The sequence below is a fragment of the Pleurodeles waltl genome, chromosome 3_1, assembly GCF_031143425.1.
Source record: "Pleurodeles waltl isolate 20211129_DDA chromosome 3_1, aPleWal1.hap1.20221129, whole genome shotgun sequence".
NCBI lineage: Eukaryota > Metazoa > Chordata > Amphibia > Caudata > Salamandridae > Pleurodeles > Pleurodeles waltl.
Genome location: NC_090440.1, coordinates 131,341,401 through 131,485,579, shown reverse-complemented (window position 1 = coordinate 131,485,579; position 144,179 = coordinate 131,341,401). Strand labels below are relative to the sequence as shown.

The following is a 144,179-nucleotide window of genomic DNA, read 5'->3' as shown; positions in this document are numbered from 1 at the left end:
TGAACGCATGATGCAGTACTTTGGAGCACCAGTCCTGGAGCAATTAGAGTGTGACAGACGTAACAGTTGCACAGACCATTGAGGAAAGCGACTGGTGCTGTCCAGACCTGCAGGCTCTATTTGAGGTAGCCATAGCCTTGAGAGGCCCAGTAGTGATCGAAGACCCAACGGGACTAGCCTTCCTGTTTGAAAAGAGCCGGAAGATAATTTCTTGAAGTATACTTGCTTCAGGGATAGGTGACAGGCAGTACAATCCAGAGCCACTGTTGTAGAGCCATCATTAGAAATGAATTCCCTTACTGGTTCTTCTATGTCAGAGTTCTAGAAATCACAGAAGCATGCATAACTTTCTTGAATGTTCTCTGAAGGAACTTTGTATAACTGTGCATAGAATTGGGGCAGTTCCCTGTATACTTTGTTTACCATATCTTGACTGCCCCAATTATACTGGAACCATGTTCAGGAAGTATTGCATGATAAGTTTCAGTGGTTTCCCTGCTAGTCTAACCAACACGATAATCATGAAAAGGCACATCAGACTGAGGAATCTGCCCCAGGTGGTAACACAAATGGTACAAATGTTTTTAGTAGGATTCATATGGAGCCAAGTGGAGAAGCACCAAAGGGCTTGGAGTCTCATGTGCTCAGGTCAACTGCCCCTCAGAAAAGCTGGAGGCAGGTAGCTGCTCTCGTGCCCCTGCAGACCATCAGGCCCCTGGGGACTACTGCCCCTTTAGATGTGGGTATAGGTAGTTGCAGCGTGTCCATGAGGGTACTCAGCAGTTAAACTTATAAGAGACATATGCAGTTGCTGTATGCATTCAGCTACTTCTGGTCATAACTAAGGGCCTGATTTAGAGTTTGGCGGATGGAGTTACTCCATCAGAAACATGACAGATATCCTGTCCACGGTATTACTATCCCATTATATCCTACGGGAATGGTGATACGGCGGACAGAATATCCACCTGATTTGTGACAGAGCACCCCATCCGCCAAACTCTAAATCAGACCCTAAGTATGATAGGAAAAATACCCCAGCTGATGGAGCTCATTTCACTAAGTGAAGAGCAGAGCCTCACAATGGCTAAACTAATAAAACTACTATGTCAACAACAAATTGGCTTCTTGACCTTCAAAAAGAGAAATCCTTCTTCAGGAATTAGTCACTACATGCACTCTATGTGCAAGAAAATTATTATCAAATATGCACAAGTGGCAGAAGGTAAAAAAAAATCTTGCTGGATAAGTTACTGACACTTAAACCCAAGAAACGTGAGAGCTCTAATAATTTATAATTTCATGCTGCGTGCACCCGTAGATAAGGATAGGAAGGTGTGGCAGGAGTTAGTGGGGGGAGTTTCTGCTCCTGGTGTTGTATATGCTCTCCTTTGTATTGCAGTCACATTAGTGGTAGCTTGTGCTGGTAGTAGGCTTGATGACTTTCTTTTATTGTTTCTTGCTTCTTGTATCTCATTGTATTGTTATCTTTCACAAAGTAATTCTATGGCAGGCTGATTATGCTTTTCCTTCTTTACTTGAAACTCACAGCAGGAAAAAACAAAACTACAAATGCCAAGAATACTACCAATATGCCATTAAACATGTGACCCACATAGTCCACTCAGAGTGTCCCTCATAGTATAACAGTATACAACATTCGATTCTTGTCCTCTTTTTTTTTTTTGCTCCTCGCAGCAGCTTCAAATAAGTGCACCTTTCCTTATTAGATATTATATGATGTTTTGTGACCCACCTTGGGATTATTGGTTTATTTCAAATTGATGTGGGGTGCAGGAGTGTTCCCTTTCATAATTATATCCCACCCATGCGGCGTTTGTTGCGGTTATGGTGAAAGCGGGAAATGCATTCCCCTTCCTAATACTGGATCACCTATGCGATGTAGGGCGAGCACAGCATGTAAGCATTCGACCTTCTTTTCTCTGGGTTTGCCGCTGCTGAGTTATTGGTTCCCAGTATGCACTGCTGAGAGTTGCCAATGCGGATTCAGTGAGTGCTCCATAGTTGACTGACCGGGTCTGGAGAGACGTGGTGGCCATTTTGTGGTCTCCCTACATGTGCTCTTCAAATCCTGTCAGTCTGAGTCCGAGAGGTTTGTGCCTTTGCCTGCCACCTGTTACACCTACCTTTTTTACTAAGTATTTGAGTAGCTCAGTTCAGGGATTTTTACCCCAGTATTTGTGAGGTGTAGCTAGTTAGTCTGTGCACATAAATCCTTGCATCCACATCTTGTTTTCCTCTTGGGCCTTAACACTCCCCTGAAATGGCTGAGGATCACATCTACATGAGGCAGGAGGAAGTGCAGGATACCTTTAATGTTGGCCTAGAGCTGGTTGCAATGATTGATTTTGCTGCATCAAAATCAGTGGGGAACGCAGTGTCTTTGGCAGTGCAGAAGTGGCAGAGTTCCACTGCCACAACCCCTAAGGGCGCTACTGGAACCTCACCACAGACACATCGACATGATGCTAGTGGGGCTCCCAGTGGGGACCTGGGTAATAAAAAGGCCAAAGATTTGGCAGACAGTTTCACTAATTTGCCCTAGCTCATTCAATCTGCACCTGCAGACCTTCTTCAAGGGGTCGTGGGTCCTAGTGGCCTTTCACAACCTGCAATCAGCCCAAATCCTAGCCAAGGGTCCGATAAGGACCAGGGGGACTCCGACTCTCCTTGTTGGGAAGACTCAGAGAGTTTAAGAGGTCCAGAGATTGGAATCCATCAAGAAAAAGATGAAATCTGACTCTTCACTGGGGGAAGTGACAGGGATTATGATAAGGAATTGTTCAATCCCAACGACATTAGACATCCGCACTCCACAGAGTAGAAGGTAGCGTACTATTGAAGCAATACCTATGCCAGCCACTAGATAGGGAGGCCCACAATAAACTTAAGGCAGAATGTTAAAGACCCTCCATTGAGGGTACAGTGACAACGAATTCAGAGTTATACCACACTATGGTGACATTTATGGACAGATTGATTAAGGACCCCAAGAGAGGCATTGATCACTCCTGGAGGTCATGCCAAGACAAGTTGTTGGATGTTACCGGACCCTAACGAAGAACATGATGATGGCCAAGGATACCAAAAAGACAGGTGGCACTATAGACCCAGAGGTTTTATCGTGGTGGAACGAACGGGCCATTTGTCTCTTGGGCAACATCAATAGTGTGATATCAGCTGGACGGAGACGTTCACTACTGTTGCAACTGGATTCCAAACTGGGAGAATTAACCTCTACAGAGGTGGGGCCCGACACCAAAGGTAATTTGTTTGGAGACATCTTTGTTAAAGATTTGGTGGAATTTGTTCAGGCCTTCACGGCCTTGGATAAGGCCCACACATCTTTAAAGATTTAAAGATTTAAAGAAGGTTTTTAATCCTCAAGTTTTTGACGGTCCGGATGAGGTAGGGGCTGCTCATGTCACAAGAAGCCAGAGGCTACCAAGGTCTCAAATGAGCTTCCCTGTTCTTCACCTCCAAGAATAAATTTCAAAGAGGCCATGGCAAGAAATCCTCCGCAGGAAACCAGCCACTACAGGTGAGGTTTCAGTCTTCTTCCCTTCTTAGAACAGGGGGCAGGACAGCAGAATGCCTTAACAAGTGGAAACTAATATCTTCAGATGCATGAGTAGCACAAATAGTGCTGGGCTTCCACATCGAGTTTTGGGGTTCTCCCATTTAGTCGACAAGACTGCTCCCTCTTGTTTTTTAAGAAGATTTATGCAACACTATAAATAGGAAATTCACAATCTGGAAAGCAAGGGACCCTTAGAAAGGTCTTTCCTACACCTAAGGGACTTCTTAAGCAATATCTTTGCTGTAAAGAAAAAAAGACAGCCTAAAAGAATTCAGTGGTTGGTTGGTTTATCATCACTTCAAGATGGAGGGCATCCATCTTTTGAGGGACTTACTGAGACAGGGGATTTGGTGATCAGGTTAGATCTCAAAGATGCCTGTCTGTCTATGCCAATATTTTCCCCTCGTCATTTTCTACAATTCCTTTGGCAGGGTCAGGTGTGGGAATTCAAAGTACTTCCCTTTGGCCTTTTGTCCACCCTGTGGTAGTTCACAAAACTTCTCAAGCTGTTGTGGCTAGGCTATGGGCATGGGGTCACACCTCATTATTTATCTGAACATCATTCTTATGCCACTGGACAAGATTACACGACTGCAACAAGCACAAGTGACAATGTCAATCAATCCAAGTTGGATTTGACTCCCAAACAGAGATTAGAATTTCTGGGTTTCATCATACATTCAGCCTAGGTGACTCTGAAACTCCCAAATCAGAAATTGAAGAAGATCAAAGAGGAATTGAGGAGTTTGATCTTAGAGGATCTTGTTTCGCTGAGGTTGCTGGCCTACACTGTACGTCTTCTGTCCTCTTCGATTCAGGCAATCTTCTCATGCCCTCTCCACAACAGGGCTCTGCAATGTCTGAAGATCAGACACTTCCAGAAAGGACTTTCCTACGAGGAAGAGGTACAGTTGATGGACGAGGCTTGGACAGAATTGAGTTGGTGGTTGACCCACATGGAGGCGTGGAACTGCTGGTCAATTTTTGTCCCATTTCTGAAGAACATCATAGAGTCGGATGCCAGTCATAGGGGCTGGGGACCCAGGTGTGAGGAGCTATCCACTGGAGGGAGATATTCGCAGGAGGAGCTGGGCCTACACATCAATCAATGGTCTTGAGTTACTTGCAGGGTCTTTCACCATTTGCAGCCCAGGAAACAACAAGAGAGAAAGTGCCATCCTGTTGAAGATGGACAATGTGTCAGCAGTTATGTATGTCAACAAGCTGGGAGGAACGAGGTCCAGACCACTAGCAGAGCTAGCCAAGTTTTTCTGGCATTACTGTCTGGAGAAGAAAATCTCGGTGACAGCAGTTCATCTGCCAGGGGCCTGCAACATCATTGCAGACTGGAATTCATGGTATCTGACAAACACCAGCTACTAGAGACTGGATGCGCAGGTGTTCAAACTTCTTTGTCACAGACGGGGAAGACCACATATGGACCTGTTTGCTTTGAAGTTGAATGCACAGGTACCACATTTCTACAGCTGGAGACCAGATATGGAAGCTGCTTTAGTCGATGCTTTTCTACAGAATTGGGATACAGTTCTTAACTATGCCTTTCCCCCATTCATTATGATATTCAGAGTGGCAAATCAGGCAAGGAGGCACCAGGACAAACTGATCCTGTGACTCTACTTTGGAGGTCACAATCGTGGTTCGCGGTTCTTCTGGAGAACCATACAGTACAGCTTCTGTATTTTCGGACCATAGTAGAGGGTCCTGTGGGGAACTCCAACTTCTGATTCGGGACAACACTCTACACCTCATAACTTGGAAAATATCAGGTTCTGATGGCAAGTGCCAAGAATTTCAAAGTAAGCTTCAGCCTACATGGAACAGACATGGGCAGCAAGAAACCATAAACGATATAAATCTGCGTGGACAGTCTGGAGTCGTTGGTGTCTGGAATGGGATGTTGATCCCCTGGGGGCTGACAATACTTTCATTTTAAATTTTCTAGCTCATATAGCAGAGACAGGTAAGGCTTAGTCTACTGTCAATTCTTTCAGGTCTGCTATTTCAGAAGGACATTTGCCTGTGATTGGGAAATCAGTGGGGTCCCATCCCTTGTTATGTTCTCTTATGAAGGGTATTAAATTCACGAACCCTCCACAACCTAAATACACATTCACTTGGGACATAAATAAGGTTTTACACCCCTTCACTTGCTGGCCATATTATGTTGATCTTTCTAGAAAAAAACTCTTTGCCAAATTGACCATGTTACTTTGCCTTATCTCCTATAAAAGGGTTTCAGATGTCAGATCTCTGGGTTTAAACAGATGCGCCTTTTACCTGGAGGGTGTGATATCTTCCATTTCTCTGATAACTAAGGACCTCATTATGACCTTGGCGGTCTGAGGACTGGCAATGCCGTGGTGGCGGTTGCACCGCCTCACTCCAAGCCACCAGGGGACCGCCGTTCCCGCCAGCAACATGGCTTCCGATGGGCTGACAATGATAGTAGTAGTAATAAAGGTTTATTGTTTAGTTACTTAAAACCACAATAAAGGTAAAAAAGGTAAAAAGAAGCAAACACTTTTAAAATGCATTGCTAATCAATATCAAAGGGTTATGCGCATTCTCCAGTCATTTCGATATGCGCTCCGTATAAGCTTGTGAGTCACAGGGAGGATAGTGCTATTTTGTTAAATGCTGCTTTTGCGTCAACAGTGATAAAAACTTCACTACAGCACAGTTTAGCTGCAGGTCCCCAGGTGCGAAGCATGCCATCACTGCTTGTCTCCGTGTCCGTATGCCTTTTTCGTTGAATTTGTTCTTTAATAGGACTTTTTATTCCAGTGCAAGACGGTTACATGAGCAGAGGACATGCAGGAGATCTTCTGTGTCCTCGCCACACAGGCGGCAGATAGAATTGGTTATGTCCCTGTGACGGGCTTGTTACGGATCGCCCGCACATGGACCTGACTAGTGCTGGTGCTGCCGCAAGTGCTCCGGACCTTCCCGGCCTCCCTTCCCGTGATTGGTTGAAGGGACAGTGGGCGCGGGATGCCGGGAGGTCAAATAGCCCAGAAACAGAACCTGCGGGTGTCGGAGGAAGGAGAGACGGGACCGGTGTTCCTGAAGAAGACGGCGAAGACCAAGAAGACGAGGAAGGAGGAAGTTCAAGACGCGAACGGAACCTAGAGACGGGGAGACCGGAGATCTCCAACGGGATCCCTGACAGCAGGCAACCGGGAGGACGGAACGCTGCACCCCGCCACGCTTCTGGAGAAGCGTGGCAGTTCCAGGTGCGTGGGGGCACTGCCCTGAGGGAGTGGGGGGGCGGGAAGTTCAAAGGGCAGGGTAACTGAAGGGAAAAGGGGGGGAGGCTGGGGAGCACTACCACTGAACCTCACTAATAGTATAGCACCACGTATAGTTACCACACCAAGGCACCACGCACAGGCTTAGACGATTATAGGAGACGAATAGACCGAGATAAGTAGGAAAAGAAAAGGAAGAAAGCGAGAGAAGAATAGCCCTAGAAAGAACCGTAAAAGAGAAAGAACAGAGAACGAGTACCAGGAAGAAAAGAGACCACAGGGGAGAGAAAACAAAAGAAGGACAACAAGAAAAGAGACAGGAAAAGAGAATAAAATAAACCTTCCTGAGTAGCAAACCCTGAACAGTTACCTCTGTTGTTCTTTTCTCTCCACATACGCTTCCCGGGTAACCTGTGAGACGAGGAGACAAAAAGAGAAGAGTGAAGAACAGACTAAGGCCCTCATTCCGAAACCGCCAGGTTGGAGGGCAACGGAAGCACCGCCAACAGGCTGGCGGTGCTTTCAGGGCTATTCTGACCGCGGCGGTAAAGCCGCGGTCAGAAAGGGGGAACCGGCGGTTTCCCGCCGGTTTTCCCCTGGCCCAGGGAATCCTCCATGGCGGCGCTGCTTGCAGCGCCGCCATGGGGATTCCGACCCCCTTCCCGCCAGCCTGTTCCTGGTGGTAAAACCCGCCAGGAACAGGATGGTGGGAACGGGTGTCGTGGGGCCCCTGGGGGCCCCTGCACTGACCATGCCATTGGCATGGGCAGTGCAGGGGCCCCCTAACAGGGCCCCACAAAGATTTTCACTGTCTGCCATGCAGACAGTGAAAATCGCGACGGGTGCTACTGCACCCGTCGCACCCCTGCAACTCCGCCGGCTCCATTCGGAGCCGGCTTCATTGTTGCAGGGTCTTTCCCACTGGGCCGGCGGGCGATCTTCTGGAGATCGCCCGCCGGTCCAGCTGGATATTCAAAATTACCCCCGCGGACTCGGAATGAGCCCCTAAGATATTTAAACCCGCCATAGCCAAGTCAGCAGAAGAAAGACTTAAACCTACCTGGACTGTAACCCACTAAAATCTAATAATAAAACACCTTGCACATAGAACAAGAGATTCCTGAGTGATTCCTACGTGCCGATATGGTTACAGTCCCTTAGCAAAGGGCCTGCATTTGAAGCAAGTAGAAAAAGACCAATAAAACACTTTAAGAATTGCTCCTTTGTTGGTCCCGAGAAACCCTGGCCTAGGTATTGGCTGTGGTGCCAGAGACGTGTAGGTGTGCAAAGTCATCCATGCATGAGACCCTCGTGAGAAGGCTGCTTTGACCTCCAGTAGTGACTGAAGCCTAATTGATTTCCCAACTACTTTCTTAAAGGTGCTGTGCGGGATTGGGATCCTTCAAAGGTCAGTGAGCCCGGTCTTCTTAAGTGAATTGTCTAAGTGGATTCTGAACGGGGAGGTGTTCTCACGTTCAAGCTCTTGCCCATATAGTAATTGAGAGTGTCCGGGGTGGCATCACGGGCTTTGCTCCAGAAGTTTATATAGGCACCACGTTGTGCCAGGGATTGGTGCAGCAGGCCAAACACAGATCTCAGTTGGGCGGGGAGGTGAATCTGGGGATGTTGAAGATCATCCAGTAGACTTTGCTCACAGCGTGGTTTAAGATGTCTAAATCCCTGCCTCTTTGTACTTTGCTCCTGTATGTTATTGTGGGCAGAGGCTTGACTTTTAGCACTTTTAGGAGGGGGGTGTATGAAGGCATAGGTTTTTAGTCTTTTTTAAGGATAGCGCTATGGGCAGACTTTTTCCCCATTAGGCTTTTTTTTTATGCACAAAGTTCCCTGATTTGTCAATAATGAATCCAAGATATTTATACTTGTCTGTTTGAACAAGTCGTGTCTTACCCCAAAACCATGCTCTCGAGGGTTTCCTTAGATATAATTTACAATGTTCATGTTTTTCCAAAGTTCGCTGTCAAGGCATTAGTGGCTGAGTAATGTTGAGTAGCGTTTAATAGTCTCTGAAGGCCTATTTCCGTATAACTGATCAGTACGAGTTCATTAGAGTACATAAGGCACGGTAGATCCAGGTCCCCGATTTTTGGGGGGTGCGAGTTGTGAGGGTGAGTGAGCCCACCAAGTCTGCTAAATATAGATTGGACAGTGTGGGGGCCAAAGCACAAACCTGTTTTAAACCTTTGGTAGTGGGGATACGCCTTGAAAGATGAGCGCCTGTACCCAATTTTATCTGGACCCATGTATCAGAGTGAACGGCTATTATGAGGCGTAGGAGTGGATATGGAAGCCCTCAGGTTTCAAGCTTCTTCCACAACAGGTTCCTGTCCACGTGGTCAAATGTGGCCTTGAAGTCAACAACACATAGATGGAGCTTACGTTTCAGTGTTATAGCTTTGTCGATTAAGAGGGCAGTGGCCATGATGTTCGTGATGGTACAAGTCTGTTTAGAAAATCCTGTTTGGATCATGGGATTATTCCTTTTTCAGTAGTCCAGACACGCAGAAGATCCAATAGCAGACCTGCAAAGTACTTTGCATCAATGTCAATTAAGGCAATCAGACGATAGCTATTAGGGAGTGACCTGTCCCCAGTTTTAAAGATGAGGGAGATTATGGACCTCTTCCAGGACTGTGGGATTGTTACTGTCATACCTATTTCCATGTAGAGGGTACAGAAAGAAGCACGTTTGATTAGAAGCCCACTTGAACAGGCGTGGAAGAAACACACTTTGATCATTTCAAGATGAAACAAATCATTCCACAAACCTTTAGTTGTGAAAAAACAAACTAAAGTTGTTTGATAATTTAGAACGTGACATGCATGCATGCTGGGCACGACTCCTGTACACTAATAAAAGGAGATGGGCTGCATATGTGTTATCAGTTTGGATCAGACCCACGTAGTGTGTGTGTGTGTGTGTGTGGCTCAGTTCCTCTGTGTCCTTCCCACCGTTAGCAGTGGACCCTTAGCAGGAACCTAGCCAACAGCAGATAGAGAAATCTCACCACTGCAGTCGAAGTCCCAACACCAAATAAGATGTGGCCCCACTGAAGTAAAGCTTTGGCACTTGGACGGTGGCAAGCGGCGCCAGGGACCTGATGGATCCACCCCTCTATCACACCTACATTCATCATGGAGAGGGTTCAGTGACCCAAACCCCAGAGGAATACCAAAAGCACTGTGAGAAATCACAGGAACTAGTTCTGTGTCACTGACGTGGTAAAACTTACAGAGTGTAAGCTCACTGCTACTCACCCATAATACACTGATAAAGTGAATTGCACATCAGAAACAATCAGGAGGCAAGTAGTCATGCAACAACACACGTAACGAGCTCCCACAAAACAAATATCAGGTTAACAGGCAAAAGAGCCCAATTTAGGCACTAAGAAAAGTGTAAACATACAGTAGTCAGACACCCTGACTGACCCCTAACATAAACATCATCCACACAGTGCAGCATAATGCAACAGCACGTCCTCCCGATGGGTGAAAGTGACCACTCTGAATGAGAGGGAAACCTGAATAGATCATTTTTTTATATCACGCTCTTTACTGCCCAAATTGATAGATACCTCCGTAGAAATTCAGTCCATACCTGACCACGCCCTGGTCTGGCTGACGATGAGCCCAGAGACACCCCAAAAGCCATTTCCAAATCCATGGGTAGTGAATGAAAATAACATTGATTACCCAGTTTAGAGGAACCAAATCTGTGACACTATAGATCACTACTGAAAATGATAATGGCAAGGTCTCCCCCTCGACTCTATGGGATGCAGCAAAAAGGTCATCTACGGCAAGCATATATATCATACAGCAACCTTTGAGCGTCTCGCTAAACAACGAAAACAAGAGCTAGAAGCCCATATTTCTTGGCCGAGGCCAAACACAAATGGGGTGCACGGCCAGATCCATGAAAGACCTATGTAGGTTATGGGGAGAACTGGAACAAATTCAAATGAAGGAGGCTGCTAAGAAATTATTATGTATAAATCAAACCTCCTACGAAAAGAGTGATACAGCTGGTCGGCTCTTGGATTATAAACGTAGAAAGATTGCCACACGAAAGCACATTAAAGAGATAGAAGACAGGGAAGGCAATTCTCTCCATATTCAACCAGTACTATTCCGCCCTAGTCCAGACACAAACCCTGGATGGACATCTCCAAGACGAATATCTCTAGGGTTTCAGACCCCTCTGACTTAGAGGCTGACATGAACCTCCTTGAGGAGGACATCTCCCATGATGAAGTCAGGGTGGGCATTAATGTCCTGCCTCCCAGAAAAACCCTGGGCCCAGGCAGTTTCCCCACATTCTTCTACAAGGAATACACCTCGCTGCTATTTGAGCCCCTGACAAAGGTCTTCAATCATTTTCTAGAGTCAGAGGTAGTGACGGATTCAATGCGAGGCTCTGATTTAGTCCTCCTGCTGAAGCCTAATAAATGTCCCACGCACTGACCTTCCTACTGACCTTCCTACAGACCGATAGCGCTCTAAAACTGGGATGTTAAATTATTCACCTCAATATTGGTGGTAAGGCTACACCATGTTTGGCCTAGCCTCATTGCTACCCAACAATCAGGCTTTATGAAACACAAGCAGGCTAAGGATAGTACCCGATTGGCAGTAGCACTCATGAAGGTGAGGATGCACCAGAGACAGTATTAGGCCCTTCTCTTCTTAGACACAGAGAAGGCCTTCAAAAGAGTTGACTGGGACTACCTGTCGAAGTTGCTCAACTGGGCCCTAAGATGAAAGCGGCTATTCTAGCAAATTACAAACAACCCACCACCAAACTCAAGGTCAATGGGGAATAAACCTCAAACATGCCATTATTGAGGGGGACAAGGCAGCGCTGCCCCTTGTCGCAACATCACCATTGATATTTGCCTTGGTTATGGCACCTCTTATTTCCCAGATCCAGAATTATCCCAAAATCCATGGCATGCTAGTGGGGAACAGAGAACACAAGTTGGTTTTCTTTGCGGATGACATTCTCTGCTTTGTCACTGACCCTGAGACTACCCTACTGGCACTTCAAGCGGAATTGGACTTCTACACACTAGTGTCTGCCTTCCAAATCAACTACTCCAAATACCAGGGTATTGAGGTGGTGGACCAACATAGTCAATTGCGTGGTCCCATACAATGGGCAGGCTTACTTGGGCCGATTCTACTATCTGATATTTAGGGAAGAAAATACCTAGTCACTCCCGTGCATCATTCAATTGTAACATTCTTCCACTGATTACAGCACTATTTGAGGACCTTTATGGATGGTGGAAATAGGAAATCTCCTGGATGGGCTGGCTGAACAGCCTTACAATGAACTTCAAGCCTCAGCTTTTGTATGTACTGCAGACCCTCCCCCTGACTCTTCCAACTGCAACTCAGCAACTACTCAGCCATAAAATGCTTAGCTTTGTCTGTGGGGGCAAGCATCTGCAGGTGGCATATGCACCTCTGCTGAAACCTACACATGAAGGGGGCCTAGGGTTGCCATAAATATCCACGTATCTACAGGCGGCTCAACTTCGTCCCTCACTTGACTGGAATTAGGACCCTGAGGGCAAGCCATGGGTACAATTAGAACAAGCATTCTCACCTATTCCACCTAAGGACCGCCTGTGGCTAACGGACAGAGCTTGGTCCTGCTTCCCACCCCTACTGTCATTAACAAATACACTACTATCTTAGTGGCACACACTACATAGCAAATGGACATTTCTGTCCTACTCATCGCCCCTTTACCCTTTGACTAAGAATTCAGACTTTCCACCACGACGGGGCTTCTCCTTTGGACCGAAGGCCGGCCATCAGGCTTAAAAGAGTTTTACAAAGTGGATGGATTGCATTTCGAGAGAGGAGTTAGTCGAGAATTTTGTTCTGACTAGGCAAGATGCATATAGGCTTACACAAGCTCTATACTTGCAAGGGAGTGACCTCACTAGGAGGGTGCTGGGAGGGATGAAACACAAATAGAATCTTTGTTTACTAACAATGTCAGACGTAGGGCATCTCATTGCTTTAGCGTTACATACTAGATCTCACTCCCCCCCCCCCTGAAAAAAACACGCCTATGTGACCCAGTGGGAAAGGGAATCAGAGGTAGAGATATCAGTTGACTCATGGAAAGTCATCTGGGCGAGAGCAACCAACACCTCCATGTGCCTGTGTTATAAAGAAAATGCCTATAAACTGTTGACTCAGTGGTATCTTACCCCTGTACCTCTACACAAGATGTTTGGCAGCCTGACACATGCCTGAAGGGCTGCAATTACACGGGTACATTGTTGTACACATGGTGGTCCTACCCACACATCTAGTCATTCTAAAATGTAATTCTTCAACAATAAGGGAGATTACAGGCACCAAATTGCCCTAAGACCTGCTCCTTCTCTTGTTGGGAAGCCCTGGAGATCAAAGACTGTACTCTACATCTACACCAATGGGGAAGCTCTTCTCGCACTCTGTTTCCGCTGCATGGATGTGTATAACCCAACTATGGAAGCAGCCTCTGGCGCTAGAACTCAGCCTGTGGTGTGGTAAAATATAGTCATTCTGTTCCAAACTATGCTAACATTCTAGGAAACCTAATGTCTCAGGAGCAAAACCCTCAAGCATCACATTGGATGACTGGCATCATCATCCGGGAATTCTCCACGCCAGGCCGGCGCTGCAACACCTGACGGGCTCCCTGGACAGGTGCTCTTAACTGTATTAAATTCGTTATAGCTAATCGGTTTAAGTTATGAAGAACCAAGTGCCTGCATTCAAGCACCAGCACTGGTGGAGAGAAACAAAATCAAAAAATTTAAATTGGTTATTCATCCCAATAAATCCATCAAAATTTTAATCAGTTCAATCAGGGAATGAAGACCAAGATTAAAAACGACCATGAAAGTCATAAATTGAGTTTGATGCTCAATTACTTTCAAAGAGCAAAAACCACAGAGGACTACGACACTTAAGGTACCTCTAAACTGGGGTCAAAATGTTTCGCGTCTACCGGTCCAACAGGATCCATTGACGCTTCATCAGGACCAAACAGCAATACTCCTTCCCCAATAAGTACAAAAATAAAATCAAAATAAAGCAAAAACCCACATTTTAGGCGTGCAAAGCAGTCACTTACGTCAAGGAAAATGGTAGAGTCAAAATACGGTCGCCCACCCTTAATTCGAGATCGGGCCCCTTGGAAAACGCATGCCAAGGACTCCAAAAGACAAGGGCCAGATGTAGCAAAGCTTTAGCGACTCGCAAACGGCGAAAATCGCCGTTTGCGAGTCGCTAAAGACACTTTGCTATGTGAAATGCATTTTGCGAGTCGGAACCGACTCGCAAAATGCATTTCCGAATCGCAAATAGGAAGGGGTGTTCCCTTCCTATTTGCGAGTCGCACTTGTATGCAATTTCATTTGCGACCGGGATTGCGGTTGCAAATGGAAGCGCAGTTACCATCCACTTGAAGTGGATGGTAACCCAGTCGCAAACGGGAAGGGGTCCCGATGGGACCCCTTCCCCTTTGTGACTGGACCCAAAAATTATTTTTCAGAGCAGGCAGTGGTCCAATGGACCACTACCTGCCCTGAAAAATACCGAAACAAAAGGTTTCGGTTTATTTTTCAAAGTGCAGCTCGTTTTCCTTTAAGGAAAACGGGTTGCACTTTGAAAAAAAAAAAACTGCTTTATTTAAAAGCAGTCACGGACATGGAGGACTGCTGACTACAGCAGGCCTCCATCCCCGTGAGTGCCCTGACTCGCTATGGGGTCGCAAATTGCGACCCACCTCATTAATATTAATGAGGTGGGTCTTTGCGACCCCGTAGCGACTCACAGAAGGTGTCTGAGACACTTTTCTGCATCCCAAATTGCGACTTGCAATTTGCGAGTCGCAGGGACTCGCAAATTGCAAGTCGCAATTTGGGAATTTGCTACATCTGGCCCTTAGTACCTTACTTTAGCATCACACCGAATCTGCTTTCATCATGCCAACCAAAAGCATTTGTTCGATTTTTGGCTGCACAGATTTGAGTGAATATTATGTTATTCTTAAGACTAAAAAGATTATCAAAATAGCCCATCACCTGAATTTCCAAATCCACAAAAGCATTAGGGTTTACATCAATGGGCTTCAGATGCTCACTATGCGAAAGGCAATTGAAAATGTTGTCAGCTAAAATTGTTATGGGTGATCTTGTAAGCCAAAACTTCCAATTTGATCTCACTAATACCAACACAGTGCAAAACAGGCTACAAACAGTACTCCCATCCAATACAGTCAAAACAACACTACGGAACATATAATTCATTTCTGTCCATAAAGTTGTACCATTCACAAACATCACTGACATGCTCAATGCTTTACGAGAATTATCAGTATAATTGTCTCTTGGTGTGCACAGTTAGAGAATGACCAACTTTTCTATATTTCAAGTATTTTCTATTCAAGGCAGGATAATTACTGTCATTATCTAAATGAGTTTTGGAACCATGGGCCAGATGTATCAAAAAAAATTGCACTCGCAAACGGCAAAATCGGCCGTTTGCGAGTGCAAAATAGTGGTCTGCAATGCATCAAAGGCATTCGCAGACCACAAAATAGAAATCGCAAAAATTGCGATTTTTTGCGTTGCGACCTAGATTTTGTGAATCGCAATTTGCGATTTGCAAAATCCAGGTCGCAATGCAATGCTGCAAAAAATCGCAAATTGCATTTTTAAATGTAACATGTAAAGCACACATGCCCTTTTGGCATGTGTGTACTTTACATGTTTGAAAAAAAAAAATTGGGGTGCAGGAGAGGGGGCCTTAGGCCCCCAGCACCCTGGCCTTTTGCATTTCCAAAATTGCGATTTCTGGTTCAGAAATCGCAATTTTAGAAATGCAAAAAATTCGCAGCTATGGCCCTACAGGTCCATAGCTGCGAATGGGGCCAGTATCGCAATTTGCGATTCGATAATAGCATTTGCGATTTTTAAGAAATTGCTGTTACCGATTCGCAAATGTGATACATGGCCCTTTGCGAGTCGGTAATAGCGATTTCTTAAAAATCGCAATTACCGAATCACAATGGGCCAGGATCATACATCTGGCCCCATATCTGTAATTTTTAAACTTGTTCGAATCCCTTTATCTGTGTCCATTCTTTCTTTCATTCACCATTGTAGCTCCAACACCCAAAACATGCACAAATCATGCACATTTTCCACATTAGCTAAAGCATTAGAAGATCAGTTATATCTTTCAAAGCCTTTAGGCACGCTAAGTGTCTTTATCAGTGTAGGATTGCAGGAGCATGTATGCTTTTTCATAAGCTGATTTCTTAAATACATGCCCACGTTTCTTTCAAAATCACACACAAAAGCGAAAATCCTTAAATTAGTAATTTTTCATCAATCATCTAATTGCTATTATGCTTACTGGAGAAAAAGTTAAAATTTTCTACCACAATGTTATGCTCTTCACCAAACTGTTTTTCTAAGTGAAAGATCGCCTCTGTACAAATCCAGAACATGCGAAAGAATGACGGTCAACAATAAAATTGTTAATCAATTAGTTGACTCAAAGATGGGAAGTAAGACTAAAACTTGCATCAGATAAAACGATATGTAGCAATTACCCACTTAAATCACTTTAAAATAGTTGGTGTACCATGTGCTGCTACCATTTAAAGCCTTGCAACTTTCTGCATCAACTGTATAGGCAGCGTCATGTATGCACAGCACCGCTGGGAATTCCAAAACAGTTGCAGTGTATCTAAAAACAAGATGCAATGCTGACACTGTCCGATGCAAGGTAACTGAAACAAGCACACCTAACAAAATGGCCGCTGAATGTGAGTACATTGGTCGTGAATTTAACATAGGTTGTCAAGCAAGAAGTGCCGGACTAGGGCTGCCTCAGGGCTGACCCAGGGCATTTATTTAACACTATGCCCTGTATCACAAGATTGGCACATAGGAATGGTACAAACAAGCCTGACAATGCATGATGCCACTGTAGCCAATACTATATCATGGTAGGATGCCAGAAAGCATAATGAGGAAATGCAGCACCACAAAGACTTAAGCGGTATGCTTAAGATTCTGAATTAGTCTTGTGAAGAACTCTGCACCACTTTTCACCACAAATATTATGTGGGTGTTGGAAGAAATGAAGGTCCACACAATTGAGGTAACTGAACATAACAAATTAATAAACCATAAAAGCCAGGTTATAATAGTCACTGATACAGTTGTAATCTGAGGTTGCCACCTTTCCTAGAGATAAATACTAGCAATTTGTTCATGTTTTAAGACTCAGCAAATGACCAGATTTGATACTTAAATAGGGCTTTATGTTAGGTTGTCCCTACTCATCTTTTTTAATAAACACATTTATATTGTTTTGTTAAAGGTAAAACAAGTCACAACAAAGTATGATGAAAAGCCACGGTCCTCAGCTGAGACCTCCACTTGTACAATCAATGAAAAGGTCAACATTCCATACAGTGGATACAAGGGGTTTACCACTTCAACATTTCTACAACATGTCAACACCAGTGGTCTCACACCATTTGTTCCAAATTTTCCCATGTGTAGCTGGACACCCTCAGGCGTCATAGACTGGTATCTCCTGCTGGAATATACAGTCCACCCCGCATCTCCACTGCAACATTGTTGGAGGTTTGGAGAGTTTCCAGTGCATTGCAATGTCATGTTTAGCAACCAGCAAGGCCATCCCCATGAAAGCACGGTTGGCCCAGGTACCCCCAACCCCCTCACACGCCCCCATAAGGATTGGTATATAACGGGGACATTTCAATCTCAAGATTTAGGACATTGGAGGCTTCCGTTACCACAGTCTGACAGTATTGTGTGATGATGGGACAGATCCATGTCATATTGAAGAAGTCTGCTGAGACCTGTGACCAGTGAAAATATGCCATGCTAGCCAGACCAGCCTTGAATAACCTGCCACGCACAATGTAAATTTGATGTTTGCACTAGGCAGAGCCATGATGACAATGTCAAAACTCTAGGGGCCATCAGGGCAAGCCGCATTTGTCGTCATCTAGCAGTCCCAGCTATCCCTCCCAAAAAAAACTAAGGGTTGTAAGTGAGTCTGGAGCATTTCTGATTAGGGTGCGGTAGAGGTGGGACACGCCTCCTTTGTTCAACACGTTCATCACGACTCTGGCCTCTACTGGACTGAACTTCAAAATCAATGTGCCTGGTGGAACATATACTCGCAGAGCTTGTCGAAGTCGGAGGTATTTATGAAACTGTGTTCTAGACAGGCAATACATCTATTGGAGCTCCTGAAAAGAAGACATATATGTGCCCTTTTATATGTCACCTAGGACTGTGATGCCTATGGTGTCCGACCGACCGACCAAACCCCTGCAGCGCAGCCAAATCACCCAACCAGGCGCCATGCCACAGGGGGGTCTGTTGAGTAAGTTTAGCCCACCATCCTGTGTGTCGAAGTACTATTCTCCATCCGCTAAACACCATCCAGGTCACTTCGGGAAAGGGTATTGGCGACAGGGTCACGGTAGAGCATTGCCATAATGCGAGGGAAACCTAGAATTAGGAGCTCCAATTGAACGACTAGGTAAGCCCACCCACCACTAAGGCAGTCATTAACTACCTGAAGTTCTGAAGCCAGATAATACACGTACAATTGGACATGCCAAGGCTGCAGTCAAAAGGGGCTTGTTGACAGGTCACAAGTGCTAACTGGGGTTGTGAATTATACCACAAAAACCTTATTGTCACAGAATCCATTTCTCTATACTAGTGTCTTGAAATTGTAGGAAATTTGGTAAAGGGTAAAGGAATCGAGGCAATATCATCATTTTATACAGAGCTTTCCTCCCCATGACATTAAATGGGAGTGTCTGCCATTTCTTAAGATCCTCCTTGATCTTGCGTGTAAAGGAGGCAACATTGAAGGACCATGTCAGCGTGGGGTTCAGGGCCATTTGGATGCCTAGATAGCGGAAACTGAGGCAGACATTCAGAATTGTTGTTTGCCAGTCTATGCAGATCCGCAAAGGAGTTAGTGGGACCAGCACCAATTTGGTAGGGTTAATGGTAAGGCATGAGGCCTCTGCAAAGAGTCTCAGAAGCTGTAGGTATTAAGGGACGCTACCCGCTGGGTCTGCGAGGTATAGGAGCACATCGTCCGCATATAGTGCAGTGCAATCTTCGAATCTGGAGGGCCACTCCCATCCTTATATTTGTGTGTCACATCTCAGAAGCTTTGCCAGGAGTTTGATGGCTAGGGCAAAAAGGAGTGGGGAAAGGGGGAAACCCTGCGGGGTCTCACATTTTATAGGGAATGCAGTGGAGACCACCCCATTAATTTGAACCCATGCAGATGGAGTGGAATATAACACCCGAATTAGGCTTGGAATCAGAGACCAAACCCAGCTTGCTCCAGCACCTGTGCCAGGTAACCACAATCAAACATGTCAAAAGCTTTTTCGAAGTCTATGAGGCGTAGCTCAAGTTGAGGTGGCAAGAGATGATGGTGAGCAAGAGCCACATGGAGTGTCTTGTACTCCTGGCAGACATAAAGCTGCATTGGTCTGGGTGAATTAAGGACCAAAGGACGCGACGCAGACGGGTGGCTAGGATAGTAGAGAAAATCCTTATTTTCATACTGATAAGGGATATGGGACGACACGCTGTGCAGGAGACTGCGGGAAGAAACCAACTTCTGCTGCCTCCTTGTAAAGGTTCAATAGGTAAGGGATGAGTATTTCCCTGTATTTATCTCTGGGATGTTCTTGCCAGTCTCCCACACTGTGATAGGTTCATCCAGCTTCCGTCGCTCAGTGGTAGACAGTGGGGGAAGCGGCACCTCATTAATAAGAGTGGATGCCAACTCAGCTGGCAGGCGAGCGGAAGCCACGTAAAGTGAAGCGTGGTAGTCCACCAAGGCTTGGGTGATAGCGGGAGAGACGCAATGGGACTGACACGCAATGTCTATTATCTCAGGTATGACTTTGGTAGCCAGTAGCCAAGAAGCCATCTAGTTTCCCATTTTTGTTGCCCCATCTGTAGACTCGTGCTGTGGAAGCATGCCAGATCTGTTTTGCTGCTTTGATTGACAGGAGTCAGATCTCCTCCTAGAGCAGTGTTTTTTGTCTAGAGATGGCACTGTGAGTGGTTGGGGAAAGCTGTGTTTCCAGGCAAAGGGCCCAGGTCTCAAGTTGTGTAGTGCATAGGTGTCTCTCTCTTATTACCTCTTGGAGGGTGCTCCTGGTGTAGCCCTGAATAGTAGCCTTACATGCCACACAAAGAGTATCGGTCAATTGCACTCTCCTGGCATTCACCTGAAAGTATTGTGTGATCTCTCGCTCTACTTGGTGGGTAGACGATTTGTCTTGAAGATACCAAGCGTTAAGTCTCCACATGGGGTGCCTGGTGGTACTCGATTCACCTATGCGCAGGAGAAGCGTGGTGTGATCAGATATCCCATTCGGTAGGGTCTGAATATGGGACACGGAGAGAGCTGGAATGTGTGCATGTACTGTCGCTGTCTGGGGTGCTAAGGTCTGCAAACATCGTAGAGACCTAGGGTAGTAATCCATTTGTGGATCTGGCGCAACTACGACGGGCATCTGAAGGGGACATGTGGAGTCCATGGACAGGTCTAGGAGTGCATTAAAGTCACCCCCTATGAATGTGAGGCCTGAAGGTAATTGTGCTACCACATCAAGGGGAGTATTCAGGAGGGACTCTAGAGTGGGAGGGGGGCATAAAGGCACAGAAGGATTAGTGGATGGCCCTCAACTGTGCCCGTCAGGGTAACATAACGACCCTGAGGATCAGACCAGGTCCGGGCCACAACCATATGGAAAGTGCAATGCAACAAAATCGCCACCCCTCGAAAACCCCTGGCATACCCTTCATGGTAGATTCTATCACAGCCTTGATGAGCAAACATAGGCCATTTGGAGCCCATCAAGTTGGTATCTTGCAGCAACAGGATAGAGGGTAAGAAGCGTTGGGCATAGCGGGGCACCGCAGAACGCTTAACCTGGTCTAGGAGACCTTTGACGTTCCAGGACAGGACACTGAATGGAATCATGGCGGGTCGAGAGGCGTTGTGGATGCAGGTATGTAAGGTCATGAGACTGCATTTGAGTGGCAAGTGTGAAGCATCCAGTGGGGACATTTGATAACATAGAGTTTTCCCCTCACATACCAGTGTCAGACCAATTAGGCCACCTGAGAAAGGAAAACACAAGAAACAAACAACAGGACTAAACCCTAAACATTTCCTGCCCACAAAACCCCAATACCCCCAAATCCCCCGCCCTCCGCAGAAGCATCTGTTGCCCCATAACATAAACTTCAACTGAACATCAACATTTCTTAGACGGATGTAGAATGGTGGAGCCCTTCAGATAAAAGGATCAATGCAGTGCCTGCAGCAATGCAGGGAATTACTAGTTGCCCAGTGGGCACCTTATAGGGGCAGTGTCTCTGCCAGGGACACAGTGTAAGCTAGTCATGACAATTTTAGATGGGAGAGGGGGTCTGGCTCAACCTCTCCTTGGTTTGAGTTGAAAAGTGCAATTTGTCTCCAGTGCTCAAGGACTGGTCGGATCTCTGGATCAGTGGTGGCATCAAGGGGTTAGTGCTCGGGGACAGTGATGCAGTGCAGGTTCTCCATTGGGGAGGCCTAGAGCAGGTGTAGCCCCTCCTCCGGTGCCAGTTCAATGGGCGTTTCCGCATTGGGGACTGCCGAGTGGCCAAGGGTTGAAATGTGTGGAAGAACTGTTTTTCCTCAGTGAGCCATTCCTAGGCCAAATCTGGTGTGTTGATAAAAAGGGTTTACCATCATGAATAACTGTGTCATACCAGAAATAGAAGCATGTAAGATAACTTGAGAGCTCAGAGTTTCTGCTTGAAGGATTCGTAGGATCGGTGTTTGGCCTGCAGTGCACGTAGTCTGGGAAGATAAGTATTCTGGAGTTTTAGTGACGGAGGTCTGGAAGTGCCCGACCCTCTCCCAGAATGCTGTCTCTGCCTATGAAGTTGAGGAATCTTGCAATCATGGGTCTTCGTTTCACACCCGGGCGAGGCTTGGGAGTTAACATCATGTGAGCCCCTTCGACCGCAAACCATGGAGACAATTTGTCAGCAGGCATACAGGTTTTAAGCCATTGCTCCAGGATCCTCTGGGAACCCCACAAAGCGCACATTTTTGCAGCTGGAGCGGTGTTCCACATCTTTGCCGCAATGATAATGTTCGTTCATGAGGGTCAGAAGGCAAGCTACTTTTGCCTTGAGGTTGGCGACCTCATCTTTACCCGTGGAAATGCGTCCTTTTGTTCCCGTGATTTGATCTGAGGCACTGCGCAAGTCCTGGTGGAGTAGCACCACATCTTCGAGCACTTCTGCTATCTTCGTCTCAACTGCAATCTGTGAGATATATGTATAACTTGAAGGATCTTATCCAGGTCATCCCCAATAGTTGCTCCCTTGTTGATGGGTTTGCCCCTGGCTGGTCCAGCTGAAGTGGTGAATTGAGCAATGCGGTTTTCCAGCCCTGTCTTTCTTCATGCCGATAGTTAGGATACTGTCCCAAGTTGCAAGGGCCTGACCCATTTACTGTAGTCCATGGCAGCACCAGCAGCCAGGTAAGGAACTGGATGTCGACCTGCAGTCTGGATATTGGAGTGTGGAAGAAACAAGGCACATAAGAAGAGTGACAGGGTAAGCTGCAGTCTCAGGTGGGCTTGAATGCAGCTAGGTTATCCAAGTTGGATTGGAGGAAGGGAAGCACAGTCAATCGGTCCCTGCACTGCCTGTGCCAACAAGTCAAGTGAGTGTGGTTTTACAGGTAAACACCAGGACCCTGAGGACACATGTAGGAGAAGAAGAGAGGTACTGCTCCAACAGTAAGTCACTTATAGGGAGAGAGCCTCACCTCAACCCATCGACCAACGCAGATGGGCAGTATCTTGCTTACAGGCAAAGGGTGGAGAGGAGGGAGGCCCCGGCAGCACTGCAAAAGATGGGCCCACTGGTCTGCTGAAAGCGCTCACCCACAGGAACTAGTTTACCTCAGAGAGGTGAGCACCACTTTGCAATGGTGGGCCGAGCATTGGTATGAAGTGCGATGTGGAGCTCTTGGTCGCACAGGCCACATCAGAAGGGGCCTGAGATCTACACCGCCGAGAGGCGTGACAGGTCCAGGGGTCGAGTAGGATGAATTCCAACAGCACGGGCCCCTTCTAGGCGCTAGAGAGGCACAGATGTCGGAGTGGGTCTACATCTTCGCAACGGCTGGCCAATCGCAGGGGTGCCATCTGGGCCCATCATATGGGGGTTAAGAGGGGCCCCCCATGAAATGCAGGGTCACCCCCCCTGCGCGGACACCATTGGGAAGGCAGCACAGCTCCCATGTTCCACACAGCTGTCCTATGCACAAGCCGTTAGCATGCACCTGCTCTTGCAGCTGGAACAAGGTCGCTCATCTTAATCCTCAGAGAGGCCGCACGGAAACAGGACTGGTCCCAATCCCCGGTATTCCATTCCTCTGGTAATGCGGAAGAACATCTTCTGCCAACGGGTCACAGTCAGCAAAGCGACTTACGGCCTAAACAGAGACCAGGTCCACCATTTTGAGGCCTCTGCGAGCTTCAGTCGTAGGATTCTCTGATGGCACTTCTGGATCATTTAACGCCTCATAATAACAACGGGGGCTCTGCATGAGTTATGCAATGTTTTGGCTATGTGGATGTGGCAGGGCACTGTCGGCGATGGTGGCGGATGACGGAGGGGTCCGGTGCACTGTCAGAGGGTGACCGCTATCTTGGTGCCCCAAGCCATACCCCCCCCTACTCAATTTTAGGTTGCGCCGGCACACACGCTTGTGCGCATGCTTGCGAAATCTTTTGTTAGTAAAAAACTTAAAAGGGGCTTGGAACCAGTCCCCTATTTACCTGAACTTACCATTGGCTTAGTCCAACGTCACTCTGATTTACCTGCTTCTGACTGTCCAGCACGCCGTCTGCACCTCGTCCTGCTTCACTTCCTGTTGTCTTCTTCACCGTCGGGTTGCCTGTGGACCAAGTACTCCTTCTGGTCACTTCTAATTGGACACTAGCCAGTGCCCTTCCTCTGAGGGACCACGCTGAAGGTACTTTTTTTTTTTACAGTTGTACACGTTTTCAAAGACGGATCACCTCCGTGAATTCGAACTCATTTTATCTGGCCGATCGTATTATTATTCAGCCATCAGGCTGTGCGAATGACTTGGAGTTGTACCACTAGGTTGCCCAGCCTTTACGCTGTTTTTTTGGTTTCAAAGGTCACGCATTGAGCTATTGCCTTACACACAACTAACAGTGGAACAAAGCCAAGGTGTGTGTATGGAAATGCATTTGAGCAGGAGGCGCTTCCGTCGTAAGAATACTATATTGTGGGATCCTTATTTTAAGCGTAAGTAGGTCATGGTAGAATGCTCCTCAGGGGGCAGTGTGCTGGATGTAACTTTAGAATAGAAGTGTCACTCATCGTAGCATTCGGGCTTGTGAGGACTACTACCTTTGTAAGTGTAAGTGAGTGCTTTTAGGCCAAAGTAGCTTGGGCGGAAAGGAAACTTGTGATAAGATGAACAAGCCAGGTCAGTTTTTTATCACTTGGAAGCGATCCCCTCATTAACTCTGTATTCGTTTATCTTATTAATTGTGAAGAATTTATATATTTGAAATGTGATTCCTCAGCTGCATGAGGCTGTTACCAGTTCGAGGCATACAAACTGAAAAACTAAATGGCACAGCAGGTTCTTTTTCGTGTGGTGATGTGTCTTTCAAGTTGTAAAGACATTTAAAAGTGGAAACATGCTAAATGAAATTGATATAGTGCCAGTGTGTCTAGTAATTTGATGTTCCTGCAGTGGCGTCATTTTCCAGTGTTTTTAAGAACAATGAATGTCATTGTCTTGAACTGTAGACCATGCATGGTAGTTTTCTACAGGGACTCTTTAGAGCAGTGGTTTTCAAACTTTTTTATGTCATGCCCCCCTCCCCAGCTGAAAAATAAAAATCATCGAGCCCACCTCAGAATTTTTCACAATTCTTTTAAGATGGCAATGTTTACATATGTCTAGACTTATTTAAACATTGCAGCTGTGTACTGTTACCTTTTTAAAAATGCAATAACATGTTTCTGCTTAAAACAAAGCCTATTATCTGTACAATGGTTCTTATGGCCAGAGCCTGGCGTCCACCCTGGGATCACTTGGGGCCCATGTACGGGGGTCCGCCCACCAGTTTGAAGGCCCCTGGCCTACAATGAGATGTGCTAGGCACCTGAGCGCACACTGATCTCCTGCTTTGTGTTCTTTAGTATCCAAGGTCGTTAGTGTATTTCTCAGTAGTGATAGTTACATTTTTGTTTTTCTCTCTGGTACATTTTTGATTGACAATGTATTTACTTAATCGGCTGCTAGCCAGATAATTTGCTAAATTAAGCACGGTTTAAGTAGGGAACTGTATACATGGGTGGAAGAAGGTGAGCTATAATGTACGTTATGCAAATTAGTCATCTTGCTACTTTTTATGTTAGTTTTTTTTTAGCAATATGAAACCAAATCGCAAGACTGCACTGCACAAATAAGAGCTATTAATTACAAATATTATGCATCAATCATCAAAGTCCTGTAAGAACCAAAGATAACATCTCTAAAGTTGTTTTCATGGCAAACCCACTTAAACACACAAAACTGAGAAAAGATTGTTGCTGTGGTGGTCTTCAACAGAATTCAGTTTCATAAACGTACTGCAGTATGTAGGTTCACTTACGAAAGTTGGTTTGATATATGAGGGGCTTAGTTGCAGCAATTAGGACAGAGGGTATTACTTCACCGGAACTGTATCTGTAGTCTGGGGATGTTTTGTAGAACATATTGGTTGAGAAATAGTCAATTCAGCGCGTTCTGTAAAGCGTTCGAATAGTTTTCACCTTTCTTCTCCTGAACAAATATAAATGTTTCCCTTCGACCACTACTTGGAGCTGCACCAAAAACAGTGCTTAATTTGTAAACAAAAAGGTGCTGGTGCCCAAAGCCCTCCTCCTAAATTCACGGCTGCTGTAATTAAATGTGCGAGCACGGAATACTGAGGCAGCTTAATCCTGAAGCCACCTCAGGTCTCTTCAATCCATATAAAGCCACTCCATGCCCCTTCAGCTCACTCTTGCGGATTTCTGCTTTCTCATTTTGTGACGCTTTTTCCTTTTTCTCTTCGTCCGTCCTTCCCATATGTGTCTTTTGCTCGCAGTAAATGCTTGAGGCAGAAGAATAAGCCCCGGCCCTCAAAAATAAGTGCCGGTGCTCAGCATCGGAAACAACAAGCACAAATTAAGCACTGACCAAAAACCTTTATTTATTAGAATCTTCTCAATCTCAACACAAGTAACATTTGCTTCCAGTTGTAACCTGGCATGTATCTATGGAAATAAAATAATATGTTTGATGTTTGACTTTCTTTTTAATTGCTTGTCTCTCTACGTCTTACCATTGATGCTCATCTTGAATGACAGCTGGGACTTGCCTACATTTTTGTCATCATGTTTCATTCCATTTGTGGGCAGACAGTATGTTCTTTTTAGTGAAGTTATATATAATGGTGTTAAGTTAATTAGTGAAGAAGTTCTCTACAACTTTCTTCTGATCAACCTGTGCTTCATCTAACTAGCTAGTCTGAAGTTCAGGGCTATCCCAAAGCTTTCTAATCTCTCCAGTGTGCTCTTATAGACTATAATTATTGCAACAGATGGTTGAAGGCCACTGGCCTTGCTGTTTTCCTCTCTGGTGAGTCAAAAAGCCTTCTAGTTGGGCTGCTTTTGCATCCACTTTTTGCTTTGCTATAACTCTCGCCATGGATTCCAGTCTCTACTCCAGTCACATCTGTTTAGATTCTATCCCATATATCTTTGCATGTAGCTGGTCATCGGGGCTCTTTTGCCCTGTAACAGGCCTTTCAAGGAAACTACATCTCAATAGCCTCAGCTTCTGGCATTCAAGTTGTCTTGAGATCAAGCCAGTGACTGGAAATGATCAAGTGTGGCCTCATTCGTAGCTCCAATGGGTGTCCCAGAGGCCAAGTCACTGCACTTTTTGCGATATTGCCATGACTCCTATTTTCCAGCAACTAGGCATCTTTTAGTCCTCTTGGGGTACTTTCACTTATTCAAACTCTACTGCTGGATCCTCCGTTCTCTCTTTTCCTAGAAGCAAAGATCTCCCTGTGGTGCAAACTCGATGCACCAAATGAAACATTCACCCCCAAGAAGTAGAGATGGGCCCTCACTCATGAGCCAAGATCATACTTCTTAGGTTCTGGTCCCACAACTGTTTGTATGGCAGTGGGGTATCAGCATTGAGACTCGTTTTTAGATTTTGCCTGCATGTGCACTTGCGCGCATGCTTGTGAAAACATTTGTTGGTAAAAAAAAACTTAAAATTGGCTTGGAACATCCCCTTGCTTACCCTAACGTACCATTGGCTTACTCCAACGTTGCTCTGATTTACCTGCTTCGGATTGGCCAGCACGTCATCTTCACGTCACTTCCTGTCGTCGTCTTCTTCTCCGATCTTGCCGTCGAGTTGCCTGTGGATCTATTACTCCTTCTGGTCACTTCCTATTGGACCAGTGTCCTTCCCACTAGCTGAGATGCTGAAGGTGCTTTTTTTTTCTTACTGAGTGCCATCTTCTTTCTTTGCTAAAGTCTTCCTTCTTCGCTGCTGTCTTCTCTGTCTTCCTTCTTCGTTGCTGTCATCTTTTTTTTGCCTGCATGGCGTCTTCCTACATCACTGACATCTTCTTTCTTCTATGCCTTATTCTCTGTCTTCTTTCTTCGTTGCCATTCGTCTTCTTTTTTCTTTCTAGATTTTGTCTTCTGTCTTCTCACCTCTGCACTCTTCTCACGTCTTCTGTCTTCTCTCTTCTCCCATCTTCTCTCTTCTCATATCTTCTCATGTGTCCTCTTTTCTCTCGTCTGCACTCATCTCCGGTCTTCCCTCTTCCCCAGTCTCCTCTCTTCTCCCATCTTCCTCTCTTCTCCTGTCTTCCCTCTGTGTTCTGCAGTCTTCTTCCGTCTTTCACGCATGCCAATACGTTTCACCCTTGTCTTTTTTAAATGTAACTGGCTTACAAAGATTAGAAAATGTTATAATGATGCTAGTTTTTAATTTATTAAAAACAAACATTATTATAAGATTTTTCAACTATTTGTAAGCCAGTTACCTAGAAAAGAAAGACAAAGATAAAACCCATTGGGTTTGCCAAAGCTTTTTAATACTGCTTTTCTGCCTTTGTTTACTTTAACTGACAATCACAGATCAATAAAGCTGCCCTAGAACATATTTTTGTTCTGATATTTACTGTTTTAATCATGCACTGATACATACCTGCCAACTGACCCAATTCAAGCTGGAGACGAACAATTTTTAAAGCCAAACTGACTTTATTTTAGCTGTCTCCCACCTAAAAATGCTTCTGTTTCAATGTTAGCCAATGGGGAAAATAAATTCCTCCGATTTTTTTCAGTCTCCCTCTTTCCCATTTGGGAATCTTGACAGGTAACCTGATGAAAGGAAAATACTGGTTTAGGTAATTTTCTTAATTTTGAACCGCACAGGATATTAACCTCTTGGGTGCTGTGGACGTAACAGTTACGTCCTTGGCTGCACCGCTCGGGTGCCAAGGACGTAACCGTTACGTCCTGCACCTGGCCCATGGGGGAGTGCTAGTCCTCCCCGTGGGCCTCCCACCCCCCTCACCTTGGCAGGGATGGAAGGGGAATCGCTTCCCCTTCAACCCCAGACCCCCTCCAGTGACGTCTGATGATGTCAGTACGATTGCGCGCTGACTTCATCAGAGGTTGTCTGATCAGCTCGATCAGAGAAGAAATGCATTTGTTTCTCCTCAGTACGGGGCAGGGGAGGTCAGGGAGGCATGAAAAGGAAAGGAAAGTCTTTTCTTTTCCTTTTCATGTCTCTCTAAGCATTCCTGCAGCAAGATTGCATAGTGATTGTGCTGCAGGAATGCCCACTACACACCAGAGGGGCATTTTTTTATATGTTAATTATGCCCATCTGAAACCTCTAGGCATCAGGGATCATCTTTTTTCATGTTTTTTAGAGGTGGGGAGCAACCCCTTAGGCAAGAGTCGCTCCCCTGGGGGGCAAATGTATTTCAGGCCATTTCTGCCCTATTTTTATTAGGCCAATCTGCCCCCCAAGTGGGGCAGAAATCACCAGGGTGTTTTTTTTGCTTCAATTTCACACAAGGGAGCAACCTCTTAGGTAAAAGTCCCTCATCTGGGGAGCAAATTTATTTTAGGCCATTTCTGCCCCGGCAGATCGGCCTATTTTAATTAGGCCGATCTGCCCCCAAGGGGGGCAGAAACCACTAGGCACCAGCAATTATTATTATTTTTTGTTAACAGATGGGGAGCGCCCCCTTAGGCAAGGGTCGCTCCTCTGGGGGCGATTTTATTTTAGGCCATTTCTGCCCACCTTGGAGGCAGATCGGCCTATTTTCCTTAGGCCAATCTGCCCCCAAGGGGGACAGAAACCACTAGACACCAGGGATTTTCTTGCGCCAATTTCATGCAAGGGGAGCAACCCCTTAGGCAAGGGTCGCTCCCCTGGGGGGCAAATTTATTTCAGGCCATTTCTGCCCCCTTGGGAGTAGATCGGCCTATTTCTATTAGGCCCATCTGCCCCCCAAGGACAGCAGCAACCACTTAGGCACCAGGGATTGGTATGTGTGTTTTGTTTGGGGGGGGAAGCCCCTTGGGCAAGGGTCGCTCCCCATGGGGGCACATTACTGTTGCCAATTTCTGTCCCCCCTTGGGGGCAGATCGGCCTATTTTTGTAAGTTGTTCTGCCCACCAGTGGGCTGATGGGGCAATTACCCCTATCCACTCCCGGGGGGGGGGTCAAAAAGCCTACTAGATGCCAGGGAATTAAAAAAAAATAGTGGGGGGTGGCTACCAACCAGTATAGGCATGGTTATGCCCCCACCCTAACTAAAGGAGGTAACAGTCTTTTAGCTCTCCCCCCGCACACTAAAAGATCTAAAAGATCTTATCTCAATAGCAAGCAAGTGGACATTTGATTATTTTGGGTTTCGGTTTTACATTTGGGCCATGAGAACTTGGCTAACTCTCAAAATCGTCCCACTGGAATCGTGAGGGCAGCACTTTTTGGACTTTGGGACACTGCCATCTAGAAAAATCTACAAGACCTAGACACATCTGAAAACTAAACATCTGGGTTAGTCCAGGGTGGTGTACCACAATGCCCTGCAAACTTCTAACTTTGCTTGAAATCACACATTTTCCCCACATTTTTGTGATGAAACTTTCTGGAATCTGCAGGAATCCACAAAATTCCTACCACCCAGCATTGTCGCATCTATACCGATAAAAATTCTGCCCCACTTGTCAGCCTAAAAACGTTTTTTTTCAAACTGCCCTTTTGGACCCGCTTTGGTTCCCCCTCAATTTCGACAAGTTTTTGGCTCTTTCCGGTCACAAGCAGTTGGCCCACCTACACAAGCGAGGTATCATGTTTATCAGGAGACTGAGGGGAACATTGGGTGGTAGGAAATTTGTGCCAGTGCGGTGATCCCCCACAGAAATGTTTTAGCTAAATTTGAGGTTTGCTGGGGATTCTGGGTAAGAAAACACTGGGAGGTCCACGCAAGTCACACCTCCCTGGACTCCCTCGGGTGTCTAGTTTTTAGAGATGTCTGGGTTTGGTAGGTTTCCCTAGATGGTTGCTGAGCCCAGGACCAAAAACCCAGGTGCCCCTCCCGCAAAAACAGGTCGTTTTGTAATTGATAATTTTGATGTGTCCACGTAGTGTTTTGAGTCATTTCCTGTCGCGGGCACTAGGCCTACCCACACAAGTGAAGTACAATTTTTATCTGGAGACTTGGGGGAATGCTGGATGGAAGGAAATTTGTGGCTCCTCTCCGATTCCAGAACGTTCTATCACCGAAATGTGAGGAAAAGGTGTTTTTTTTTGCCAAATTTTGAGGTTCGCAAAGGATTCTGGGTAACAGAACCTGGTGAGAGCGCCACAAGTTACCCCATCCTGGGTTCCCCTAGGTGTCTAGTTTTTAAAAATGCACAGGTTTGGTTGTTTTTCCTTCATGCCGGCTGAGCTAGAGACCAAAATCCAAAATCCACAGCTAGGCACGTTCCAAAAACACATCAGTTTTCTTTGGGAAAATGTGATGAGTTTACGTTGTGTTTTGGAGCATTTCCTGTTGTGGGCACTAGCCCTACCAACACAAATGAGGTACCATTTTTATCGGAAGACTTGGGGGAACGCTGGGTGAAAGAAAGTTTGTGGCTCCTCTCAGATTTCAGAACTTTGCAGCACCGAAATCTGAGGGAAAAGTGTTTTTTTTGCCAAATTTTGAGGTTTGCAAAGGATTCTATGCCAGGACCGGAGGCTCCGATTATGCTTCTCAATCTTTACTACTCAAAAATAGCAGCCAATGAGAAAACAGTAAAAACAGTAAACATATTCAAAACACTAAGGCTTTGAACCACGCCTCCATCTCAACCCACCAATGATAGTTCAGAAACCTCTACAAAATAGACAGGCACCGTCTTGACTTCCTCTTTATTTGCTGCTCTGCAGTCAAGATAAGTGCCTCTCTATTTTGTTCTACACACATTAGAAATTGCTATCTGTGTCTATTTCACCTTTAGATCGCAGATCCTTGCTACGACCTTTTGGTCGGCTTTGAGCGTGCTTTCAGGTGCATGTTGCGCCTTCCTCACTTCTTTTTCTTTTTCTTTCTTTCTTTATTTAGGTTTTGTTGTGCCACTTCTTTTTGCTGTGTGCCTGCCTCCGGTGCAATCGCGGCCTTCAGAGAGGCCCGTCAGGCTCCATATGGCTACTTGTAGTATGTAGCAGCGCGTGTAGCCCAATTGGGCTACATGGGCTCCTTCTGGGAAGGGAAGCCGGGTCGCGTTCACTCGGCTGCTCTCCTGTGCACACGCAATGACGCTTTACCACAGGCTGCAATAATGGGGGTTTCAGAACAATCTGCAGATTGTCCGGATTACGATCCTGCAAGTCTCTGTGGCAATGTTTTTTCTCTGCTGAATGTCTCAATCGTTCTTTCAAGATCGTACAATTTTTGGGAACTTGTTCTACAAGTGTCTGACGCCCCAGGCCTAAGAAGGCCTAAAGAAGGCTGGGGCTGTATTCATTGAGGGGGTGTGTGAAATGTAACCCTTTCCCTTCTGATCTCATATTCACAGTCACAGACCCTTGATTCTTTGATTCCTTTGGTTTTGCTTTGTGGTAATTTGCCATTAACATGTCTGATTATGAGGAATATGAGTAGGGCCCTTATGAAGATGAAGAGATTTATTTCGACCTAGGTATGGAACAAGTTCTGGACTCCTCTGTCCACAAATCTGTAGACAAAGCAATTGCATCAGCCCTTCATCCAATTTCCAAGCGTTTGGATGAACTGTCCCGCCCCATGGTCCCAACACCAGTTCCTGGACATATATTACGCCTTCCTCCCCCTTCACCTCCTGACCAACCGTGACCCTATGCCAGTACTTTGGCCAAGCTGTCCCTATCTTCTGTTCCCGAGCACACGTACGCAGCTGCTGCGGCTCCCATACCTTCTAGTCCCCCCCCATCGGATTCTGATTCAGATTCTTCCTCGTTCTCCAAAGAATCACATAAGGCCCATAAACGTGCCAAAAAACACATTCTGCCTCTCCTTCCCTCCCCTTTCACTTTTGAACCTTCTGATATTGTGCTTCCCAGATCCTCTGATTGGGCCCCAGCATCAGGAGTTGCTGAATATATGTAGGCACACCTCAGAAAGGGATTTGAAAAGGAAGTACGGTCCAGATTGAAATCTGAGTGCCCTTGTCCAGATCTCCCACATAAAGCTGCTGTCACTCCTGAAATCGATGCCACTATGGTGACCTTTTTAAAGAAATATAATAAGGATCCAAAGAAGGGCATAGATAGAGCCCTGAAAGCGTGTCAGGATAAACTTCTGGACGTGTCAGGCCCTTTGGCAAAGATTTTGGAATTAGCTCTCCAAGCAAAAGAATCAGGGACAAACATTCATCCTGATCTTTTGGCTGGTTGGACTCAAGAGCCATTTGTTTTTTAGGCAACGCAACCTGTGCTTTAGCTTCGGAACATCGTAATCTGTATTGTTATGTATTGATTCACAACTTGTGGATCTAGCGTCCGCTGAGGCAGGTCGTCTTGCGAAGGGCAATTGTTTGAAGTTCACTTTGTGAAAGACATTGCAAAATTCGTGAATACATTCACATCGTTGGACAAATCACAAACTTCATTCAGGCGGACGTTCAATCCACTTTTTTTGACGGGCCGGTCATTTTCGAGGATGACCCACCAGCTGGGGTAACCAGCAAGGTCCTTCAAGAGGAGCTGGCTTCGCAAGCAGAGGTTTTACCCAAGATCCAAACCAAGCAGGCTTCTATCCTTCCAAATCTAGAGGTGCACGTGGCCGTGGCATCCGTGGATCCAACAGAGGTTATAAAGCCATTGACTACACCCCAACAGGTAACAAACCTTCATGCTTTCTATCCCCCTTCTCTTCCCTTGGGTGGCAGAATAAGGCATTTTGTTCACAATTGGGACAAAATGTCCTCAGATGCCTGGATGTTGAGTACAATGCAAGCTGACTTCATAGAGCTAAATTATTTTCCGTTTCAAACAGATCTCCCTTTTCCTCTCCTTTTTTCCCAACTAGACAAGTCTTTTATCGACTCAGAAATTCAAGAGCTTTTAATAAAATAGGCCATTGCCATCACTTGCCAACATCTTCTAGGTTTCTACAGCAATGTTTTCCTAGTGCAAAAGAAGGGAGGCAGTCAGAGATTGGTCCTCAATCTCAAGGATTTCAATCCTTTCATGGTTTACCACCATTTCAAGATGGAGGGTATACATCTACTGAGAGATTTACTGAGTGAGAAAGATTGGATGGTCCATCTGGATCTGAAGGACGCCTATTTTACAGTGCCCATTTCTTCCTCCCACAGGAAATGTCTTCACTTCCGTTGGAGGGACAAATGGTACGAATATTTGACGCTCCCTTTTGGCTTGTTATCAGCCCCTTGGGTGTTCACCAAACTTCTGAAACCTGTGATAGAACACCTTCGTGGGAGGGGAATTTGTTTGATCACTTATGAAGACGATATGATTCTTCTTGCCCAGGATCAGTCCATTCTGATGACTCACCTTTTGTGGACAATCTCCTTATTGCAAAATCTGGGGTTTGTGATCAATCACAAAAAATATTTCTTGACCCCGTCTTAACGCCTGGAATTTCTGAGGTTACAGGTGGATTCTGTCACAGCTCAACTTCTTCTCCCCGCACAAAAAATGAAGTAAATCAACACAGAACTGAGGGTGACTATGTCGAAACAGATGGTTTCTTTAAGGTCTCTAGCTAGGATCGTAGGGTTACTTGCTTCTTCGATTCAAGCAATCTTTCCAGGTCCCTTGCACTACAGGGCCCTTCAGAAATTAAAGATTCTGTACCTGCAACAGGGTTTTTCCTACAGCCATCTGATCCCCTTATCGGTCGAAGCTCAGGAGGAAATTCACTGGTGGCTTTCTCACATCAGGGCTGCTCCGGAGATTGTGATGGAGTCAGATGCCAGCTGCTGGGGTTGGGGAGCGAGATGCGGACCTTTTTTGACAGGAGGTCGGTGGTCATTGGAGGAGTTAGATCTCCACATAAATTGCCTGGAACTGCTAGCGGGTTCCTTCGCTATCAGGGCACCTTCTCCTGCCAGAAGCAACTGTTGCATCCTTTTGAGGATGGACAATGTTTTGGCGGTCCGGTATATCAACCGGTTGGGAAGGACCAGATCATGCCTTCTGACGAACATTGCGAGGGATTTTTGGCATTTTTGCCTGTCTCAGAGGATAATGGTGGTGGCGGAGCTCCTTCCAGGGAAGGAGAATCTGATTGCAGACTGGAACTCCCGTTTTCTGAGGGATTCCAGCGATTGGAAACTTCATCCAGAGATCTTTCAGAAGATCATGTCTTTGTGGGGTACTTGTCACATAGATCTGTTTGCCTCTCGCCTCAACTTTCAAATTCCAAGATTTTTCAGTTGGAAGCCGGATCCGTTAGCCCTGGCAACGGATGCTTTCCTGCATGATTGGACAGGTCAGATGAATTATGCTTTTCCTCCTTTCGCCCTGATCCCAAGAGTGGCGGCTCTCACGAGACGCCTGTCGGCATCATTGATTCTCATCACTCCTGAGTGGAGGAGTCAGCCTTAGTTTCCATCTTTTTTGGAATTGTCCATTGCTCTTTCTCTCCTTCTGCCAGTCTTTCCCTCTCTCCTGCAGGACCCAATGGGGTCTCCGCATCCCCTCTTGCTTTTGTGTCAATTGACCCTCATGGCTTGGATAATATCAGGCGACATGGATAAATGCAGGGAATTTCATCTGCAGCTGCCGCTTTTATACAGCAAGCTTGGGCTCCATCCACCCGCAAGAGATATTCTTTTTCATGGTGGAAATGGGTGGGTTGGTGCCTTCGAGGGGAAGTGGATCCCATGGGATCCGAACACAAAGATGTTCTAAATTTTTTGTCAGAGTGTGCTGAATCAGGTCTACGTTACAGGTCAGTAAATAATTTCAGATCAGCCATATCAACTGGACATGCATGGACTGATGGTCAACCGCTTGGCCAACATCCATTGGTATGTAAATTGCTTAGGGGCATCAGGGTATCTAATCCTCCTAAACCACGATATTCGCATTTGTGGGACATGAATGTGGTTTTATCTTTCTTGAGTTCTTGGCCTAATAATTATTCCTTATTGTTGAAACAATTATCGGCGAAATTGACCATGTTATTATGCGTAATTTCATGTTGCAGAGTCACAGATGTGAGAGCATTAGATTTAGCAAGTAGGTTGTTTTCTCCTAAAGGAGTTTCTTTTATCATCTCGAGACGGAGTAAATGTATGTCTACATAGGTAGATTATCCGCCTTTTCTACACAATGATAAGCTTTGTGTGGTCAAATGTTTAAAGGTATATGAAGAACGTACAGCTGGTCTGAACTTTTGGGTCCTCTTCTGATTGCGATTCAAAAACCTTTTCATCCTGTGTCAGTTGCTACTTGAGCCAGTTGGATTCGTTGGGTGATGTCTGAGGCAGGTATTGACATTTCTTTATATGGTGCTCATTCTACTAGAGGAGCCATGGCTTCAAAAGCTTTCTCTTTAGGTTCTAGGTTAGAAGATATTCTTTGTGCAGCTGATTGGTCAAATGATTAAATGTTTAAAATGTTTTATTATAAACCTATTGTGCATGTTTTTTCTTAAGTTGTGGATCAGCTTTGAACCAGCATAATCGGAGCCTCCGGTCCTGACATAGAATACTAAATTTTCTAGCTTTGCGTCAAGAATTTTAGATTCTAGTAAGGACACGGAGGCGAGGATTATCCCACCGGGATGAAGCTGGAACTGTCAAATGTTGAATGTTATTTATATGAAAATGTTATTGTATTGCGTCCTCCTTTGTTTTAGTCTGTTGAGGCAGACTTGGGATTCATATTTTGTTTAAATTTTAGGTTCAGATGCTAAACAAACGTGAACTGCTGGACCATGACGATTCAGGACAGAAAGTTTGGTTTTTGGTCAGACGAAAAGTCTACCGGATATTTTGGCAATGGAACTGCACTTCGGATTTGTTTGGTTTGTTGGTTTGAACTGTTTAGAGACAATTTTGGATTGCCTTACAAAGAAAGAGGAAGTCAAGATGGTGCCTGTCTATTTTGTAGATGTTTCTGGACTATCATTAGTGGGTTGAGAAGGAGGCGTGGTTCAAGGCCTCTGTGTTTTGAGTGCTTTTACTGTTTTTCTCATTGGCTGCTATTTTTAGTAGTAAATATTGAGAAGCATAATCCTCACCTTCGTGTCCTATAGAATCTGAAATTCTTGACGCAAAGCTAGAAAATGTTGTATTCTGGGTCACAGAACCTGGTGAGAGACCCACAAGTAACCCTATCCTGGATTCCCCTAGGTGTCTAGTTTTAAAAAATGCACAGGTTTGGTAGGTTTTCCTAGATGTCCACAGCAGGGCACTTTCCAAAAAATACATCAGATTTCAATGTAAGAATGTGATGTGCCCATATTGTGTTTCTGAAAGGTATCGATGTCAGACACAATAGTTGATTGAATTAGAACTTTATTTCAAGTTATACCGATACAGCGTCTCCCTCCGACCGTCCGCTTCCATCCCCTGTTGCAACTGCCACTAACCAAACCCGAACCAATATTCTCTTACCCACATTCTCCATTCCTTGGTCCTGTCACGCAGAACGCACGAAGGACACAACTCAACACATCTCTACCCTTACACAATTTGTAAAACAACAATAACAAATCTTACAATACGATAAATTTACCTTATCTAATAACTTTTGTTATCTAATAATGTCATAACATCATGACACCTACAAATAATGGTTTGCATCATGGAGTTCTACTTAACATTTCAACATCACAGTCATCAAATTTTTTGGGCATTTTGACAGTTCTGGAAGAACGTACACCATGCTGTACAGATGGAACAGATGTTCTGGAAACATTATTGTTATCATACACGTCCTGCATGTTGACATTTGCACTCTGTATACTTTCCTTACCCACAATCTTCGATACAGATACTTTACTCTTATTGCACCACTTGCCATCGTCCAATTTGACAGCACTATCACCCACCGGAATTATTCTCTTCCAATCACTGAATTTGGACATACCATTGATCATGACTCTTGGAAACTTCACTCTCACCAAATCACCCTCCTTCCACTAGCACTTACAGTTACACATTTCTCGAGAATTAGACGTGTATCTCTGTTGAGCAGTCGTACGTTTATCTACCACGCTATCAGCCTTGTACCATGGTACACTAAAATGACCCATCCATTCTTTCGATAATTTTGATGACAGAATGCGACCACGTAACAAAACGAACAGTGAAACATGTGTATCAGAGTTATTCGTAGTGCGTACTGCCCACAATAACTTTGCCAATTCAGACTTACAATGTAGTCCGCTCGCCTTGGACAACTGAATGTTGTCCTTTAGGACTCTATTGAACCTCTCCACAAGGCCATTACTCCTTGGATGATACAACGAGGTCTTCAAATGTTTGATTCCCAAAAACTGCATAAACTTCATGAATTGCATAGAAGTAAACTGGGGACCAATGTCGGTCAAAATTTCATCAGGAATGCCCTCTATAGCAAAAATACCTTCTAACCATTGGTTCACATTATTAGTGTCAGGAATCTTCACAAATTTCACTTCGGGCCATCGGCTGTAATAGTCAATTAAAACCATCCCATATTCTTGGATCCCATGAGACAACTTCATTGGCCCAATAATATCAATCGCAAGTTTACTCCACGGTTTGTCTGGCACACACACTGCTTCTATCGGGCTTGGTACCGTAACTTGGGACTTATCACTGGGAGCACAATATATGCAATCTCTTACAAAATGTTCTATACACTTATCAAATCCAGGCCACCAAAAACCTTCTCTTATCCGCTGCTTCATGGCGCGCATCCCAATGTGACCCTTGTGTACCAAACATAGAACTTTATTTCTCATCCCACTTGGCACAACTAACTGCTTGGACCTAAATAATAAATCTCTAATAACTGACAACTCGTCAAAGACATGTTTATACTTATTCTTTAGTTCATTGTCTGAGGACCATTGTGACCATCCAGAGACCACCGCATTCATGACCGATTTCATCTCGTGATTTCTTCACATACATTCCTCCACTCTTGTTCACACAATGCACCATCCAATTGTTTGTTAACGGAACATACAACGATACCATTATCATCGTTCTTAGGACCATTGTCAGCAGAAGACTCACCTAACAGATCAGTGCTAGGCAACCTAGACAAACAATCAGCCAAAACATTTTTTTTACCTGGCACATACTCTATTTTAAAATTATGTTCACACAAACTGTATTGCCACTTGGCAATCCTTGGAGTGGGTTTCTCAGCACTCTTGGTAGTAAACAATTGAACCAACGGTTTATGATTAATGCTCCACCAGCATGCCAAAGCCTTGCTTTCAATTACCGAATACATTGCTTCGGCACCCTTCAGACTCCTTGATGCAAACGCAACCACTTCTTCCCTGCCATCCCTTCTTTGTAACAACACAGCTCCCAACCCTTTATGGCTGGCATCAGTCATGATGATGGTATGATCCCTGGTGTCAAATGGTTTCAAAGGAATTGCCTGAGCTATTTCATATTTGATATGTTCAAACTCACGATTACAGTGTTCGTCCCACACAAACTTGACATTCTTTTTTAGGAGGTTCCTTAAATTATACATCTTTTCCGAACAATTTGGGATAAATCGAGCGTAAAACTCTACCAAATCCATGAAAGACCTCAATTGATCTTTGTTCTCTGGGCTCCCAAAATTTTGAATAGCTTCCACTAAACTTTCTTAGGGTTTGATACCATCAGCCGACAATTCAAAACCTAGATAGTTAACAGCAGATACTCCAAAACGACATTTAGTAGGACTTAAGGTTACACCTTTCAATTTTAACGTGTTTAATACACAACCCAATCTCTCATCATGTTCCTGCACATCCTTCCCATAAACTAAAATGTCGTCCTGGAAAGCTTTCACACCACTCAGCTCCCTAAACATACTATCTACAGTCCTCTGAAAGACTGCGGATGCAGACGCCAGTCCAAATGGCATGCGTTTAAATTGGAACAAACCAAATGGTGTAAGTGTAGTGTCTAGAATTAGGATGTAGATTAATTTGGTGGTATGCCGACGTCATGTCGAGCAAGGAAAATACCTTAGCACCCTTAATTGAAGATAACATTTCAGATATGTTCGGTAGGGGAAATTGATCTACCCAAATTTGATCATTAAGATCGCGTAAGTCAACACACATACGCAACTGACCATTCGTTTTGCGAGCCAGGACTACAGGTGCAACCCAATCAGAAGACTCAATTGGTTCTATTATGTCCGGAAAACACAATTTGTCCAGTTCTTTCTTAAAATCGTCTTTAAGGGTGAGGGGAACTTTCCGTACTTTATGAACCTTAGGTTGAGCATTCTTAATCATTTCCTCTTCAAATTCTTTGTACTCACACAAAACTGCCAAAAGTCTCAAGGCTCCAACGTAACTGGACGCAGACTCTTCTTCGGCTTGATCTCTCTTGTAAAATGTGTGCCTTTCTAGAGTAACATTTCTACACTTCTTAAATCTTACATCCAGAGACTTAATAGCAGTACCATACTCATCTTCAACACTGTCACCTTCACCTTCAATAGTTAATACAGCCACCTTAGGTATATATTTCAAAATTTTCCACCCTTCACTGCCGAGGCAATGTCTTAAAATTGCATATTTTCTCTTGTGGGTGAAAGTTTCACCCTCAAGAGCGTCTAAATATGCCTCAAATGCCTCTTTCCATTGTTCCCAATCCACGTCAGGTGAGGCTGGATTAGGAACAAAAGGAGGCGGCGGAGAAATAGATTGCTGCATGGATGGTGTTATAAACACCACGTTTAAATACAACAAAGAATTGAACTTAAAATAAAATGAAGGTGAGGAAAATTAAATTAAAATACTAAGATAAATTAAATGTGTTCAGTAAAGCGTTCTCTTCTTTTTTTTCCCAATGCTTTTTAAAGCGTTAATATGGTGAATACAGTAACAACTGGAACAAAATTCCAGTAAAGTGCCGATAAGACGTGTACTCGAATTTAAATGTACCTTCAAATAGAAAAGAAAGGTGTGCGCATCACCGTGACGCGCCGTAAAATAAGGGGAACTGGTAGAATTAACGCAGTCTAGTTTCGCAAATATAGACTTCAAAATGGCCGCAAAGGTGTGCGTGTCACCGTGACACGCTGAAATATGGCTGCCGGAATGCGCGCACTAGACGCGCGAAGGCGTGCACTAGATACGTGATGATGTACAGGGGTGGGAGAGAGAGTTCCTTAAAAAAGTTACTCTCTCCCAGAGGCACAGCACCTCAAGTTCACGTGCACGTCGACGGGGAAAGCGGGTTCACTTCAAGGAGCTTCCGAAATGAAGAACGCCAACACCGTTGGAAGGAAAAGTTGATGACACGAATCTTCAAGGCAGATACGAATCTTCATACGGCCATAGGGTGATGTCAGCACATGGACCCTCGTCGCCACTGAAAGGTATCGATGTCGGACACAATAGTTGATTGAAGTAGAACTTTATTTCAAGTTATACCGATACAGCTTCTCCCTCCGACCGTCCGCTTCCATCCCCTGTTGCAACTGCCACTACCCAAACCCGACCCAACATTCTCTTACCCACATTCTCCATTCCTTTGTCCTGTCGCGCGGAACGCACGAAGGACACAACCCAACAGTTTCCTATTGCGGGCACTAGGCCTACCCACACAAGTGAGGTACCATTTTTATAGGGAGTCTTGGGGAACACGGACTAGAAGAACAAGTCTTTCTCAACATTTTTTCCTTCCAAATGTAAGACAGTGTGTAAAAAAGGCGTCTATTCGAGAAATGCCCTGTAATTCACATGCTAGTATGGGGACCCCGGAATTCAGAGATATGCAAATAACCACTGCTTCTCAACACCTTATCTTGTGCCCATTTTGGAAATACAAAGGTAAACCTTGGAGGACCTACACAATGACCGCTTGCTGAATTCAGAATTTTGTCTACTTTTCAGAAATGTTTAGCTGTCCGGGATCCAGCATTGGTTTCATACCCATTTCTGTCACTAGCTGGAAGGAGGCTGAAAAGGACAAAAAATAGTAAAAATGGGGTATGTCCCAGTAAAATGCCAAAATTGTGTTGAAAAATGTGCTTTTTTGATTGAAGTCTGCCTGTTCCTGAAAGCTGTGAAGATGGTGATTTTAGCACTGCAAACCCTTTGTTGATGCCATTTTTAGGGGGGAAAAAGCACATGTTATCTTCTGCAGCCCTTTTTTTAGAAAAACAAAACAAAATGTTTGCTGTATTTTGGCTAATTTCTTGGTCTCGTCCAGGTGGGTACCTCTAGAATCTCTATGATGTTGGAAAAAGAACGAAAATTTGGCAAGGGTAGCTCATGTGGACAAAAAGTTATGAGGGCCTAAGCGCAAACTACCCCAAATAGCCAAAAAAAGGCTTGGCACAGGAGGGGTTAAAGTGCTTGTCATGCTGGCAAAACAATGCAAGGTGCCCGCGTAGTGCCTTAGAACTGCAAGCTTTGGGACCCCATAATAGACCATTAGGTCCTTTAACGCCCCAGTCACAACGTCACCTACTAGCCTTCCGTTTTGAACACGCCAACAACACCCGCCGTTTTGAAATTGTTATGAGCAGCCATCGATATCCTTCCAATAAGGCTGGCTGATGCTGTCACGCCCAACAAACATTGGCGCTCTAGCCTTCAGGATAATGGTGGCCTTTTTGTCCTTCTTTTGTTGCGGCGGCACCCTCTTCTCCTGTTCAGCGCGTCATTTCCTGACAGTTCATCGCTAAGGCTACGGGTGAAGATGGCGGCGTTGTGTGAACCTGCTCGGCTGGAGAGAGGTAAACACTGTCCCCGCTGACCCTGCTGTCAAATCATGGGGCTTCGTTCTCGCTGGCTGGCTGCCTGTCCCATTTATTACTTTTGAATTCTGACAATGATCTCTGCGTTACAGCAGCAGCAGTTCTGTTTGCAAGGCTTTAAATGGGACGTTCCAGCCAGTCCAGTGTCCTCGCAGGATATTAACTTGAAACGGAGCCCTGCTGAACACCTCGACATGTTCTGATTCAGTGTTGGGGTGGCCGTTATTCGGATTTTATGCGTCTGCGGGACCAAAAAAACGACACAATGAAGAGTCCCGCTCTGCTTCTTCACCTGCTCTGCATAATACCCGAATTTAAACTGCTACTGTTATCATTACCCGCCTATGAAATACCCCAAGCAAATAGGGGGGAGTGCTGAGAAAAAGGGGAAACAGTGTTAGGTTGAATGCTTGATTAATTCTTACTCACCAGCATTTACTAGGAGCGCGTTTCAGTCCCCTTGTTTCTTTTATCAGTGTGCCACTGTAAGCATGTAGGCTCAAGTGCAGGGTTGTTATATGTAGTCTTTGGGGCTTTTGCCATATGACTGTCAATTTAGTAGTTTTTTTTTTAGCAGTTTTCTCTCCTTATTGTTGTGGAGAATGTTAAGATTAAAAAGATTTGATTTTTGGGACGATAAAGTTATGCTTAATCAAATGTCACAATTATGAGTTTCCTGGAAAAAGTATCCAGCAATCGCACTACCCAAATCTGGATCAACAAGGTCCATAAAGCAGAAAATAATGTATGTTTACTTATATAATTCTAGTTTAATTACGTTTCTTATTTATTCAACTCTGATGGAGAAAGCTGGTTCCTCTCAAAGTGTTTTCTCTAGCATATTTATTATTAAATATTGGCCCCGATGTAGCAATTACCACTGTAACTGCTTCTTATCCTTTTCTAATTGATTTTTAACCTTCTTTTGTTGCCTTCCAAGTCAAAGCATGTAAATAGCCAATCTGGGTATTCTTTCTGATTATTCATTCTCCCTTTGTTTTAGGAAAAATAATGGGTTCATTAGTCATTGATTGATTAAGGATAGGGGGAGATAAATCAATTATATGAAAATAATAATGCAGCAGATAAAGATAGTTCACCAAAATTTATTTTTTTCATTGCTTGTTAATTTAATTTCAATAGGGTGACAGCACTGGTACAAGCCTTTGTTTGTAAAAGTATGTACTGGACACCTTGCAGGGATTATTAGAGCCACCAGCCTCATCTTGTTAGTAGCAGCACATCTTAAAAACACCAGTGACTGAAAACACAGGATCAGTGAACTACTTGTAGTGATATTTTAGAAACAATTTTATTATTCCCGGATTTCTTGTGCAATAAACTGCTTTTTTAGACCCTTTTGTTGGCCTTATCTGATCTACATTGTAAAACTGATTTGACAGTGGCACATTGTTTTTCTAATACTGTGCAAAAGGTTAGATATAGTTATCTTGATACATCACCAAGTTGTGCCTGGAAAACCTAAAAGTGCTCTTAAAAGGGGTCGTTTGTCCATTCTGGCAGTGCGCTGCCTAGCACACCCCAGCATCTAGATAGCCTTACTGTCATGGGATGGTGGGGAAAGGAGACATGTCATAATGTGGGTGTTTGGATGAGAATGTCTTTTGCTTGGCGCACAGTTGTTCCTCCTTCTTTGAGTGCCCATTATCTGGTATCCTGGTCTTAGGCTTTTCCCCCTAGCCTCACTCTAATCTAGCTGGTGTGCTACTTGCTGGACCTGCTTCTTGATGTGAGTGCTATTCTGGATCTGAAGGGTCTCAACAAGCCACCTCTTAGTGAGAGTGGGCTACCACCTCAGTCACAAGTTGTAGAGCAGTGGTGGCAGTATACTAAGGTTTTGATTCTATAAGTCACGACCAGCCCTTATCTGTGTCACAGCAGATGTTACATATTGCTTACTTGTGCAAACATCTCCTGCTATAACTTAACGCGGATCCTTGCACTAATTCCAGTGTGTGTACATTTGTAGCCTGTGATACATGCTGCAACAAATCTGCCTTTTCTGCAGGGTCACCCCAGATTTTTAGACTTTATCTGGAGCCTGTTTTTGCAGGCTCTGTGGATTTCACCCCCGACATACAGTAAGGCACTGTGCTTCCCCTCTAAATGCTGTGCATTGGAATACCAGGATTGGCCTAGGTAATTTTCCTATAGGTCTATTGTAAATCGTGCCTTAAGCATTCCCATAGCATGGATTATGATGGGCTGCAGTGTGTATGTACACCACTCATATATGGCAAAAATATATTTGTGCTAAGCTCACCCTTGTACTCTGGCTAGGCTGCCATTTAAATGCACTGTAGTGATACTTACAGAAAACTGCTCTTGCTATGTAGGGAAGCCTATTTGTACACATTCATAAGCCCACCCTAAAGTGATCCTTGTAAGTCCGTAGGGCAGGGTGCTAATATATATATATATAGCTGGGCATACTATATGTTTGAGTTAGTGTGCCCTTATAGTGAAATGAAAGCCTAAAGTTATTTCATTATGTAGACATGGCTATACGTTTCTCTAATAGGCCTAGGTGGGATTTCCACCTCCCCTTAAGAAAGGGCTAAACTATTGCTTCAAAGTTATTTCCTGCCTGGTCTTTAAAATCAGACTTAATGGCGAAATACAATTTTTGATGACGTAGGCCGAGACTTATATTGTTTGTAAAAATGTTCTTAAATCCAGTTATGCCACTCATCACACCTTCAGAGCTCAAAAAAAAAACTCCATGGCTGAGAGAGTGAGATCCAGGGCCTGCCTCTGGGCTGAGGAAAAGCCAATTGGCGTTAACTATTGACGTTTAAGCAAGGATTAGCTGTCTAGGAGTGGACAGGAACTGTTGCCAGAATAAATTATAGCTTTAGCAGTACCTCTTTTGACTTGGAGAAGTTAGGGAGGGGTTCTTTATATCCACCCCCAGGATCCTCCTAGAAAATTAAGCCTCAGTTGGAATGGGAGTGGCAAAGAAGCTACCCTGGTGGCATCTTCTCCCAGAAGGATTTTCTAACCTTGGTACAGGGCGATAAATCAAATTTCTATGCTATGGTGAAATATTGTGGTGGATGTAAAAATATCATTACCTGCATTACAAGGGTCTGAGCAAAGGAAAAGAGAAATGTACCTTTTTGTCTGTTGAACACCATGTTACACAAACTGATGTCCATTGTCAGACCTGTCACCCTTAGGGTGGTATTCCCCTAAACTTTTTGGCCTTCACCCCCTCCCATTTTTGCTAACGTTGTTTTTTCTGGCCTTAGGGCTTTGTGCACTTTACCACTGCTAGACAGTGCTAAAATGCTCTCTCCTCTAAACATGTTAGAATTGACTTGGAGCCAATTAACATTTATTTGCGTGTAAGTCCCTAGTAAAGTGGTACCAAATGTACCCAGGGCTTGTAAATTAAATGCTACTAGTGGACCTACATCACTGGTTGTGCCACCCACTTACTTAGCCCTTCTAAACATGTCTCTGGTTTGCCATTCCAGCCTGACGGCAAGTTCAAGCTACCATTTTGACCTAGATAAATAAACCTTTTGCCAGGCGGAAACCTTCCTTTTTAATACACATAAGGCTCCCCTAAGGTAGGTCATACAAAACCCAGAGGGCAGGGTGCAGTTTATTTAAAAAAAAAAAAAAAAAAAAAGCAACACATGTACTTTTAAGTTTTGCATGTCCTGGTAAACAAATTCTAAATTTGTTTTCCAGTATTGTAAGGCCTACCTCTCCCATGGAATAACATTGGGTTACCTTACTACTAAGTGATACTTTTCCATTGGGACTAGTTAGACAGGTTGAGTTTGGTGTCTAAAGAATTGTAATTAAAGACCTCTTTAATGGTAAAGTCGAATCTTTAATCACAATTCTGAAAATGACACGTTGGCATTTTCTTGTCCCAACCATTTGGTGTCTGCTGGCTGTATCCTGGCTCACATGGCTAGGTGTAGTTTGCACTTGGTCTTTGTGCATTGCTCCCAGACTGTGAGACAAAGAGAAGCTAGGTGTTGGAAGGATGGGCCATTCTGAGTTGAAGAGGAGCAGGAGCTATTACCTACCACTTGCACATCACAAAGGTCCTGCCTGGGCATTCTCACAAAGGGTTTAACACCAGTATATTGTGACCCCAGACAATCTTGGTCCAGAGCAGGAAGGCAGGAAATTCCAAGCATCTCTGGGGTGTGGAAACCTCTAGAAGCTTCTCCTACTTCAAAGTGAGCACTAGGTATAAATATTGGACCCCAAACCCTGTCTCCTCTGTACCTGTGGCAAAGTCAGAAGAAGACTGCTGTGCTGCTCTGCTGCAAGAAGGACTGCCACTCTGCTGCCCTCCTGCCTGAGTGAAGGGGTGGTCTTGCTTTTTAAACCCAGGACCACCAGAGTGACTCCAAGGGCTGGTTGGCTGGCCTCCTGACCAGAAGCCTCAGGGACAGAACAGGCTTCTTCCATCTTCTACACAACATGGGATTCTGCCAGCTGTGAGTCCTACCCTATCAAGTGGTGCCAGTGCCACCCCAGTCCTGGACCCTTGGAAGGGGGCTGGGATCCCAGCAGAACTTTAATATCAGAGCTGCAGGGTGACACATAACCTCACCAAACCCTGCATCGTGCTCAATGCATGATTCATTCCTGGTGCAGGAGGGCTTTGCATTGCCACCCGCAGCTTTACAGGAACTGATGCTGCGCAACACATCCTCATCGCAGGCTTTCTCATCACAAGTCCCTCGTCAGATGCATCCTTGAGAACGCAGGATTCTGCATCGCAAGCCCTGCAGATTGTTCTGAACCAGCCGGTGTGTATCGCATCTCAATGCAGGACTTTGCATCGCAAGGCCCTCATCGACTGCATCCTCAGTGATGATGCAGGACCTCGCTTCGCAGCTTCTAGGAATCGCCACCGCCTGATGCATCCGCAGATGCAATCTCCCAAACCCAAGCTGAACACTGCCTTCAGAAGTGCGCAGCATGATCGTGGATGCAGTTGGTGGGGGATGTTGTTCATTTTTTTTTTCTGGATCCGCAGATCCACCTGTGGATTCACGGATCTACTTGTGGATCCGTGGATTGGGAAAAAAAGGGCAATTTGTTGCCCATGAGGGGTCCCTAAGGGCTCCGTCTGTGTCCTTTGGGGTCAGGATACCTTTATCCTGACCCCTAATGTGTTTTTTTTTTCACTGCTAGTTTCCCACCATGAGCCGATGCGACAAAAGAAAATGGCTGTTGCAACTTTTCTTTCAGCTTGTGGCCAGCCAGTCAGAACCTTGCTTTTCCCCCGGATTCGGATCTGCATCCCTATATATCTATATTTTTTTGGCCTTGAATTATTCCAAAACTACTGAATGGATTTGCACCAAACCACCAAAAAACGTGATCTGGATCTAGCTTCCTCTCAAATCAAATTTGGTGTAATACCGTTCAGCGGTTTGGGCTTGTATAGTGGTCCTATGGAAAACTTAATGGGGAAATCATGTTTTGGGACCCCCCCCGTTTTTCTCAACCCCGCTTGATGGATCAACGCTAAACTTTCAAGACAGCAGCTGAACTGACCAAAGTTTTGAAAATTTCATGAAGATTCTTTAAGCGGCGCCAAAGTTATAGGCAAAACAAAAAATGCTCCGTCTAAGGAAACTAGGTCCTAACTATAACTACCTAGTGGCGATCGCCACTAGGTTTTAGATAGATAGATAGATATATAGATAGATAGATACATATATATGTGTGTGTATATATAAAAAAAAAAAAAAATATATATACACACACAAACATTTTCCTCTTAATTTTCTTCAGAGGCAATATGAACCGCACTCCAAGGTCACTGCAAAGGCATGATTTATTTGAGAATATTGGTTCTGGCAGACAACAAAGCTTTACACGTTGCGGTCCCTCCGACCTTGTTCACAAGCATATTTTTTCCAACTCTGTCACCAGTATTTACGTACTACAACTACTACTTTAGGTGATCCACCCTATATCTGAATTAATTATTGCATACTCCCCATTGTATTGCACAGAAAGGAAAAGGTAGAAAGAGGGATTGATTTTAAAAGTACATGAATTTAGAACCACAATTAAATATCATACTTCTGACACATTTAATTTGTTACTACCCACTTATTCAATTTATCAGTTAATGAAACTTTTTTCACGTGCATTGTGGGTGATGTAGTACAGCATATATGCCACTTTAGCGTGGCAGAAGTATGCTTGTGAAAATGGTTGGAGAGACCGAAACGCGTAAAGCTTTGTTGTCTGGCAGAACAAATATTCTCAAATAAATCATGCCATTGCTGTGACCTTGGATTGCGGTTCATATCTTCTCTGAAAAAAATAGAGGAAAAGGTTTGGCTCAGATTAATTCTGCAACCCCTGCTGAGGTACCAGCACAGCCAAAAAGAAGAAAACGCGGCGTAAGATGCTGTAATTGCGAAACTATATACACACATATATGCGTGTGTACAGCTATATCTCTTTGATCATCCTTCTTTGTGCTTTGGTCATTTAACCTTATCTGGTTACTGGTGGAAACTAGGAGGTGTCATCTTCAGTGTCAAGAGATTTTTAAAGATAGTGAAGAGGTAACAGCAGTCATTGAGTTTCCAGGTTCAGTCTTTGTTTCACCATTTCGATTTGAAGACCAATGAATCAAAGGACTAAAGTGAGAAGAGTGTCTGGCAACAGACTTCCCAGGGTGCTGGGCGGTCACCTTGTCCCTTTGTAGACACCACAGGGAAATGTTCAACATCATATGGAGCGTAATATTTCCTTCTGCGCATCTGTCAAACCATCACTAAATCTCCTCTTTTAAACGTGATGTTCTTTGTATGCCGCCTCGTGCCTGCATAAGCTTTCATTATCTGCTTGTTAACCAGGTCCTTTGTACAAATCCTAGTCTCACTTTTTCTCTCTTGGTGGTCCATTGAGATAACTTGGTTGTCATTGCACACTTGAACATCAAAGTCAAAGTCACTCCCCTGCAGTCGATAAGGTCGTAGGGTAGAATTTAATACAGTTTTCAAATTTTGCTTCTCAAGTGTTGCACACGTACTCATAAAATGGCCAACAAGTCAGTTGGCCTGTAGCCATAAAGGTATGCTTGTTTGATGCTTTACATTCTGATTCTGCAGGAATTCTTTGAACTCATGACTGTCAAAAGGTGGGCCATTATCAGAGTTCCAAATGGCTGGACTGGCCCATGTGGCAAAGATGCCATCTAGTTTTTCAATGGCTTGTTCATGAGCCGTGGATGATAGATCTTCAACCAAAGGAAAACATGAGTATTCATCTGCAGCCACCATTAGGTAATGTCTATTATCAAGTGGACCAAAGAAAGCAATGACTATTCTCTCCCATTCATGCTTAGGGAGTTCTGAAGTGTTAAGAGGATGTTAAGTAACCTTGGTAGAAAGGCAGTTGCAAATATGACAGGCCTTGAATTCTTTTTCAACCCTTTCATCTAAGTACGGAAACGAAACTCCATCTGCTCAGAACTCTTTTTGTGGCAACAATACCGCAATGTCCTTCGTGAGCCCTTCAGTTACCTTCTGTCTCAGACTCTCCGGAATCAGGATTCTCAACCCTCACAGTATAACTCCTTCGTAAGTGATGAACATTTCATCTTTGGCATTTCTGTATCTTTGATATTCACTATCATAGCTGAGAGGTTGAGTGTGTTGGTTCCATGACTGATGTGTAATTATGGGCCTCATTACGGTGTCAGTGGACCGCCACAGGCCCGGTGGTAAAGTCCGCCGCATTACAAGTTGTGGGGTTTGGCCAAAGCCAAACTGCCATGACGCCACCTGGTCCGCTGGTGTGGTTGCACTGACGCAGCCAGTGGTGAGCTCCTCCGGGTTGGTGGCAGGCCTCTGCCTATCAGCCGGATTACAAGGCAGCAGACCACCAGGCTTTCCGTAGCTGTCACTCTGCCACGAAAATCCTGGTGGTCACGCACCCGGCGACAGGAATCCCCATTCCTGTCACCAGCACACACATGCACACGTCACCACACCTCCATGCATCCCCCCACACACCTCCATGCATCCCCCCACCCATCCACACACTTGAAAACACCCCCCACCCAACTGCACATATCCATACAAACACCCCACCTGCTCTCACACTGACATACACATACCCCCACTAGCACTCACACATACGCACCGCAGTCATTCACATCCCCACCCCCTGCATTCAAGCACACCGACCCCCCTCCACACACCAATTCCATTCACACTCCCCCTCCACATATGCACACTTGCACACACCCCCCTCATCCGCAAACTTGCACACAGGCACCCCCACTCACATGCATCCTAATACACAAACCTACTCACTCACACCCCCCTCCCCTGCACATACATCCAGACACCCCTAATCGCTCGCTCACAAACACACACTCAGACACTCCCATATGCACACATACACGCACTCAGGCAGATACCCCCACACACTCCAATACACACACCTCCCTCTGCATACATGCAGACACACACAGCCTCCACACATACATACATACATACACACGCACACCCATTCAGGCACACATACACGCACACACCACACGCATGCACCCAACACCTCCCTTCCTCCCCCCCTCTTTCGGACAATCAACGTACCTTTTCCTGTAAGGTTGCCATCCTGGCGAGGATGGGTCCTGGCCATTTTCCACCGTTCGCACCGCCAACAGGACTCCACCACGCTGTAATGCGTATTGTAATATGGCAGGCGGGCGCTGTTCTGTTGCCGTGGCGGTGCTGGTGGTGGAACCGCCTCTTCAAATTCGTCGGCCAGGCCGACGGAGTCGGACTTCTGCCCATAAATGGGCGGAAATTCAAACAGGACTCCTAATATGGCGGTCTGTTGATTGCAGCTGCTTCGGTGGTCTGCTTAAATGACCGCCGAAGCAGTAATGAGGCCCTATGTCTTTTAACTTCAGCATATCACTATCATTGCTCATGGCAGTGATATTCTGGGCAACAAGATAGAAGCTGGTGTATTTGATTTTAAGATCAAATTAATGTAGGCTTCAGCAGTCTTGGATGGAGTACCGTGACCTTGTATAGGCACTCTGGAAAAGTAGTCAGTTGGGTTTTGGTCATTTCCTAGACGATGCATAATTGTTTTCTTGCAATCGTAGTCCCCATCATTCCGTGCAAGGAGGCATCTTGGCTTTTGGATTTCCAAAGATGGTCATTAAAGCTTGGTGATTAGTTACTAGCGTAAAAGGCTTTCTGTACAGGAATACATGGAAATGTTCACAAGCTCACTCCTCGGCTAAACTTTCTTTCTCAGGTTGTGAGTAATCATGTCCTGTTTGGGACAAACTTCTACTAGCATAGGCTATAATATGCCTTTGAGCATTTGGGTGCCCATTTTGCTGTACAAGGATAGCGCCTATGTACGAGAATGCGTGAATGAATGCTTGCATGCCGGTGTGAGTGAGTGTGTGCATGCGTGGTGCGTGTCTGAGAGTGTGTGCGTGTATGGGGGGGTGGGGGATTGGAAGGGGGAGCGTGGATGGAGGGCGGAGTATTTGAGGGGGTGAGCCTCCTGCCAGTGACAGGGAAGGAATTCCCTGTCACTGGTAGAGCCTATAGCCATGGTTTTCGTGGCGGTAGGTAGGCTCAAAATGCCGCTGGCGGTACAATAGCGTCCGCCGGGCTGGAGATTATCTCCTGCCCGGCGGCTGTTACCGTCATGTTGGTAGGAACGATAAATTGGCGAATTGGCCCCAGCCAACCCGCCAATGTCATAATGTGCCGGTAATGCCGCTCGGGTCATAATGACAAACCAGACCAACATGTGTAGAAAAGGTTGTAACGTACCTGCAGTTTTCTTCAAGTTTGAGGATACCCTGTATTTAAATCGAGGCAAGTGAAGACCTTTGCACCATTTATTTTTAATGTAATCTTTGGACAGTGTTTGTATGATTTCCTCACTTTGGCATACTGCCTTTTCTTTGACATTTTTCTGCACATGTGGCCAGTCATGCGCACATTTCTCTAAGGTAAATATCAACATGGCACAATCATTTTCTTCACTTTCACTTAATACTTGAGACTGAGGTGGAAGAACTATATGACGATTTAGATAACGATTGACTTTGTGTCAGTTTGCCTCAACTGATGTTGCCGCTTGCGCTTGTGGGCATGTTTTGAGCGTTGCTACTGAAATGTTCAGGCTGCCATTTTGTCTTCGCGCTGTGACGCACCTACTTTTTCCTTCACTTCGCACACTGTCACAAAATTGTTCTCTTTTCCACAGCCTTTACATATCTGTGCAGGGGCCCTCCTGGCCAGCACCCTCGCACTGTCTGCGTTGCTTTACAGACAGTGAACATTGCGAGGGTGCTAGTGCACCCCACAGCATTGCTGCCACATCAAATACAAGCCAGAGACAATGCTGTAGGTTGTTTCCTGTTAGGCCAGTGGATGGAAACTCAGGTTTTCACCTGCTGACCTAGCAGGAAACTCTTAATGGGCCCGGCGGAAAGGTAGCCAGTATGGCGGCCACGTCCCCGTCGGAAGTTCGGCAGACGGTGTAACCCGTCCGCAGAACTCATAATCAGGCCCTGATAGTTTCTTTCAGAAATCATCATCTGAATGAATCTGACAGCATCCATCAATAACTCTAAGACGCATAGCTTCTTCATCATTAAATTCATTGAACTTCGTGTTTGCATTGAGTATCTTCACAAACTCATGGACAGTTTCCCCAACCCTTTGGCGTTCTTGACTGAAAGTGTATCTTTTGTAATCAACGTCTGGTACTGGATTGAACTTGAGTTGCAGCACCTCTTTAATCTGGCAGTATGTGACTTCATCAGTTCTCAGCATTTTCTTTGACTTCTTTCACACCATCACCAGCCGTATTTTTCAGGGGCTTGATAATCTTTCTGTTATCAGTCTCTTCAAGTGCATCAATGAAATCATCAAATGTCTCTTTCCAGGCAGTCCGTATATAGCCAATATTTAGCTTTTTGGCAATACCGAAAGGTGATGGTGGTTTTTGGTAGCTCACTGCATTGTAACAGTCCATACGATTGGCTGACCCTGCAAACAAAGCTCTCACTGGCTGTGCTTGCTGGAAATTAGGATCTATTCCCCGGCCTTATGGTCGTCTTTGATGGGCTCCATTGGCAGAGCAGCTTTATGCCGTAATTCATGTTGCTTCAGTTAGGGATAGCTCTGTAAATACAACCCCAGACTCTTCTCTTGGAGCAACCCTTGGCAGCAGTATGCTGATTCTGTTTAATTAGTTCAGGTAAGCAGATGTACTTGAAGAACAGTGTTTTCAATCTTTTTCCACACATGGTTTATTTCTGCCTTGCAGCTTTTCTGTTCATAGCGTTATTTGGCAAATTATGATTATCTTTGACTGCTCTTTGTAAAGCTGGTTGCATTCGCCTTCAGCATTAACATTTCGTATAATGTATAACTTTTTCTTGCGTGGCAGTGCAGTACCTTTCAGTATGGCCTTATTTTTAATTTCTTGTTCAATGATGTGTAGACTTCTCAGTAAAGCTTTAATTATCTTCAGGGGCTTCACATCGGCTGAGTTGCGCTTTGACTCCACATGCTTGAAGCGTTGATTCAGTACTTTGACAGGCACACACATGGCTTGCATAAGCAGCTTTTTTGGTCCACGGCAAACTCTCAGGGAGAACACAATCTTTCTTCAGGTTACTTATCCCCTATCTTGTTGCCAGTTGTAGCGTCCCCCCAACCTGGTTACCCACCAGGCACACACAGAGCTGTAAATTACACATCTTTATTCTTCTGTGTGTACCAGTGAACTCAATATTCTAATCCACGCTTTTATTGCATTTCACTCTAAAGATTACATCACACTGCTACGGAGTCCTTTCAGAGCCAAAAGGGTTCCATTATAAAACCTGTAAGACACTCAAACCAGGAACTACTGTTCAGCGGGCCTAGCTATGTCACTGTAGGCCGTTGGCACTCTGTTGCGGTCGGCCTGAACTTCTGACTTTGTCCAGTCTGGAACAACCAAATGTCCACAGTTGGTATTTTGCAGAGCTCATTTCACTTATATATTTAAAATTACATATGTCTGGTTCTACTGATGGGATCATTGGTGTGGGATTGTTCTTCTTGTTTTGTGTTTTAACTTTTACTGTTTGAAGTGCTGCATCAATACTTTACAAATTGCCTCCAAGTTAAACCTGAAGTCTTTTGTACCAAGTTACTACAGGGTTGAGCACAGGTAAACATGGAGTTTGCTTGTTGCTTCATCCTGACAAGGACTGTGGTTACTGCTTGTGTAGGCTGTCACTCCCATCAGCCAGTAACCCTCTTTCTTAGCTTTGAATTACAGTTTGCCATAATTTAAACTGCACAATGACAAGACCTCAGGAATCATGGGTCTCTTACAGCAGGTATTGAAATTTTTAATTCTTAGTTGTATGTAGTAGGTTGTATATTAACATCCTTGTTCACTGTTATAAGTGAAAGGAAACCTACATCGCTATATAATTATTCTGCAAGTAATGCAAAATTTATAAAAGCTTGCATGTTTTAATTTACAGTACCATCAGGCGCATCTTCAACCTGTGAAAGTATATGCCCAAAGTTTTGGTCAGATTTGCAATGAGTCTTGCCTCCATCGCTGATCCTAATAATCAAAGCTTAATGTTATATGTCCAGACGTTATTGAGGGCAAATAACAAAACTGTAAACCATTTACTATCAGCTTTTATAAAATGGCTTTACAGAAGACAGCTATTAGCTTCATTACCTTGAGTCAAGTTGTATTCTTTGTTAGGGATGTCACTTGTGTCACTGAATTTAATTGCATATTTTGAAAACTCTTTACAAGTTGGTATAATGATTCATATATGTATATATATATATAAATCGTGTATTTTGTTTCATATTTCCGCCTTATGTGTACTCTGATATCAGTGGGCTCCTGGAAGATCTTTAATATTCCTAAACAATTTAGATTGCAAACCCATTAGAAAACATGCATTGCTTAAAGAAGGGACTGCTTTGTAAGTCTGGTCTAGAGACTGATTTAGCTGTTTCACCATTCTCCTATTTTCTAAAAACAAATAATTTTTATAGACACCTAATACACAAAACACAGAAAAGATGGGCTTTGTTAAACCCTGTTCATGCACTTTTTCACATGTTTAAGTGTCATTAACAATTTGATTCCACCCACCTGAGGCAGTGGGACACACCTCTTCAATTGGTTCTCTTTTATGTGAGTGATAGCACTTAGCTTTTTCACATCTGTGCATCTGCCTAAAAATAGTCTACTTCAGTGTCGGGGCTGGTAGGCAAAAATCTGCTTTCATGTCTAGTGTTTTACATTCATTTTTATGATGGGGCATTTTGTATTTACTTTTTTTGCAAAAATATGCACCCCACATTTTGAAGCTGGCCTTTCTACTTTTTGTTCATTTTACACTTCTAATGTCTAGTGCATGCATATGCTTGCAAACAAAATGTAAAATAAAATCAAGCAGCATTGCCACAGCCAGTGTGCCTGGCTGTGGTTGCCAGCCTTTTAGTTTTGTCAACAGTTGTTTTGTCATGATTTCTGTAAAACCTTATTGTTGTGGGAGCTGCCTGAATTTAGCCAATATAAAAAATAAAAAAAATGATAAAAGCAAAAATATATTTATCTCTAAAGGACGCAGTGCCATATTAGTCCCTGGCACTGAAGGGAACTGCTTTGTGTTGAGGATGTGTGCCTTATCAAAAACCAGCATCCTGCCATTGACGGTTAAGGTATTCAGGGCTAGATGTATCAAGATTTCGGTTAGCGATTTTCAAATTGTGAATTTTAAGAAATAGCAATTTTAGAAATGCAAAACGGGATGTATCAAATTTGAAAATCGCAAATAGCGATTTCTTAAAATTCGCAAACGCAATTTGCGAGATGCAAATACTGAATCGCAAAAAAAATTTGGATTCGGTAATTGAAATTCGCAAATAGCAAAAACGGCAAACCGGAACAGCCTGATGACATCACAACCAGGAAGTGAGTCAGCCCATGCTGTTTCCAGGAGCCACAGCCAAAGGAGCAGTGAGAGAGACACAGCCCAGCACCAGGGAGTCAGCATTGTGAGGAAGCCAGGATCAAACTGCAACATGGCCAATGCTGGCAATGGGAAGAAGAAGGAAGACAGGAAGAGGAAGCTGAAATTCAGTGAGAAAGAATTGGAGGTGCTCATTGAGGAGATTGTTGTGAACCATGACAGACTCTTTGGCAAGAGCTCACTCAAAGTACCTGAGAGTGAGAAGCAGAAACTCTGGTCTGACATACAGACAAAAATATGTGCAATGAGTGGGTGTTGTGCAGCGCTCTGTGAGGAGATGCGCAAGTGATGGTACGACTTGCGGTCCCGTGCCAAAGAGAGGGTGACCAGCAGGCTTAGGGAGGGAAGGAGCACCGGAGGCGGACCATCCACCCACACACCGTCCACCCCTATGGAAGACCTGGTGGAGTCCACACTGCTGCCAGAAGCTGTCTGTGGTGTAACTGACATTGACACCTCAGGGACACCCAGCACCAGCAAAGGAAAGGCCAGTGATTATGTGTATCCCCACATCTGCATGTACACATGCCCCTTATGAAATAGAACATAACTATATGCACAATGAAAAGTAGTCCATGTCACATCTTACATACAACACAACAGTGCCTTATGGGAGTGGTAGTACACAACCCTAAGGTTAATACACAACATAAATGGCAAGATAGTGCTATTATGTTGTGATAGAGAAACGCCACAAATGACTCAGGGTGACAAAATGTATTTGTACATATAAAGCAACACTGTGGAAATCTGTGACAAATGCTAGAACTGACATGCTGCACATTATCCTTGCAGACGACTCTGTCCCTGCTGCTGCAGGGTCAGAAAAAGTGGGGAAAGCAGAAACACAGCCACAGTCAGACTCAAATACAAGTGAGTCCTACAGTATTGTTTCCGACAAGACGCAGGACAAGGGTGTTACCGCTGCCAGAGTACAACCTGGACTCAGATGAGATGCCAGAACATTAACCCACACCACCACCAGAGCCGAGTCCCACAGTAAGACAGCAGTCCATACACCAGCGCCAGTCAACTCCCCTCAGGAGGCGCCACGATGCAGGCAGACAGGGCACAGAAGAAGGAGTGGGACCATCAATCTTTGGCGGCCTGGAAGCTTCCATGCTGAAGGTGCAGCGCCTGCAATGCAAACATTTGAAGTCACTGTACAGACAGTTTGTGTCTCACAATAACAATATGGGGTTACAAAGCAAGCACTTGGAGACCCCCCTGATTGAGGGACAGCAAAGAGTTGCTGAGAACACCAAGGAATTGACACAGGCCATTGGAAAACTATGCACAGAGATACGGCAGTAGCGTGTCAGCCAGCGCAGGCGCCATCACCAATATTTGGCTAAGTTTGACAGCTTCTGTAGATCAGTCAATCGGCTTGCAAGTTCAACAGCCCAGATATCACTGCGTGCCGTTGCCACACAGGTGGAGATGGCACATGGACTGGTGCAAATTACCAACGTAGTGGATGCCATGCAAACACCACGCAGTGCCACAACCAGCGAACTGGGTGTTGGTGACAGTGAGGAGTCCTTTAGCCTCAGCAGTCTGACAGTCCCTCTGATTGATCAGAGGCGTCGCAGTGCCAGACACAGTACTGCAGGTGAACCTGCTACTAGAGGTACCAACGAGGGCACTGAGCACTCAAGTGGAGTGCGTGGATGAAAGAAGAGATGTTGAGGGCTACAGGGGACCACCTCAACATGTGTAATAAAGTCATGCTATGATGCTAATAGTGTGACACTGTTAATAGATCATGTCTGCCCATTGTGAATAGCTATGTCCTACTGACACAATGTTTACCTGAATTCAAGGTAATAAAGATTCTAACTACTAAAAAACATATTATTGAAGTGGATTTGTCATTACATCAAAAATGGCTGCGCATGATGTTAGCACGTCTTTGCCTGCCTTCTGCTGCACTGGTCCTGTCAGCTGGTAGAAGGGGTGGTAAGGCGATCATCATCATCCTCATCTGAGTCTGGCTCTGTGAGTGCCTCTGGTATGCCCCGGGTGATTGCTATGTTGTGTAGGATAGCACATGTGGCCACAATTTTGCATGTCGTCTCAGGGCTGTACTGTAGTGCATCTCCTATGGATGCACCTGAAACGGCTCTTCAGCAGCCCAAAAGTGCGCTCCACCATGTTGCGGGTAGCCCTATGCAGCATTGTACCTCCTTTCTGCTGGGGTGACAGGGCTCAGGTAGGGTGTTAGCATATAGGTGCGCACTGCGTAGGCACTGTCTCCTGAATGCACAGAGTACAATGAGTACATTTGCCGTCTGACGTTATGCTTACATCAATGCATTATAGTGAACTATCAAATTACCTAGTAGATAACTTCCCCAAACTCCCCAGCTAGCAGTCTTTTGTGTATCCTGCTGTGGCGAAAGATGTAGGATTCATGTGTGCGCCCTGGGTATCTGGCCACGAGATCTGTAATGATGTAGGAGGCATTGCATATCACCTGTATGTTCATGGAATTATGGTTTTTACGGTTGCAATACACATACTCGGTGGCCGATGGTGGACAGATTGCTACATGTGTCCCATCAATGCACCTAGCACATGTGGGAACTGTGCTATCTGGTAAAAATTAACTTTGGTTTGTTGTACTGCCTGCGGGGTGTTGGGGAATCTGATGTACAGTTGTATTCTGCTCAGCATGGCATTGAGAAATGCGTTAAAAAATCTAGAGAGGGCACCCTGTGATACCCCTCCAGCTGCTGCTATGACCCCTTGATAGCTCCCTGAGGCTAGTAGGTGCAGGGAGCATGATACCTGCAAATGGGTGGGTATGCTATTGGTCCTGTGTGTAGTGCACTGCAGCATGGGTTGTAGCTCAGCTATCAGTTCAAGTATCATGGCTGAGCTTAACCTGTACTTATCAAAAATGTCCTCCTCAGTCTGGTCAAAAAGGGTTATGCGCACTCTGAAAATGCGCTCCTGTCTCCACCTCTCTCTCCTCAAACCTGCCAAGATCCTCATTCTCCTCGCCATGACGTAGAGTGCAGCCATTGTGGAAGAGGGGCTGATGCATTCTGGGCTTCTTTATATAGGTTGCACCTAGTTACCACCTGGTTTCAGTTCATGGTAATTTGCATGTGCAAACAGCCATTCTGCAAATAATCGCAAATTGTAATTTATTATTATTATTTTTTTTGCTACATCGCATTGCGAATCCATTCTTGCGTGTCGCATTCTGCATCTTGCAAATAGCGGCACGATTTTGGAAATCGCTACCTTAAATTGCTAATTTGTACCGCAATTAGCGTTTTGCTAACAGCGATTCGGTAAATCATGTTGCTATTTGCGATACGCTGCTTGCGACACGCAAATTCATCTCTCATTTGCAAAAATTCTCACTTTTTGCGATTTCTAAAATTCCCACTGTGATTTGCGTTTCAGACATTGTGAAATGCATTTGCAAACGGACATTCGCCCCGTTTGCGAATACAAAATTGCTTTATACATCTGGCCTTCAGTGTCTGAAGTGGTCTGTCCTACTGCCTCATTCTGTATCTTGTAACGTGTGGAAGGAAAATATGAATGACACAGCAACAGACCATTGGATGGAGAGAGCTGGCTGAAAACCCCTATAAGTGTATCAAGTAGGAATACTGAACAGTCTTGGATATTGCCAACCCTAAAATTATCAGGATTGCCAAGGTGAAACTATTGACTTTGTTAATACGTGTTTAAATATATTGTTACTTGAGTTTTAAAATGATTTTAATAGTGGGGCAATAAGTTATTTGTTAATTGCTTCACTTTTTTGTTATTGTTTGCAAACCCTTTTTGGGCCATAGGGAGGACCAAAACACTTAGGCGCCCTGATCAGTTAAGTATTTTTTACAAGAAACTATATGATTTTCCTCCACTTTCTTACTCTTGAAAACATAAAATTGAGCCCAGCTTAGCATAACCAATGCAAGCTACTAAACTTATGCGACAGTCTACTTTTTAAAAAACATTTGACTCGTAAATAATGAAATACAATTCCAAAAGGTTCAAACATTGTTTGCAAAATTAAATGCATTTTTACACTTTTTACTTTTGTAATAAGGGTATACAAAGGTTTTATTGCATAAATAAAACCTCATTGAGAGGCTACCTGATCTGGAAACTGTCTGTCAATTGCTCATTCATATATTGTTGGCAATGATGTGTGACTGTTGACCGGCTACCCATCTACTATCGCTTGCCATGCGATCGAAATACAGGGAGTGCAGAATTATTAGGCAAGTTGTATTTTTGAGGATTAATTTTATTATTGAACAACAACCATGTTCTCAATGAACCCAAAAAACTCATTAATATCAAAGCTGAATATTTTTGGAAGTAGTTTTTAGTTTGTTTTTAGTTTTAGCTATGTTAGGGGGATATCTGTGTGTGCAGTTGACTATTACTGTGCATAATTATTAGGCAACTTAACAAAAAACAAATATATACCCATTTCAATTATTTATTATTACCAGTGAAACCGATATAACATCTCAACATTCACAAATATACATTTCTGACATTCAAAAACAAAACAAAAACAAATCAGTGACCAATATAGCCACCTTTCTTTGCAAGGACACTCAAAAGCCTGCCATCCATGGATTCTGTCAGTGTTTTGATCTGTTCACCATCAACATTGCGTGCAGCAGCAACCACAGCCTCCCAGACACTGTTCAGAGAGGTGTACTGTTTTCCCTCCTTGTAAATCTCACATTTGATGATGGACCACAGGTTCTCAATGGGGTTCAGATCAGGTGAACAAGGAGGCCATGTCATTAGATTTCCTTCTTTTATACCCTTTCTTGCCAGCCACGCTGTGGAGTACTTGGACACGTGTGATGGAGCATTGTCCTGCATGAAAATCATGTTTTTCTTGAAGGATGCAGACTTCTTCCTGTACCACTGCTTGAAGAAGGTGTCTTCCAGGAACTGGCAGTAGGACTGGGAGTTGAGCTTGACTCCATCCTCAACCCGAAAAGGCCCCACAAGCTCATCTTTGATGATACCAGCCCAAACCAGTACTCCACCTCCACCTTGCTGGCGTCTGAGTCGGACTGGAGCTCTCTGCCCTTTACCAATCCAGCCACGGGCCCATCCATCTGGCCCATCAAGACTCACTCTCATTTCATCAGTCCATAAAACCTTAGAAAAATCAGTCTTGAGATATTTCTTGGCCCAGTCTTGACGTTTCAGCTTGTCTGTCTTGTTCCGTGGTGGTCGTCTTTCAGCCTTTCTTACCTTGGCCATGTCTCTGAGTATTGCACACCTTGTGCTTTTGGGCACTCCAGTGATGTTGCAGCTCTGAAATATGGCCAAACTGGTGGCAAGTGGCATCGTGGCAGCTGCACGCTTGACTTTTCTCAGTTCATGGGCAGTTATTTTGCGCCTTGGTTTTTCCACACGCTTCTTGCGACCCTGTTGACTATTTTGAATGAAACGCTTGATTGTTCGATGATCACGCTTCAGAAGCTTTGCAATTTTAAGAGTGCTGCATCCCTCTGCAAGATATCTCACTATTTTTGACTTTTCTGAGCCTGTCAAGTCCTTCTTTTGACCCATTTTGCCAAAGGAAAGGTAGTTGCCTAATAATTATGCACACCTGATATAGGGTGTTGATGTCATTAGACCACACCCCTTCTCATTACAGAGATGCACATCACCTAATATGCTTAATTGGTAGTAGGCTTTCGAGCCTATACAGCTTGGAATAAGACAACATGCATAAAGAGGATGATGTGGTCAAAAATACTAATTTGCCTAATAATTCTGCACTCCCTGTAGTTAGATATTTTGCTGTTTTGTTGTTGAAGATGAGCAGTAAATTCTAAATTTCTGCTGAATTAGAACACTGGTTCAAATAATGGCACCGATATTATCATAATCATGTATTTAAAAATAATTATCACTTGAATCAGTTTTCTGTTAGGGGGTGTTTATAAAGACACTTTTTATGAGGTTTTGCTACAGACAGCATCGCATACAATACTATATAGACTGACCTTTGCAGTGGACACTTGGTCATGAGTGCTTCACTTTGTTCTCTACCTTAGTTCCCTATTGATGATGGATATCTTCACTCCCTATTCTTTGGTTTCTTCTGCCTCTGCATCATTTCTTCTTTATCATCGCTTTTAATTGACTGAGTTTTTATCCGTCCACTGCTTATGTCCTGGAACTTTTTTTGTTTTTTTTTGTTTCATTTAGCGCACATTGGGAATGCATGTCCTGCTTCTACCTCTGAATCCTTTGCATATAGGTTGTGCTTGCACTCTTTCTCTTGCTTCCCAAACACTCTTGCGCCGTCTCTCTTCTACACTTCATCAGAATAACAACATCCTCCTCTTTCCTCTTCCCTGTTTCTACGCCCTGCCTATACAACTCGAGGGGGATCTTAAGCACCCCATTTTTCTTTCAGTACCTGATGCCATAGATGGACTAGACTCTTCCGCAATGCAACAGGTGCCAGATGATGAGAGTAGGTGATAGCCCTGAATGTTGTCCCGCAGCATTTTCTTGGGCCTCGTGCCGCTCCCCTTCTTCCCAAGCTTTCTTTCCCTTCAGTCCGGCAGATTTCAGACGGGAGCCGGAGAGACGAATAACGGCGTCCTGCTCCTTTGAGAATCAGGCCCCTTTATATGCATTCTTAATTCATTTATCACCTTCATTCTGCACGAAATCTGTAGTGCTCTACAGTAAGGGAAACATTGCTGTTGTGTGAAAATGTCCTGCAGCAGGACGTTAACTGTGAAGACTGCAATATCCTTGTCGACCTTCTCACAATTCCTGTCAGACTGGGGCTTCTGAGGTACCTAGTGAACCACAGAAATTGTAGAACAGATCGGTCCCATCTAGCGATGCATCCCAGAGGTAAGACAAGTGTTTAGGAAAGCAGTGAGTGTTTTATTGCAGTGTTTACCTTGGAAACCCAAGATGGGGTTCCTAGTACTTGGGAAGGCTGTGAAGTTAGGTTCCCATATTATGACTCATGGCATTTAAGGTAAGGAAATATGTAGTGGGTAGGCATACTAAGGAGTAAGGCCGGGTGGGATGACGTTGAACAATTTGATTGGTGATGGCAGTTTAGATCTCACACCACTTCAATGAAGAAATTGAAGGCTTGGTGTAAATCTTTGGAGGGACTAGATAACTAGAAAGTCTGCCCACTGCTTGGATATATTTAGGAATCATTTGTTATGAAAGGAAGAAACCTATTTAGCAAAGAATTGGACTTCGGACTGTGTTTTTAGGGATGGCTGAAGGAGAGAGAGTTTGTGTGCAAGTGGAAATCTACAGTGCTTTGTTTTCTTTCCCTATACCACCTCTGTGCTAGAGAAATGGATGACAGAGGGTGAAATATGTTCATGATTTAGATAAGCCAAACATCCAAGGGTGTCAAAGCAGTTCTTGGGAGCAAATTGGGTATAGACTGAGGACCAAACTGTTTCTAAGCGTACAGTCACTAGGTGAAGAAATCCTTCCGTAAAGTTTCATCAAAATATCAATCATTCCTGGTGTGATCATCCCATTGCTCATTACACAGAGGGAGGAGAAGTCTCCAGTAACACCACTCTTGGCAAACTAACTTCTAGCTGTACTCTGGATTGTAACTTTACCAGCTGCTGTGTTTTAAAGACATGTTGGCCCAATTTCACATTAAAAGGTTAAATTGTGTTTAAAGAAGTTAAAGATTTTCCCCATGGCTTTGCAAGCAAATGTTTATTGATCAAGTGCCAGTGATGACTAAATATCGCTTACTGTGTTCTCCTCTTGCCCCACCCCATTTTGCCTTCCCTTCCGTGTATTTTGTGGGAAATTCTACAATGCCAATTCTTGTCTTATAGTTAATCGTTCAGCTTCTGAGGTACTTTGAGGTCTCCTTAAATGCTCAACGTGTTCTCAAACATGGGCCTCAAAGTAATGTCGTTTTAAATCACCTTATTTTTAAAATGACCCAGGTTTGTGTGTGTGTCTAGTGAGAATTCTTTGTCTTCGTGTATCTTCTATATCATATAGCCACGCTTTTCCCTTATTCCAGATATAACCAGAGCAATTGAATTACTTGAAAAACTTCAGAGAAGTGGAGAAGTTCCGCCACAAAAACTGCAAGCTTTGCAAAGAGTCCTTCAAAGTGAATTTTGCAATGCTGTGAGGGAGGTGAGTAAGTGGATCTATTTTTCATGTTTTAGCCATTCAAACTTCAAAACTCTACACCTCATTAGGTTTGAAAGCATGTATTGGCAAAACCAATAGGTCTTTACTGTGCCAAAGCATGTAACCACCCACATTAACAAACAGTGTTTACAGATGTTGCATGCACAGATTCTGTTTATCACTTTAACGCCTAACATATTGACATTGCTAGTGCTTCTACAAAGTATCAAAAGGATTGTTTTGTGTATAGAATGCATAATTAAGATAAAGAATTGAATGTGACAAATAGGGTGACGATAAGGCTTCCTTGAAAGCTATATCAAATGGACAATAATATAAAGTGAGAAGGTGTTACTCCCCTGGGTGTGGCCAAAGCCCACTCTGTGTATGTTTTGAAGTACTGGTAACAGGCTGTCTTGCAGATAGCTATGCTATCAAGCCAGACCTAACATATGAGCCAGAGGCTTTGCATTTCCACACGGTCTGCTGTGCAGTAAAACTAAGTAAGCTTTATTAGCCTGGGGGAACATTGAATATGGATAGCGTTTGTTGCCAGACAACAGTACTGGTGGAGGTTTCTTTGAAGAAGCCTTAAATGAAGTCAATAACTAGTGGAGCCTTATACTTCTGGCTTTAGGTGTGGTGTTCAGTGATGTTATGGAGGGATAACTAAACTGGAAAGGCTAAAAACAGTCCTAAATTCCTACATTGCTACCGTCTGCCAGAGTGATCCAGACAGCTTAAACATCTACCAGGGGTCATGAGTGAACAACATTTAGTAAAAAGTATTCTTTAAACCAGACCCTAATTCATTGTATTTTTTCAGTTGGGGCTTGTGACTGACTAATATTCGATTATTTAAAAAAATTCATTATGTGAGTTTGGTTTCTGTCACTAAATACAATTGTGTAGTCTCTTGGTCTGCTGCTCTTAATGCTGGGCATAGAATGCTGTCACTTGATTTATTATGTGGTTCTAGTATGCACCTTTACGAAGCTCCAGTTACTTGTAAAAACCTCTTTACGTCTTGCCTACAAACACATTTAGATGTCTGACAGACTGATGTAATAAGGAAAAGCATAATATATAGGGAGACTTTGGCTTACCGCTTTAAGCCACTTCTTTGTCATTCTCATTATGGATCAACCAAGTTTTGGAAAAGGTCTTGTGACAGCTATTGAGCAAGTGAGAGGTGTCATGTTAAGTAATAGCGATTAGCCTCTTTACTGCATCACATCATTGTAATCTGCGAGCAGATGAGATGCGGGAGTCCATACATTGAAAAGTGATGAAGAAATCCATGCTCACTAGCATTGTGCCTTTTACGACGGACTCCAATGAAGCTATTAGGCCAATGTGCAAGAGCCACGAGGCCATAGATAAATGCATTGCTGCAGTTATTTTCCATGTGCAAGGGCAGTCAGTTTACCTATCCTCACCTTTGTGCCGAAAGAGACTGTATCTCTGCTCTATAACACTTTTAGCCACCAACGCTCCAAAATCTGTGTTATAAGTAGCGTTGTGCTGCTTCGATAGGCTTCGCTTAGCAGTGCTCCACCTGAAGGCACTTAACACCATAATGACAGCTCAATCCTATTCCTGTGAACCCTGCACAAGTACTGCACTTGCTTGTAAGTTCTGGTAACACAGCTGCATGATTGGCTTCTACCATTCTTCAGGGAATCCTTTAGTGCATTTAGCTTCTTTGGGCTGGCATGGCTATAAAGTGTGTAAAGGATGCCATGCAGACATGCAAGGGTGGGATAGCTGTGTTTTTAGGTCGAGCGTAAGCGTTCAACGTGTAGTATACTTATACTGTGAGTTCAAAGTATCTCATTTGTTGGTTGCAGAGCCCTTTAAAAATGCTTGCTTGCTAGTGGTCAGTTCTGCCTCTTTGTCCTGCCTTTTTCTCTTTGGGAGCGGCACCAATTACTGTATAACTATGCAATGTCCTGTTTATCTCTTCTGTAGGGGACTTTTTTCCCAGTATTTGCCTATGTGGCTTACACTGTGGGTGTGTTCAGTCCCTCCTCCCCACCAGCTCCCGTTGTAAACATAAAACAGAAGAGAGGGGCTTTTCCAGGGCCAGCTCGCCCTCGCCTTCTTTTTTTGGCTTCATATTTCTGGTCACCCTACCCTAAACAGAGTTTTGAGATGGTCGTGAACTGCATTCTGTAAACTAACCACGGGTGGCAGCCGTTTAACGCATACATTTACACAGTAAAGGCTTCTACAAATTTGTGGGAAAGAGAAACCGGAAACTCGAAAAATGGGTGCCATATTGGGTGTACTGGTGCTAGTACCCAAATATTTCTGAACACTACTTGAAGAGTTACGTCAATTGAAAATAAAAATTACATTTTAGGTGCTGATGTCGATTAGTCGAAGGAAAAAAGACGGGGCGCCCGCATCTATGTGCTTGCGGCACATATGCACACCGTTTTCGATCACCTTCGATGATGTACAATTTTAATTGTATTTAAACTGTATTTAGTTCTTTTAAGAGTGGGATATACAGTATCAGTTAACTAGCATAAACCCATAGTGTAATGGTCCCTTAGTGGTCGCATGGGAACTGCTTTTCTTATTACTCACAACGAAAGTATCCCGTTCCAAGATGTCTGCACCCCCTCTTCTGTCACTTCCTCATTTCAGTGTCACAAGACATCCCTCGTTAACAACTTCCTAATGACAACCCCTCCCCACCCTTCAGACTGAACAGGGAAATACGTCTGGTAGAATGCCGGCACCGCTGGTTACATTGACACACGTGTTAACCCAAGGCTGACCACCACGGATCTCGCGCTGCGATTGGCACAGAATGTCTCCACAACTGATCCCGCCCCTCCCCTTCCATAATCTGTCTTCTTAATTCCGATGACACCAAAGAAGTTGGTTGCTGATGGGGCAAGGAATGCATGGGGATAGTAGGAAAGAGAGCACTTTCTGAGCAAGGCTGGATCTGCTTCCCTGGGGGTGCCACCAAGGAATGCAGTAAGGGAACTTTCTGCGGAGGATGAGGGGCATCCTTGGTACCTACGTTTCTCTCTGTAGCCCCAGGACAGATGAAATTATCACTTCTGGTTTGATGTACCTGGCTGTCACCAGGTATATCATCTTCCAGCATTTACTAATTCACCCTAGATCCCTTGCTTCTTGTCACTAAGACTTGTGCAGACCTCGGGGCATTTATTCCTTTATATAGATCACTTTCTTGCTGCTTCAGCATCCCCTTGAACCAGTTTTTAAATAGGAAAAAACAAGTGCAGGTGCTTATAACTCGATAAGTGGCCTAATGTTGGGCTAAGTGGGCGGGTTACTATGTGCACATTTAATGGGATCGAGATTTTCTTGATGTGAAAGTGTGCATGATGACAGAGTCTTTTATTTTATTTCTAGAGTATTATTTCTGTTCTTACATATATAAAATAGTACATTTAATATTGTCTTCACATTGTAAATGTGTATACATAGCTGTCAAGATTTCACATTGGTATGTGTGACATTTTCCTAATTTCAGTGTAATTATCTGTGACATTTCAACCATTACGAGTGACTTTCTCGCTAGCCACATCAAGCAATGAAGAGAACTGAAACACACAAATATCAGATACTGCACCCATTTGAGCAATGAGAAACTCTAAGAAGATCTTAAAACCGCTGCAAAGCACTAGAAGTGGAAGGGCACTAACCTATTGCGCTTATAACCTGATTGTACTGTAAAAACAAATGTGTTATTTGTACATTTATTTATTCAAAGCATCCTCCACCCCCTCAGCACCAAGGGCCATGCCAGAAGTTCCACAAGTAACATAAGGATTTGTGTGACAAAAGCAGTAGCACACAGCTATACTCCTAAAATTCAATTCTGTGAATACGCTTGGTTCATGTTCTTTGCAAAATGCTCATTAGCCCTCTGTGCTACTTTATGATGAGTGAAAACTGCCAGTAAACTAAACGCTGATCTCGCTCCACAAGAACATTATTCACCAAAGTTATCTTAATTTTTTTTTGTTGTTGCCTGAAACCTCCTGGACACACCAGGGAATTCAGACTCAGGCCATGACCAGACACAACCCTTGTTGAAGTCAGGAGGTTGGACGTTGACTTAAATGCTGGGTCACAGGAATTATATGGAAGGAAAAGATGAAGTTATAAGGAAGGGTTGACCAATTTATGTGGCAAGAAAAGTCCAGTTATGAATTTACGATGACAATAGCTCTGACTCAACAAAATGCGAGACCTATTGCATTGCAAATGCTTGTTTCTTCTCCTGTCTCCCAGTCGTGCTGATAGCACAATTGCTATTGCCGGTGTCCTCCCTAATCATTCCTCACTTACTATTTGTCCATCTTTGGGGTTTTCAGGTGTCACTGATCACACGTCTCCATATAATTAAAGAAGGTGAGTGAATTGTCTGCTACATTTCACGTGATGCACAGAAAAACACTTGGGTCTGCTAACAACACTTGGGTCTGCTTGTTTGAGACCAAAGTGTTTTTCTGTGTATCATGTTGTTGTGGCTGCGAGCAAACACTTGATAGTTCCTAGTCTGTAAATCTCCCTAGGCCTTTTTTTTTTTCCACCTACATTTTACTACAGACATTCGATCTTGGGCCTTTTTAAAGCTTTCCCTTTGTTAACTCTTACCCCCTCGCCTCCCAAACTCTGGCCAACTGAATATATTTCAGGAGGGCTGTGATAGAAGCATAAGGAGAGAGTACAGCAGCGAGGTAACCATCTTTGAATGGTGTTCATATGATGTCTTATTATAGCAGCATTGTACACATCAAGGAGAATACTGCTCGTTGTACGTTGTTTGGAACTTGTAAGACCAACTTAAATTGTATTTCTTTGTTATTGGGTCAATAGTTAATACCTACTTTCTAGACCAATGGTGACAATATAGCTAGTGGTTTATGCATTTAGGCATCTCATACAAGTATTTTGATTTGGATTTATAAAGCGGATTCCGGCAGTAGCATCAAAGCGCAAAACTTATTGTGGAATGAGCCAGGTTTTCAGCTGCCTCCAAAAGGCGATAATGTTATGTTCCATTCTAATAAACGAAGGAAGAGTGTTCCAGAATTTGGCTGCTGCCACTATGAAAGCTTTGTCACCCCATGTAGCCAACGGCTACGAGGGACAGTGATCAAATGGAGTCCTGCTGTCGTAAGCGGCCGCCCAGGTACATACCGTAAGGAGGAACAGAAATATTCAGACCCTATCGTGTGGAGAGCCTTATGCGCTAAACAAAGAGTCTTAAAGGTGATGCGCTTCCTGACAGATAACCAATGTAGTTGCTTCAGACTGTCGCTAGCCAAGGCTGAGCGAGGAAGATCTAGTATCAGACGAGTTCTGAATTGGCTGCAATCTGTCCAGTTTCTTTGTCAATGGTTAGCATCGGGGCATTACAGTAATCTAATTTGGAGATCACCAAGGCAAGGGTCACAGTAATTCTGAGCTCCTTCTGAAGATAAGGAAAGGTTTTCTTCAGAGTTTTAAGAATCCAAAAGCATGCCTTGGTGGTGGAGTTAACTTGGGATTTGAAGGACAAAGAGTTGTCAAACATAATCCCTAGGTTGCTAGAGGTAACGGGGACAGGCAGGCCACCAACGTGAAAAAAGTACTTTATTTGTTTCAAATTTCAGGTTTGGCTTTCTTTTTTTATTTTCAGAGCCAAGTTTAACATAGTGTCTGTCTGCTTCCATGAATTATTTAGCTAGTTGCGGAGAGCAAACCTTATCAGGCTATCTTTCAGTATTGTTTGACCTAGTGTAGCTTCAGGGTAACCATGTCAGTGGAACTATGCATGTTTTTTTTTCTTTCCTAGCTTTTACACGAATCTCTTTAACAGCATTAAGCTCTCTTTCTTGGCACCATTCACCCAATCTTACTTGTTGGTGCAATGATTATTTTGCATATTTTCACTGTTTGTTTTTTTTCTGTTTTTTATACTCATGTGTATGACAGTTGTTTACCTTCAATCGCAATTTTGTGTGGATGTGTTACGCTTCCCAGTGGAATGTTTAAAGTGTTTCATTGAATAGCTTTTACACTGCGTAACCCTGAATGCTGTGCTTGATGTGAAGTTTATCATATTAACATGTCTTCAAAGCTAGTATATAACATTAGGGAAAACGATGGGAGAAGAGAATTTATTTTAGCATCATCTCTCAAGTGTGTGTACAAGTTGTGCTGGGTACGTTCAGTCGGGAGGTGCTAATACTAATTTTCATTGCTCTGGGTCTGCTCCTTTCATGCACCCTATCAACAGATTTGCATGTGGTGTGGTCACAGGGATTGCGGCACACTCCACTATAGCTGCTGGTGGAAGAGGGAGACCGACCCTCTGACAATGTTTTCAGCAAAGAAGAAAGGTTGCTGCACTCCATTTTCTCATTTTTAACATTTAATTTAAGCTATGAGACAAGCACAAATGTATTTCAACTCATGGAGAGTCTTGCTAACGGTTTGTGAGTCCTTCATTTGTTTACATATTTATAATAAGACCCCATCCTCCCTATAAGGAGGGATTCTGGGGCATGTATTTCACACAAAAAAGGGTTAAAGCCACAACATCACAGCAATGGTGTTAGAAATTGGGTCTCTAGTTGGCAATAGGGACCACAATCCTCGTCAAGCTAAGTCACAACACAGCCTAAATTATCCTGTGCTCACTCTGGTAGCTTGGTGCATAACTGGAAGGGTTAACTTAGAAGGCAATGTGTGAAGTGTTTGTGCAATACCTCATGCAGTAACTACAGTGAAAACACTACAGAAAAACTCCACACGAGGTTAGAAAAATATATTATGATTTTATAAATAAAACAAAACCAAAATCCAATATGTAGATCGTGAGAAATGCAGTTTTAAAGAGGTAGGTGAAAATAGAGCTTAGAAGCGCAAAGCTCCAACTACGGTTATCTGGTCGTGCTAGACCAGGACAAAGTCACAAGTTTAGGCCGACCGCGATGGAACGTGGGCCGGCTGTTGGACCCACATGGGCCCACTGAACATGGTACCTTAAATCCTGGTGTGCCGTCTGTACGCCATTGCTTTGTGAGGCTTTGCGTTGTTTAGCGTCAGTTCCAAGAATCTGTGCAGCAAGGCTTTGCGGGGCTTTGCGTCGCCTTGCGTTGATCTTGTGAATCTTTGGAGCAAAGCTTTGCAGGGCTTGGTGTCACTTTGCATCGATCCTGGGAGCTTTGCAGCAAGGCTTTCCAGAGCTTGGCGTTGCTGTGCATGTGTTTTGAAGGACTGGCAGCTGCGCGGTGAGGCTTTGCAGGGCTTCGCACTACCCGGTGTGGAGTTCCGTTAGGCTGGCAGCTGCGCAGCGAGGCTTTGCGGGGCTTTTTTCCGATGAACACCACAGAAGGTAGAGCACCGTAGGCCCACTCCCAAGGAAGGGCTGACGGAACTTGCAGAGTCGAGATGTAGATGTTTCAAGTCTCTGATGCCCCTGAGACTTGGGAACAGGAGGCAAGCTAACAAACCCTTGGAGATCACTTATGGTAGGAAGGCAGAGTCTAGGAGCAACAGACAGCAGGGCAACAAGCAGAAAAGCAGTCCTTCCACAAAAGCAGTTCATTTAAGTCCTTCGAGCAGCACCACAGTCCTTCTGAGAGTCCAGTTGTAGGTCCAGATGTTTTTGATTTGAGGGGGTCAGAGACCCAGTATAAATCCCCAAATGTGCCTTTGAAGTGGAAGAAACTTTAAAGAGTGGTTCTAAAGTGCACTAGTTTCCCTTTCAACCCAGTCCTCTCTGCCAGGAGATTTGTCCTTTGTGTAGGGTTGGGGGTCAGGCCACTATCCTTTGAAGTGTAAGTGAGAGCCCCTCCACCCTTCCTTCCCAGGAAGACCCATCAGTATGCAGATGAATAAAGATGCAGCTGAGTGTCCAGTGTTTATGGCTGTCTCGGTGGAGTGCACAAGGGGAGCTGTCAACCAACACAGACCAGACGTTCATTGGAGACAGGCTGTAAGGCACAGAGAGCATTAAGTTGCAGAGAAATCCCTACTTCCTAAAGGTGGCGTTTCTAAAATAGTAATTGTTAGAAATGGGGTCTCTAGTTGGCAGAGGTATACACCCTTGTCCAAGTAGGGACCACAATCCTAGTCCGGGTAAGTCACACTTAATCCAAATGATCCTGTGCCCACCCTCTGGTAACTTGGCACTGAACAGTCAGGCTCAACTTAAAAGGCAATGCGTAAAGTATTTGTGCAGTAAATCATACAGTAACACAGTGAAAACACCACAAAAATACACCACACAGGTTTAGAAAAAGATAGGATATTTATTTGGTTAAAATAAGGTAAAAATGATAAAGATTCCATAAGCACAAGTTGAAATATCACTTTTGCAGGTTTAAAAAAGTCTTAAATCTTAGAAATCAACAGTTGTCTCTTCATTACACAAAGTACCTGGTTTGTGTAAAAAAGAAAAACACACACGGAAACTGCAGCGGAGGCGATGTGATGCAGGGATCTTTTTGATGCCCAGGGATGATGCAGGGAAATCCTGGGCGCGCTGGAAGAAGTCTCAGGCATTGCGTCAATCCGGTAGGGTGATGCGTCACATTTTCTGACGCACAGCAGGCGCTGCATCGATTTTCCACTCAGGGAATTGACTGCATCGTTCATCTTCGGCTGTGCGTCTGTCTGGTAGGGCTGTGCATCAAATTTTCTGTTGCAAGGCAGGCGCTTCATCAGATCTTCACTCGCGAAGTCAGGCTGCGTCAGGCTGCGTCATTCCGGTTCGGCTGTGCAGCGATTTTCTCGTCGCAAGGCAGGGCTGTGCAACGTTTCTGGCAGGCTGTGTCGATTTTCGGTGCACAAGGAGTTTCCTGAAGAGATTAAGTCTTTTTTGGCTCTGAGACTTAAGAAAACAGGAGGCAAGCTCAATCCAAGCCCTTGAGAAGCACTTCTCAGTAAAGTCAGAGAGCAGCAGGACAGTAGGGCAACAGCAGGTCAGCAGTCCTCAGCAAAGCAGTCCAGATGAGTCCTTTTGGTAGCCAGTCAGTTCCTCTTGACAGGTTGCAGGTTCAGGTCCAGAAGTGTCTGAGTTGGTTGGATCAGAGACACAGTTTATATTCCAAAAAATGCCTTTGAAGTGGGGGAGACTTCAAAGAGTGGTTTTGAAGTGCACAAGTTCCCCTTTCAGTGCAGGTCTGTCTACCATGGTCCCAGTAACGGGTTTGGCAGTCCACTGTGTGAGGGCAGACCACTAGCCTTTGAAATGTCAGTGTCAGGCCCTCCACCCTTCCAGCCCAGGAAGACCCATTCAGTATACAGATGAGTGCAGGTGTGACTGAGTGTCCTGTGTTTGTGGTTGTCTGAGTGAAATGCACAAGGAAGCTGTCAACCAGCCCAACCTCACCAATAAGCAGAATTTTCTATTACCATTCTGGCCATACTACATATGACCTGGTTACCCCTTCCTGATCAGAATCTACCACTCAAACAGTATATGAGGGTAGTTCTAATGCTATCCTATGAAAGAAGCAAGCTTCACAGTAGTGGAAAACGAATTTAGGAGTTTTCCACTACCAGGACATAAAAAACACACATGTATCTGTCCTGCCTTTTACCTACATAGCACCCTGCCATATGGGTTACCTTGGACCTACCTTAGGGGTGACTTATATGTAGCAAAAAGAGAGTTTAAGGCTTGGTAAGTACTTTTAAATGCCAAGTCAAAGTGGCAGTGAAACTGCACGCACAGGCCTTGCAAATGCGGGCCTGAGACATGGGTAGGGGGCTACTTACGTGGGTGGCACAACCAGTGCTACAGGCCACTAGTAGCATTCAATTTACAGGCCGTGGGCACATGTAGTGCTCTTTACTAGGGACTTATAAGTAAATTAAATATGCCAATTGGGTATGAGCCAATGTTGCTATGTTTTTAGAGAGAGAGCACATGCCCTTTAGCACTGGTTAGTGGTGGTAAAATGTGCAGAGTCCTAAAGCCAGCAAAAATGAGGTCAGAAGAAGAAGACGAGGAAGGCAAAACATTTGGGAATTACCCTGCAGAGATGCCGTTTCCAACATATCCCCCTTTCAGCCTAAAGCAGTGAACGCTAATCAATACTTTGATGAACTTCCCTGCTTAGGGCGATAGAACATGGACAATGGCCCACCACTGCAGGGGTACTTGCCAGTTCTATGCCTTTCTGAACTCAGTGAGGCTCCTCTGTCAATACTCCCTGGGGACACCGAACTGACCCATTGGGAACCCTTCTCCTCATCTGGGGACCCCATCTGTGAAGCTCCTACCATTAATTTGCTCACAGATGCATCCCAGTAGGCAGACAGTACCACCATGGCCAACAAAGTGATGTGGCCTGTTCCATTCCTTGGGTCTGTCTTCTGTCCTCAACCCAGGGAAAACTCTGTCCACAAGGACAGCAACCAACAGAGGCCACTGACAGCTGTCAATGTTAAGAGCCAGGCCCCAGGCCATCCACTGTTAGGGGAATGCTTTGAGTGGGGCCATTGGATAAGCTTCTCCTCCAGTCTGGGGGCTGGGAGGGAGTACCCTATGGGCTCCTGGGAATTCCCTGACCGATGAGGCATCTCAGAATGGGGGGCAGTAGCCCCAGGGATCTTGTACCCTTTCTCCACTCTACCTCCCACCAGTTCAGGGGTGGTATCCTGACACTGGTTAATCAACCCCAGGTCTGTACCCTGAGGCTGAACAGGGGACAGGGGTGAGTCCTCCCTCACCTTCCCCCCTACATCTGGGCTCCCGTATCCTCCTGGGGAGTGGTACTGCCAGACAACTGAACTGTCAGGGTGCCCTTAGGGGGTCACTGCTCTCAGTTCTCCTGCCATCAGAGGTAGCTCATTCCCCAGAATACAGTCAATGGGCTTCTGGGGACTAACAATGACCCTTCTCTGGGTCACCTCCCCATCCCACTCCAGGGATGCTAGGGCCATAGGGTGGAGGAAATCCTTTCCGTGGGCTGGAGTCACCCTGCACACCTGGCCGGTGTACTGCTCTGGGGAAACTAGTCTCTCTACCATCATGGTATGACTATCCCTGGTGTCCCTCAGAGCAGTGACTGAGCCCCCATTCACTCCACCTGGTAGAAGTGACAACTCCTACCCTCAGGGATCACCAGCTCACTCTCTGAGTCTATCTCCCAACTGAGGGAGATTAGGGCATGATCTACGTCCTGCCCCTGGGGACTACTTTCCCCTAAGGCCACATTGGCCACCCAGTGGGTGTTTTCTTTGGACAGGCAGAGTCCCCCTGCTTGTGTCCTAGCTGGGAGCACTCAAAGCAGTGGGGTTGGAAATGGGATGCCCTGGGCCACCGCCTACCGGAACCACCACCCTGTTTCTCAGATGAGGCATGGAAACCCTTTCCTCCCCACTTACTCTGGGACTTGTCTGGGTCATCTTTAACCTCCCCCTCACTCTGCTGGGCTGAACCTGAACCACCCTTCTTGGGGTCACTCCCAGGTACCTTTTTGGAGACACTGGTGCTAGCCTAGAGGTCTGCCTCCTCAGCAAGCTTCCTGTGATCAGTCAGCTTTCTGTCAATCAGGGGCTGGCACAACGCTGTAAAACAAATACTGGGCATATGCTCTCTCAGGATCAAATTATATAAACCCATATAATCATTTACTTTACTGCCCGCCCCCATCCATTCATTGCCTTGCTAGAAAAGTCATAAAAGTCTACCCAAGTTTAGTTGGAGAGTTTGGTACTGTCCCTGAATTTCTGCCGATACTTTTCAGGGATCAGTCCAAACTTGGCAATTAAAATGGCTTTCATGAGCAGGTATGTGTTCTGGTCCTTCTTTTCTAATGTGAGGGACTGTGCCCCTCCCAATTATTGGCATATGTTTCCACAAGCACCCCCCCCCCCCATTGCTCTTGAGGAACCCCATGAGCCCTCAGTGCAACTTCATAAGCATCAAACCATTTGTCAATGTCATCTCCCACCACGTAACTTGGCACGACATATTTAGGTATACAAACCTTTCTGTCTCCAGCAGTGCCTGTATGTATGCTGCTTCCATCACTGCTGGACTCAGACTGCCTAGACTTGAGCTCCAGCTCTTTCAGACTCAGTTCATGAGCCAGAAGTAGTTTCTTTACAGCCAAGGCCCTTTCAGCCTCAGCTTGTTTGGCTTCTCTCTTACATTTCCTCTCCTGTGCCTCCATGTTTATTCTTGCCAATTGAAGTTTAAACTCTCTCTCCTCCCTCCTTTCCTCTGCGCTCACGCCATGACTTGAGACTCTGCTCCCTGGTTTACAGGGGGCACAGATCGAGTGGTGTCCTCCCCCACTCTGTTGGCAAATCCTCTGGAGATCACTCCTCTTGCTCTCCCAACTCAACATTCTCTTGTGAATAGCCCCTTTTTGCTACTCCTCCTTTCTGGAGGCACCCCGGGTAGATACTCCCATCCCCTTGCAAAACCCTTTCAGCTAGCTGACAGTGTATGCCTCCGGCTTAGCTAGGTCAAACGCTCTAGCTCCTCCTTGGGACCCAGTCAGAGACATGTAGCATAAGATTAGATTAAAATGTCAAGCAAAAAAATTGCAGCAAGAGAGAAAATAAATCTACTGACCTTTAACTGTGAGTAGGGAGTGTACACGTAGCTATTGTATGTCACTGCACAAACACAAGTCCTACCCTCACTGCTGATCACCAGTGTTAGAAATGGGGTCACTTGTCCAAGTAGGGACCACAATCCTAGTCAGGGTAAATCACATATAATCCAAATTATCCTGTGCCCACCCTCTGGTAGCTTGGCACTGAGCAGTCAGGCTTAACTAAGAAGGCAATGTCTAAAGTATTTGTGCAATAACTCATACAGTAACACAGTGAAAACAATACAAAAAGACTCCACTCCAGGTTAAAAATTTATTATGATTTTATAAATAAAACCAGGCCAAAATGACAAAAATCCAATACGTAGATACCTGAGATTTGCAATCTTAAAGATTTTGGTGAAAATATCTGTACAAGCTCAAAACACCAACTGTGGTTATCTGGTCGCGCTGGACTGGGACAAAGACACGAGTTTAGGCCGACTGCGAGGGAGTGCAGGCCCGCTATAGGGACCCACGTGGGCCCGCTGACAGTACCTTAAATCCTGGTGTACCGTCCGCGCTGTGTTGCTTTCTGGGGCTTTGCATTGTCTGTGAATTTTTTTAAAAAATTAGAGCAAATCTAGGGGGTTAGGGTATTCTTACCCTGCCCACTTTTCTTTTTTTTCCATATATTTTTTTGGGACTTAGCTGAAGCAAAGTCCCAAAGTGGCTGCCGACAGTTCCTAGTTGAGGTGTTGGGAGTCAGTCAAATCTCAGCACGAGACTGGGACTATTTGCGAAGTATTCACACTTCTAGATATACAAATTTGGATTTCCTTTAGTATCTCAACCTACTGAACAGATGTACACCAAATGCCAAAGCTATGTTCTCTGAACCAAAAATGACCTTTCTGCCAAACCTGTTGTAATTCTGTCCAGCGGTTTGGGCTGCAGGCGTGTCTAAAGAGTCAATGGGAGTTATCATGGGAAACACACTTTGTTTGTTTCCCCCCACCCCCCTTTTATTTTTCTCGGCCCCTGCATGACCGAGCTCCCTAAAACTTTCCATGCACAATAGGACCCTACTTGACATTTATTTGGACAATTTCATGAAGATTTGCCAAACTGCACCAAAGATATAACCAAGTCAAAAAATGCTTTTTCTATGGAAACTAGGTCCTAACTATACCAACCTACTGGCGACCACCAGTAGGTAATATATGTATGTATACCTGCATATATCGCTCCCCTACTGGCAGTCAGCAGTAGATTGTTATAGTTAGGACTTAGTTTCCATAGGTAAAGTGTTTTTTGTTTTGCCAGTAACTTTGCCCCACTTGACGAATCTTCGCGAAATTTTCAAAACTAGTAAGATAGTCACTTCAGCTACTGTGTTAAATGTTTTGGGGTGATTCGTCAAACGGGGGCGGAGAAAAAGGGGAGGTGGGTGGTCCTAAAACGCTCTGTCCCCATGCAGTTTCCCACAGGGATTTTGGACAGGACTTCAGCCCGAACCACGAGACGGAATACCCCAAATTTGGCAGAAAGGTAGCTCTTCGTCCAGAAAGAACCCTTTTTGTTATTTAGTGTAAGTCTGCTCAATAACTTTGAGAAATTAAAGGAAAAAGAAATATAGATATCTAGGGACACTGATCCTCCGCATATCTAACAGTTCCCTTGCTGATATCTTATTGGCTGCCAACACTTCAACCAGGAATGCAGCCATTTTGGGACTCAGCCAAGTCCCAAAAATAAAAAAATAAATAAAGAAAAGGCGGCTGGTAGAAACACCTTGACCCCGTAGCCCTGGTTCTGGGGCCACAAAATTGCAGAGGGCCCCCAACAAATTCGTCAAAAAACAAGCACGATCTCCCGCAATTACAGTAAAAATATAATCGCTCTCACTTCATGTACATAGCATACTTATTTACAAAGATTTAGAATTCTTAGGAAAACAAATACGTATAAACCAACCAGCCACAAGGAACTTGCTAACCGCAGAGATTAAAATAACTGAAGTGTCAATTTTAATAATCCTTAAAGCAGTATGACATTGTCTTATACCCAAATTCCGGCAAATTGTGCAAATCCACTTACGCCGAGGAATGGAGTATGCTGGGCAAAAGAACATAAAATGTTCAACAGATTCAGTACAGTTACAACAGGCAGGACATAGGTCAGATGTTGAGGACGATCCCCATCTGCCTGCTAGGGTCAACAGCGGTAAACATCCAAAACGGAAACTAGCACACAGACTCTTCCCCAGTGTATCAGGTATGAGATCTACATATGGTTCGAATTGGGGGTACCACTTGCAAACAAGAAATTGATCAGTAAGCCGACCATGTGATGTTCAAGAGAGAAGATTGTTTTTTTACATAAGACCAATAAGCAGCTTTCAGAATGGATTCATGGCTTCTCCCTAAATTCTGTGGATTTTCCCAATAGCTTTCAAGCCCCAGAATACGAAACCATTTTGACACGTCTAAACCATGGAATGGATACTACCTTTGGCCTTCTTACAGTTACAGTTAGTTATTTCAAGTAACTATAACTTGTGCCTCAAGGAAACTATAACTCGTGCCCTCGCCATGCACAGCAAATTTCCCCACAAATTACATCATTGATGACATCTTCAATGGCATCATTGATATTATCACTGAAACATTGGCAAAAAAATTATTGATGGAAAAAAACTGTGCATGTCGGGGTGTGAGTTAGAGTTACCTTATGGCACAAGTTCTAGTTACGTGTGTCAACCTCTTGTACATGTTTGTAGTGAATCTACTGGGAGGATTACAATTGTAAAACTGTGTGGGTTGCTATTGACAGGTTGGCAACAGGACTTGAAAAACTCCTCAAGGAAGCAAGGCCCATTAGCATGCATTATTAACAGGTGTGATTACCCAAAAAGTTAAAGTTGCACAAAACTGTTCATCCCCACACTAAAAGTAAAACAATTGCCAGTGCAGTGTGATTAACTACATGTAAATGGGTTTATTGCAATTTTTTTTTTTTTTTTTATCTTCCAAGTTGTGATAAACATTTTTGATTTTGTGTAATTTTAAAAGGTAGAATTTAGATTAAATTGCCATTGATCTTTAAATGTTCTTCTAACTTTTTATTGCACAGTGCTTTATCTAACAAATAACCTAAAACCTGTGACCCGCTGGAAAGAAAGATATCCACCAAGGGGCTTTTTGTGATGCACCAGCGGCGCATAGTGCAGGCCCATAACTACAAGGCAACACAAAGCCACTTTGCATTCTTTTTTTATGGCCTTGTAGATATGATGTAATGCAACCCAGCACAAGTCGCTGCGTTGCCTTGCACTGCATCAGGAAGGAATTCCATGGGCGTTAAGGTGTTTTTTCCGACGTAACACCCATGGGTTTTGACGCATTCCTAGATTTACAAGAATCTGTATACCTGGGAATGTTTCAAAATGTTATGCCTCCCGGGTGTGGGTAGGGGTAAGGGGGTGCAACAAGGAGACGTATCTTTATTTTGCATTCTGCAGCACACAGAAGGAGGAAAAAGCTTCCATGGATTGTTTTTTGTGCAGGAAGGTGTCCCGTTCTGTACAGAAACAATACTATCTGTGATGCAATCATCTTTACACCATGGTGCAAGGGTGCCTACGTCCGCGCTAGGCAGCCCATTGTGTGCCAATACGGGGGGAGGACAGAAATGTACAGAATATTGTAGATACAGTGCATTTCTGCCCTTTTCCTGTGGTGCAGGGCAGCACAGCAAGCTCACTTGCTGCACTGCCCTGCACCACAGTGCTTGTTAGTAAGCCACCTAATGTATTTCTAAGACTATCAATCGCACAACTCCTGCATTTCTATGAAATTGGTGTGCATTAATTCCCTCCTCTTTATATACAAATAAGGCCAGTTGCACTGCAGCAGTGGTGCTCCTGCATAGGTCACTGTTGTATGAAGTCAATGCACAAAGAAAACTGCAGCCAACTTTATTCTGCTACTGTGAATTGTGATTGTTGCTGTCCCCTGGGCAGTAGACCTACAGCAGACAGGGATATGAAATTCCTATAGCCCGACGCCCTGGACATATTGTTTGGGGTCAAGGACAACAGGGTTTCATGTTTATTTTGTCCTTAGGAGAAGTAGACCCAATCCCCTGCAGAACTAACCCCTTGGCTGCCAGTTTACAGAGAAGGGATCTGTCTGCAGTTGAAGTGATATATGTGTTAAGGTAATGTTGTTCAAACTTGTATTTATGGTTCATTAATGAGAAGCCTTGATAATTAATGTGAGTGCTGTAAATAAACATTTTACGGCCACACTGCACTACTGACAGTGGTTCCACAAAAAAAAAAAAGATGTACACATTTAAAAAGGTTGACAATGTGATGCTACATATAATGCTCCCAGAATGCTCTCTGATCAGATACAAATGTTTGCAGAAGCTTGTAAGCAAGAGTGATGATTCTTTGCTTTCAAAATAAAATGTTCAGAAAAAATGCAAGTAGGAAAAAAATTGTTTAGCTACTATGACATTTTAGGTGCTATTCTTTAAAGCTTCATTTTGTAAAATTTGTTTATGCATGCTAGTATTTCCAAAACATATTCCTAATGGAAACTCAGTGTAACCATTTTCAACACAATTTTTGGGAAGCATGGCAATAAACAAGCACTGGCAAAGCCAACTGATCCGACATTTCTTGTGAGTCTTTTGGTTTTGTCAATGCATGTCTTGTTTTGACATGGCTTCTGTAACACTTTATTGTTGTGAGAGTTCCCAGGCACTCAACATTGTAGCAAACACTGGCAAAAAGAAAAAAAGGTTTTGGTCTCAAAAAGCACACATTACTACCAGTGTCGTAACAAAGGCACTGTAGCCCTCTCACACAGCACCTGCCTTGAGTGAGTCTGGAGGGGGCTCCCTCCAGTTCTGTTACTCCACTGATTGCAACAGTAGTTCCTGGCACTGAACAAAACTACATTGTACGCCAATATGCTCCTTGTGGAGGAGCAGAATGCGATCACTCACAGTAAAGCCCAGCTGATAGAGAAATAAAGGTTTAGTAAAAACATCTTTGTTAACGCCAGACCTAATTAGGGCCCCAATTCTTAAAGAAAATCACAAAAGTGCACCAATGGTATGTCTTTGCATTAGTGGTTTTTATGAATTCACAAGAACTTACAGAAATAGACCAGGAAATCGTACTCTTTGAAAATATTTGTGAACTGTATTTTAGCTTGAGCAAATATGCATGTGCAGATTTGCTCATGTGAAAATCTATTGAGCGTTTACAAGTTCACTTTCCCTCCAACCACTTTATTCCTAACCCTGGAAGAACTTCAACTGCTGCCACTATCAGGAGTAAATTTCCAACCTTTCTCATTATGGGAAAAGATTAGAGGAGAGCAGGTGAAAATCCTTAAAACATGCAAGTTAGTAGGTTTGCAGACTCAAAGGTATTCCAGCTCTAGAACTATTGCTTACTTCTTCCTCCAGCCCCAGTATGTAGATCCCTGAAATGGTGGCAAAATAAGGAAAATTGCTATAGTAAGGATTGAAATTGTAACTATTTAAGCCCTACTATAGTAGTAGCACTGGCATAATCAGAATGGCTATTATCTGAGCTCTTACATAATGAGATGGCTGCTATAATTGTCGCAGCACTACAGGGCACCAAAGGGACAGTTAGATATTTTTTTTAGAAGACAAGTAGATTTAGGAAGCAACCTATCTCAGAGACAATTACATATTTCATTAAATTCAACACCCCTGAGCAGACTTCCAGTCATGAGAAACATTCTGCTTATTGACCTCAAAACATGGATGTGCTCCTCATTATACTCTGTGGTCTTAAAAACTGACAGGTTTGGTATTGCCTGTGTTCGTGGAGATAGAGCTGACATGGGACTCAGTGTAGATGCTCATGGAGAAGCAGCTAAAAGTATGTGCAAGGAGATGGTGAAGAGAGGTGCAGTGTTACATCAATCCTGGCATTGGGACCGAACCCCATCTCTTATGCTGACCTATTGCCAGGGGTCAAATGTTTTATGCTGCAACGGCGTACCTGCTTGCATTATGTGAAGCGTCCCAGGGATTTAGAAGGTGGCGAGTACTTGTAGAAATCTGAACATGCGATTAGGATTACTCAGTGATAGAGCAAATATGGGCATGCTCCTAAAATCAATGATTATTAATTTTACAAATCTTAAAATGCATTCACGTTTAATAAGGATGTTAGTGGCTATACAGCAAAGACTTGGAGCAAATCTTTTTCGGCACTTAAGATTTCTGAGTGTAAATTTAAACATGCCTTCAAGATTGAGTGATCACACCAGTCTGAACATGTGCTAAGGATTATGGAGCCACGGAACACATTTGAACATGTCTAATGGTGATAATTCTCACCATATTATGGGCATTGTTGGCACCAGTGTTCTCACCACTTGTATGATGCTTGCACTCCCATAATATCTGTAATTCTTATCACCTTTATAACCTTATCACTACTACTGTCTAAGGCTCCAACCTTTAAGATGGTTATAACCTGCATGTAACACCACAAAATAAAATGATGATTATTGAAACTTTCCAAACACTCATCCCCAGTCACAGCTCTGGTTTTAATCCATTGTTATTTTGCTTGCCATGTCACCCCAGTTTGGACCCAGCCATACGCAACGGAATCTTGACCCTGCACCCCATGGGAACAGTCCATCCCCAAATGCCAAGCCAGGTCCTCCCTGGACTGGAAACGAGCATCCTGGGATCTGTTTCGAGGTATCACCGCTCATAAGCCAGGCTAGCTTGAATCCAGTGGTGCAGCGAGCAAGGGGGCCACATCTGGGCATACCCTAGCCGCTTGGGGCGCACATAGCAACACCACAAAATAAAATGTGGACAGAAACCCCTGCAGTCCTCAAATCTTCCATCCCTGAATTTAGTGACCCATTAATTATATTTGCACTCAGTCACTCACACTTGTCTCATTCTGAAATTTACCCACTCTACTCGTCCATCTAAACAGCCACACACAAACTCGACTAAAATAGCAGTTGCTTTTGAAATTGTCTTTTCATTGCTCCCAAGTCTTCAAATAGCTTCTAGGTGAATAAATAGCAGAGTAATGAATGGCCTTAGCCTTAATTTTGAGGGTTTCTGCATTATACCAGTAATGAAGCAAGCACCTCAATGGAAATTGATTTCTAAGTGGAATTTGGGTTCTCATTTGTATCTCTTGAGCTCAGTCTTTACAAAGCTCATTATGTTTTGGAGTTATATTATCAGGTTTTTAGTAGGACCCACAACCTTTTTATTAACGTTTTATTTTCTGTATATTTAGTTTGGCGCCATACGAGTGGCTTTCATTAGCCATTAGGAGCCTTTAAAATAAGAACAGCAAGCACAGACTTGCGGCGGTTTGTCTTTTTTACTTTAGAAAGATCATAATCCTCAATTTAATGAAACGGTCATTGCAATCTACTGTAATCTACTACATTAGAGAGCCATTTATATTTTTCACTTACGCTCCTATTCTTTGTGAATACAGTATATCTATGTTTACAGTCCTATGGCTTGTAGACAACTTGCTTTAAAGTAAAAGCATTCAAGACATTTAAACATACTGCAACTTTGCATCTAACCTCGTAATATTTTGTTTTCCTAGGTTTATGAGCATGTATATGAGACCGTGGACATCAGCAGTAGTCCAGAAGTAAGAGCTAACGCAACTGCCAAGGTACGACAAAGGAGTTTCATATTGGCAATTCTTAAAGCCATGTGAATTGTCTAGAGAGAGAAAAATTCCCATCATGTACTGGTTCTTTAAATTCCACAAAGTTACAGACTTGTTTAACTTTTGTTATACTAGTTTCATTCACATTTATTCTTGTATGTTTAGCTGTACGTCCCTGCAACTCTGAACTTTGCTTATCTTTTTCGTTTTGCAGACACTTTCGTCAGACTGTTTTCTCGGTGTGGGAGGATGCTAGTGTTGAAGGGGCATCAAGTGGAACTAATTATCTTATGTTTTTATGTTACACTTTTTCTATAAACTGAATAGCGATGGTTGTGGTGTTGATTAGAGTTCTCTGGAGTTATGCATGTTAGGTAGTATGTTGATTTGTCTGCCTCCATTTGTGGGCTTGCTGCAGGGATGGAGTTGGTTTTGGCTTTCGTCACACCCAGATCCAGGTAAGTGTACGCAGTGTCTGTGAATGAGAGGCTAGGTGATACGGTTACCTGTGTGCATTGCATGTTACATGAAACGCATGTTATTCTGCGCAAAGGAGAGTCTGTAAGTAGCGGGTTCGGCCTGTGTACCTTCCAGCTCAGTTTCGCCTATGTATGCATTGATGCAGATACACAAGGGGGTGTGCTGTATGGGTGTTGATGGTGTGTGACTGGATTTAATGATGTTTGGTTTTTGATGTTTTGACATATGTGCTTTTTACTGTTTCCTTATACTGATGAAGAGTGTCATGTAATGATGGTTGTTAGTTGTTATGGTCTTGTTTCGCACAAGATCTGTTGTTTTCAAAGGACCCTTTGCTTAGTTGGACCTCAGTTTGCGAGAATGACATTGTATTGTATCTGGGGTGTATAGGTGCATGTTTTGCAAGTGCTTCTTAGTTTTGGAATGTGGCGCTTGAGTTATCAGTCAAGTGATGTTCATAATGGCATAGTCTGAAGTATTGCATTGTTGTTAGCTGTTAGGGTATAGTAAGAGGTTGCAAATATGGCACGTTTAGTGGGATGTGGTGGGTGTGCTAAGGCTGGTGTGACATAGTTTTTTATGGTTTGACATAGTGTAATGCAATGTGCTGCTGATGAAACCTGTGTGGCCGGTTTGTCAGTTTGGTATTCGTTGTCATGTGCTTTGATGAGCAATCCAGTGTTAAGGTGGATGGTTGGATATTGGACGGTTCTTATATATGATGTGTTGTATTTGGTATTGAGTTTGTGGGTGTGATGCAGTGTGTAGATGAAGTTGTGTATAAAGCATATTGGCAATTGATTTATGTGGCATGATTTATGTGTGAAGATGGTTTGATGCATGTTGTGTTCAAGGTAATGGATCATATGATCTTCTGGTGCATTCTGTTTTCTGTGCGGTGAGGTTAGTTAGTGGTTGCAAGAAAAAGGTCTTGGATCGACTTCTTGGATTGAATATCTTGACCTGAAGTGTTTAGGTCCCTGATATGGAAAGGAACGTTTGTATTTATGAAATCTGTTATGTCACTGATTTGTATCTCAGAACATCTATTGTCTGTTTGCAGTAGGTGACTCCCAAGTTGCCAGTATATATAAAATTGTGTGCTTGTGTTATATTTATTGTGTATAGTTGTTTGACATAGTTGATGTGTACTAACATATTTAAAGTAGTATGACGGCACATAATTCAGTGTGTAGGTGGTTGTGTGATGGTTGTGTGATGTTTGAGTATGTGTGGTATGATGAATGATTTAGTATAGTGGGGTTTATGATAGTGTTGAACTGGCACTGTGCATGGCGGCCGTGTCTGGTGGTGGTGTCAGTTTGTTGTTTTTCAGGTGTATTAAGAGGAAGTTCTTGGGATATTTATACGGTAATGTGATGCATGTGCTAAGGTATGCATGATGGGTGGGGGGTTAGTGGTATACAGTGTATTTTTGACAAATTGTTTGTCTTGTCACCTAGTGAGTTGCACAGTAGCAGTAACACCTAGTGATATTAAGTAATGTAATGAGTCCTCATTTCTTCAGGTGGGTGTTGAAATGTGTATGGTGCACTGTATGCCATATTGAGTTGTGGTGTGCGCTATTGGTCTTCCCGTTTTCTTAAGGCATTAGGCTAGCTCACAGCGACCAATTTGTTATTTGGGGATATTTGTGAGAAAAAACTACATCCAGTTATTTCAATTAAACTATACAATCATGCTATGAAAAACTCCAGCACTATTAAAAAGATAGTCGGTCTTTCCATTGACATTGATGGGGAGGGTCTCTTTTGTCGAGATTTCCACTTTACCACTATTTCTTTTTCTTTTTAGCAGTGTACCAATAAAAATTAGTTGTTCTTACTTCCGGGAACTAGACTCTCTTGTTAGAAACTTCGTATGCAATAGGAAACCAAGGGTGAAGTAATCAATATTGAAGCTTGATAAGACCCAGGAGGGTCTAGCACTCACCCATTTTCAGGCATATTACCAGGAAGCATTGCTCGATATCATGATACAATTAATTCAGGGCAAAGAGGTGTTAAAATTGTTTTTGTTGAGAAAGATAATCCAAGAATCTGTGGTAAATCTCCCAACTTTTATCAAAACTGCGAAATTGTTCAAGAAAACCCACTACAAGTTCATCCAGGAGATAAGCAGTGGGATCGAAGTTCTTTTTAGTTGCTGCCAGATCACAGCTGGTTATAGCTATCTCAAGTTGCAGGAATGGAACTATTTTGGGTTAAATCTATCAAGGGCAGCGATAGGACTCTGGAATTCTAAGGGATTTAAGGAGCTGAATGACTTCGTAGTGGGGGGTAATTATATTAAATGGAATTAGATTTATTACGGTATGGGGTACAATGTAGCCAGCTCTTCCTAAGTTATGATCAGATAATTCATTTTTTATCTACCAATACACAGCAAGCCATTCAAGAAGACCACGTGGTCTTGGCACTTGTTAGCCAGGAGTAAGCTTATAGGCAACAGTAATTGGTTTAGGATGCTTTGTAATCTCTGGCTCAGGAATTGACTGCCATTTTCCTGGAGAAGGGTTTTGAAAGAACACAGGTTGTCTGAGGGAGATTGGCAGCTAATCACTGAACTTGGGCATTAATCCCTTAAAGCAGCAAAGTGTTCTTTCGGTCCCGCTGGAGGGCACACAACTCTCTCCAAGCTCTCCATAAAACGTTCCCTTAGGTTCCGGACCAGTGCTTCTATTGTCATCAGGAAGGAAGGAGGGAGTGGCTCCATATATTTTATAAATGAACAAAACTCCCTCTGTTCTGGGAGGAACTATTTGTATTTAAAAATAAAGTTCTGCAATCAAGGTTGGCAGTAGAAGCAAGTGTTGTGTGGGACATATATGGAGACCCGTAAGATACATAAATATGGACAGTATTTCATCTCGATTACATTTACGGTAGCTCTCATTAATTTTGGAAAATTAGGGGGCATGGTAGGTCCCAAAGCTCCATGGGTGGTGGGTGAAAATGGTAAGGATTAAGCAGTTTGAACAAGCATATGCAAAGAGAGTTAGGAGTGTCAAGAGGTTTACAGCTATCTGGCAGCAATTTATATCCCTTGAATATTTGCCTATTTTAACTTAATTCAAGATTGCAAGTTATTATATTGGCTTATTTGCTTATTTGCATTCTGTAAGCATGAAGTAGTAGTATTACTTTTCTTGTGCTGTGTATTTCAATCCAAGGTTTTTTATTTTTGTCTATTTGCACCAATCATCATCTGGATTTAGGTTAAATGTATCATGATAATTTTAAGTACAAAGTAGTTTGTAGCATATGCACTAGCACTTTTTCTTACAGTTTCAATTAGGATTGAATGTTTTTTTTTAATCATAGGTGTCTATTATAGTTTGTAAGCACAAAGCACCAGCACTTTTCCATGCTTCAGCTAAGGTGTTTTTAATCTAAAATGTTTATTTCCTTGTCTATTTGTACCAATCATCGCCTGGATTTCGGTTATATGTATCAAGACAAAAAAACAGTTTGATGTAGTGTATGCATTGAAGGTTTTTTTCCCCATAGGTGTCTGTTATGCCTTGTAAGAACAAAGCACTAACACTGTTTCATTCTTCATTCCAGTTAAGGTTGTAGGTTTCTTCTAGCTATTCTAGATGTAGTGACGTTATCTGGATTATGACAGATGTAGTCACTCTAATTCATGTTGCAAATTGTTTCTAAAAAAGCAAACTGTAATATGATGGTTATACCTGCTCAATAATAAAAAGTGTTGTGATGTGGGTATGTGGAGTTAGTTGATAAGAAATTGACTTCCCCCTAAGCCCGGCCACATGCAAAGATGACAGCGCTTGTTAAGAACATATAAGTTTTAACATTGCAGGGTAAGATATCTTTCAGCCTACCTTCTGAATCCAGGCATATCCTTAATTTGTAGTGATTGTATATGAGAGTGTATGTATACAACGATCTGACACTAGTTTATTACCTTTCTTAGAATGCATGTTGAGGATAGTCCCATCAGAGCTACTCTGGTGGGGCAACCGTCCTCTGAACCCAAGGTGATGCTTATACATCATATGGATGTATAACAATAGTGTAACATCTCCCCTGTGTTTGTATTCATTATTTGTGTGCAGTGTTAAGTGATGCAGTCTGTCTTCAGACAGTGCTGCTTACAGAGGTAGGACTCGCCTGGTGTTTCGCTAGCTTACTGTGAAATACGTCATGAGGTGTAGAGCATTCTGTAGTGGAAGTCTGGGGTGTGGTAATATATGTACATTGGTTTAACATACCATGTGGTGAGGGGGATTGGTGTGTGTTGTTGGGCTTGTTTAGCAACCAGTTTCTAGTATTTCACTCAGCATAGTGATAACTTGCTATCATTGTATGTTGTTTGTGCTCGGTGTGGTTTGAGATGTAGGGGGGAAGTATAGTATAGGGTGGGGTGTGTGTGTGTCTAATAGATGGTGTGTGTTTGAGGTGTTGTGGCGCATGGAAGCACACATTTGTGGATGAAGTTGTGCTGTGTGAAGGGAAATATGGTGGTAGGATTTGATTTGGAATAGCATGGTCATATTGTATTGTTTACTGTGAGGTTGTGCATTCGGAAAAGGGGGAGGTGAGCAGTGGTGTGGGGTATGGTATTTAGGGACGTGCTATGCAGGACGCGAAGTGGCAAGTAACAGTACAGTGCAGCGCAGGAGGGAATAAGTAACAATAAGGGCATGAGGGGGCAAACAGCAACACGGAGGGTGTGGGGGGCAAGCAGCAACACGGAGGGCGTGGGGGGCAAGCAGCAACACGGAGGGCGTGGGGGGCAAGCAGCAACACGGAGGGCGTGGGGGGCAAGCAGCAACACGGAGGGCGTGGGGGGCAAGCAACGACACGGAGGGCGGGAGGGGGCAAGCAGCGACACGGAGGGCGGGAGGGGGCAAGCAGCGACACGGACGCGGGAGGGGGCAAGCAACAGCACAGACGGCAGGAGGGGGCAAGCAACAGCACAGATGGCAGAATGGGGCTAGCAACAACATGGGCAGAAGGAGGGGCAAGCAACAATAAAATATTGGGGGGCGAAGCAACAGGAAGGAAGTGGGCATGGAGGAGGGTGGAGGAGGCAAGCAACAAGAAGGACGCAGGCATGGATGCGACAGATGGTGGTAAGCAGCACGAAGACGTGCACTCTCTTGTAGTACTTAAAATAAAAATAAAAAGTAGCACCCACAATGCGAGCCATGGAAGGACACAAGTATTCTTGCTATCTTCCATGTTCCAGGGGAGGGTCAGACTGAAGAAGAGGACAGCTGCATGTGTTAGCAAATCAGAAGCCAGAAAATGAGTGACCATGAAGCCAACCAGTGGTCATTCAATGGGATATAAGCCCACTGTAAGCTATCAATATGTCTTCAACTCCAGTATTCCCCAGTGGGTGAGGTAGAAAGCCCACTAGACACTAGAGAGTTTTTTTTTTATTGCTACAAGGTGTGGTGTGGCCCTACCACCTTCCCACACTTTGGACCTAGCCTCCACTTCCAGTATAACCAAAAAAGTATTTCTGCCCCACTGGGGACTAAAGCATTCCTATCTTTTTGGCAAGAGGGGACATTTTGATTTCGGATTTTATTTTTTATTTTTTTATTTTTTACATATGTGTAGCAGAGTTGTTGGGCTAAGTCCCAATATCATCCTACTTGTATGCTGAATGTCTGCACTTTTCAGGCTCAGGTCAGCTGCCCCCTGGGTATACCTACCAAACCCAGACATTTCTGAAAAGTAGACATCCGGGAGAGCCCCAGGTGGTAGGCTTTGTGTAGATCCTCTAGTTTTCTTATCCAGAATGCCCTGCAAATCTCAAACTTTGTCTAAAATTGCATGTTTACTTTGCATTTCTGTGAAGTAAACTTCTGGTATCAGCAGGAATCCACAATATTCCTAACATCCAGCGTTCCCCTTCTTGTTCCAAGAAAAATGCTGACCCACTTGGGTGACTTAGCCTAGTGTCCCCGACAGGCACTAATCAAACCGTGGCATCGTCTGCACTGGATATGACATCTTGGTCACCTATATAGGCGCCACCCACACGTGTGGATTTCAGTTCTTATCTTTATGGGCCAGTTAGCGCTGAACCAGGGAGAGCTACCCCTCTGTTGCTTTTTGACTGGCCTTTTTTGACTGTTTTTCGAAGTTTTTTCTTGTGGTGTGTCGAGTATGTCATCCAGGAAGTCAGAGATTAAGCCGTGTGGCGCCTGTCACCGCACCATGCCGGTTTACGGATCCTCACCTCGTCTGCCTCTGGTGTTTGGCGCACGATCACGACTTAGTCGTGCTCAAACTTCCAGGCCATGGCACCAAAGATTTTCAGGGGGCAGTCCCTAAAACTGCTTGCAGCCTAGCAGTCAAAGACACCGGCATGCATGACTCCTTGGAGGTCTCGGTACCGGTTGAGAAGGAGGTCGCGGGGCCACTCCAAGAGCCCCAAGTCCTCTTCTTCACACTCAAGGTCCTTGGGACACTTAAGGAAGAGGCACAAAAAGAAGTCCAAGCAGATTTTGACTTTATCTCGTCTGTCTGCCGACGCAATGAGTGGGAAACATCGGCATTCTAGGCAAGGTTCTGGGGAGCTGTTGCTCAGTCTGAGTCTGCGCCTCCCCCCTTTTCCGGGAGCCAGAGCGATATCTGCTCTGGTAAAGGAACTTGATGAGGCCATGCACAGCATATTCGAGCGGGCTGACCCCTCTGGCATGCTTTCGGGCCCCGCGGGGTCAGGGGAAGCCTCATCAGTTTCTGCGCCAATGCCTTCGGCCTCAGCACCAATGGGATCTCATGGATCCGACTCCAGATCGGTGCTGGTTGTACCCAGGCGGCCTTCTTCGGCGCCAGCCCCAACACTGATGCTCCCGGTGCCGACCGATTGCGCCAGCCCCATTCTGATTCCCGACGATCCGGAACGGTATAGCACAATGCGGATTCCAGCACTGACGGCGCCCACAGGTGCCAGATCGTTGCCAGAGTCTTATTTTTCACAGCCATGCAAGGGAGAATATTGTGAGGGGTCACTGGACTCTTTAGAAAACCAGTTAGAAAGATCTATGGACTGGTATGAGGATCTAGGAGAGGCCAGTGGGTCTCTTGGTGTCTCCCCCTACAGTGGCTATAGAGGAGGGAGCCTTCTATGAAGTGGTGATGCGTAGGGCAGCGGAGGTCCTCGACCTCGAACTGCCGTCGGTGGCTGTGAAGACAAACATCTTGGCCGAAGTTCTTCAGCCTGGTGCTTCTACTTCTGAAACCCTCCTGCCATGCAGTGTTTCACTTACTGACGTCTTGCTGGAAACTTGGTCCAAGCCCAGCACCAGGGCACCAGTAAATAGGACGATTGCCCACCGCCATTGCTCTGCACCGGGCGACCCTAGTTTCCTCAGTCAACACCCCACCCCTGAGAGCTTGGTTGTCCAAGCCTCAATTTCCCACAGTGCATTCCTTCCGCTCACCCGACAGGGAATCCAAGAGGCTGGACCATATTGGGAAGAAGATGTTTTCTTCCACCAGCCTGGCACTGAAGTTGGTGAACACCTCATGCTTATTGAGCTGTTTCTCACACACCTTTTGGGATATGGTTCTGCAAGTGCTGCCTCAGGTCCCGGAGGAGACCTGGGCCATACTCTCCCAAGCAGTAAAAGACTGGAGGGAAGCAGTGAAGTTCATCATTCTGTGTGGCTTGGATTCAACTGCCTCGCTGGACAGAGCAGTTGCATCAATGGTGGCCTAACGGCGTCATGCCTTTCTGAGAAAATCTTATGGACATGCCCTTCGATGGGACTCGCTTGTAAGGCCAAGTCCTTGGGCCTCTCAACGACCACCCGTCCACCGTCTGCCTTTTGTGGATACAGAAGGGGTGTGGCACTGCTCTACCCCTATGCCAGCCACCGTCCTGCGCAACCACCCCAGGCTACGCAAGGATGTGGGTGTGGTGCCTTCAGACGTAAAGGTTGTGGAAGCCAGAAGTCGTCCACCACCCAGCCCCCGGCAGCTGCAGCCTCAAAGCCCTCCTAGTTTGGTTCTGCAGGACTATGCTTGCACAGTTGGAGGGAGAATTCAACATCATCTACTCCACTGCCAGTAGTCCAATAAATCGGCCGCTTAGGTACTACAGATCAGGAAGGGCTATGCCCTGCCATTTCAATGCTTTACTCCCCCAATACCGCCAACATTCGAATGGCTGGTGGAGGCTCATTTGTCTCTGCTCCAAGAGGAAGTTACGGTTCTCTTGACAAAGGGAGCCATAGAAAGGGTCCCAATATCAGAAGTAGGCAGTGGTTGTTAATCCCGCTACTTTCTGATTCCCAAAAAGGAGGGGGGGTCTTCGTCCTGTTCTAGATTTACGGACTCTCAATCTCTTCCTCAAGAAAGAGAAGTTAAAGATGCTCACTTTGGCTCCGGTCTTTTCTGCCCTTGACTTAGAAGACTGGTTGGTAGCGCTGGACTTACAAGATGCATATTTTCATATTCCCACCCTGCCTGTTAACAGGCTTTACCTGCAGTTCAAGGTAAGCCACGAGCACTTTCAGTTCACTGTGCTACCATTCGGCCTTACTAGTGCTCCTGGAGTGTTCACCAAGTTGATGGCGGTGGCTTCAGCTCATCTGTGAAGGTTAGGGGTTTCAGCCTTCCCCCTACCTCGACGACTGGTTATTGAAGATGGCCTTACTCCAAGCGGTCGTCTCCCACCTTCAGACTACGGCCGACCTCCTGCATTTACAGGGGTTCACTATAAACGTGCCAGGGTCACACCTGACTCCCTCTCAGATGCTGTCTTTCATAGGAGCGATTCTAGACACAGTGCAGTTTCTGGCTTATCCTCCTGAGTAGCGAGTCCAGGATACTCAGGTTATGATACCGATGTTTCTCCCTCTATCCTGGTTTCGGAGAGACTGACTATGAGGCTACTAGGCCTCATGGGCTCCTGCATCCTGCTGGTAAATCATGCTAGATGGCATGTGCGGGCTCTGCATTGGCACCTGAAGTTCCAAAGGGCGCAGCATCGGGAAAATATCTCCGACATGGTCCAGATCTCGAAGCAAATGCAAAAGACCTGCAGTGGTAGGGTACAAACCGCGATTGGGTCAGAGGCAGACTCCTCTCCTTTACCCAACCAGACCTCACAGTAGTGACATATGAGTTTTGTCTGGGATGGGGCAGCCATCTGGGAGAGGTAGAGATCAGAGGAATCTGGTCTCCGGTGGAATCCGGACTCCACATCAAACTGTTGGAGCTCCAGGCGATCTGACTAGCATTGAAGGCATTTCTTCTTCTGTCAAGAGGAAGTTGGTGCAGGTGTTCACGGACAACACCACCGCCATGTAGTAGTGCAACAAGCAGAGCGGGGTGGGGGTCGGTGACCGTTTGTCAGGAGCCCCTGCCTCTCTGGTCATGGCTGTAACAACAGGGCATAACCCTGGTGGTTCAACACCTGGCAGGTTCTCTGAATGCCAGGGTGGACAAACTCAGCCGGCAAAGCCTAGAGGATCACGAGTGGTCTCTACACTCTGAGGTGGCTCAAGGACTCTCTGAGCAGTGGGGAGAACCTTTGTTAGATCTATTCACCTCTGAAGTGAAAGTACAACGTCAGCAGTATTGCACTTTGGAATTTCAATGGCGGCAATCGCTCTGTGATGCCTTTTGTCACGAGTGGAGCTTAGGCTTGCTATATGCTTAACATCCCCCACCCCATACCACACCTGCCCAGAGTTCTCAAAAATATAAAGAACGACCAGGCAGAAGTAACCCTTGTGGCTCCAGACTGGGCACGGAGAGCCTGGTATCACGAGCTACTGAAAATGAGCATTGATCCTCCGATCAGGCAGCAGGGGAGGGTTCTCCACCCAAATTTGTCAACTCTGCACCTTCATGCGTGGAGATTGAGCAGTGCCAGTTTGACAGCCTTCGACCTTCCTCCCTAAGTCTGTAATGTTATTTTAGCAGCCAGCCGGTCCTCCACCAAAAATGGTGTACGCCTGCTGTTGGCAAAGATTTGTAAAATATTGTACAGAGAAGTCTTTACATTCTGTTTCTTCTTCTCTCTCTGATGTTCTTTTTATTGTAAAAACAACAACAAAAACAACAAGTGATGGACGGAATGCTGAACATTGTCAAACACTCACCCCCAGTCATAGATCTGGGTTTAATCCATTGTTTTTTTGCTCACCATGCCACCCCAGTTTGGACCCAGCCATATGCAAATCAGTCTTGACCCTGTTCCTCATGGGAACAGTCCAGACCGAACTGCCAAGCCAGGTCCTCACTGGACCGGAAACAAGCATCCTGGGACCGCCTCATCAGCCAGGCTAGCTTGAATCCAGTGGCATGGGAAGCACGGGACCCACGTCACAACACGGAATGCTGAACATTGTCAAACACTCACCCCCAGTCATAGATCTGGGTTTAATCCATCGTCAAGCATCCTGGGACCGGTTTTGGGGTTTCACCCCTCATCAGCCAGGCTAGCTTGAATCCAGTGGCATGGGAAGCACAGGACCCACGAAGCAAAAACAACAAGTGATGGACGGAATGCTGAACATTGTCAAACACTCACCCCCAGTCATAGATCTGGGGTTTAATCCATCGTTTTTTTGCTCACCATGCCACCCCAGTTTGGACCCAGCCATATGCAAATCAGTCTTGACCCTGTTCCTCATGGGAACAGTCCAGACCGAACTGCCAAGCCAGGTCCTCACTGGACCGGAAACAAGCATCCTGGGACCGGTTTCGGGGTTTCACCCCTCATCAGCCAGGCTAGCTTGAATCCAGTGGCATGGAAAGCACGGGACCCACGTCTAGGCATACCCTTCCCACTTAGGGTGACAAAGCAAAAACAACAAGTGATGGACGGAATGCTGAACATTGTCAAACACTCACCCCCAGTCATAGATCTGGGTTTAATCCATCGTTTTTTTGCTCACCATGCCACCCCAGTTTGGACCCAGCCATATGCAAATCAGTCTTGCCCAGCAGGTCTCTGGTGTGGGCACTCTTAAGGGTTATCTGTCTGCTTTATCTGCTTTTCTGCGGCTGCCTGACCACCCCTCATTGTTTCAGTCCCCTGTTGTAAATAGGATCCTAAAAGGGCTTGTACATATGTTTCCCCCCCTCTGCCTTTTATAATGCCTCAGTGGGACGTGAACCTGGTTCTCTTGTACCTCGTGTGCTCTGTTTGAGCCACCACACAGTTGTCCCCTCCGTCTGCTTACCATCAAAACAGCCTTTTTAGTGGCCATGACATCTGCCCGGAGGGTGAGTGAGCTGCAGGCCTTGTCATCCAAGTCTCCATATCGCACAGAGCGATTTTCTGATTTTAGCTTTTCAGCGGAGTGCACCTCCATTGTCGTGGAGAGTGACCTTTGGAAAATGGCTTGCTTAGTGTGTGAAAGGAATGAATGTCAGGTAGCTAGTTATCTCTGTCAGAATGTTGGGTGTGAACCTTGTGCATGAGTGTTCTCTGATCAAGTGTATTGACCTCCCTTCGGCCCCACCGCACTGCAGAGAGCTCTGCGGTGGTGGTGCCTACATTTTGTTGACCTGCGGACTTTCAGTTGATATGCAAATGATTGCAGAGCGTGTGGTTATCACAACGATCTCTGTCCTTTGAGGAGATTGAGATCAACACTCAGGGGTTTGATGTGTGTAATGCTATTGGTAGAATGCGTCGAATTCCTAGCAGCCACTCTTTATTGAAACTGTTTTAGCATTAAATGACTTGTTATCCGCACTCCTTCTCATCCTGCAGTTAAATAGTAAAGGCTAAATATTCCCTTTCTTGTCTAGTGGATTAAACATGGCGTTGAAATGTCAGCGGCCTCTGATGCTGTAACAATTATCCTTCCCCAAAGATGTATACCTTTGGTTGACTCTTCAATAACAGACATTTTCACCATCGGAATCCTTCCCAAGTTCACATGTTTGCATCTTACTCCCCCTATTGACAGAATAACAGAACACCGTTTACAAGTGTCTAATTAACACTGGCGTTAAGGCCCTACTGATTGAAGTCTAGAAGAAAACGGGCACTTGACTAGAATAAGGTTACATTTTGAAGTCCTGCATATCTTGCTTGATAAAAATTAAGAGTTGGAAGTGCATAATGAACAAGTGTTCTGCCGGCCGCCCTCCAACGAGAAGTGGACACAGTTATCACTTGTAAAGTGTCAATCACATTTACACACTAGTTGATGGAGATGACTCCTCTGTCAGAAAACGTGTATAATAAAATTAATTTGCTATTCTCCTGGCAATTCACTTATCTCTTCCTGGGTTGGTTGTTACACACGGACGTTGAGTGTGCCTAATATATGCCAAAAAAGATAACTTTGGGACAACTTCCTCACACCTGAGATTTAAGACTTCAGCGTATACAGCTTAAAGCTTGAACCGCTGAAGGATATTGAGCACCATAAAAAAGATTTAAGTCAGGAGGTAAAATCTTTGTCCGAGACAAACCCACTTTGTGTATGAAATTGCTTCCAGGTCACCGTCTACCCCTTCCGTTCACTATCATTGTCACTTACAGCTTTTTGCAGCTATTTTTGCTTAAATATTTTAAAATTCATATCTCCAGTTCCCCGTATTGGATTTTTTTTTCTCCATTTTGGTGTCCTTTTAATAAAAAAGACTCTGTTTTACTAATGTCGATTTGGGATTTTTATTATCCAGTGTTTTTACTTTATCCCTGTTTTGACTACAGAAATTAACACTATTGTTTGTCTTGCATACTGCAGTGTTATTTTTTTTTTTGCAGTTTACTAGCGATTCGCAGCCTAACATGGTGAAATATTCAAAAGCGTGCAATTAGACAAGGCTATTATTATTTTATAACTTGTTTCGCTTTGGTGTCTTTAAAAAACGGGATATAGTTTGAGGCTGTGTAAATAATGAACAATCCTATTTGAATAATTTACAAAGTTTGAGACTTCTCCTTGTCTCCTTGCAGGCCACCGTAGCTGCGTTTGCTGCCAGTGAAGGCCATTCCCACCCAAGAGTAGTTGAACTGCCAAAAACAGAAGAAGGTCTTGGATTCAACATAATGGGTGGCAAAGAACAAAACTCGCCCATTTATATATCTAGAATTATCCCTGGTGGTATAGCTGACAGACATGGAGGATTGAAACGTGGTGACCAGTTGCTGTCCGTAAATGGAGTGGTATGTTTCTTTTAGTGGTTATATATATATTTTTAATAATCTCGGTTTTTTCTCTTGCCGAAAGATATATGCTTTTGATTTAAGTGGTCAGTATATACATCGTTTTTTTGCATGCGTTCGTTTTTCCTTAATAATTTTCATCTGTCCTCTGCATTTCTTTCCTTGAAATGTTTTTGTTTAGCTATCTATTAAAGACTGGCAACACTTTTTGTGTTTGTTTCTGTTTCTAAATATGCAAAGTCTCTCAATGTCTAATTCACTTGCTGTCTTTCACACTATCAAGCACCTCGTTTGTGGACAAACTTCAGTTCAACAGATTTAAACTTCTACATTCTGAAAGCTGATTCTTTCTTAATACTGAGTCATGGGATGCAGAAGATTGTCTTACATTTGTTTATGAATTGTCGCCAATAGATTAAACACAGAGCATTCGTTGTTGCTTGTGAATTATTCTATATCCAGGGGTGCTTTTGCATTGCAAGCTTTCTTTTTTCGCTATATGTTCTTTTCTGTTTTCGTACATGGAATATTATTGGTCTGTCGGCCTCTGGCCCACCGACGACCCTTTAGTGTTTAAGCATTGTGACATCATCATAGATTTCACTTATTTCTCAGTGTTTTGTGACGTCTGCCCCTCATAGACCAGGATTTGCTAAGTTGATGTCGCTCACCTGTTTCCAACGTTCAGATATTTCTGCGTGTTTCCTTTTTGTGGTTAGTTTTTTCTACAGTTCCAGAGGAAAATAAAATGTTTTACCCCCTTCGCTGCCAGGCCTTTTCCCCCTCAGGTGCCAAGCCTTTTTTTTGGCTGTTTGGGGCAGTTCGCGCTTAGGCCCTCATAAGTTTTTGTTCACATAAGCTACCCACGCCAAATTTGCGTCCTTGTTTACCAACATCCTAGGGATTCTAGAGGTACCCAGACTTTGTGGGTTCCCCTGAAGGAGACCAAGAAATTAGCCAAAATACAGCAAAAGTTTAGTTTCAAAAAAATAAAAATGGGGAAAAAGGGCTGCAGAAGAAGGCTTGTGTTTTTTTCCCCTGAAAATGGCATCAACAAAGGGGTTGCGGTGCTAAAAACACCATCTTCCCAGCTTTCAGGAACAGCCAGATTTGAATCAGAAAACCCAATTTTTCAACACAATTTTGGCATTTTACTGGGACATACCCCATTTTTACTATTTTTTGTGCTTTCAGCCTCCTTCCAGTTAATGACAGAAATGGGCGTGAAACCAATGCTGGATCCCGGAACGCTAAACATTTCTGAAAAGTAGACAAAATTCTGAATCCAGCAAGGGGTAATTTGTGTAGATCCTACAAGGATTTCCTACAGAAAATAACAGCTCAAATAACAATATATTGAAATTGATGTGAAAAAAACAGCCATTTTTATCCACGTTTTACTCTGTAACTTTTTCCTGCGATGTCCGATTTTTTTAAAGCAATATACTTTTACGTCTGCTGGACGCTTCTGGTTGCGGGAGTATACAGGGCTTGTAGGTTCATCAAGAACCCTAGGTACCCAGAGCCAATAAATGAGCTGCACCTTGTAATGGGTTTTCACTCTATCCCTGGTATACAGCAATTCATTTTCTGAAATATAAAGAGTGAAAAATAGGTATCAAGAAAACCTTGGTATTTCCAAAATGGGCACAAGATATGGTGTTGAGGAGCAGTGGTTATTTGCACATCTCTGAATTCCGGGGTGCCTATACAAGCATGTGAATTACAGGGCATATCTCAAATAGACGTCTTTTTTAAACACTGTCTTACATTTGGAAGGAAAAAATGTAGAGAAAGACAAGGGGCAATAACACTTGTTTTGCTATTCTGTGTTCCCCCAAGTCTCCCAATAAAAATGGTACCTTACTTACGTGGGTAGGCCTAATGCTCACGACAGGAAACTCAACATGGACACATCACATTTTTACATTGAAATCTGACGTGTTTTTTTTTAAAAGTGCCTAGCTGTAGGTATTGGCCTCTAGCTCAGCCGGCACCTAGGGAAACCTACCAAACCTGCGCATTTTTGAAAACTAGACACCTAGGGGAATCCAAGATGGGGGGGACTTGTGGGGCTCTTGCCAAGTTCTGTTATCCAGAATCCTTTGCAAACCTCAAAATCTGGCCAAAAAAACACTTTTTCCTCACATTTTAGTGACCGAAACTTCTGGAATCTGAGAGAAGCCACAAATGTCCTTCCACCCAGCGTCCCCCCAAGTCTCCTGATTAAAAAATGGTACCTCACTTGTGTGGGTAGGCCTAGCACCTGTGACAGGAAATTCCCCAAAACACAATGTGAACACATCACATTTTCCCAAAGAAAACAGAGCTGTTTTTTGCAAAGTGCCTAGCTGTGGATTTTGGCCTCTAGCTCAGCCGGCACCTAGGGAAACCTACCAACCCTGCCCTTTTTTGAAAACTAGACACCTAGGAGAATCCAAGATGGGGGGTGACTTGTCGGGATCTCTCCAGGTTCTGTTACCCAGAATCCTTTGCAAACCTCAAAATGTGGCCAAAAAACACTTTCTCCTCACATTTCGGTGACAGAAAGTTCTGGAATCTGAGAGGAGCCACAAATTTCCATCTACCCAGTGTTCCCCCAAGTCTCCGGATTAAAATTGGTACCTCACTTGTGTGAGTAGGCCTAGTGCCCGTGAAAGGAAATGCCCCCAAAACAGTATGTGGACACATCAAAATGATCAAATACTAAACTACCTGTTTTTGTGTGTGTGTGTGGGGGGCGGGGGGGTGACATGCGTTTTTGGTCCTGGGCTCAGCAGCCATATAGGGAAACCTACCAAACCCAAACATTTCTGAAAACTAGACATCCGAGGGAATCCAGGAAGGTGTGGCTTGAGTAGATTCCCCCAATATTTTCTTACCCAGAATCCTCAGCAAACCTAAAATGTAGCTAAAAAAATCAAATTTTCCCCACATTTCTTTGTGGGATCACCGCACTGGGACAAATTTCCTACCACCCAACGTTCCCCTTAGTCTCCCGGTAAAAATGATACCTCACTTGTGTAGGGGGAAGAGTCAAAAACATGTCGGAATTGAGGGAGAACCAAAGCGGGTCCAAAAGGAAAGTTTGAAAAAAACATTTTAGGCTGACAAGTGCAGCAGAATTTTTATCAGTATAGATGAGACAATGCTGGGTGGTAGGAATTTTGTGGATTCCTTCAGATTCGAGAAGGTTCCATCACAAAAATGTGGGGAAAAATGTGTGATTTCTAGCAAAGTTGGCGGTTTGCAGGGCATTGCGGGTAAAACAATGGTGCCGGGTGCATGTGAAGCACACCACCTTAGACTCACCCAGATGTTTAGTTTTCAGATGTGTCTAGGTCTTGTGGATTTTTCTACATGGCAGCGTCCCAAAGTCCAAAAAGTGCAGCCTTCACCATTCCAAGTGGGCCGATTTTGAGAGTTAGCTAAGCTCTCATGGCCCAAATGTAAAACCAAAACCCAAAATAATCAAATGTCCTCTTGCTTGCTGTGGGATAAGATGTTTTAGTGTGCAGGGGGAGAGCTGAAAGACTGTTACCCCCTTCAGTTGGGATGGGAGCATAACCAGGCCCATACTGGTTGGTAGCCCCAACCCCACTATTTTTTGTTCCCTGGCATCTAGTAGACTTTCTGCCCCCCTGAGGTGTGGATCGGGGGTAATTGCCTAATCTGCCCACTAGTGGGCAGAACAACTTTGGCCCCATATATTTGGGGTGGGGTATGGCCATACGCCCATGCTGTTAGTTTGTAAAAAACAAAAAAAAAAAAAAAAAAAAAACTTCCCTGGGCTCTGGTGGGCTTTCTGCCCCCCTTGTGGGCAGATGGGCCATCCAAAAATAGACTGGTCTGCTCCCAAGGGGGGCAGATATGGCGAACAGTAAGGTGCCCCCATGGGGAGTGACCCTTGCCCAAGGTGCTGCCCCCAAACAAAACACACAGATACACGCACACACCAACCCCTGGTGCCTAAGTGGTTTCTGCCCCTGCCCCCCCCCCCCCCCCCGGGCTTAATAGAAATAGGCCGATCTGCCCCCAAGGGGGCAGAAATGGCCTAAATACAATTTGCCCCCCAGTGGAGCTACCCTTGCCTAAGGGGTCACTCCCAATACATAAAAACATAAAGTAAATAAAAAATATATATATATATCTCTGGTGTCTAGAAGTTTCTGTCTCCCCACCTCTGGGGGCGGATCGGCATAATTATAATAGGCCGATCGGCCCCCAGTGGGGGCAGAAATGGCCTAAAAAATATTTTGCCCCGCTGGGCAGCGGCCCTTGCCCTTACGCATAAGTATAAAAAAATAAATAAAAAAAACGGCATCTTGTGGATTCTTCTCCCCCTGGGGGCAGATCGGCCTAATCAATATAGACCGATCTGCCTCCAGGGGGGGGGCAGAACAGCCCTAATTATTATTTGCCCCCCTCGGGGAGCTACCCTTACCCAAGTGGCCCCTCCCCTTATTACATAAATAAAAAAAATCCCTGGTGTTTAGTGTGCATTTCTGATGCGATCGGGCTGCAGGAATGCTCAGAATGACATCAAAAGAAAGGAAAAGGTTTTCCTTTCTTTTGATGTCTCTCCCTGTCCCCTCCTCCCGAGCAGAAGAGAAATGCTGACCATTTCTCTTCCGCATCGCGTTGGAAGCATGCTTCCAGAGCGATGGGAGGTGACGTCTGATTAGGTCAGCACGCGATCACGTGCTGAGGTCACTCGAGGGGTCAGAGGGGGTGGGTCAGGGGTGGAAGGGGAAGCAATTCCCCTTCCAGCCGTACCGTGGGGTGGGTGAGGGGGCGGCTCTCTGGGGGAGCACTTTGGCTTCCCCCGAGGGCCGGTACCAGGACGTAATGGTTTCGTCTGTGGCGCCTCCGCGACGCAGCCACGGACATAACCATTACCTCCATGGCGGGGAAGGGGTTAACCTAAATAAACATTTGCTATCGATAAATAACAAATGTATATTTTAACACAAGATACACATAATGCGTTTTGATATGCAGAATTGGAATGTATGCTTAAATAGGGAGGGTGCCAAAACCGGAATTCATTATTTGTATTTATTGTTACACAATTCAAATTCATATTGATTCAAAGCATTTTCATGAAATGAAGCTATTTTAGTTCAGCTTACATGGTGTGTTAAGAGGAGGCAGCACATAATCTGGTTCTGTACCGGTCTTAAGCTATGTGGCTGTTGAAAATATGCTTTCGTATGAAAACTTTTGCTTGAGAAAAGGTTGTTTTACAACTATTTACTTGCTGTGATTTCTGAAAAGCTAAACTCACTGCAAGTAAACAAAGCAGCTTTTCTCTAAAAGGGTAAAGATAATCTTGCTCTTCAGAAACCTTTGGTTTCTAGACAGTTAGGCAGCACTTGAGACCACTTAGTAGTTCGACAGCAGAATAGGGTTTGACATTTTCTCACATCTATATGTAGAAATTAATTTAAATATCTCCAGTGGGCTGATGTGGAGCTAATGCGTTGTCGACCTCTCTTAATTCTCGCACATTTTCACCTCCAACACGGCCATGTGCAAGTGGTGTACATAATATATTAATTTGACCCATGTCCTCGCAACCTTCGAATAGCAGTTCATGGTGGTCAGACACATCTTTTAAAAAAAATACTTCTTTGCTTCTACGTGGAGCATGTACATTGAGGCATTTTTATGGCTCATAAGCCTTGAAAACTAAGGGGCAGTGGAGCCGAGGCGGTAATGAGATTATCTCCCTCCCAATTTAATTCTCCATTAAAGATGCAGTTACTTAGGGCTGTCTAGGAAAAAGATGACAATTGCTTCACCATTAACAAAATTGGCTGCTGCTTTCACGGGTCAGCTTGGTATCTATGTATATACAGGTAGAAAGTGGCGAGCTAGCTAGAGGGTTTTGGGGGCTCTACACAGGGTCTAGGATTAGGGATATGAAAAAAACATCATTTTCAAAAGACACACTATTTGAGTGGGGTGATTCCTATCATTCCGAGAAGTAGAGTCCTTTCTGAATTACAGGAGAATTGAGGCAGTTATTTTATTGTTAGAGATTTGTTCCGGGCATTGGAGTGTAGAGTCACAATATCTGTCTTCTGTTTTTCCTTTTTTTTAAAATCATTTCTAGTACTGTTGGATAGCACTGAAGTAGTTATTCTTTCAACTATACAGGGATGCCGACTCGGGTGGCTCCATATTTGATGCAGCTGGCCCTGAAAATGATACAGGCTTGATGGAGTAGCCAGTGTAATTCCTTTAGGATTTATGGGAAATGCTACTTATTCAAGCCTTGTGTGAGATCTGCAGCAAAGTGTAGGATGCCTTTCAACAGGGGTCGTGTTATGAGCTGTGTCAGGGAAACCATCAAACAAGGCATTTTACCTTCAGTATGACGAAGGCTTGGACTGAATTTATTTTCCTTGACAAGGGTCACTTTTTGCAGGTGTTAGAGCTGGTATTATACTGTCTTGGTTTTCTTGATGACGTTCTGTGGGCAGGAAGGTTTAACATCAAGGAACAATTGCAGTGATTTTGGATTAAAGGTCAGCTGGGGTTGACATTGACAAATTTGGTTTTAGAGAGCCAGGCAAAAGTTGTGTTTTGTTATTGCTGTTGGCGATTAGGAAGATTTCTCTCTTTATTAGGTTGGGTTTTAGGTAGGCACTGCGCATAGAATTTTAAGTGAGAATATGGTAGGTTTGGAGTTGCTGAGCATCGTGATCAGTGGAGATTTTCAGGTAGAGTTGTGTGCTTTCGATATTGATGTGCCTTGATGCTCCTGGCTGAGAGTAAGGTAGCAAGTGTTTCTATACAGTGATTGAAGATGATGGCGGGCAGGCTAGAGACTCAAAGTATTTAGGAGGAGACGAGGAGTTGTGGGATCTTGATATTTTCTTTTTTTATAGCATGTTTTATTGCTTTTTGTATTGAGGGAACATAAACAATACAAGTATTGAGCTCGAACCATGAGGTACGTCGCAAGCATCAATCAATTAAAGTATTCTGCATAGAGATATACACAACAACAGTTGAAGGCAGCCAGCATTGCTGTATATATGTAAATAATCAGGACCGCTACACACTGGCACAGACAAAAGGAGTCAGAGTTTTCTCCCCACACTCCCCAGATTCGGTGCAACTTTTGTGGTTCATCCCCTCGCATGGTACACACGTTTTTCCCGAGCTCCACTTAAGGCATTTCTACTCCTGAATCCACTCCTGAAGGGCTATGGCCTGCACCTCTCTCCAGTGCCTCGAACGTTTCCTCTTAGCCACAATGTATGCAGTCGCCAGGAATGAGCGGGTCGCCCTGTAGTCAACCACAGAGTCTGTTATCCCCAGAAGCATGATTTTGGAATCAAGGTCTAGTGGGATACCTACCACCCGCCCCATGTGTCTATAGATCGAGGCCCAGTACGTGTCTACCCCGTACATATCCATATAGTGCCAGAGAGAAGCCTCCGCACAGGAACCTCTGGTCGCCGGCACTACCTATACGCCAGAGACATTCAGGGGAATGGTAAATCCTGTGGAAATATTTTAATTTTATCATACTTAATCACACCGATATCAACAGTGCCCTTGGTGCCATCTGTGACTTCACCCAGTCTTCGTCATCCAGGGCATCAACATCTTCCTCCCACTGGGATCTCAATGCCTCCAGGGGGTCCGGCGCATTAAAAACCAGGGAGTTGTAGAGCCTAGATATCAGTGCGTCAGTCATCAGCTTAATTGGAGTGAGTTGAAGTTGGGGGTCTCTGTTCTGTCCTTGTAGTGCTCTAAGACCTGCAGCTGTAGGTAACAATAGAATTAGGAGGGATGGAGGCAGAATTCATCCACCAGCCCTTGAAAGGAGTGCATATGGCCATCCCCCCATTTAGGCCCCAGAGTCAGAAGCCACCTTGCCGTTTCAGCTAACCACGTCCAATGACACAAAGGGGTAGCCAACGTGAGTGTGCGCAGGCATTGTACATAGCAGAGCTCTGAGTACCAACAGCTAATTGGGACCTAGATCACCAGTGGAAGAGAGTGTGGGAGGCCCGAGCCGTATAGCAGAGAGAGTAAGCAGTGGGATGTATAAGTGCGATTTCAAGCCTATTGTCTGGGTCAGTTTTGTCTGCCAGGAACCAGTCTATCATGACATGCTACAAGGCCCAGCAGTATAGGCTAACATCCACCTATCCTATCCCCCTTCATATGGGGGAGTGGCTGCACTTCGCAAATAGTACCATTGAGGTCTTCCTGGCCCAGACAAAGGTGGATATATGCAACTGTAGCTCACTGAAGAATGGGGTTGGATCGCATAGGGGTAATGCTGTAGCACATATAGGAAACAGGGGAGAGTTTCCATTTCGAACGGCCCCCCTGACCCGCGATCAGCAGTGGCAGCTTAGACTATTCGGCTTTGTCTCGCTGTGTCTGAGCCACTAAGGGGAGGATGTAAAAGTCCCAGTGTTGTGGCTGGGAAAATGCAACAGTCATGCCCAGATGGCAGAAACTATCACCCACTAACCGCAGCCAGGGATCAACCAAGTCGCGTGATGCCACTCCTCACTAGGGTAGATAGGGATGCCATACTAGGGTAGATTTGAAATAATTGACCCTTAGGCCCGAGGGAGACACACCAGGTAGTCGGTGGCCCGTGGGGCTTGCCTCCCTGCTTCTTCTTCCCAGGGGAAAGGGCCTGTAGGCTTGTATTGGGTTGCTCCAGGGACACAGCGTCGCCCACACACTCTCTTTAGACTGCCAGTTGCCCACTGGCACCCGAGGGTAGGGTGACCACCACTACCTGCACCCACCTGAGTGCAGGGCGCCCCCGCCGAGGGCACCAGCCTTCCAGAAATACCCAGGAGGCAGCGTGGCGAATTGTCACAGGGCACATTCCTCTAATGGGCAGCGGGGTTGCAACAGAACCCAGTCTCCACACGATGTCTGTCCAGACCTCTGTTCGCCCTCCTGCGCGGTGGCCGTGACCACGTGGTCTACTTATGGCAGTGTCCTCCACTTCACCCACAATGCCCCGGGGACTACCGGAAGAGTGCCTTGCCGCCAGGCAGCTGGGGCCAAGGCCCTCTCCACAGGTCAGAGGCAACGGTCACCGTCTGAAGGGAAGGCACAGACAGTGCAGGAGTCGCTGCAGCCATGGGAGCTTGCACCACTCACTAAATGGATCTGGGCTGTATGGGGGGAAGGCAGCAGTCCTCATCTCACCGCCTTCAGATGGGGCTACAGGATGCAACAGCACCACTGCCAGTCCGGGGTGAAGATGTCAATGCTCCACTCGCCAGCAACCTGCGTTTCAGCCTGACATATCCCACAGCCAGCTCACTTACTGCAAGGAGTGGTCTCCAGTGTCCTCGCTGTGAAGGCAGACCCACAATAATGCTTGGTGGGGGTGGGGGGGGGAGGAGGGTCACAGTGGTGGATTTCGCCAGATTGTTAGGGTCAGCACGGTGCTCTCCGGTTATGTGGCCACCATCTTGCCAGCTGGCCATGCCCCCTGGGATCTTGAAATTCTCATCTGGAACAATTGGTGATGGTTGACAAGGTAAGAGGTGAGCTACTACAGCATCATGCCCAAGGAGACATGCATGTTTCCATTGTGTGAAACAGTGCTTGGCGATAATCTTGGTCAAAGGCTAAGCGTAGCTCAGGGAGGAACAAGACGGGGATCATTTTCGTTGATCATCATGAATCCTTTCTGCGATTGGAAAAGTTGATGAGGTGGGTGCCATATGTATTAGAGTTTTTCTTGCATCCGATTTATTGCAAGAAATAAATTGGATACACCTTCATGCTAGATGTATCAGTTGCATCAATATTTGTATCCATTCGATCTTAATCACTATTGTATAGCCCCATAACATTGTAACCAGCCATTGGTGTTTCACGAAGTAGGATGATTGTAACAAAAAAAATTGAAGTGACTCTCATAGCTGCTTAGCTACTTAAGAGTCAGTGCTGTGGATACAAAAGATCTGATTTCCTGGAGAACCGTTATATTTAGGCACCTAACTCAGTACTATGGGTGGTGGAGGTAGGTGATGAGTGTGCGTTCGTGCCTGTGAAGTAGTATGAGTCAGAGCTGGGGTGGGTCAGCTGAGATGCAGTGGTTGCAGCGCCATAGTATAGGGTTTTTCCCATTGTGTACCCCCTTACAGACAACCCACCCTGCTGGCAGTAATACCCCTTCCACAATGGCGCTGCCTAGAATTGCTCTGCCAGACCACCCTCCTTCTTTAATGGGCCCACCTGCAAAAGACCAGATCCTGGCAAGATCTTTGGCAGAAAAGAGATGGGGAAAGGTACAACTTTAACAGGGACATAGCAGCATAAAGTCCTGCAAGGAATGTCTCAGCATTCATAAGGACCTCCACACAGTTTCTGAGAATGAACACTGTAATTATAGGAACTTTGGTGTATGGTATTTTTTCTGAACCTTGGTGTATGGTATTGTTTTTAGTGGACTTATGAAAACCTTGTGGAGTACAGATCCATTTCAATGCAAATTGCAGTTACATTGTATAGTTGACATCCGTTTCTCTTATTTAAAGTAGTGGTATTTGGTTAGGTCTACCCCTGTAAGTCCATCATGAGTAGGGAAGTTTAGCTAGATGAATCCAGGTCAGCCCATTCTAGATTTTGCAACTTCACAGAAACGTATGGTTTGTTCTGCTGAGCGCCTGCACAGGTTATGCATTTCTTGCATGAAATAAGGGCACTTTATGATCATGATTTTATGGGTGGGTGTGATTTTTGGGGGTTCAATTTCTTTTTTTTTTTTTTTTTTTTTTTTTTTTTTTTTTTTTTTTTTTAAATCTTCCCCTGTATTCTTCCTATCAGTTTTTTTCATTTTGTCTCTGCTTTTCCCTTCTCAAGTTTTTACTCCCTCTCCTTTTGCTTGTATCCAAGCTCACTTTGAGCAAGGGAGTTCTTCCACTTTTTGGAATCACATTGTGCTGTTTAGACTAGACTTCCCCTTTATTTTCTCAAAAAACGTACTTCACAACAACAGATCAATAATTTTTTGGGGGTCGTGGCCTAGTTCTGGACAAGATGGCCGCTTACTAGAGCAGCTCCTGCAGTCATCCGCATAATACCCTAGCAGTCCGGCAAAATAGCCCTCCTTTTTGGTAAGCACGCCCAAGATCTGTTACCAGCTCGCCGAGAAGATTTCCAATGCACACCTTATTTTGGCCCAAAGCCACCCTGGGGACAGAAGTAGAAGGTAGGCCTATGCAGTGCTGCGGAGTCTGGGACTTACGTGTGAGGTAGACTTCAGCTGGGCCAAATGACGTAGGTGCTATGCCGAAAATACGGGAATTGGCGACTCCTGGTAAACGTGTCTTGACAGCCACCAAAGCAGGAAACCCCATGGGTAGCAGCGGAGCAGGTTGGGAGTGGAAATACCCTCACAGTCCATCCAGTGGTATGCTGTTGCTTACGAGGTGGTGGGTGGCAGCTGGTGTAGCTGACCCAGCATTGGACCCTAGAGCTTTCTCTGCTGAGCTCGCTACAAGAGGGAACACAACAAGCGAAACAGTGCTGACAAGGGACCTGGAGGTGTAAGCGGGCAGCCTCCAGGTCAGCCTATACACCAAAGCAAGGAAAATAGGAGTCGGTACCGCTTGGGGGGGCGGCGCAGTGAGACAACGCAGGCAGACTAAGGCCCCCCCCTTTCCCAGGGGTCAGTGAGAAGTGAAGACTCCCCTAAAAACAACAGCATGGGAGGGGTGCCGTGCGGTCTGGGCGGCTCGCTCCGCTGTGAGTTGCTGAAAATAGAGCAATGGCTGACTGTGAGGCGGAGGGCCCAGCCTCTGGTCCTGGTGGGCTGACCTTCTGGGCTTGGTGACGGAGGACTACCTAGAAAACTCAAGGAGATCCTGTGAGTAAAATGATGAGTGTTGGAGTGTGCAATGTGCTGTGTATTGGGCTGACTGGCTGGACGCAGCAGGGAGGGCCGGAGAGTGTGGTGCAGAGGGAACGATACCTACAGCTATGACCAGACAGGCTGGAATTGCTTTGAAGCCACAACAAAGGCTGTGCAAACTGGTGGACCCCTAGTGAAAACTCCTGCTGGCAGCGAGGTGAGACACCCCAGTGGAGGGCAAGCAAAACAAGGCACTTCAGTGGCGACTGATGACAGTTCGGGGTTGCACATGCGTGGGGCCCCTGGAGTGGACATCTGCTAAACTTGAGTACAGCCGGGGCGACAGCACAGTGTGACTTTGCAAGGGATCCCCTGAAGGGTGTGGGACTAGACCCCTAGCATGCACTTGATACTGACGCATCAGTGACGGGGTTGGGGGTGACAGGTGGAATACTTCTGAGGGAGTGTTTGGTGCTCCCAGGCAGGCGCCGCTGAGTACCCTATGTCATTTAGTCCGCCTCGCCCCATCACTTGGAACCAGTGCCATAGGGGAGAAGGCACTGCAAGACAGTCAGCAATAACATGACAGAAGGCAAAGGAGCGAGAGGTGCCTACCAGACCAAACTTGAAGAATATGTGTTCTCAAAGGGGGCGTCCTCAGGGGGGGGAACCCCTGCCACTCAAGTCACAAAAGACCCTGTACCTCCAGAGGGTGCACCACTCACGCTAAATGATATAATGGCCGCGATTCAGGGGGTGCGTACTTCCCTTGAAGCCATGACAGACTCGGTCACAATGGAGGTCACATTTGTGCGGGCAGACATGCACAAAATGAATGAAAGGGTAAAGGACGTGGAAGATTCCACAGCCACCTGCAACAATAATGGACCAAATTGGTGAGCTGTGTGCCACTACCAGGACCCTGACGGCAAGACTGGAAGACTATTAAGGCTGATTGCAGCGAAACAGTATTCGTGTAGTGGGCGTCCCCAAGCTAACTGAGGGGCCAATGCTGGACTTGTCGGTCAAGGACCTAATCCAGGAAAAGCTTCATCCCCGAGGCCTGTCTAAATACTTCTTGATAGAATGTGCACATCCAGTTCCATTCCTTCCACCAATGCCGGGCGTGCCTTCTCGCCCAATAATAGCCCGAATCATCAACTACTAGGATCGAGATGTTATACTGTATTGCCACTTACCCATGAAAACGCCACCATCACCTTCTTCCTAGTAAGGTCCAAAAGATGCAACGCAGCTTCCTCAAAGTCAAACGTGCCTTGAGAGACCGGGACATTAAATATTCGATGACCTTTTCCATGAAGTTGCAAGTGGCAGCCGAGGGTAGAACCTGGTACGTCCCAACTCATGAAGAAGCCTGGTAGTGGCTTGAGGGCTGGAGGAAAGTAGGTAGACCGAAAGCCTAGGCACTCTCCAACAGACATGCACGAAAATGTATCACGCCGATTCCTCCGCATCGACGGACACCATGAGAGCTCATGTGGCAGAATAAATGTGACAAATTCCCCCGACTAAGCCATTAATTACTCGCTGACTTCCTATGCCTGATGACAGAAGAGCTTTCTCTTAGTAGCCCTGGATATTACTAATACAGCATAGGAGAGACTGCTGTGAGGGCTGAACGACGCCACATGAACCTATATTGCATTGGTAACACTGACTACTTTTGTTATTTCAGGGGTGCGGGTGAGGGGCACTTAGTCATAGACCCCACTTACCCAGAGTTAGTTTGTTGTGTTGGGGCGACAAGTGCTCTGCATCGTTCGAATGCGGGCATGTTTTTGGGCCTCAATGCAGTGAAGCAAGGAGGGGTAGAGGTTGAGGGTTCCATTTTTTTGGTTAAAAATGTCTGTGCAGCACTTTATCATTGACACAGCCACGAATCCCTGGTACAAGATTCTCTATGCAGTCCTGTGCCTCTTACGCCACAAACCAAGCCAGCCCAGAGTGCCTTAACCCTCCAAATTCATGGATGCGAAGAAGGTGGAGATTGGTCTGAAGGTGCTTTCCTGCAACATCAGTGGGCTGGGAGATAAAATTAAGAGAGCGGTGGTGGTGTACTTTCTCAAGAGGCACTCCGCTGATTTAGTTCTCCTTCACGAAACACATCTCCAGGGCAACACATATCGGGCAATGGACAGGTGGGGATATAAAATGATAGCTCACGCGGGTTACACCATGGGTTTTAGAGGAGTGGGCATCCTCACACACAGGGCCATGCCCTTCACCATTAACACATCTGGCCTGGCATTCTCACGGACGTGGGAGGGTGGCAAAATACTGAGCATCGTTTCAGTAGATGTTTGCCCAAGATTATACAATGTTACATTTGCAGACTTAAGTGCCGGCCTTCTTCGCCTCCCCGTGGATGAGTTGGTGGTGGGCCTTGACTTCAGCAGTACTCTGTGTGACATCAACGAGTTCACTCGTCACCCTCTGACTGATATCTTGGCGGCTCTGGGACTTGTGGATACTTGGCTGTCTCATAATCCCTTTACGCAGCAATACACGTCACTCGGGGGCACACAGTAGCCTCTCACTTATTGATTACATCCTTACCCTTTCCCATCAACTCCCACATTGTAGACAGGTCCCTCACCTAGCAAGGGACATCACTGGCCATTCCTCAGTCAGGGCGATATATGGACTACCTGACAGTAGCGTTAACAGACCTATAGTTTTAGACCATGGAACCTAAAGATACTCCACATGTGGACAGTCATTCATGAAGCATAGAGAGATACTTTGAGGAGAACGTGGGGTCGGTGGACTCTGCACAGTCATTATGGGAGGCATACAAGGCGGTTGTAAAAGGCCAGGGCCTCTCGCTGATTGTGGGGCACAAGAAAGAAAAAATGGTCTGTCTTGTGAAGCTCAAAAGGGAGATCACGGATTTGGAGTCCAGTATCACTGGCGCAAACCACAAGGACTTAGTTATAAAGCAGAAGGAATACATGTATGTTGCGGGAGAGCCCGCTAAGGCCAGTCATCGAGCAGCTCAACACCTCTATGAGGTAGGATACAGGGCAGGGAAACATCCGCCCTGGCTTGATAAGAGGGAGAGGGCCAAATGATGGGTCCTAGAAATACTGACTGACAGGGGGCATTGAGTAAGGGGCAGACAAGATGTCACACAACTCTACTCCCCGGCGCTCACACCTACGGCTGCAGAGTGTAAGGTTTTAGTGAAATTGTTGGCCTCGCACCTGATCAAAGTGCTCAAAACACTGATACATCCAGACCAATCTGGCTTTATGCTGGGCCGTAATCCCTTCCTCAATCTGTGGCGCCTTCATGCCGTTTTGGGATGAGCAACTAGTATTCGAGAGGACGCCCTGGTACTTTATCTAGATGCACGTATGGCCTTAGAACATGAACAACCATTTGACCGTATCAAAGTTTTCACCAAGTTGGGCTTCGGGACATCTTTTCTGGCCTAGATAGGTCTTTTGTACACAGATCCCCTAGTGCAGGTGATGGGTGGAACGTCTTTGGTGTTTCCACTTCGGCGTGGCACCCATCAGGGCTGCCCACTTGCGCCCCCCCCCCCCAAAATCTTTGCCCTGGTTTTGGAGCCATTAGCTGCTTGGAATAGGCAAGACCCTTTGATAAAACGGCTCTGGTGGTCAGACAGCTGGGAGGATAGGATCTCCCTATATACCGATGATATCTTGTTGTATGTCTCAGACCCAGTCATTACAGACACAATAATGCATATAGTCTCTCTGTATCGTTGCCACTCAAGCTACACTTTAATCTGGAAGAAATCCTAGATCAATATTCTTAGTGGCCCTACCCCGGAATTACCCCAGGACTGTGAGACTAATATCGTCTTAGAGGAATTCCGCTACTTAAGGATATATGTCAAAGCGGACCTGAGTATCTTCTTTGCTTGCAATTTAGAACCGCCGCTCGAGCGTTTGAAGAGAGATGTTAGACACTGGTGGGCTCGGCAACTGCCCCTCCAATGGAAAGCAGTACTAGTTAAAATGATGGCATTGCCCTGTTTTTTGTATGTGCTCCAAAATACCCCTCACCCTGTTCCAACATCCTAATTCCAGGCAGTTGAAAGCTAAATCTGTGCACTACTCTGGGTTGGAGGACCACCGGGAATAGCACTCAAGAAACTGACGCAAAATTGGTAAAATGGAGGGATTTCCCTACCCAATTTACAAAAATAATAATGGGCGGCACAGTTTATTGTAATTATTCAATGGGGCCATGTCCTTGAAGGAGAAGCAGCTTTCCAAATGGATAGACATGCTATGCTACCGGAGGGGTTCCTTAGGGCAATATACGGAAGAAAGCATTGCACGTCCAACCCTAATCGAACAGAAAGTCACACTCAAAATCTAGCACATAATAGCGAATGTCCTGTGCTGGCGAGATAAAATTACACAAGCCACACCCTTGTGGGACTCTGTAAAACTAGGGGTGCAGGGGTGTATTGATAAATGGGACCTTCATAGGTATATCCAAGGTGGGGTTAGGGGTGATCCCTTTCATGGAGCTGCAACAGAAGTACCAACTAGCTCCCTGTGGGACATATCACTATCTGCAAATTCGCCATGCATTACAGCAGGTGCTGCTAAAGGGAGTAGACCTCCCTGAAACCTCCCCTCTCCAGGATCGACTAATAGACGTCTCTATTCCCAGAAAGGCAATCTCGCTTACAAACCGTAAACTAATGAACAACACCCTTGATAATTTAGTTGGGAACTATGGGAATGGGACCTCGTCGACCTAGAATAGGATGAATGGCCATCTGCCCTGCCTTCCCCCTAGAGATAGAGAGGGAGCTATAAAGTAAAGATTTCATCTAGTGCAACTTAAGCTCCTACATAGGTGCTATTATGACTGCATTACAATGGAAAATATGGGAAGGGCAGCAACCGCTATATACCAGAGAAACTGTGGCCAAAAGGGGACATTCTTCCACGTGCTCTGGAGTTGGCCTTCCTTTCAGCAGTTTTGGGTATCAGTAGTTACTTGCCTCAATGTGGGTGGGTGTAATAGGGAGGTTTTCGCAAAATGGTGTCTCCTGAAAGTCTGGGCCAACTCTGACCTTACCCACATGGATCAGATTTGGCTAACATTGGGCCTGATGGTAGCTAAGTGAAATATAGTTCATCTTTGGAGAGCGACACTGGCACTGCGGCTGTGTGATTGGGAAAGGGATATGGACTGGTGCATGATTGCAGAACGAGCAGTTTATGAGGGCAGGGGCTGTCCCCACAAATGGACTAAAATTTGGGGAAATGGAACGATCATCGAGCTGGATTTTGTGACCCAATGGAGAACACCGGTAGCAATGGCCAGCACAGGGGACTCTTACCAATCTACTGGGAGATGGGGAATCGCATTCATATGGCTGTGTCTTGATGCCACATTGTTTCTTTCTCCTTTTTATTATTTTTGTTCCCTGTTTTTTTCTCCTTGTTAGACAATTTGCAATAAAATGGTTTAAAAAAATATTAAATTGTTTTAGACATGACTAGCTAGTCCATTCAGTGACCTGTTTGTGAGTAGAGCCACTGAAGACAGAGAAACTTTTGGTCCGAGGATGATGGACGGCCCAAATAAATTGCCATAGTCTCTACCACTCTCCCCCCCAGACCTTCATTTTTTCATAGGGGAAACCTGTGGTAGAAGTTAACAATTTCCTAATTGTAATAACCTAACTATCCCAGGCTGCAGGGTTCTGAGGATCCATTAGATCCAGAAAACACCCTAACTAGGGGAAACACCATGCACCCTATTCTGTCAATTCATTAAATAAATCAAAGACAGAGAAAGAGATTGGAGACAGAGGAAGAGAAAATCAAATCAGGATGGAAGGCAGAAACGTACTCTATCTCATGTGCCCCAGGCAAAAGTTTCAGAAGGAGCCTGCCAAACCTGAAGTTCAGTTCAGGCGAATCTGCCAATCCCCTTCCGATCAGAAGGGTAAAAAAAAAAGAGTAGTTCTTACAGGGTAAAGCCCCGATAGAAGTGCTTTTGTGTGGAGGATGTTTCGAACAGAACATACCATGTGGTTCAGCGGCAGTGTCATTTAGAGGATCCTTCCTATACAGATTTGGTGAGCCTGGTTACTTCCAGAAAGAAAGAAAAATCAGACTCTGGGAAGATTTAAGACAGGAAAGTCTACAAACCAAAGGACAAATCTAACTATTGATATGGAGCCAACTGTGACAAAGGTCACCATCTGTACCAGGCAGCGACGACCTGATCTCATCAGTAAAAAAGTATTGTCTCTGGGGATCCTGAGAAACCTATTCCTGGTGGCCGCCTACCTAAACGGTCAGGCGTTTTCATAGATGCCAACACCCAGCCTCATATTGAAGATGCAAGTGCCCTATTCCAGTGTCTAGCGCAAAGTTGAAGTAATTTCAAATAGAAAAAACGCTAATGCCGCCTGCCGACTGATCTCTGTAGTCCCAAACATCATTCCCATGATGACCACAACTCTTAATTTCAACAGCTCTCGCTTTTGTCTGAAAGAATCACGGGACACGTGGAAACATTTTAAAATCCACAAGAGGGGATGTGTGTCATGGTCGCCTATAAGTTGAGAGCCATGAGCTATGACAAAAGAAACATAAAAATCACCAGTTTTCTAAGATCTCCGACCACAAGCCATCTGACAGCATGGAACAATTTGGTGACTTGGCTGAGACAAAATGCTTTGTCGGCCCTCATTTGAAGACAGGACTTTTAAGCAGTTGAAAAGATTCACTATCCAGAGCATAGCAAATGTATCCATACTGGTTGTGGAAATGGCAATTTTCCAGAGACCCCACGGAGCAGCACAAAGCTGGGAAAAATCCCTCATTCTGCACAATTCTAATCGCTCGTTTTCCTATTGTCTCACTCCCCTAAAATGTGTACAGTATGAATGAAAATCTGAATGCAGATGGCCATCAACAGGTTTCGTTTTCATTCATCTTTCATTAACAAATATGCCCCATTTCATCTTGAGTGTTTGTTGTGGTTATGCTCATTTACCGTGGGTTATTCCACTATCCTCTAACATCCAGGTGTGCTATCATTCATAAGCAACTTTGTTCCAAACAATTAACTGTCTTGTTTCCGCTGCTTAAATCGGTACTTTCATTTTCACCCTGTGAGGTCATACATTTTGTTAACGTTTGTGTTTTTATTCTGATCAAGTTGCTTTATTTCTTTGGCTTCTACAATTTTGTTTTATTCTATGCATGAAAGGCTTTGCAGTCAAGTGTTAAAATAACCTTGACTAACTGCATTCACACAGAGAGCACCCTTCACCCTACACTCACACCCTGCACTTAACCAGGCAGACCCCTCACCTTGTAGTCACACAGGTACAGAGTTCACCCCACACTAGCACACCTCTCTCGCTGAACGCATCACGATCCACGCACTTGGTGGGGTTGTAATTGAAGCTCGCTGGCCAACTACAGGGGGAGCATTAGTACTTCACTGTGGGGGTCCTGGGGTTATTCAGCGGTCTGGGTCCTCTTTCTGTTGTGGACAGCAGTGTTTCATCCTAACCTTTGATACCAGGCTGAGATAGGGCAATACGCCGTGGCTTATGTAGCCGAGGAGACACCATCTTCAGGTTTCAGCTTTTCGGATAGTGAGCACAGAAAGGCAAGGCAGATTTCACGTTGCGGGGTAGTGCAGTGTCTGCTGGGGGCTTACATGAAGGTCACTGCATAACTGATGAGGTATGAGTCAACTCCTGGGGTTGTGCTGGTGAAAGCTGTGGTGCTCATAAAGCCAGCAGCTTGCTCTCCTTAGGGTTGTAGGAAGAGCAGACGTGGGCCCTTGGAAAAGCCCTGTGGGCATCATGGAGAGTATAACAGGTGGCTCAAGCCTGGCAGAGGAAAGTGCAAGTATTGTTCAGGGATGACCTACCACACTCCATTTGAGCCCACGCTGCTTAGTCTGTCACCCAGGGGAAGGAAAATCAGGTGTATGTGGATGGACTAATGGCATGCTGTACATTTGTAACTGAAAAAATTACTTTTCCGCAAAGTCCAACCTGCTCCAAACCCTGCGGTGCCGGCCAGCTGGACAACTCAGACGGCGTATATTTATTCCGCAACCAATGAGCACTTTGGAATACTTTGCAGCACACTAAGGTTGACGAGGCGCTCTCAACTCGTAGGTCAACTTCCTTTTTTTCTAACCCCCCCCCCCCACTCCCTCCCGACAATCAGAATGGGACTGGGTCTGGCTGTTGTATGATATGTAAGTACTGACATTTTAACCAAAATCGTCTGTTAGAAGATCGGCAATGGACAATGCACTTTGGCTGAAATCGTGTTTCAGCAGGCACCCATCTTAGAAGAGGCATTCCTCCATGATGAAGGGTTTCCTTTTGCTTGCTATCTATCAGTTGTTACTTTTTTACATGGTGGTTATCTTAACTGAGAAAAAAACACTGAGGAGCCAGTATAAGTTCAAAAGGCACTATTTAAGTGACAGCACACACCATCTTCCCAAATAAATGCTGTACTCAAGAAAACCAACATGTTTGCGTAGCCATGGTCCCTCTGTAGGTAATTGTGAGATTAGCCTTGTTACCCCTAATTTTGGCCTGTTCGTGAGTATATGTCAGGGTGTTTTCACTGTCTCACTGGGATCCTGCTAGCAAGGGCCCAGTGGTCATAGTAAAATCCCTATGTTGTCAGTATGTTTATGTTTCACTGGGACCTTGCTAGCCAGGACCCCAGTGCTCATAAGTTTGTGGCCTGTATGTGTTCCCTTTGTGATGCCTAACTGTCTCAGTGAGGCTCTGCTAACCAGAACCTCAGTGGTTATGCTCTCTCTGCTTTCCAAATTTGTCACTAACAGGCTAGTGACTAAATTTACCAATTCACATTGGCATACTGGTACGCCCATATAATTCCCTAGTATATGGTACTGAGGTACCCAGGGTATTGGGGTTCCAGGAGATCCCTATGGGCTGCAGCATTTCTTTTGCCACCCATAGGGAGCTCTGACAATTCCTACACAGGCCTGCCACTGCAGCCTGCGTGAAATAACGTCCATGTTATTTCACAGTCATTTACCACTGCACTTAAGTAACTTATAAGTCACCTATATGTCTAACCTTCACCTGGTGAAGGTTGGGTGCAAAGTTACTTAGTGTGTGGGCACCCTGGCACTAGCCAAGGTGCCCCCACATCGTTCAGGGCAAATTCCCTGAACTTTGTGAGTGCGGGGACACCATTACACGTGTGCACTATACATAGGTCACTACCTATGTATAGCGTCACAATGGTAACTCCGAACATGGCCATGTAACATGTCTAAGATCATGGAATTGTCACCCCAATACCATTCTGGTATTGGGGGTGACAATTCCATGATCCCCCGGGTCTCTAGCACAGAACCCGGGTACTGCCAAACTGCCTTTCTGGGGTCTCCACTGCAGCTGCTGCCGCCCCCTCAGACAGGTTTTTGCCCTCCTGGGGTCCAGGCAGCCCTGGCCCAGGAAGGCAGAACAAAGGACTTCCTCTGAGAGAGGGTGTAACACCCTCTCCCTTTGGAAATAGGTGTGAGGGCTGGGGAGGAGTAGCCTCCCCCAGCCTCTGGAAATGCTTTGCATAAGCCAGTCTACGCCGGTTCAGGGATCCCCCAGCCCTGCTCTGGCGCAAAACTGGACAAAGGAAAGGGGAGTGACCACTCCCCTGACCTGCACCTCCCATGGGAGGTGCCCAGAGCTCCTCCAGTGTGTCCCAGACCTCTGCTATCTTGGAAACAGAGGTGTTGGGGGCACACTGGACTGCTCTGAGTGGCCAGTGCCAGCAGGTGACGTCAGAGGCTCCTTCTGATAGGCTCTTACCTCTCTTGGTAGCCAATCCTCCTTCCTAGGGTCTCTGCTTTGGGGATCTCAGCAAATAACGAATGCAAGAGCTCACCAGAGTTCCTCTGCATCTCCCTCTTCACCTTCTGCCAAAGGATCAACCGCTGACTGCTCAGGATGCCTGCAAAACTGCAACAAAGTAGCAAGACGACTACTAGCAACCTTGTATCGCCTCATCCTGCCGGCTTTCTCGACTGTTTCCAGGTGGTGCATGCTCTGGGGGTAGCCTGCCTCCTCCCTGCACCAGAAGCTCTGAAAAAATCTCCTGTGGGTTGATGGAATCTTCCCCCTGCTAACGCAGGCACCAAAAGACTGCATCACTGGTCCTCTTGGTCCCCTCTCATCCCGACCAGCGTGGTCCCTGGAACTCAGCAACTCTGTCCAAGTGACTCCCACAGTCCAGTGACTCTTCAGTCCAAGTTTGATGGAGGTAAGTCCTTGCCTTCCCACGCTAGACTGCATTGTTGGGTACCGCGTGATTTGCAGCTGCTCCGGCTCCTGTGCACTCTTCCAGGATTTCCTTCGTGCACAGCCAAGCCTGGGTCCCCGACACTCCTTCTTGCAGTGCACAACCTTCTGAGTTGTCCTCCGGCGTCGTGGGACTCCCTTTTGTGACTTCGCGTGGACTCCGTTTCACTCTTCTTCCAAGTGCCTGTTCAGGTACTTCTGCGGGTGCTGCCTGCTTCTGTGAGGGCTCCCTGAGTTGCTGGGCGCCTCCTCTGTCTCCTTCTCCAAGTGGTGACATCCTGGTCCCTCCTGGGCCACAGCAGCATCCAAAAACCTCTGCCGCGACCCTTGCAGCTAGCAAGGCTTGTTTGTGGTCTTTCTGCGTGGGAACACCTCTGCAAGCTTCATCGCGACGTGGGACATCCGTCTTCCAAAGGAGAAGTCCCTAGCTCTCTTCTTTCTTTCAGAACTCCAAGCTTCTTCCATCCGGTGGCAGCTTCCTTGCACCCTCAGCTGGCATTTCCTGGGCTCCTGCCCACTCTCGACACTGTCGCGACTATTGGACTTGGTCCCCTTGTCTTACAGGTACTCAGGTCCGCAAATCCACTGTTGTTGCATTGCTGGTGTTTGTTCTTCCTGCAGAATCCCCCTATCACGACTTCTGTGCTCTCTGGGGGTAGTAGGTGCACTTTACACCTACCTTTCAGGGTCTTGGGGTGGGCTATTTTTCTAACCCTCACTGTTTTCTTACAGTCCCAGCAACCCTCTCCAAGCTCACATAGGTTTGGGGTCCATTCGTGGTTCGCATTCCACTTTTGGAGTATATGGTTTGTGTTGCCCCTATACCTATGTGCTCCTATTGCAATCTACTGTAATTCTACACTGCTTGCATTACTTTTCTTGCTATTACCTGCATAATTTTGGTTTGTGTACATATATATTGTGTATATAACTTATCCTCATACTGAGGGTACTCACTGATATACTTTTGGCATTTTATTATCATAAAAATAAAGTACCTTTATTTTTAGTAATTCTGTGTATTGTGTTTTCTTATGATATTGTGCATATGACACCAGTGGTATAGTAGGAGCTTTACATGTCTCCTAGTTCAGCCTATGCTGCTTTGCCATAGCTACCTTCTATCAGTCTAAGCTGCTAGAAACACCTCTTCTACACTAATAAGGGATAACTGGACATGGCACAAGGTGTAAGTACCTCTGGTACACACTACAAGCCAGGCCAGCCTCCTACAGTAATGCTTCTTGAAAGGTATTTTCTGTTTAACACACAAGTTCTAGCAACAGCTGAGCTGTCAAGCCAAACCTAAAAATTATGACAATTTTTCACATCTACAAGTTTAAAAATAATGGGAAAGGTAATGCCCATTTGTTGAATCAATTTTAACATTTTGCAGAGCATTTCATAGACATTTGAGAAAACAGTTGTCAGTTGGACTATTTTCTCAGTTCCAGGGTATGCTTATAGTCAGTATGTTTTGGAGGGGGCAGAGTCACAAATGTGTTCCACTTAGCATACTTAAGTGCACCAAGCGTAAAAGAAAAATAGACATGGGACTTAACAGTGAGGGTGGGCCACATGGCATTCAGTGACATTAAATGTGTGACTTTGAAAGCCATCTTTCTTAATAAAATCTCATCATACAGCAAGATGCATGTTCTGCAACTAATCTCTTCCCTAGAATCTTGGCAAGCGCTTTTTCTTCAGACTTAGTGGCCCTAATACAGGATAGATGTCCTCCAAGCTTTTGATTGGTTAGTGTTTTTTTGTGCAGGAGAGTTGTTGTAGGTGGTTCTCCCTTTCCCCAACCTTTACAGCTGATGTATATGCTAATATATCGGTGCCTACCGAGTAACATGTTACACTGGATGTAACCTGGATGTCTACAATGATCATACTGTTCAAACATTCTCTGCCAGATACCTGTAGCTTTGACTTTTTATGCCGTACATAATCTAGGTTGTTTACTTTTTTTTGTAATCTTTGTATTAATCTGGAGAAGTAGGAGCTGGGATGTAGAAGTAAGACATGATACAGAAGCAGCAATGGCGATACTGGACATATATTATGAACAAGTTGCACTTACAGTGCGTCAACAGCTAATCTCAGACATATGCTGCCTACAGTAATGGCCTTCACAGCTCCAAATAGCATGATGGCTGAAAAAAGGTTCTCTGCTGAACTGTGTCCCAAACTATGACAGGATTGTTGTGACCTCTTAGAAATCTTAAAAGGTAGATATCTAAGGAAGAAAAGTCAGCCACCATCTGAGGACTTCTCTGTAAGAAACCCCTAAGCTAGAATGGCTTCCCTGGAGAATTTTATCAATGGAAGAAAACACAATTAGTAGACAGTCTTATATGAAGCTTCTACAGATGCTGAGGCTATTAGCTCAGTATCTTTGATGTCTAACAAAGCTATGATATGAGTACCCCCTAAAAAGACTACCTTGCTCTCGCTACCAAGCCATCTCATTGATGTGGACATGAAAGTACTGACAAATATACTATACTTGGGAAGGTGACACCAACTCTAATCCATCACAAACAATCCGAAATGTTTTCCCTGGCTGAACATCCTGGAATCAGATCTCTTTTAGAGAAATAGAGAGACTCCCAAGGTTAAGCATCGCCCTCTCCCCTGACATTGAAAATGTGTTTGACATAATTGAAAGGGGATACAAGTTCCAGATGCTTCAAGGAGCGGATCTTGGTCATGACTTCATCACTATTGTAAGATGGCTGTTCAGCTTGTTTATGGCTCCAGTTAGCTGTGAGGGCTTCCTTGGCAGCATGCAACAATGGACTCTTGTTCCTCCTACTGTTCCTGCTCACCTTTGAAAGACCGAGCCGTGACCTGGGAAAATGCACAACAGCAGAGCAATATAAAATATTTTTGTATACAGATGACCAGTGTTCATCGTTGTTGTTAACTTCAAGTGAAAAAGAGATTCTCAAGAATATGAGCATTCTGATCAACGGGGGCCTTGACTGTATGATGGAGGATAACCCAAACCCACTTCAATTGAAGATGACCACCGGATAAACATGTTGGTTTAAATTACAACTGTCACTGTGAGGCAGGGAACAGTTGGTCAAAGTGGACATAGCACCACGTTTCGGCTATCTCCTGGGCATGTTACCACCATTTTACAGACCCCAAAACTCGTAGATATTGACTGGGTAGTCAAATCCTTTGTCTGCAGAAACATATGGCCATGTTTAAAGGTATCTACATTTTTTGCAAATAGGCGCTTAGGCGGACTTTGACTTACAACAGTGGTTCCCAACCTGTGGGCCGGGGACCCCTAGGGGTCCGCAAAGACTCCTCAGGGGGTCCGTGACTGCTCAGAAAATGCAATAATATTAGGTTCCAGCTATCAGTAATGACTCAGTGGGGGTCCCCGGATTCCAATAATGATTCAGTGGGGGTCCCCGGGCTCCAGTATTGATGAAATGGGGATCCACAGAAGTCAAAAGGTTGGGAACCATTGACTTACACCATATGAAATCCTACTACCAAGCATTACACCTGTCTGAAGCTGCACATATGCTTCCATGAACCACTGAGGTCCCTCTTTGGGATGGCATTAGAGAAGTCTTTAGTTGATAACCCCACAGTCCTCTTTCTACCCCACCCCTACTAACCAGTAACCCTGGGGTGCAGAGGATGCTGCATTGGCATATGGAAGTTGATCTTTATGTTCACAAACACACCCCATTTGGCATAATACAGGTATATGCATAGGAGGCCTTGGTCAGCATAGGCATCTATATGCTGGATCAGTTGTAGAATGATGAAATTAGAGTTTCATGCTGTTGAGGAATAATACAACCCTAGTACCCAACACTGGGAACACCTGCAGTTCACACCAAGTCTCAAGAGCAGACTTAGAAGTACCCTGCCTCATTCCGCAGTGCTGCATTATCTAAAAATCTGGGGATCAACATGGGTAATGTCTGGACTCTACAGAGGTATAATAAACATCTTATTCTCTATAACAACAAAGCAGAACTCATGTAACTCAATGCAAGGGCTCCTCAATCATGAATTAAGCTCAGAAAACTGGTCCCAACTCATATGAACACAGAATGCCTGTAATAGGGAAGAGTATCTGAAATGTAGTCACTATAAATCCATGTGTATAGGTGTGTGGTCCCCAAGGTGCTATACGAAGAGCCAAGTCTTAAACTTCTTTCTAAACTCAAGTAGTTAGGAGGAGGCTCTGATGTGTTGAGGGAGGTTGTTCTATGTCTTGGGTGTGATGTAAGAAAATGAGCAAGCTCCACTTTTGCTTTTGCGGCTGTGGGGAGTTTGTGCAAGTGAGTTTGAGGCACTGAGTAGGTGTCTAGAGGGTTGGTGAAAGTGTATGCGGCTGTTCAGGTATTCAAATAGATGATGTTTTATTGCACAATTAATTAAAATCATTATAAGTTTGTGACAAACGCATCAACAATTAATATATAAAACATGTCAATTGATATGTTAAAAGTTAGAAGAATTTAATAAATGCCAAGATGAAAATGAGGAGGGTGCATTTTAAAAAGGCCCTCTACTCCAAGTGCGCGAAGTGCAAAACATAGCCTCAGATAAAAGACAAGAAGACTTGAGAAAAAGTGCATTTTATAAAAGGCCCTCTTCCCCAAGTCCTTTAAGTGCGAATATGGCCTCTTATGTAAAGTTCAACTCTGGGACCCAAGTAAAGTGTGACGAAAATATTGTTGGCTGACCACCAGTGGCATTTAGGGGTGGTGTCCCACCCCGTTTTGTTATACTTGCGGACATGCTACTATATGCGCTCCAGAGATGGGCCCGCGATGGCTGCAGGGTTGCTAGACGCCTTTAAGAAATTTAAAAAATCAAGCTGCTAGCTGCATTGATTCCCCTTTTAAGCATGCCTGCACAGGATCTTGGTAAGTCCTGATCTTTAATACTCACCATATTGGGAGCAGCCAGAAAATTCTTAAAGGTTGCAGCTTTTCACATATGCAGAAGATGTGAGACAAATATTCCTTTCCCGTTGCACAAAATCTGCATTGCCTGATGTCGTCGTCATCCGAATTCCGTCACCCATACAAGTAGGCTCTTAGGAGGATTAGACTGAATCTCAGTCTCATCAGCTGCTTTTTTCATGTCCTTGCTGAGAGGTTGTGATAGGATAGGATAGATGTGATAGGATAGATAGGATAGAAGCACACCTTGTTCAGACAGTATTACTGCCCAACTTCTGTGTGCCTTTTTCTTCAGGGCCTGAACATCCTGTTCCCTCAATATTCATTTTGCTTGTTTGATCAATGGCTTTGATACTATCGACACAAGACAATCACATGTCCATATGTTGCAAGCCTCCAAGGCTTTCAGTGCAGTGTTCAAATAACTGTGCCAGCTTGTCTGAGGTGTGTTAATTACTTCCCAAATTGCACGTTTTAATGTGTCATTCTTGGCTTGCTTGGATTTGAGGCAATAGGCTACAAACGTTTCCTTCTGTGTCACCTGCTGTGAGAACAGGCAGAATTGTAGCTGAATTTGGGCATGTGTGGTGCAGTCTGGTAAGAAGAAGGTATGTCTGTAACAGGTGGATTGAGCCCTATCCAGCCTTTTTTGACAGCTTATCTTGAATTATCATTGCACCATATGAGATAGTGGGTACGAGCTTGCAGCCCATCACCTTTAGGAGGGGAAATAAGTCTGGATTCAACATTGATTTTTGTGGCTTTTAAAAGGCCCATGTCAGGGAATTTGCTGCCTTCTGTTGGGCCTGAATGGGTGGAGCCATGCGCTCCCTACAGTCCAGTCATTCCCCTACGTATTTGTAGGAGTCCATGATTTCTGTCGCACTGGCCTCAATAAACCGGGCTCCTTTTTATTTTTGAGTTTGCGAGAATTGAACATAACCTTTGTTTCTGTGATATTTTGTAAATGTTTACTTTTGCAATAAGTGGCAAGCGCATTAAAAAGTCTCTTTAGAACTGTTGGTGTCCGGTCCAGAAGTATTGTATTGTCAGCGTCCTGGAGGGACTGAACTGTCAGGCCGCCAATCTTTGACGGGAATGCCCTCCCCTTTTCCAGATGTTCTTTTAAATCAGCCAAATAGAGATTGAATAATAAAGATGCCACAATGCAACCTTGCTTTAAGCCTTTGCTGGTGATGATTTTAACATTAAACCAACCATAGCTTATTTTTATCTTCACCCAGGTGTTGGAGTACAGCAATATGATTGCCCTTAATAGTTTAGATAGTATGACCCATCCATTTAGCTTCATCCATAGTTTTGCTCTTGAGATGCTATCAAATGCTGATTTGAAGTCCAGGAAACCTACATATAGGGCCTTGTCCTTTGACGCCATTGTCACTTGACTCAGATGAGATACACCAATTTGATTAGCTTCCGTATGACACCCTTTTTAAAATCCTGTATGCCGGGGGGGCGGCGGAGATCATTCGTTCTCTCAGTTGCTCATTCATCTGATTCCTTGTTGAAGATGCTTGCAAAGCATTACTCCTCAGTGTCTAAGAGTGCAATCAGATGTTAATTCTCTGGACAGGAGCTGGGACCTTTTTTTATATAGAGGAACCAGTGGTGATCCTTTCCAAGAATCCACAATGGACGACCTTAGCAAATGTGCTTGGAATATAGGGGTCAATACCATTGCCCATCTTTCTCGGGCCCATTTGAATATTGCAGCTGGAATGCTACTTGGACCTGGAGCTCCTTTGGGGCACATTGCATTGATGACTCTTGTTCCTGCCTTATTATTATTGTGCCTGTGTTTCTGAAGCCAGGACTCTACCCTATAGCCAGGACTCTACAACCTCCTGGTTGTCTGTTGCCTGATCTACATATAGCCTTTTAATATAGTACTCCCACTCGGGGTGATGTTTGCGGCAACCCCCTGGCTTTTTGGAGCTGAGATGCTGTTTATGTTATGTTAACAAATTTATATAGCACATAGCTACCCGAAGGCCTCCCAGCTCTTCAGCAGAACCTCCCAGCAACTTCATAAGAAGATCATTTTTCAGTAGCCTCCTAATTCCTGGTCAGTAAGCCGTAAAGATAAAGGTAGTGAGTTCCACAGGTTTGTACCTAGGTACGATCGAGACCTTCCGCCCCATCTAGCCTTTTTTACAGAGGGAATTGCCGCCAAGGCTGCTGCTGATGACCTGAGATGTCTCGAGGGCTTATAGAAAGTGGCCAAAGAACGCAGCTGTGGGGGCCCTTTATCATGTAGGGACCTATGTATGTAGCATAGAGCCTTGAAGTTTATTCGCTGCTCGACTTGGAGCCAATGCAGGGTGATAAATGCAGATTTTACTGATTCATGTTTAGAAATACAAAAAAGTAGTCTAGCGGCAGTATTCTGTACCACTTGAAGTCTCCTTTTCACACACTTTGGAGACCCAAGAAAAAGGGCATTCCCATAATCCAGCCGTGAGCAGATCAATGCCTGTATAATCTCTTGGCCATAAACCAAAGGATTTTAAACACCTTCCTAAGTAGTCTAAATAGGCCAAAGCACGTGGCCGAGATTTTCTTTGCCTGTTGATCCATGGCTAACCACGGATCAAGCCAAATCCTGAGACTCTTAATATGTTCTTTGGTTGCTGGTAGCTCTCTCAAAGGAGGCAGAGCAGTGGGGGGTGGCTTTAAAGGATCTTGAGAGCCCATAAACATGACCTCTGCTTTGTCTGCATTAAGTTTGAGTTTACAGTCTGACATCCAATTAGATATTGCCCGTAGGCAGGGGCCGAACGAGATGTCTAATGAATTATGATTTGAAGTCAAGGAAAACACCAATTGTGTGTCATCGGTGTATGATATCAGAGAGAGGCCAAAAGGTTCCACTACCTTAGCAAGAGGCAGCATATAAATATTGAACAAAGAAGGGCTAAGGGAGGAGCCCTGAGGCAGCCCCCATCTACTCTTAAAACAACTTGAGTAAAAAGATCCATCCAGTACCTGAAATGAACGTGTGCCTAAAAACTCACTAAACCAACTTAGCGCAGTCCCTGTAACTCCTATTTCCCTTATCCTCCGGAGTAGAATACTATGGTCTACCGTATCAAAAGCAGCGCTAAGATCCAGCAACACGACTGCCGAGGCCCGGCCATCATCGAGGCGCCGTCTAACCACTTCCATTACTGCAATACAAGCCAATTCGGTACTATGCATGGGTCTAAATCCCATTTGGGAGGGGTGTAAGATATTGTTGTCCTCAAGATAAACAGACAAATGGCTGTTTACATGTTTTTCTAGTATTTTAGCAAAGGCTGGTAGCAGGGAGATGGGTCTATAATTGTTTAAAATTGAAGGGTCTAGATTTGGTTTTTTGAGGAGTGGTTTGACAATCACATGTTTCCATTGTGAAGGGAAAATGCCATTCTCCAATGACTGATTCAGTAACTCAGTCAAAATAGGTGCTGTTATTGACGATCCTTGGGCTAGGATCGCAGGAGGCGCAGGGTCAAGGGGGGATCCTGATTTAAGAGTGCCCATAGATCTTATAACACTTTCAAGCGATACAGGGGGAAAATCTGAAAACCTAACTGTATCATTAAAAGGTTGTACCTCCGTATTTATGTAGCTCGTGGGGTTGGCCTGAAAGGCTGAATAAATCTCAGTGATTTCTATCCTGAAAAAAAGAGCCTAGATCATTACTGTGCTTATGGGAGGCTTCTACCCCTTCTGGGTATGAATGTGGGGAGGCAATATCTTTTAGCAACTGAAAAATTACTTTAGGAGAGTTGGCATTCTGTTCAATTATTGCCAAGTAATAAAGTCTTTGGGCTGCTTTGATTTCCAAATGGAAGTGTCTAATCCCTCTCCTATAGTCTTGTTTGGCAGAAGTACTATAGGATTTTCTCCATCTCCTTTCCAATCTTCTGCAGTCTCTTTTGAGACCATGACCAAGCAAGTCAACGCCGTGTCCTCCGCCTGCTTCCTCACCCTCCGCATGCTCCGCAAGATCTTCCGCTGGATCCCCGCCGACACTAGAAAAACCGTGACCCACGCCCTCGTCACGAGCCGCCTGGACTACGGCAACACTCTCTACGCTGGGACCACCGCCAAACTCCAAAATCGCCTGCAGCGCATTCAAAACGCCTCGGCCCGCCTCATCCTCGACGTACCCCGCAACAGCCACATCTCCGCACACCTGAGACACCTGCATTGGCTCCCAGTCAGCAAAAGGATCACCTTTCGACTTCTCACCCACGCACACAAAGCCCTCCACAACAAGGGACCGGAATACCTCAACCGACGCCTCAGCTTCTACGTCCCCACCCGCCTCCTCCGTTCCTCTGGCCTCGTGCTCGCTGCCGTCCCTCGCATCTGCCGCTCCACGGCGGGTGGGAGGTCTTTCTCCTTCCTGGCAGCCAAGACCTGGAACTCCCTCCCCACCAGCCTCAGGACCACCCAGGACCACTCCGCATTCCGGAGACTCCTAAAAACCTGGCTTTTCGAGCAGCAGTAACCCCCGCCTTTCCCCTAGCGCCTTGAGACCCGCACGGGTGAGTAGCGCGCTTTATAAATGTTAATGATTTGATTTGATACCTGCAGCTGGGAGGAGAACCAAGGTTCCCTTTTCTTTCTACTGGGGTTCCCCCGCCTTACTGTATAGGGTATGAGGACATCCAGATTATTCATGATCCATTTATTCACAGAATCTATGGAACTGCTCAAGTTACCATTCAAATTTGGTTTCATACTAGTTAACATATTGGACCAATCGGTGACCTTGAGCGTATGCCAACGTCTCTGAGGTTGATATGTGGTCGACAGAAATTTACCAGATTGCTGGGTTGGGAAACTAAAATCAATTAAAAAATGATCCGACCATGCTAAAGGGGTAGGTGGAGAGACCATTAAATTCATTATATTACTAAAAATCAGGTCAATCCATGTCCAACATTTTCTCTGGTGCTTTGACTACATTATCTCGTGCGATTTATGGCATATGGGACTCCTATATCTTGACCTTATCAATGAGACCCAGGTCCGCAGCCACATATTGCAATCCTTGTCTTGAATCTGTGTTTTAAGGGCTATATTTAGCTCTTTTTTTAGAGCAGCTGTTTGCTCCTTGAGGTTATTTCTTTCGGTATTGCGCTCATCGGGGGCACCACTGATTGCGTGATTCAAGCTGTCTCTGCCATTTTCCCTTAAAAGGGAGACAAAGGACCCCCAAAAATTTGGGTTCGGGTTCTCATCAGTGCTCATTCTTGATCTCTTGTCTAGGAACTGCTCCACTCTGACCCCCAGCCCTGACTGTGCGTTCATGTTCCATATTATTCTTTTGATGGGTTCTAATTCCTCTCGCCTTCCAATATGGCTTACTTACAGGCGGCGAGTTGTTGTGGCATAGATTCTGCATTCCAGTATTGCGTGATCACTAGCCAAAGATGGTGTGACTTTGAAGTGACTTATATCCTAAAATGGGCTAAAGACACCCAGATGTAATCCAGGGTGGCCATCCTAAAACATGAAAAAGGAGTATTGGTGGCCAGAGTGTCTGAGTCAAACTTGCCATTGAGTGTGCATAACCCTAGTTGGTTTAGTATATCGTCTAGTTCTTTGCCCTGTTTGGCAGATCTTTGGTATTTCTTCTGGATCGGGGATATAGCCCAGATGATATCGTCAAGATCCAGAAGGGTGTTATTCCGCCGTGCACTCCTCAGGTTGGAGTTCAAATCTCCCATGATGACTCACATTGCATCTGAATAGGATAGTTTATGGCGAGCCAAAGGCGTGCCTAAGGCAAGACCGCCTGCGCCCATCCCCGACCAGCGCCAGGACCCCTGGACCTGCCACCTCTCACCACGAGAAGCATTCATCGCACTCAACCCAGGACGCAATAACAACTGTAAGCAGGCATCACCATCTGACACCCACGGACCCTTCAGCTGCCTTCGCTGCTGCCAAACCCAAACCCAAACCCACACCTCCACCAAGACCTTCGACCTAGCACAACCCATTCGCAGCAACACTGACTCCGAAAACTCTGAAGTGCATTCTTCTCAACATCCGCTCCCTCATAAACACGCTACCAAAATCTGGGACCTCCTTGATAGCACCACCCCGGACATCGCTTCACTCATCGAGACCTGGACCAACACCACCTCAGGCCCGGACATCGGCATTCCCCAAGTATACAAGATCACCCGGAAAGACTGCACCAGGGATCAACATTGTCCACAGGTCTAATCTCCATCTGAGCACACACTCTGAAGACTCGACAAGCCTGATGGAACACCTTCACTTCAAACTACAGACCAGCCCGACATCCACCCTCCGGGGAACCCTCATCTACCGCCCACCTGGACCCTGCGCACCCTTCGCAGACTCCATCACTGACTTCATCATTGCACAAGCCATCACAGCCACCAACTGCACCCTGCTGGGAGACCTCAACTTCCACCTCGACAACCTTTAAGACCCCAACACCGCATCCCTCCTAGAAAACCTCCACAACATAGGGCTTTGACAGATTGTGACAGAACCAACGCATTCAGCAGGACACAACCCTGACTCCCATCTTCACAACAGGAACCTCCATTAGTTTCAGTCACATCTCTAAACTCCCATGGACAGACCATTGATGTATCAATTTCACCTTCACACCCACCGTCATCAGACACCAGCACCAACCATCACATTAAAGCTGGATAAAAATCACCATCGACCAGGTCACCATTGCCCTAGCCAGCTTCACCTCAACCATCGCACACGACGACGACCCGAACACCGCAGCATGCACCTTTCACAAATGGATCGCCAACTGTGCCAACAACATAGCCCCCCTCAGAAAGAACAACAGCACCCATGCCAAGAAAGCCAGCTGGTTCACCCCAGAACTCTGAGAATCCAGACGCACTTGTCATCACCTCAAGAAAATCGGGAGAAACACCAAATCCACAGAAGCCTAAAGCAACTTCAGAGCTGCCACCACCGCACACCACCAACTCATCAGGAGCACCAGAAAGACAGCTATGCAAGAGAGAATCTCATCCCGCACACAATTGCAAGGAACTCTTTAGCATCATCAAGGAGTTCGCCCAACCCAACAGCAAAACAACTGACATCCCACTCTCAAAAGACCTCTGCGACAGACTCAACACCTACTTCCACCACAAAATCAAGACCTTTATGACAGCTTCAGCGAGGACAACCTACGTGCAGAACCCCCTCCACCAAAACCTGACACCAACAATCACCTACTTGACCCTCCCCCCCCTCCCCACCACTAAAGACACACTGAAAACTATGAAGTCCATACACTCCGGGGCCCCCACAAACCCATACCCCCACCTCATCTTCAACAGAGCTGCGGACACCAATCTCCCCCAAGCTCTGCCTCACCATCAACCGCTCCCTAGCTGCCGCCTCCTTCCCCGACAACTGGAAACACACCAATCTCAACCCCCTCCTCAAGAAACCCTCGGCAGACCCACCAACCTCAAAAACCTCAGGTCCATCTCCCTACTCCCATTTAATGCGAAATTTATTGAAAAAGCAGTCAACAGCCAACTCACCACTTTTATCGAAGACCACAACCTACTCAGCATCTCCCAATCTGGATCCAGGAAAAACCATAGCACCGAAACGGCCCTCCTGGCCACAACAGACGACATCTGCTCCCTGCTGGGCAAGGGAGAGACGGCGCCACTCATCCTGCTAGACCTCTCGGCGGCCTTCGACACCGTCTCCACCACACCCTGATATGCAGACTTCATGAAGCCCCCATCAGAGACAAGGCCCTCGACTGGATCCAATTCTTCCTCTGTCAGAACTCAACAAGTGAGACTCGCCCCCTTCCACGCAGACCCCACACCTACAACCTGTGGAGTTCCCCTGGGATCCTCCCTCAGCCCCACGCTGTTTAACGTCTACATGGCCCCGCTGGCCGCCATCGTCAGAAGCTACGGAATCAACATTGTCTCCTACTTCGACGACACCCAACTCATCCTCTCCCTATCCAACGAACCCAACACAGCCAGACACAACTTCCACGAAGGCATGGAAGCAGTCGGCAACTGGATGAGAAACAGCTGCCTTCAACTCAACATGAACAAGGCAGAAGTACTCATCATCGGCCCCCCAACCCGATGTGTGGAATGACTCCTGGTGGCCACCCACCCTCTGAAATCCGCCAACCCTCACAAACCAAGCCCGCAACCTCGGAATCATCCTGGACTCCAAACTCAACACGAACCACCAAATCAACTCAGTCACTTCCACGTGCTTCGACACCCTACGCCTCCTACGCAAGACTTTCAAATGGATCCCCCTCGAACACAGAAAGACTGTCACACACGCTGCATCACCAGCAGACTGGACTACGGCAACGCACTCTACGCTGGAATCAACAAGAAACTCACCCGCAAACTACAGAACATCCAGACCGCCGCCAGACTGGTTCTCGACGTGCCTCGACACTGACAACTGGCTTCCCATAGAGAAAAGAATCACCTTCAAGATCCTCACCCACGCACACATAGCCCTCCACAACACCGGACCAGCCTACCTGAACAGGCGACTCAACTTCCACGCACCCACAGAGCCCTACACTCAGCTCAGCTCTCTCGCCAAAGTACCCCGCATCAGAAAAACCAGAACAGGGTAACGCTCATTTTCCTACTCTGCAGCCACCGCTTGGAACGCCCTTCCACTCCACATCAGACAAACCACCCTCCTCATGAAATTCGCGAAGGAGCTGAAGACATGGCTTTTTTAAGAACCACCTCACCGGTGGATGCTACACATCCCCCCCCCCCTTAAGGCCCTTGAAGGTGAGAGGCTGCAATCTACAAACACTGATTGATTGATTGATAGTTTTAGCCTTCTTGTGTTGGGAAGAGTGATATTAATGTTGACTCCCTTTTATCCTTAGTTGGAGGGAGGTAGATGCTTGCTATAATGAATGAAGACTAATACCCAGAATTAAGTTATTAACTTTGATTACCAAGAGGGGAATAAAATTACCCTTTCCCCATGCAGAGCATAGTTGATTTTACCATTAGCTTGTTTCTCACGTGGATAGGGGGACACCTCCTGAGGCATACCTTCCTGTCTGATATTCTATTGCAGGGGCTTCATAGGTAGTAAATTCATGCCAGGGAAATGAATGGGGGGGCCCATGTTTCGTGAGGCGCGATATCAGCATCCCTCAGTTGTGCTATTGGTTTATTCTTTAATTCAGAGTCAATTCGACCATTCCATGAATTTATTATAAGGTGATCGATTTTATGTGGTGCCTGATGCATTGTGCTCTCAGTGGTCATGCCCAATCTGTGATTTTTGATTGCTGTACAGTGCAGGTTTGTCCTTCCCCTGAGCGATTTGCCTTTATTATCAGCTCAACTTCTGGGATTTTCGAAAATCTGCTTACTTTCTTGGTGCCCTTTAGTACTGAAATACATCAGGACAGTTTGGCCTCTTGAGGGCAAAATGTCCTGAGGAGACCACTATGAGAAGGCTGAAGGACGTCAACACTGCTCACAAGGAGTCCAACAAGTAAACGAGGACTAAGTTATACTAATTAGGCTCAGACCAGCCCATCAACTATCCACATAATGTGCATTTTTTAGGCTGTTCTGTGGACTATCTTGGGGCAGATCTAGTCATGATCTAGTCATGAAAAGGCTACACTGGACTGGCCAGATGAGATGAACTATTTTGAGGAGTCTGCACCACATAGAAAGACCTTCTTTTATTTCACGTCATTGTTTGAAAATATATGTTTTTGTGAAATGTCATCGGGGTCTTATATTGTGTTATTGTTTGTTTGTATGTGTTTGTGAAACATTAATGAATGTTGTATGTGTGATGCTGGGACATTGAATAGACCTGCTTCCAATATCTTGAGGAGTATTGATGATCCATCCATGTGTATCCATCCCTCACAAGCCTATCTCCTTGTGTATATAGTTTTATGAGACCCAAGACTTGAGAATGTTATATGGGCAACCCCCCATTTGTTGATATATTTATCTCTCTCACTCCAAGCATGATGGCCAGATCTGCCCATGTGCTCCTTCTGCTCTAGGCAAGATGACAAGCTTACATTAGCTTTAGCATGTACCGGGAAATACCCCCTTACATTGTTCTTTCTGCTAGTGGGCCTTTCTTCACACTGTAGGATTCCTTCCATGCAAGGTCCCAGGTCCCAGGATATTGCTGGATTGTGTGTCTCCCTGTATTTGTGCAACACCCCTCTTACTGGAATGCATAGGTTTGTTTTTTTGCTCTTTTTGCTGCTTTGTGCAGCTAATGAGCCTGTGCCCAAACTAGCTATGAGGTACTAGTCCTCATCTCTTCTGTTACTGGCTTTGACGTTGAGGGAAGTGATGTCCGTGCTCGCTTCTTGGGGTCTTGGGCCTTTGACTTTGTGTAGTTTTAACAATGGTTTGCAGTGATGATGGATAGTAATTACTTTCTTCTCTTTTTGCGCAGTGGGCTCTGGACACTGGGCTCTAAGGTGGGTCAACAATGTGCTTGGGGGGTATGGGTAGCAGTTGCGACCTCAATATGAAGCTGAGGGGGCCAACTGGACCGTAAACTGTGGGTGCGGGGGGGTTCCATGAATCTAGAGAAATGTATATGCATGCTAGATGTTGGGGGTCACTTGGGGGTGGGGGGAGGATGTGCCAGACCCACAGCTGGCACAAGCCGCAACAACTTAGCTGGCTGCCTCCGTGCTTTCCTGCATGAATACTACTGCCTCCTTGCTTCTGGCTGACTCGTCTTAGCTCTGGTCTCCTCCGCCCCCCTCGGGGGTCGGTGGGTCCTCATCTCACCTTTCCCACGTTCTCTGCAGTGGTCTTACTGTGATCTGTTTCTGTTTTGTTCTGTGCCAACAGGACGCTGTGACAAAGACCCTGGTCAGTTGGGCGTGTTGGCTCAGCTGGTGGGTGGATGAGCGAACAGTCTAGTGGTGGACAGGCTCTAATCGCCTAGCCTCACGCTGCCTGAAAGCCCTTGGCCCTGATGGTTCGGATAATTGTCTCATGCACCCCCTCCCAAGTCAACCAGGGGAGCCACGGGGTGGGTGAAGGCGAATTAACAGCAGCTGAGGTGAATTTGCGGCGAGCAGCCGCTACCACTTCTCTGAGGCTTCGGCCCCACCTCCTGAGTACTTTGAGCGCATTCACCAGCCTCCAAGGTCTCTACCTATTCTCAAACGACCACATGTTTCCAAAGAGAACAACTCAGGTCCTCTGCTGTGTAGGACTTTGTGTTTGTGTGTGTGTGTGTGTGTGTGTGTGTGTGTATGAAGTCTGAATTGGTTGTGCTTGTGAATGGGGAGCCATAGAAGCTTCCTGAGGTATGGTATGATGTGGTTGTGGCTTGGGAGGTCAAGTATGAGTCTTGCGGCGGTGTTCTAGATGGTCTGGAGTCTGTCAGAATTGTGTGGAGATTCTGGCATAGAGAGTGTTGCTGTTGTCCAGCCTGCTGGTGATGAGTGCTTGCACGACGGTCGTTCTGGTGCTCTAAGGCAACCATTTGAAGATTTTTCTCAATATCTGTTGGACGTGGAAACAGAAGGTGCACACTGAGTTAACCTGAGCTGTCATGTTGAGATTGTTGTTTAGGATGAGCCCTGGATTTCGTACATGATCTGTGAGTGAGAGTGTTGGTCCTAGCTCTGACAGACACCAGGTGGAGTCCCATGGAGAGGTCTTGTTGCCGAAAACCAGTACTTCCTTTTTTTCGGAGTTGAGCTTCAGGCAGTTGGTTCGCATCCAGTCTGCTACGATGATGCAGCTCATGAAGTTGATTCGAGGGGGTGGTTGCCTTACCTGTCAGGGACAAAATGTTGTAGGACTCTTACCATGGGCGTAAGACTGCTTGGTATTGGGTGGCAGCACCACAACGTGTGGGTGGCCAAGTCAGACCCATACCGACTGGAAGTTGTTGACCTGACCTTCTCGGCTAGCTAGCACACCTCACCCAAACCTTGAAAAGTAAAGGTGATTAGTAGTAGCCTAAAAGAATGACACTGACTCATCAGGGAAGTCTTGGTTGAACAGATCAGACCCCTTTCTCTCATTTACACAAAGTCTCACACATTCAAAGAAAAACAGAGACATGCTGGATAAGTTTCAATACATTTATTGACAAAACTTCATTCTATGATAAAAGGTGTGAGCTGCAATTATTAGGGTGATGAAACATAACACAGGGATGATTGTGACCATTAGAGTGAAACAGCTCCAGCATCCTGACGTAATCACAAGTATAGGAATTCCTATATACACTTCTAGCATCTAACATGAGCATAGCAGTGTTAGCCCTTCTGCCCGTCCCCGTCCCAGTCACATGGAAGGATGCCCCTGACCCCATACCTGGAGAAAAGCAGTGGTCTGTTGGCAGTCCTCCCAGCTGGCCAGAAAGACAAGGCCAAGATCAGCAAAGCTGGGACGAAGTAGCACACAGCCTAAGATGGCTGGCTGGAATGTCCCCTCTACCCTATTTTGGCCTAGGTTGTGTTTACATTACACACATGTGGTGTTGTAAAAAAAGGGCATGACATGTAGATATGTCTAGGGTTTGAGAACTCTTGGAGCGTTGATTCTGAGTAAATTATTGTGTACAGCCTTGAGCAAAGCAGAGAATGAAAAGCGTGCAAAGGACTTATAAATGTAGTACACTGCAGAAATGCTAAAAAAACAGCTGATTATGAATGTAAAAATATGCAAGTTAAAACTAAGCTTGCTAAAATGTATTAAAATGAAGAAATGCACATATAAGTAAGAGCACAGGCTGCAGGCCTGGAGCTAAAATCAGTATGTCCAAGCAAAGTGCTAAAGCAGTAAAATGAAACCACGACAAGGATAAGTTGTCTCATTGGTGTAGGAGAGGATGGGGACATCTTGTGATCCGGTGATGTTGGTGAAGGGTGTCATGTACATGTTGAAAAGAGTTGGGTTGAGTAACGATCCCTGTGGTAATCTGCATATCAATTTCTTGGTCAATGATGTCAAGGGTGGCAGCCTTACGCGTTGGGTTCTTTCTGTGGGAAGGGAACTAATCCATTTGAAAGCCAATCTCATGGAGTATTCTGATGAGGATTTTGTGGGAGACAGTATTGAAGGCTGCTAAGAGGTCAAGCAGGATGAGGGCAGCTGTTTCTCCTCGGTACAGGATGATTCAAATATTGTCAGTGGCCACATTGAGTGCTGTTTCATTACTGAATCCTGTCTGTGTGTTGTCTAGAAGATGGTGAAGTTTGAGGTGGGTTGGGAGTTGCTTGTTGATGGCCTTCTCACTCGCTTTGCCTGTATGGGGGAGTCGGGAGAAGGTTCAGACGTTGCTTAGTTCATTTGGGACAGCTGTGTGCTTCTTAAGGAGGGCGTTGATTTCTGCGAGTTTCCATTTATCTGGGAAAATGGCGGACATGATGAAGGTGTTTATAATGTGGGTCAGAGTGGTGCTGAGTGATAATGTTCCCAGGTTGTAGATGTGATGGGACATTAGTCTGTTGGGACCCCTGAGTGGATGGTTTGCATGTCTGCCACTGTGTCATTTCTGGTGAGTTTTGTCCATTCAGTCAGGTGCAAGTCTGTGTTTGTGGTGGGTAGGTTAGTGAAGAGTTCTCTGGTGTACTTTGCTAGCTGTTACATGGTCAAATACTAGATGATAAAAGTAAGAAGAGCTTCACTGACCCGCACTGTGATTTTGAATGGTGCTGGAATTACATTCTAGGCCTGAGACGCATCATCTCTTGGTACGTGTGTCTAAACAACTTTTAAAAGGTGCACAAGTCCTGATTTGAATGTGCAAACTGGCTTGCAGAATACTGTGCAAGCTAGGAGTTACCATGCAGTACAAGAATTACGAGGAGTTTGCAGGAGATTATCTTTGAAGCTTTGTGGACCCAGTAACCTGCTGTTTTGTATGCATTCCAGTGATCTCCAATCTATGAACTTATTTCTGTATGGAAACTGAAACACATGTCTTGGGTTGACTGGCTAGTATATGTGTGTGTTGGATGTATATGTTCTTGTATGCATGTGTTTACGATGAACACGATCCTAAGATTTTTATGGAACGTCACTACTTTTTCTGGTTGTCATAGGCTGTGTAGGGTTTGTCGTGTACGTCAGAAGAGACGGCGCTCTCAAAGACCTGATTCCATGCACTCAGTGTTTACTCTCTGTTTTCTGTTTCAGAGTGTGGAGGGAGAGCACCACGAGAAAGCAGTAGAACTTCTCAAAGCTTCTCAAGGGAAGGTGAAGCTGGTCGTGCGCTACACACCCAGAGTACTTGAAGAAATGGAGTCGCGATTCGAAAAGATGAGATCTGCGAAACGTAGACAGCAAAACTAACAATTTGCGACACTCTAAAAAGTTCCACTTTATATTAAATTGGTTTAATGTCTGACCGTTTAATGCACTGCCCAAAGTGAAGAAGGATTTTATTGTGGAATAATCTTTTCAGTTCTAAGCAGCATGCTCTCATGTACATCATCACTGATGCTAGAAACGAAGGCTGTTGGTCTTTCTTATAAGAAAGGGTTATACGTTGACGTGGGCACTTACATAACTTGTCTAAACTTTGTGCACAGTTTAAGAAACTTAAAGTTGGTGAAATGCATTTTAAATAGGTTAAGAGAACACGTGGAATCATAGTCATTCTGCAAAATATTTGTTTTTTTTTTGTTCGAAACAGAATGGGCTATCTTCTTACGCTGTTCAGAATATAAACCCACAGGACTATTTGCAATGGGCTTTATCCAGTTGTGATAGTAAATAACAGGGGAGTAAAAATGCCTGTTTGGTATTTTACACGATTAACCTTAACATATTGAATTTTAAAATCTAACTTTGGTACACCAATTTTTATTCGTAAACGTTTTCTATTATTCGGCAGTAAATTATATATTTATCACTAACAAGATTATGTATCAACATAACCCTGCTGAAATAATATTTTGAGAATAATATTTTGAAAGACCATTTGATATATTTCCCTTTTTTTAAACGGGATCGTTTAGCTCACACGAGCATAGGGGACATCTTTCAGTCTCCCAACGCCCTTTTTCTTACACAAATGTGAGTATAAATTAGCAATAATGTTTGTTTCACTGAAACATGTTAACCCGTATAGCTCATTTTTTGTAAGCCAGCATAAATGCCTACTTCTAAATACTCACACTACAAAGCAAATTCAGTGCAAAAACCAGAGCAATATATGAATTGATTGAGCAGTTGCAATGTGTTTGCGATTTTGCATGCAGGAGTCTGCATGTATCGGATCTAGTTTTGTGAATTCTAGTTCCAGATGTTTTTATTTGGAAAAATACTATCATACTTGTGCTAATTTAAATGCATCGCGCATAAAAATCCCATACTTTAGATCAAAGTGAAGCGTGAAGGTGTAGTTTCACACATGGTGAGATCGTAGCCTTTTTGACACTGACTGAATGTCCCAGGTACGGATGACTGACCTTTAGGGATATGTTGGTTTCATACGTTCCCTCTGCTCCCAACGGAAAAAAAAACAATGCTGGCTGTATGCGACATGCACTACACGTGCACTCGTGTGTTCCACGCTAGCTTACACCTCCAAGGTGGATAAGGATATTTCTACCACAGCCATTGTTCGTCCCAAGGGAGGATGGTTATCGGATAGTAAAGATCTCTCGCCATAATTCTTCGAGGTCGTGCTGTAACCATTTCAGAAGCGTTTACTAAACCCCACACAAACATGAATGTGGGTCGTTTCCCCGCTGCCTGTTTTATACCGAAGAGCAGGTCTTCTAGCGGTGAGCGGGTGCCAGCATCTTTCCATGAACTGCTTGCAGGTACAGCCGGTACTGTTCCACTTTGTCACTCTGCCATGCCTTGAAGCAGACACGGAGTCTACACACTTAGTTGCACTGGTATTTGTAAATAGCTGCTTCCAAAGAACCTCCACTTGACTTAAAAATAAACGTTAATTGAGGCAGCCTCTCTAAATAGTTTGTTAAACGGTAGCCATTTTAGCCATGAAATCTAGGCCTGTTGAGTGAGGGTCTTCATCTGGCCCTGAGTAATCCTGGTTCTTCCATCCACGAGACTGCAGGCGTGAAATACTGCCGATGGGGCGCCGGAACGAACCGGTGCAGTTTTTTTGTTTGTTTTTGTTTTAATTTTATTTAAATCTACTAGGATGCCCGAAGTGGTTGGTGAGGTCCAAGGTGTCAGAGAAAATAATACAACGTGGCCACCACTCCCACAGAATGGACGGCCTTCACATAATCTGGTTTACTTTACAGTGGTCTCTTACATTGGGATGTTTGTCCAGATGTTAGCAAAGGTTTGGAAGAGGTCCGTTTTCTTGTCTTTACGTGTACAAGCAACAATGAAACACAGTACAAACCTTAAAACTGTAGACTCCTGAAGCAAGACCAAGTTTTGTAGAAACTTTAATTTGCTAACCTTAGATTCCTATGCTACATGTAATGTGGGTATTTTTATATCATTAATATCCATAATGTAAGCAACTCTAAATCTGAATGGCGGCCCTTCGGAATGACTGTTACCGTTTCTTTTACCTGTAATTACCCCGTCTGGCCACTTGATGGCACTGCAGCATAATTAAATACTCAGTGTTTCAGTACAAGTCCCTGTCCGAAGGGAAACAGTGTGCTCCATGGACCGATAATAACGCCTGTGAGCAGGCACAAATATTTAGGTAAGACTGCATCCCAATTTGATACCATAGTTATGTGTTGGTGGTGAAATTAACTTATGTTCACCTTGGCCGGGATTGGGTTCAAAAAGTAGATCTGATTGTAAACACGTTTTGCATGTTAATGTTTGTAAACACTGAGAACTATTTCTGTTGTGGGCGTTTTTGGTTGTAGAGAGTATGAGGCACTACATTTACTCGTTTGTCTATTTAGATACTATTGAGCACTGAATTGCATAATTGGATATGTATGTGTTTAGTTCAATGTTAAAGATTCCTGTCTTGGATCATGTGGTTAAAATATATATTTTTATTAAGATATTAATGTTAAAATATTGAGACCAAATCAGTAGCTTAGAGATTGTGTATTGATTTTTTTCTTTTATTTAACTGTGAAACATTAGAAAAGTGTTTTAGAGATGTGCATAATGAAGAAGAGTGATAATAAAAGTAAATATATTATGGCGTGTATGACTTGATGTAATGCTTCTCTCTTTATCTCAGGGGTTCTCCTTTGGATGATAACAGACTACAGATAAGTACTCTCCTGACGTGAAAACTTGGCCAAATTAAGAGTTTAAAATAGAGCACTTGAGCCCCTTGGCTTCGTTTTTGCTACGTGATCCCTTCCCCCTTTCCCTACCTTTCATCCATTGCTCCTTTGTACCTGCACATAGTCCTGGTCTCAGGTTTATTTTTTATTTTTTTTAGCGAGAGCATTTGTAAAGAGCTACCGGGCCACTCACTACTTGTTCTTGCGCTCACACAGACTATTTTGCCTTCGTTACATCGTTGCCATGGACCATGTTGGAACGGTAAATTAAAAATGCTAAGATGGTAGCAGGTGCTATATGCATGATGCCTGCACATTCATCGGCAGACATCTTGTAATTTGTTTTCCTTTATTACTAAACCCATTTCAAGATGGCTGTCCATTTGATTCAGTCCACCTTATACACCCTGTCCAACACTGCAAGTTTCAAACACAGTGGCAGTTAAGGCACAGTTGCATTGCACAGGTTCAATCTATCCATTGCCCAACTAGCGGGGCTTAACTCCTGGTGATCAACCTCCCCTCGAAAACATTTATTTTTAAACACAGCCTCCCGCAAGAAGCACTCCAAATCTGTATCGTTATATCTACGTCATTGAAGTCAGTAAAAAAAAAATGTCTGTGGCTGGGCTGGCATGTCTATGCACAGCAAGAATATATAAGAAGTGTCAAAGATGATCTCTACTCATGAAGATTGAAGCCGTTTTTTGGATGATTCTGGAAGCAATGCGTCGAATATCTTCTGTTTAATTTTCTTGCTGAGAGGACAATTATTTTGAGCTTTTTTTCTATTGACTTCAATAAAGTAGATATTTCTGATGAATACAACTACCTGTGGATTCCTCACCTAATGAATACTCCCATTGCGCCAGCATTCAACGGAAATCTTCTTCCTAGCTTCTGCACGTCGACGAGGACGTCACATTTGCCCACGCGACGCCGTCTGACATCATACAGGCAATAAGAGGTTCTCGCCGACGTGCCGACGTCAGTACCAACATTTTTTACGTGCCTGAGAACAATAATCCATTGAGATGAAA

At 44.9% G+C, this 144,179-nt stretch overlaps 1 protein-coding gene across 1 annotated transcript; it reads left to right on the top strand.

Annotated features, from left to right (window-relative positions):
• The first annotated feature begins 42,475 nt into the window (after positions 1 to 42,475).
• On the top strand, positions 42,476 to 143,057 carry LIN7C (lin-7 homolog C, crumbs cell polarity complex component). The gene is made up of 5 exons (XM_069221967.1): positions 42,476 to 42,555; positions 64,704 to 64,822; positions 85,016 to 85,087; positions 98,507 to 98,716; positions 140,084 to 143,057. Exons 1-5 carry the CDS (start codon positions 42,519 to 42,521, stop codon positions 140,237 to 140,239), a joined length of 594 nt encoding a protein of 197 aa, XP_069078068.1. The 5' UTR covers positions 42,476 to 42,518; the 3' UTR covers positions 140,240 to 143,057.
• The last annotated feature ends 1,122 nt before the right edge of the window (positions 143,058 to 144,179 follow it).

What these genes read in the sequence shown, in the direction of transcription:
- LIN7C (XM_069221967.1), top strand. Translation starts at nt 42,519, where the DNA reads ATGGCGGCGTTGTGTGAACCTGCTCGGCTGGAGAGAG. An exon ending in ACCTGCTCGGCTGGAGAGAG is followed by an intron (nt 42,556 to 64,703) that starts GTAAACACTGTC and finishes CCCTTATTCCAG; the next exon opens with ATATAACCAGAGCAATTGAA. An exon ending in TGCTGTCCGTAAATGGAGTG is followed by an intron (nt 98,717 to 140,083) that starts GTATGTTTCTTT and finishes TTTCTGTTTCAG; the next exon opens with AGTGTGGAGGGAGAGCACCA.